This window comes from Bubalus kerabau, chromosome 3, assembly GCF_029407905.1.
Source record: "Bubalus kerabau isolate K-KA32 ecotype Philippines breed swamp buffalo chromosome 3, PCC_UOA_SB_1v2, whole genome shotgun sequence".
NCBI classification, from domain to species: Eukaryota; Metazoa; Chordata; class Mammalia; order Artiodactyla; family Bovidae; genus Bubalus; species Bubalus kerabau.
In genome coordinates this window covers 172447183-172549868 of record NC_073626.1, presented here as the reverse complement: position 1 = coordinate 172549868, position 102686 = coordinate 172447183, and the positions used below count along the sequence as shown (strand labels likewise).

Genomic DNA, 102686 nt, shown 5'->3' with positions numbered 1-102686 from the left:
AAAGCATCACTACGAACAAAGCTAGTGGAGGTGATGGAATTCCAGTTGAGCTATTTCAAATCCTGAAAGATGATGCTATGAAAGTGCTGCACTCAATATGCCAGCAAATTTGGAAAACTCAGCAGTGGCCACAGGACTGAAAAGGTCAGTTTTCATTCCAATCCCAAAGAAAGGCAATGCCAAAGAATGCTCAAACTACCGCACAATTGCACTCATCTCACACGCTAGTAAAGTAATGCTCAAAATTCTCCAAGCCAGGCTTTAGCAATACATGAACCCTGAACTTCCGGTTGTTCAAGCTGGTTTTAGAAAATGCAGAGGAACCAGAAACCAAACTGCCAACATCCGCTGGATCATCAAAAAAGCAAGGGAGTTCCAGAAAACCATCTATTGCTGCTTTATTGACTATGCCAAAGCCTTTGACTTTCCACAATAAACTGTGGAAAATTCTTCAAGAGATGGGAATACCAGACCACCTGACCTGCTTCTCGAGAAACCTGTATGCAGGTCAGGAAGCAACAGTTAGAACTGGACATGGAACAACAGACTGGTTCCAAATAGGAAAAGGAGTACATCAAGGCTGTACATTGTCATCCTGCTTATTTAACTTATATGCAGAGTACATCATGAGAAACGCTGGGCTGGAAGAAGCACAAGCTGGAATCAAGATTGCGGGGAGAAATATCAATAACCTCAGATATGCAGATGGCAGAAAGTGAAAAGGAACTAAAAAGCCTCTTGATGAAGGTGAAAGAGGAGAGTGAAAAAGTTGGCTTAAAGCTCAACATTCAGAAAACGAAGATCATGGCATTTGGTCCCATCACTTCATGGGATATAGATGGGGAAACAATGGAAACAGTGAGAGACTTTATTTTTCTGGGCTCCAAAATCACTTCAGATGGTGACTGCAGCCATGAAATTAAAAGACGCTTACTCCTTGGAAGAAAAGTTATGACCAACCTAGATAGCATATTGAAAAGCAGAGACATTACTTTGCCAACAAAGGTCCGTCTAGTCAAGGCTATGGTTTTTCCAGTGGTCATGTATGGATGTGAGAGTTGGACCGTGAAGAAAGCTGAGTGCTGAAGAATTGTTGCTTTTGAACTGTGGTGTTGGAGAAGACTCTTGAGAGTCCCTTGGACTGCAAGGAGATCCAGCCAGTCCATTCTGAAGGAGATCAGCCCTGGGTGTTTTTTGGAAGGAATGATGCTAAAGCTGAAACTCCAGTACTTGGGCCACCTCATGCGAAGAGTTGACTCATTGGAAAAGACTCTGATGCTGGGAGGGATTGGGGGCAGGAGGAGAAGGGGATGACAGAGGATGAGATGGCTGGATGGCATCACTGACTCGATGGATGTGAGTCTGAGTGGACTCCAGGAGTTGGTGATGGACAGGGAGGCCTGGCATGCTGCGATTCATCGGGTTGCAAAGAGTCGGACACGACTGAGCAACTGAACTGAACTGAATACTCCATTGTGTATATGCACCACAGCTTTCTTATCCATTCATCTGCTGATGGACATCTAGGTTGCTTCCATGTCCTGGCTATTATAAACAGTGCTGCAATGAACACTGGGGTACACGTGTCTCTTCCAATTCTGGTTTCCTTAGTGTATATGCCCAGCAGTGGGATTGCTGGGTCGTATGGCAGTTCTATTTCCAGTTTTTTAAGGAATCTCCATACTGTTCTCTATAGTGGCTGTACTAGTTTGTATTCCCACCAACAGTGTAAGAGGGTTCCCTTTTCTCTACACCCTCTCCAGCATTTATTGCTTGTAGACTTTTGGATCGCAGCCATTCTGACTGGTGTAAAATGGTACCTTATTGTGGTTTTTGATTTGCATTTCTCTGATAATGAGTGATGTTGAGCATTTTTTCGCGTGTTTGTTAGCTATCTGTATGTCCTCTTTGGAGAAATGTCTGTTTGGGTCTTTGGCCCATTTTTTGATTGGGTCATTTATTTTTCTGGAATTGAGCTGCAGGAGATGCTTGTATATTTTTTAGATTAGTTCTTTGTCAGTTGCTTCATTTGCTATTATTTTCTCCCATTCTGAAGGCTGTCTTTTCACCTTGCTTATAGTTTCCTTTGTTGTGCAGAAGCTTTTAATTTTAATTAGGTCCCATTTGTTTATTTTTGCTTTTATTTCCAATATTCTGGGAGGTGGGTCATAGAGGATCCTGCTGTGATTTATGTCAGAGAGTGTTTTGCCTATGTTCTCCTCTAGGAGTTTTATAGTTCCTGGTCTTGTGTTTAGATCTTTAATCCATTTTGAGTTTATTTTTGTGTATGGTATTAGAAAGTGTTCTAGTTTCATTCTTGTACAAGTGGTTGACCAGTTTTCCCAGCACAACTTGTTAAAGAGATTGTCTTTTCTCTGTTGTATATTCTTGCCTCCTTTGTCAAAGATAAGGTGTCCATAGGTGTGTGGATTTATCTCTGGGCTTTCTATTTTGTTCCATGGATCTACATTTCTGTCTTTGTGCCAGTACCATACTGTCTTGATGACTGTGGCTTTGTAGTAGAGCTTGAAGTCAGGCAGGTTGATTCCTCCAGTTACATTCTTCTTTCTCAAGATTGCTTTTGCTATTCGAGGTTTTTTGTATTTCCATACAAATTGTGAAATTATTTGTTCTACCTCTGTGAAAAATACCATTGGTAGCTTGATAGGGATTGCATTGAATCTATAGATTGCTTTGGGTAGTATACTCATTTTCACTATATTGATTCTTCTGATCCATGAACTTGGTATATTTCCCCATCTATTAGTGTCCTCTTTGATTTCTTTCACCAGTGTTTTATAGTTTTCTATATATAGGTCTTTAGTTTCTTTAAGTAGATATATTCCTAAGTATTTTATTCTTTTTTTGCAATGGTGAATGGAATTGTTTTCTTAATTTCCCTTTCTGTTTTCTCATTATTAGTGTATAGGAATGCAAGGGATTTCTGTGTGTTGATTTTATATCCTGCAACTTTACTATATTCATTGATTAGCTCTAGTAATTTTCTGGTGGAGTCTTTAGGGTTTTCTATGTAGAGGATCATGTCATCTGCAAACAGTGAGAGCTTTACTTCTTCTTTTCCAATTTGGATTCCTTTTATTTCTTTTTCTGCTCTGATTGCTGTGGCCAAAACTTCCAAAACTATGTTGAATAGTAGTGGTGAAAGTGGGCACACTTGTCTTGTTACTGACTTTAGGGGAAATGCTTATACTTAGAGAAGACCTTTTAAAATTTCTTTTAGGGTAGGTTTAGTATTGATGAACTCTTCTAGTTTTTGCTTGGGTTAAATTGGATTAAAGATTTACTGAGCATGGCTCTGCCCATCAGAACAAGATCCAGATTCCCCCATATCAGTGTCTCCCATCAGGAAGCTTCCACAAGCCTCTTATTCTTATCCATCAGAGGGCAGACAGAATGAAAACCACAATCATAGAAAACTAATGAAACTGATCGCATGGATCACAGCCTTGTCTAACTCAGTGAAACCATGAGCCATGCCGTGTAGGGCCACCCAAGACAAACAGGTCATGGTGGAGAGTTCTGACAAAATGTGGTCCACTGGAGAAGGGAATGACAAACCACTTCAGTATTCTTGCCTTGAGAACCCCATGAACAGTATGAAAAGGCAAAAAGATATGACACTGAAAGATGAACTCCCCAGGTCAGTAGGTGCCCAATATGCTACTGGAGAAGAGTGGAGAAATAGCTCCAGAAAGAATGAAGAGATGGAGCCAAAGCAAAAACAACACCCAGTTGTGGATGTGAGACTGGTGATGGAAGTAAAGTCCAATGCTGTAAAGAACTATATTGCATAGGAACCTGGAATGTTAAGTCCATGAATTAAGGTAAATTGGAAGTGGCCAAGCAGGAGATGGCAAGAGTGAACATCAAAATTTTAGGGGTCAGTGAACTAAAATGGACTGGAATGGGCACATTTAATTCAGATGACCTTTATAGGTACTACTGTGGGCAAGAATTCCTTGAAAGAAATGGAGTAGCCTTCATAGTCAACAAGAGTCTGAAATGCAGTACTTAGGTCCAATCTCAAAAATGACAGAATGATTTCTGTTCATTTCCAAGGCAAACCATTCAATATCACAGTAATCCAAGTCCATGCCCCAACCAATAATGAAGAAAAAGCTAAAGCTGAACATTCTGTGGTGACCTACAAGAACTTCTAGAACTAACACCAAAAAAAAAGATGTCCTTTTCATTATAGGGGACTGGAATGCATAAGAAGGAAGTCAAGAGATACCTGGAGTAAAAGGCATGTTTGGCCTTGGAGTACAAAATCAAGCAGGGCAAAGGCTACAGAGTTTTGCCAAGAGAACGCACTGTTCATAGCAAACACTCTCTTCCAACAACACAAGAGATGACTCTACCCACGGACATCACCAGATGGCCAACACTGAAATCAGATTGATTGCATTCTCTGCAGCCAAAGGTGGAGAAGCTCTATACAGTTAGCAAAAACAAGATCAGGAGCTGATTGTGGTTCAGATTATGAACTCCTTATTGCAAAATTCAGACTTAAATAGAAGAAAGTAGAGAAATCCACTAGGCCATTCAGCTATGGTCTAAATCAAATTCCGTATGATTATACAGTGAAAGTGACACATAGATTTAAGGGATTAGATCTGATAGACAATTAAAAGTTCTTCATAGCCTGAAGGACTATAGATGGAGGTTTGCAACATTGTACAGGAGGTTGTGATCAAAACCATCCCTCAAAAAAAGAAATGCAAAAAGGCAAAATGGTTGTCTGAGAAGGCCTTACAAATAGCTGAGAAAAGAAGAGAAGTGAAAGGCAAAGGAGACAAGGAAAGATACTTCCATCTGAATGCAGAGTTCCAAAAATAACAAGGAGAGATGAGACAGCCTTCCTAAATGATCAATGAAGCACAAGCTGGAATCGAGAAATATCAATAACCTCAGATATGCAGATGACACCACCCTTATGGCAGAAAGTGAAGAAGAACTAAAGAGCCTCTTGATGAAAGTGAAAGAGAAGAGTGAAAAAGTTCCTAAAACTCAACATTCAGAAAACTAAGATCATGGCATCTGGTCCCATCACTTCATGGCAAATAGATGGGGAAACAGTGGAAACAGTGACAGATTTTATTTTGGGGGGGTGGTTCCAAAATCACTGCAGATGGTGACTGCAGCCATGAAATTAAAAGATGCTTGCTCCTTGGAAGGAAAGTTATGAATAACTTAGACAGCATATTAAAAAATAGTTACAGTACTTTGCCAATAAAGGTCTGTCTAGTTGAGGTTATGGTTTTTCCAGTAGTCATGTATGGCTGTGAGAGTTGGACTATAAAGAAAGCTGAGCACTGAAGAATTGATGCTTTTGAACTGTGGTGTTGGAGAAGACTCTTGAGAGTCCCTTGGACTGCAAGGAGATCCAACCTGTCCATCCTAAAGGAAATCAGTCCTGAATATTCATTGGAAGGACTGATATTGAAGCTGAAACTCCAATATTGGCCACCTGATGTGAAGAACTGACTCACTGGAAAAGACCCTTATTATGGGAAAGATTGAAGGCAGGAGAAGAAAGGGATGGCAGAAGATAAGAAGGTTGGATAGCATTACCAATGACTCAATGGACATGAGTTTGAGTAAACTCCGGGAGTTGGCGATGGACAGGGAGGCCTGGTGTGCTGCAGTCCATGGGGTCGCGAAGAGTTGGGCAAGACTGAGCAACTGAACTGAACTGAACTGAAAATAAGAAATGACTAGGTCCTGTGTGGTCTTCCCTGGTGGCTCACTGGTAAAGAATCTGCCTGCCAATGCCCAAGACGCAGATCTGATCCCTGGGTCAGGAAGATCCCTGGAGGAGGAAATGGCAACCCATTCCAGTATTCCTGCTGGGAAATTCCATGGACAGAAGGAGCCTGGTGGGCTATAGTCTATGGGGCTGCAAACGAGTCGGACACAATGACTAAACAATACCAACAAGTCCTGTGTGGGGAAGAGAAAAGAAGAGAAAAGTTTAGTTAAGAATCTAATAAAGATTTAAGTAAATGGAAGCACAAAATATGATCCTTTATAGAAAGACTTGACATTTTCCTTTGTGAATTTCATCCCTTATTACCCAGTAAGAGAATCTGAAAATTTTAAATTTTATTTAGAAAAATAAATGAGCAGGAATGCCAACAACAAGTTTGAAAAAGAAATGTGTTATTTGCACAGAAACAGGCAGACGGTCAGTGAGGCCACAGGTACAGTCTTGTGTAGCTGCTGGAGGCTCTGGAGGGACGACTAGAATTGGGCTCCATTATAAAAGAACAGCTCAAACTAAGTGCTGTTTGTACTTATTTCCTGGATGCCAAAAATGTCTTTGAAATCGTTCTCAAATTGGGTCTCTAGTTGAAGTCCCAGACTGATGAACTTACTGTCCTGAAAAAGCAAAGACAGAAATAATAATAGTCATAGACTGCTAATGAGCTTAGATACCTGATGTTTCAGTTAATCCAGAGCTTTATTTTAGACTCCCAAATGTCAAGTGAGAATTGATCCAGCTGAGAGTAGTTTATGTTCCCTGATAGCTGGATTGTTTCTCTTTATCTGTAAGATGTAGGAACAAAAATGGCACTGTATTGCAATCTAATTCTTCATCAGAAATTTGTTGATGAATTAAAAAAAATTCTAGCTATTTGATTTTGAACATAGCCCATATTCCACGTGACAGTATGAAAGTACAGAAAGGTCTAAGGTAAGTTTATAGTGTCTTCCTTTATTATTCATTCCCACCCCTTGAGATAATCCCTATTAACTTTTAGGTACAGCAGTAAGAAATGTGAATGTAAAAAGATCCAAGATTTTTAAATTTGAGAAAAGTGATTTGCTATCTTCCTTTAGAGGAGAGAGGCACAAGTTGCCTTTAAAACGTGCTTCTAGGGACATTCCTGATGGTCCAGTGGTTAAGACTTTGCTTTCCAATGCAGGGTGAGTGGGTTTGATCCCTGGTTGGGGAACTAAGATCCTAGATGCCTTGAGGCCAAAAAATCAATACACAAAACAGAAACAATATTATAACAAATTCAATAAAAACTTTAAAAATGGTCCGTGTAAAAAAACATCAAAAAATATTTGCTTCTTGCTGATGAGAGACCTGACCCCACTTCTGTATGAGCACCAAGGCCATGAGAGTTCTGTTTTCCATCCAGAAATGCTGGAAATAGGGAGATGCCCAGGTGTTGCGGGGAGGCCCCTGCACACACATTTCTGAGGGCCCGGATGCCAGAGGGCAAGTGCACAGCAGCAAACTGCTCATGGACCTAGGATGCCTCAGCAGCCAGACTCCCCAGGATGGTCTCCAGGTCTGGGATGAGTGAGGATAGAAGCCTAGGCCAATGGCAGGGACTTCTGAGGCACACACAGTACTGCCAGGTCCAATTAAAAAAAAAAAAAAAGTACTTCCATTTCCTGTGGAAGGTACTGGGTCTGCAGTCAACTTTTGCTTGGACTTCCCAGGTGGCGCCTTGGTAAAGAATCCGTCTGCTGATGCAGGAGACACAGGAGTCTTGGGTTTGATTCCTGGGTCAGGAAGATGCCCTGGAGTAGGAAATGGCACCCCACTCCAGTATTCTTGCCTGGAAAATCCCATGGACAGAGGAGCCTGGCAGACTGCAGTCCATGGGGTCACAAAGAGTCAGACATGATTGAGCAGAGCACCAGTGTTCTTTATGGGCAAACTGAAGAAGGAACTATGGAGAAGAAGTCAACTCCGAGGTCCAAGGGTAATGCTTCCAGCGATCCCTTCTGATCTGTTATTATGTTCCCTACCATTGCCCACAGGGCTTGTAGAATACTGCCAGACTTTTTACTTAGGTGAGCTTGAGGGAAATTGTAACATTTACTTGATACAAAAACTTGAAAGGCAAAATGACTTAACTGAAGAACAGAAGCAGGAAGAGCCACTTACCCTGTAAACTATCTTGTGGTTCTGGAAAATGAGACGCATGTCCCGCATAAACTCCCACACTTGGTAGTACAAGGTCATCGTCAGCTTGTCCTTGATTTTATTTAACCACATGGGCTCCTCAAGGTTCTGAGAAGCATCTCTAGTCTGTTGACAAAAGTGCCAAATGGTAGGCATGGTTCCAAGTTTCCCTTCTATCGATTCCCACTGTTAAGGACCGAGTGCTTGTATCCCCCAAATTCATATGGTGAAATCCTCACCCCTCACTGTGATGGTCTTAGGAGGTGGGACCACTGGGACATAATTAGGTAATTGTGAGGATGGGACCCTCCAAATAGGATTAGTGCCTTTATACAAGGGATCCCAGGAACTTCTCTCTCCCTTTCCACCATATGAGGAGGACAAGATGAGAAGTGGCTGGCTGCAACCTGAAAGAAAGCCCTCACTATGGCCTGACCATGCTGACACCCTGATCTTGACCTTTCAGCCTCCAGCTACCCAATCTATGGTAGTTTGTTATAACAGCCTAAGCTTCTAAGGGCTGACTGAGCTGACTAAGACATCAATCAACAAGGCAAAGAGATTGGCGATGTGTGCCCATTGATTCATATCACAAATTTGACAAATACCAGTTTGCAGTTTTTGTTGCTGTTACTTACATAATGTGGTTCTGAGACAAAAAAGGAGCTTTTTGGAGAGCAATAGACCTTCAAGAGGAGAAACTCACATTTCTGCCAAAGATAGACAAGATTTTTAAGTGATGAGCAGTTTGGAAAGAATGAGCTCTTACATATGCTCAGATCAATGCACAACCCCCAAACCTGCAGACCTCCCAAACAAACACAGAATGGGAATTTTCTGTGGCTTATGGATTTTGGTGTCAGGTAATGTGATCAGAACACATCAAGGCACAGCAGTTTGCCTTGGGCACTCCTCCTGCTCCCTGCAAGATGGTGCTCCTTCTCTTGTGTAAACAGAAAGGAGGGGGCTTAGGTTTACATTTCAACTCACCAACTGCTCTCTAGGCAGCATCCGCTTCTGCAGGATCTCAGATTCCTGATAAATTGGCTGGCTTTCTGGGCAACATTTTTTAAGATCCTTTATCTGGCAGAAGATGCAACTCCATGGGTTCCTGAGAGGTCAAATATAAGGTCAACAAAGCCAGGTTCTCTATGACTCAACCATTGTCTCCATAGCTGCTAAAGTCCTCTGTTCAGGAGTAATTGGTAGTTTCCACCTGGACACAACTTCTCTCTGACACCCTTCTGCACTGAAGCCCCGTTTGGGCTTAACTGCCAAAAACAGCTCTCCCATCAACAGTGGTAGAAGACTGATGGTCTAAGTGAAGTACCACAGTGGGTCAGAACTCTCATTCTCCTCAAAACTTAGGGTTCCTGCCTGAGATACTGTGAGTTTGGTCATGAACTCTGCCTTTTAGAAGTAAAGAACTGGAAATTGGTATGTTAAGCACTGGAGTCTTGGGCCTTGATGATCCATCAACTCACAGTAAAAATCATTAAATCAGCCCTTCTTCTCAGCTTTGCTGAATAAGCACAGAGCATAAACCATAGGCATTTTTTTTTTCAGTCATTGCTATCTTTGTGTCTAGAATCTACACTGCAGAAACTTCTTGGAAGGGAAATCTACCAAGAGAAGGCCAGATGTTTTTCATGCGCCTCTAGATTTGTTCTCTACTTTCCTCTACAAGGTTCTCTGTCCCTGGGGAACTCTTGATAATCTGAGAGGAAGAGAGAGTGATCCAACCTAGAGATGTCATTTAGCATCTCTCCTGGGCCACCCTGGAGGTTGCTCAAGGGGGCTGTTACAGTGCCCATGGTGCAAGGGTGGCCTGACGATACAGGAGCTCCACAGAAAAGTGAATTCTTCTACCTCTGCAGAATGCCCAGCTGCAGACATTTATGCTGAATTCCTGCCAGTTCAGTTCACTTCAGTCGCTCATTGTGTCTGACTCTTTGCGACCCCATGGACTGACTGCAGCACACCAGGCCTCTGTGTCCATCACCAACTCCCAGAGTTTACTCAAACTCATGTCCATCGAGTCGGTGATGCCATCCAACCATCTCATCCTTTGTCGTGAGCTTCTCCTGCTGCCTCAATCTTTCCCAGCATCAGGGTCTTTTCCAATGAGTCAGTTCTTCACATCAGGTAGCCGAAGTATTGGAGTTTCAGCTTCAGCATCAGTCCTTCCGATGAAAATTCAGGACTGATTTCCTTTAGGATTGACTGGTTGGGTCTTCTTGCAGTCCAAGGGACTCTCAAGAGTCTTCTCCAACACCACAGTTCAAAAGCATCAATTCTTCAGTGCTCAGCTTTCTTTATAGTCCAACTCTCACATCCACACATGACCACTGGAAAAACCATAGCCTTGACTAGATGGACCTTTGTTGGCAAAGTAATGTCTCTGCTTTTGAATATGCTGTCTAGGTTGGTCATAACTTTCCTTCCAAGGAGTAAGCATCTTTTTATTTCATGGCTGCAATCACCGTCGGCAGTGATTTTGGAGCCCAAGAAAATAAAGTCTGCCACTGTTTCCCCATCTATTTGCTATGAAGTGATGGGACTGGATGCCATGATCTTAGTTTTCTGAATGTTGAGCTTTAAGCCAACGTTTTCACTCTTCTCTTTCACATTAATCAAGAGGCTCTTTAGTCCTTCACTTTCTGCCATAAGTGTGGTATCATCTGCATATCTGAGGCTATTGATATTTCTCCTGGCAATCTTGATTCCAGCTTGTGCTTCATCCAGCCTGGCATTTCACATGATGTACTCTGCATATAAATTAAATAAGCAGGGTGACAATATACAGCCTTGACATATTCCTTTTCCTATTTGGAACCAGTCTGTTGTTCCATGTCCAGTTTTAACTGTAGCTTCCTGACGTGCATACAGGTTTCTCAAGAGGCAGGTCAGGTGGTCTGGTATTCCCATCTCTTGAAGAATTTTCCACAGTTTGTTGTGATCCATACAGTCAAGGCTTTGGCATAATCAATACAACAGAAATAGACATTTTTCTGGAAGTCTCTTGCTTTTTCAATGATCCAACAGATGTTGGAAATTTGATCTCTGCTTCCTCTGCCTTTTCTAAAACCAACTTGTACATCTGGAAGTTCACGGTTCATGTGTTGTTGAAGCCTTGCTTGGAGAATTTGGAGCATTACTTCACTAGCATGTGAGATGAGTGCAAATGTGCAGTAGTTTGAGTATTCTTTGGCATTGCTTCTCTTTGCTGAATTCCTGAGGTGGCACAATCTCTGGAAGCTTCATGGGAGCGATGAGCTACATTAGACTCCTCCCATTTTGGAGGGAAAGTGCTCTATCCGCATAGGGACGGACATAATCCTGGTAGAGATTCTCCTCCTTGGCCACAGGAATTCTACTACTTCTAGAATGCCTTCTCCTTCTATGTGTTATCTCACATGTCATCACCTCTGACCATAGATACACTTTATCACAAAGGAAATGCAGCAGTGGATTCACACCCACAGAATTCAGGCATCTTATCCTGAACCCTGAGATTCAAGATCAGCTGACTTGATAAAACTGTGATGATCATCTTCTGAAGGCTCAGAACAGTCCCAGCTTTGTGATATTCCAATTTTGTTGTTGTTGTTCAGTCACTCAGTCATGTCCAACTCTTTGCGACCCCATGGACTGTTGTATGCTAGGCTCCTATGTCCATCACTATCTCCCGGAGTTTTCTCAAACTCATGTCCATTGAGTTGGTGATGCCATCCAACCATCTCTTCCTCTGTCATCCCTTTCTTCTCCTGCCTTCAATCTTTCCCAGCATCAGGGTCTTTTCCAGTGAATTGGCTCTTTGCATCAGGTGGCCAAAGTATTGGAGCCTCAGCTTCAGCATCAGTCTTTGCAATGAATATTCAGGACTGATTTCCTTTAGGATTGACTGGTTTGATCTCCTTTCAGTCCAAGGAACTCTCAGGAATCTTCTCCAGCACCACAATTCAAAAGGATCAATTCTTTGATGCTCAGTTTTCTTTATGGTTCAACTCTCACATCCGTGCATGATTACAGGCAAAATCATAATTTTGACTATATAGACCTTTGTCAGCAAAGTGATGTCTCTGCTTTTTAATATGATGTATAGGTTTGTCATAGCTTTTCTTCCAAGGAGCAAGCATCTTTTAATTTCGTGGCTGCAGTCACCATCTGCAGTGATTTTGGAGCCCAAGAAAATAAAATCTGTCACTGTTTCCACTGGGACCAGATGCCATGATCTTAGTTTTAGGAATGTTGGGTTTAAGTCACCTTTTCCACTCTCTTCTTTCCCCCTCATCAAGAGGCTCTTTAGTTTCTCTTCGATTTCTGCCATTAGAGTGGTATCATGTGCATATCTGAGGTTGTTGACATTTCTCCTAGCAATCTTGATTCCAGCTTGTGGTTTAGCCAGTCCAGCATTTTCCGTATGTATTCTGCATACAAGTTAAATAAAAAGAGTGACAATATACAACCTTGTAGGAATCCTTTCCCAATTTTAGACCAATTTTTCCATGTCCAGTTCTAACTGTTGCTTCTTGACCCGCATACAGGTTTCTCAGGAGACAGGTAAGGTGGTCCGGTATTCCCATCTCTTTGAGAATTTTCCAGTTTTTTTTTTTTTGTGATCCACACAGTCAAGGGTTTTCGTGTCATCAATGAAGCAGAAGTAAATGCTTTTTCCTGGAACTCTCTTGCTTTTCCCATGATCCAATGAATGTTGGCAACTTGATTTCTTTTTCCTCTGCCTTTTCTAAATCCAGCTTGTGCATGTGGAAGTTCTTGATTCACGTACTGCTGAAGCCTAGCTTGAAGTATTTTGAGCGTTACCTTGCTAGCATGTGAAATGAGCACAATTGTACAGTAGTTTGAATGTTCTTTGGTACTGGAATGAAAACTGACATTTTCCAGTCCTGTGGCCACTGCTGGATTTTCCAAATTTGTGGCCATGTTGAGTGCAGCAGTTTCACAGCATCGTCTTTTAGAATTTGAAATAGCTCAACTGGAATTCCATCGCCTCCACTAGCTTTGTTCATATTAATGCTTCCTAAGGCCCACTTGACTTCACACTCTAGGATGTTTGGCTTTGGTGAGTGACCAGACCATGGCGGTTATTTGGTCCATAAGATCTTTTTTGTATAGTTCTTCTGTGTATTCCTGCCACCTCTTTTTAATTTCTCCTCTTCTGTTAGGTTCTTACCATTTCTGTCCTTTATTGTGCCCATCCTTGCATGAAATGCTCCCTTAATATCTCCAATTTATTTGAAGAAATCTCTAGTCTTTCTGATTCTATTGTTTTCCTCTATTTCTTTGCATTGTTCATTGAAGAAGACCTTCTTAGCCCTCATTGTTATTCTCTGAAACTCTGCTTTCAGTTGGGTATATCTTTCCCTTTATCCTTTGCCTTTCACTTGTGTTCTTTCCCCAGCTGTTTGTAAGGCCTCCTCAGACAACCATTTTGCCTTTTTGCCTTTCTTTTTCTTTGGGATGATTTTGGTCACTGTCTCCTGTACAGTGTTACAAATCTTTGTCCATAGTTCTTTGTCCATAGTAGGCACTCTGCATACTGGATCTAATCCCTTGAATCAATTTGTCACCTCCACTGTATATTTGTAAGGGGTTTGATTTAGGTCATACCTGAATGGTCTAGTGGTTTTCCCTACTTTCTTTAATGTAAGCCCAAATTTATTCAGATGACCATTATATCTACCACTGTGAGCAAAATTCCCTTAGAAGGAACGGAGTGGGACTCATAGTCAATCAAAGGGTACAGAATACAATATTCAGCACAATCTCAAAAACAACAGAATGTTCTTGGTTTGTTTCCAAAGCAAGCCATTCAATATCATAGTAATCCAAGTCTATGCCCCAACCACTGATGCCAAAGAATCTGAAGTTGATTAGGTCTATGAAGACCTACAACATCTAGAATGAACACCAAAAAGGGGTGTCCTTTTCATTATAGTGGATTGGAATGCAAAATTAGGAAGTCTAGAGATACCCAGAATAACAGGCAAGTTTGGTCTTGCAGTACAAAATGAAGCACAGCAGAGCCTAACGGTTTTGTCAAGAGAACATGCTGGTCAAAGCAAACAACTTCTTCCAACAACCCAGGAGATGACTGCACCCAGACATCACCAGATGGTCAATACTGAAATCAGATTATGTTCTTTGCAGCCAAAGATGGAGAAGCTCCTATTATATCATCAGCAAAAGCAAGAGATGGAGCTGACTGTGGCTCAGATCATCAGTTATTTATTGCAAAATTCAGCCTCAGATTGATGTTTCCACAGCAGGTGGTACATGTTTTAAACCAGCAGCTAATATATGGTGTCATCACCCCATCAAAATGCATGGGTCCGGGAATCAAGTGAGGGAAGCGAGGGTTATTCCTTTCTCTTTTATACCTAATCACCACTTGAAGAGTTTTCTTCTCATTAATCTACTTCTACTAGCACTGTTAAACAGCCATGTATCTTATTTCTGAATCCGGATACGTAAGGACTCTGCTTCTGAATCAAGACACATACAACAAGAGACAACTTTGCAGTCTGAGTGTGCATGATGGGAGAAACATAAGAAAGAAGGGCAGGAGGGAGCCAGGTCTCACTCACTTGGTAGCAAGTTTAGGTGGAATGTGGCAGTTCCCATGAAAGAATCTTGGACACGTATCACAGGATAACAGCGCTTTCTTTCCACTGCACACCTCGCATTTATTTGAATCTTCTGGCTAGAAGGGGAAATGATATAGACATCATTGGGATCAGCAAGACTCTGGAAAGTCAACCCTGTGGTTGGCACTGTAGACAGACAGCCTTTACTTGTACCCAGGCACTACTTGGAAACCATTCTCAAAATGGTTTACAAGGGTTCAGGGAGAAGACAGTCTGGTCTGCAGTGAAGTTCAGGAGGAAGTGGCTGTGTGTTAAACTTTCAAAGTTTTCTTTATAGAGACAGATATTCTGAACAACCACAGAAAAGGATAAATTAAAGATAATCTGAGAAATTTATTATTCTGAAGGCAAAATCTGTCTCAGGAATACAGTGTCTCATCTAGTTTTCTACACTGCATCATTTACATTGACTCATTGAAGAGTGATTTACTGAGTTTTTTTTTTTTTTTGTCTTTTGGTCGTGTTGGGAATCTTAGTTCTCTGACCAGGGGCTGCACCTGCACCGCCCGCTCTGGTAGCAGTGTCGTAAGCCGGGAAAGTCCCTACTGAGACTTTACATGGTAGGATAAACATCTGAGCGATCACTGCATCCCATTTTCCTTGCTGTAAGTTCTCTGTGAATTGAAGGGCCTGGAGAGGCATTCCTGGGCTATGGATTTTGTGCTGGAGAGCCCCTGAGCCTGCAACAGTGCCTCTGGTTGGAAAGACGATGGGCACAGGTAATCAGGTGTATGCCAGGGCAGACAGACCTCTCTGGTTCTGAAGCCTAGGGAAAGCCATCCCATGACTTAGCTTGGCATCTAGGTGTGGAGGTGCCATCTCTCAATGGCCAGGGACTGTGGTAATGGCAACCACTGGAGTTGAAGGCTAAGGTCTTACCCTAATTTTTTGAGCCCATGGAAGACCTGATGCTTTGCCTGTGTAAGGAAGATGGAAGGGCCCACAGTCAACTGGTGTGGGACTTTTCACCAGGCTCAGTATGTGGGGCCTTTAGCCAGATTTTATTTCATTCAGTGACATACTAAAGGGGTGGGATGGAGTGGGAGGTGAGAGGGAGAGTCAAGAGGGAGGGGACATGTGTATACCTATGGCTGACATATATAGACCTATGACTGACTCATGCTGATGTATGGCAGAAACTAACACAATATTGTAAAGCAATTATCCTTCAATTAAAAATAAATAAAATTTATTTTTTAAAAGAAAAAAATTGACAGTGTTTGCATCTAAGCATTGTGGAGTAACAAGTAGCACATGTTAAAACTACTGAATTTATGGGGACTTCCCTGGCATCCTAGTGGTTAAGACTTCCCCTTCCAATGCAGGAGGTGCAGGTTCAATCCCTGGTTGAGGAACTAAGATCCCATATGCCTCACGGTCAAAAAACCAAAACATAGAACAGAAGCAATATTGTAACAAACTCAATAAAGACTTTAAAAATGGTCCACATAAAAAAAAATCTTAAAAAAAAAAAACCTATAGAATTTATAGACCAAAATAAGAATGATCAAGAAAGGAGCCCATTGGTGGGCAAGAAGAATTAAATTTCTTCCTTTTTATTTTTGGTGATAATCTATGTGGCAATAACATGTGAATCTCTATATACTATGATTTCTATGTATGAGGGTCATATGTCTGTTCTGCAGAAATGCCCAGAGAATGGGCACCTGGTCCCTCTCCTGGGACACCCTAGTGGTGGGAAGCAATTCATCTAATGGATAGCAGCTCTTCATCTAGATGAAGCTACCCTTTCTACACCACGGGCTAGAAGAAGAAATTCACACGACAGTGCTTGCATGACAGTCTAGGTACAAAACAATCACAGATTTGGGGACTGGCCCACCTGGTGATGGGTAGCTGGGACTCTGGTGGGTGTTGAGGAAGTGGGGAGGTGGTGGGGAGGGCCATTCACCTCTTCCTTCTAGAAACACTCTTTATGATTTGTTCCATGACACTCCACTCTCTTTGATTTTTCTAACATGTTTCTTCTTTCTTTTCAGCTTCCAAACCTGGAATGTTGGAATTCTGCAGGGCTCTGTCCTGTTGTCCCCTGCCCATTTTCCTCTCCTCAGTTCAGTTCAGTTCAGTCGCTCAGTCGTGTCCGACTCTTTGCGAACCCATGAATTGCAGCACACCAGGCCTCCCTGTCCATCACCATCTCCGGGAGTTCACTCAAACTCACGTCCATCGAGTCGGTGATGCCATCCAGCCATCTCATCCTCTGGCATCCCCTTCTCCTCCTGCCCCCAATCCCTCCCAGCATCAGAGTCTTTTCCAATGAGTCGACTCTTCTCATGAGGTGGCCACAGTACTGGAGTTTCAGCTTCAGCATCAGTCCTTCCAAAGAACACCCAGGACTGATCTCCTTTAGGATGGACTGGTTGGATCTCCTTGCAGTCCAAGGGACTCTCAAGAGTCTTCTCCAACACCACAGTTCAAAAGCATCAATTCTTCAGCGCTCAGCTTTCTTCACAGTCCAACTCTCACATCCATACATGACTACTGGAAAAACCATAGCCTTGACTAGATGGACCTTTGTTGGCAAAGAAATGTCTCTGCTTTTGAATATGCTGTCTAGGTTGGTCATAACTTTCCTTCCAAGGAGTAAGCGTCTTTTAATTTCATGGCTGCAATCACCATCTGCAGTGATTTTTGAGCCCCCCAAAATAAAGTCTGACACTGTTTCCACTGTTTTCCCATCTATTTCCCATAAAGTGATGGGACCAGATGCCATGATCTTAGTTTTCTGAATGTTGAGCTTTAAGCCAACTTTTTCACTCTCCTCTTTAACTTTCATTAAGAGGCTTTTTAGTTCCTCTTCACTTTCTGCCATAAGGGTGGTGTCATCTGCATATTCCTCTCCTAGATGACCACAACTACTCCCATGACCTACCACATTCATCCCTGGGCTTTAAGACCTGTGTCTCTGGTCTCCTGGTCTTTTTTTGAGTACCCAAGTATCCAAATGCTACTTTTTTTTTAATCATAAAATTATATGTCTTTCATCATGTCTAAAACCCACTGTGCCCCAGACCACAGTCCTTGTCTTTCTGTCTTGAATGTGCTCCTCTTCTGGTGCCCCCTCATCTCATTAAGAACCCAGGAGACTGGAAGCGGACATGGATTCCTTCCCTTACCCCATCCCAGACATTCAACCCATTACCAGTCCTGCCGATCTGAATTTGTAAATACTTCATCTCATTCTCAGTGCTTCTTTGAGGTCTGTTGCTACAAGAATGCAGAGCCTCTACTTATAATATGGTATTATGAGCCAAAGCAAAATGGCCTGATATTTTCAAAGCATAACAGTCAGAATATTATCCTTGAGCCCAATGAGCTGAGGTGAATTGGAGCACATGTTGACTGGTAGATTCTTTGCATGTATAACTTCAATATAAGAAAAAGAAACACAAAATTCACACATAGGAAAGGCTGCAAGGCATGTCTTGCCCATGTGCTCCCTGTCAACAGGAGAGCTTGAAGAATGGCCTGTTAGGGACATCCTTGGGGACATCCCTACCTGTGTTTGAGAGGTCCTGGCTTGGGGCCATGTAACCACATTTCCTTCTTCTCACCCTCATAGATGCTGACCATTTTTAGGCTACTGGGTCAGGCTTTCTTATGCCATTTGGTGCTAAGAAGACACAAGCAGCAGAAGCCAAGGGGCTAGAGAAGAAAGAGATGCTCTAGAGAGACCCTTCAAGAACTGAGGCGGTGACACCTTCTGAGCTGTAAGCCCAGAGGAAACCAAGAGAGGGCATCTGTGATGAAGGGTGGGAGAAGATCAACTAATTGATTAACCCTTGACTAGGGCTTCCCCAGTGGCTTAGTGGTAAAGAATCTGCTGGCCAATGCAGGAGCCAAGGAGACATGGGTTCGATCCTGTGATCAGGAAGATCCCCTGGAGGAGGAAATGGCAACCCACCCCAGTATTCTTGCCTGGGATAATCCCATGGGCAGGGGAGCCAGGTGGGCTGTCATCCATGGGGTTGCAAAAAGTCAGACACAACTGAGCATGCATGCATAGTCTAGCACTCACTCCCTAGGACTAGGTGGAAGCACTTGGTCTTAATGAACAGTGCAAATAGCATCTCTTTCTCCAGAAAACCCAGTGGATGCAGATCCTAGTTACTGAATCTTTAGCGTATAGTCAGTGGAGCAGTTATCCCCAGAAACCAGCTTTGTGAAGATCATGACTTCCTGGTTTGGCAGAGATGGCCAGGGTTACCTCTGCCGGAAGTTAGGAAAATGGAAGCTTTTCTATTTCGTTTTTTTCACCTCATAGCTTCTCTCTCACACACTGTCTTGGAGAGGAAGACATCAACTATCTGACTCCTTCCCCAGAATCCACACAATACAGACAGTGCTGGTCCATGAATGTCACGTTACTTTGCTTTTTAAATTTAAATTTATTTATTTTAATTGGAGGCTAATTACTTTATAATATTATATTGGTTTTGCCATACATCAACATGAATTCACCACGGGTGTACACGTGCTCCCCATCCTGAACACCCCTCCCACCTCCCTCCCCATACCATCCCTCTGGGTCATCCCAGTGCACCAGCCCCAAGCATCCTGTATCCTGCATTGAATCTGGACTGGCAATTCATTTCTTATATGATGAATGTCACATGTTACTTTGAAGAAGAGAATTTGCCTTCATAGGCAGCACTAAGGTCTGCAAAGCCCCTCTGATGGGGTTGAAGGACCTCTCCACAAAGGAAAAGATTTTCCAAGTTAGCAGCCTCTTCTAAAGGGCACCCCTGCTTCCCAATCACTCTATTCTTTAAAGTGTCATCTCCATGAAGGAAATAACATTTACCTTGAAAACAAACCCCCTGAGGCAGGACTCAGTGTGAGTGGCTGTGTGCATGTGAAGAAGAGGTTTTGTTTTGTTTTTGCTTTACCAGGTGACATATGGCTATATATTCATTCCAGAGGGGATTTCTACATTAGGTCTATACTAGTTCAGCTAGAGTGACCACGAGATGTTTCCATTTTGCTCAATCCTTATTTCATTAAAGCCAGAACCCAGAAAAGCCAATGAAAATACAGTCAGTGTTGCAAAAGCAACCATTATTAAACACACTTTTTTTTGTGCTTTCCCAAATCATGCTTTTCCACCTCTAGCTCCATCTTTTATGTCTAATTTTAAGATAGTATGCCCACTGCAGTGGCCTATATGGGAAAAGAATCTAAAAAAAAAAAAGAGTGTATATATGTATATATATAACTGACTCACATTTAAGTCGACTGTACTCCAATAAAAACTTTTTAAAGAAAGACAGTACAGAAACTCGCCTATCTCCTAATGAGCTCCACTCCTAGAGCATGTTGAAAGTCCAATTGTTGGTTAGTCCAACAAAGTTAGCCTAGGTACCCAGCTAACACAATCAGCTCTATGGTACTGTACTGTAATAAACTTGTAACACTTTTCACACAAATATTTCAGAAAAGCAAACAAACACAAAGAGTAAAGTAAACATTTTTAATGTACAGTTAGAGTACCTTGAGAAGTGCAGGAGTACAGTACAACAGCTGGCACATCGAGTGAACAGGCAAGAAGGGTTACTGGCTGGCGGAGGGACAGGAGGTGGATGACCGTAGAGCTGAAGGATCGTCGGCAATAGGAGACGGAGGGCAAACTGCAATTTCACTCACGCCTGACATTGATGACACAGGTTCCAGTTCTTTGCTGGATTCAATTCTGTCTACTCTCTTTAAAAAATGGTCCAGTGATGTCTGGGTACTGGCTCTTTTTTCTCATCATGATGACACGGTAGCACTGGACCGCATTCTTAACAGCTGCTACAAACTTCATGTACCGTTCCATGTCCGAGTCCTGTGCCTCAGACACTAAGGCTGCCTCTTCAGATAAACAAAACCCCCTTGCCATTTCCCGCCTCGTGAATCTCTTCAGTTCTGCAGTTACTTCCTCTTGTCCCTCTTCATCCTTCCTCTGGGCCTCCAATTCCTAGAGTTTCTTAGACGTACCAGCTACACCACTGCCGCTTTTACATTTGCTTCCAGACACCCTGGATTTGAAATAAAGATACTGTACTGCTGTCCTCTATACTGCACTGTACAGTAAAGCACAGTATCTTTATGTCAAATCCAGGATGTCTGGAAGCAACTGTAAATCAGCTGTGGAGGATTCACATACATGACAACACACGCCAGACACGTGAACTAACTTATGTGATTGACCATGCGAATGCATATTTGCATCTTTGAAAGCTTGAAACTTTAACATTCATATATAGGGGACTTACTCATTTATTTTTCTAAAACAAATGTACAAGGTCAGTTCTGCCTTGTTATCTATTTTCAAGGATTATCTCCACCCTCTATCTCAAATATTTTAAAACTCAAAGACATTCCAGCTTCACATACATAACGGTTTGGAAGTAGCAAAAACACCATACTATAATGTCAAGCTTCATCATAAATGGTTAATTTAGAAACTATGAAATAAAGCCAGAGATGGAAAATCAACAATATGGTAGGTGAGACAGAAGATAATAGTTACCTTTTTCCTTTTTCTTGATGGGTTTGGTAGGAATCCTTTCTGAAAGAAAAATGAGATTCATGCTGTGATGGGTCCTTGTTTCTGCTTTGTGAGCTCAGTAATTCCAACTGCCTTTCATTCATGTTCCACTCTCAACACAAGTTCGAGGGATCTTCATGGGAAATAACCTCCCTCTCCAAGTCTGTAACGCAATGCGCTGCTCTGTTACCCAGCCTCAGATTTAAAGTTGGCTTTAAAAACTGCATCCTTAGTCTTGCTCTCCTTATAAAGTCTTGCCAGAATTTCCTTTACAACCACTTCTACATCTGTCACTTCCTTTCCATCCCCCAGTATCCCTCTAACTTGTGTATTTATACCTCGAGTACTATAGCTACTCCATTGGTACATACCTAGTGAGTGATTGACAAGTGGCAGGCCTTATCAGTGGCCTTGGACACACACTCTCTTTGGGGAGACAAGTGGGAAAAGCTGGCACGGAATCGGTAAGAATGATAAAGTTTAAACCGTGCTCTCAGAATATTTCAGGATCCAGAGACGGGCAAGTGTAGTAGGCTAAATAATGTCCATTGTTCCCCATACTCCCCCATCCCCACCAAGATGTTCACATCCCAATCCCCAGACCCATGAATGTGCTAACTTATACAGTAAAAGGGACTTTGGTCCCTATCAGAGGGGACAGGAGGACCAGAGTCAGTAGTAGGAGATGTGATGACAGAACAAGAGCTGGAGTGATGTGAGGAAGGGGCCACAAGCCAAGGAATGAAGGCTGCTTCCAAAAGCTGAAAAAAGCAAGGGACAGATTCTCCCTGGAAGGCTCCAGGAAGAATCAGCCCTGCTGAACCTTGACTTGAGTCCTGTGAAACGGATTTCATGCTTCTGATCAGCATAACTGTGTGATAATAGATAAACGTTGTCTTAAGGCACTAAGTTTGTGGGGAATTGTTACAGCTGCAATAGGAAGCAAGCTCAGGGAATTTCCAAGGATTCCAGCGGAGTGTGCTGTTTGAGCTGGGCCTTGTAGGGTGAGTGGGGTTGATCAGGTGGGAAGGTAATGGAGGTCATTTGACGTCTCCATGGGTTAAAGTTCCCCACCCTGTAATCTATCTTGCATTCCCTGATCAGATTCTTACCTCTACAACACTCTTTCAACTTAGTCAGTCAGTCCCGAACCCAAACCTCCCACGATTGCCCCATGATTAAATGAAGGGCTCAGTCTTTTGTCTTGGGCCTCAAGGCCTCTACAATCAGCCCTGTTCATGTAGGAAGACTTATCACCCACAACTTCTCGACAAGTCATACCATCCTTTCTATGTAGAATTTCTCAGTCCTACCTTTTTGCTTGTTGGAACTAGTCTTCTTTTAAGACCTAGCTCAGTGCAAACTGTTCCGTGAAACTGGCCTCAACTTCAAAGACAGAAACAACCTTCCCTCCCCTGAGCTACTGTGTCTCTTCCTGCCAGCGAATCTCATTTTCCTATCCCTGAGCTGTGCCGACCTGTGCTTATAAATGAGTAATTGTCTTCCTGGTTAGGGGCTGGGGGCCACACTTTGCAGTGGCTTTAGACATATTCAATAACTATCTTCTCATCATTAGAGTGGCACAAGGAAGGACCCTCTGGGGCATGTGGTACAGAGCCAGGAGGCACGAGTTCATCTGTGACAGAGATCTGGCCTGTTTTGTTCACATCAGGGGCTGATATGAGGATCAAAGAGATATTTTATTTTAAAATATCCTTTTTCAAGAATGAACTTCATAAGTCTATCTAGAAAACACTCACTCTGATGCATTATTTTCAGATACTCAGTTCTATTATGTTATTTTAAACATTCCCCCTACAAAGTCTAAGATCTTCCCTTACCAAATTAAATTCATTAAATTTAATTTACTTTCCTGTGACCAAATTACACAATGGCAATTATTAGTGGCAGCGCCAAGGTCACAATTTTTACTGTTTTACCTCCAAAATTGTAAGACTGGAGCCTATTATACAGAGTGAAGTAAGCCAGAAAGAAAAACACCAATACAGTATACTAACACATATATATGGAATTTAGAAAGATGGTAACAATAACCCTGTGTATGAGACAGCAAAAGAGACCCTGATGTATAGAACAGTCTTATGGACTCTGTGAGAGAGGGAGAGGGTGGGAAGATTTGGGAGAATGGCATTGAAACATGTAAAATAGCATGTATGAAACGAGTTGCCAGTCCAGGTTCAATGCACGATACTGGATGCTTGGGGCTGGTGCATTGGGGTGACCCAGAGGGATGGAATGGGGAGGGAGGAGGGAGGAGGGTTCAGGATGGGGAACACATGTATACCTGTGGCGGATTCATTTTGATATTTGGCAAAACTAATACAATTATGTAAAGTTTAAAAATAAAATAAAATTAAAAAAAAAGAGTTTGAATACTACATAGAAAAGAACAAAATTTTGCCATTTGCAGCAACATAGATGGACTTGAAGGGCATTATGCTAAGTAAGCCAATGTCAGACAGAGAAAGACAAATGTAAGCATGGTATAACTTATATGTGGAATCTAATATATATATATATATATATATATATATATATATATATAACAAACTAGTGAATATAACATAAAAAAGGCAGACTCAGAGATATAGAGAACAAACCAGTGATTAACAGTGAAGTGGGGAGGGGAACGACATAGAGGTAGCGAAGTGGGAGTTACAACTAGTGGGTATAAGACAGGCTCAAGGATGCATTGCACAATATGGGGAATATAGCCAATATTTTGTATAATTGTAAGTGGAAAGTAACTTGTGAAGTAAACCAGAAAGAAAAACACCAATACAGTATACTAACGCATATACATGGGATTTAGAAAGATGGTAACAATAACCCTGTATATGAGACAGCAAAAGAGACACTGATGTATAGAACAGTCTTTTGGACTCTGTGGGAGAGGGAGAGGGAGAGGGTGGGATGATTTGGGAGAATGGCATTTAAACATGTATAATATCATATATGAAACGAGTCGCCAGTCCAGGTTCGATGCACGATACTGGATGCTTGGGGCTGGTGCATTGGGACGACCCAGAGGGATGGTACAGGGAGGGAGGAGGGAGCAGGGTTCAGGATGGGGAACACGTGTATACCTGTGGTGGATTCATGTTGATATATGGCAAAACCAATACAATATTGTAAAGTTAAAAAAGAAAATAAAAAAAGAAAAAATAATTTAAAAATTTAAGTGTAAAAGTTTACACACTTAGAGGATTGAGTTGTAATGAAAGCCAGAGAAGATAGCACCCACATGAACTATTAGGGATAATATATGCATTGTGACCGAGGCATGGTGATTTTCTGGAAGTGTCCTGCTAAAGCTTGAAACCGGTGACCCATGGCACAAAACCCTTGATGCAGCGCTTTGACGCTAAAATACCTGAATCAAGATTTTCAGGGGCCATCCCCCGCAGCGCACACTCTGCTTCCAGTTCTTGGAGGCTTTGTGGTCTCCTTCATCTTCAAACTCCTTGAGGGTGAACCACTTTCCATTCTTATCCTTTATACACTTTTCTGAGGAGCCTGTGAGACCAAGACAAGGTGAGCTCCTTTTCTTGCCAGGGCATGCATCAGACTGTGAAAACCCCAAGACTTGACCTCCCACCGCATGAATCTGGGCCACTCATTTTGGGTTCAGAATCGGCAAGAAGAGAGCAGAGTCCCCTCTTTGGGACCCAGAGCAGTCTGAAAGGCAAGAGTAGGAGCCAACTTCCGGTCCAGTGTGCATACTTTGACCTTCATGCAATGAGAAGGACAGTAATTACTACCTGGGAGTGCGTTCTAACTCACTTCAGTCATGTACGACTCTTTGGGACCCTATGGACTGTAGCCTGCCAGGCTCCTCTGTCCATGGGATTCTCCAGGCAAGAATACTGGAGTGAGTTGCCGTTCCCTCCTTCAGGGGATCTTTCTGACCCAGGGATTGAACCCTCATCTCTTATGTCTCCTGCATTGGCAGGCAGTGCCACCTGGGAAGCCCCCAGTTACTACTCACATTTACTTAAAAAATATTTCATTATGTTCAAAAGAGAAAAAAAAAAAAGAATGAATCTAAAGATGAGTAGGGAAGATTCTTTCTCTTCCCTTCTCTGAGACCTGAGATAGAACCAGGCCGAGTTTCTGAGGGGGCAAGTGAGGTCACACTGGGCTCACCACAGCTACATCTGCCTTGTCTTGTACAAAAGTTGATCATTTCAGCTAACGGCAAGCAACTATTTCTCATATTTTGAACTCAAGCTATTTTATGTTAAAAGAAATTAGGAAATGCTATAAAGTGGGAAAAGTTAAATTATATATGTGCTATGGCCACCTGATGCGAAGAACGGACTCATTGGAAAAGACCCTGATGCTGGGAAAGATTGAAGGCGGGAGGAGAAGGGGATGACAGAGGATGAGATGGTTGGATGGCATCACTGACTCAATGGACATGAGTTTGAGTAAACTCCAGGAGTTGGTGATGGACAGGGAGGCCTGGCATGCTACAGTCCATGGGGTCACAGAGTCGGATGCAACTGAGCAACTGAACTGAACTGATATGGTCATTAGGCAAACATTTATATATGGACTTCCCTGGTGGTTCAGACGGTAAAGAATCTGCCTGCAATGAGGGAGACCGGAGTCTGATCCCGGGGTCAGGAAGATTCTGTGGAGAAGGGAATGGTTTACCCACTCCAATATTCTTGCCTGATGAATCCCACAGACAGGGGAACCTGGCAGGCTACAGTCCATAGGGTGGCAAAGAGTTGGACATGACTGAGCAGCTAACATGAACACAAAAGCAAAAAATCCATTTATATTGGATTGGCCAAAAAGTTCTTTTGGAGTTTTCTGTAAAATACGGAAAATTTGCCTAGTGGCTCAGACGGTAAAGCGTCTGTCTGCAATGCAGGAGACCCGGGTTCGATCTCTGGGCTGGGAAGATCCCCTGGAGAAGGAAATGGCAGCCCACTCCAGTATTCTTGCCTGGAAAATCCCATGGACTGCCCAGCCTGGTAGGTTACCATCCATGGGGTCGCAAAGAGTCGGACATGACTGAGCGACTTCACTTTCACTTTCTTTTCATGGAAAACTTGAACAAACTTTTTGCCCAACCCAATACTTGTTGGTACCGAATGAGCTGTATTTTGGGAGGAGGAATCAGTTATGATACATGAGCAAGATGAGCATTTGTACTATAACAATTATAATTTACAAGCTTTTACATCTATTATCTCGCTTTTTTCTCATAACATGGTGAGGCAAGTTTTATTATTATTCCCATTTGGATGAAGACTAAGTTCAGTATGAGAGATACTGTGTTGACCCACACAAAATAGACACTCTTGGTACAGCTGAAACTTGAATCCAGGTCTTCTGAGCCTAAAGGCTGTGCTCTCTTTCAGTGAGCAAAAGGCCAGACAGACATTACAGGGAATTGACTGTGAAGGTTGTTGTTAGGTTTCTCAAACGTGTACATCCTCCATCCTGTTATTGAAGCACGTGCCCTTGTATTGGGTGCAGATGGGAACCTGTGGGCACTTCCTATGGCAGGAGAGGAGATGGCCTGGTTAGCTAATGTTCATTAATTTAAAAAGTGTGGAAATGCCATCTTTCCTCCAGCCTCTCTGGGATGCTGTGTGGAAAAGAGCCAACAGAGAAGAATTGAGCCTGCTTTCTTCAGAAAGTCTGTTTACCAGATGGCCCTTGCTGGCATCTGGGAACGTGGTCTTGGGAAGGGGTCTTACTATTCCCAGAACTTAAGAGTGGCTCACTGTGCCTGAACTGTTGGCATAAACGATATTGTGTGTGTGGAATGCCTGCTTTCCTTCCAAGAGTTTGGAATTTTGGCATGTGCTAGTCAGAGGGCACTTATGTAACTAACCCCTGATAAAAACCCTGGACGCTTAGGCTCAGGGAAGCTTCCCTGGCAGACAACACTGCATATCGTTGTTGGAGAATTAAGTGCATCACGGTGACCCCTCTGGGAGTGGACTTTGGAAACTGACATCTGTACCGCATGATTTTTCCCCTTGCTGATTTTTTCGGTGTGCCTTTTCAATAGAATAAATAGCAGCCACGAGTTCAATAATATGCTGAGTCCTTTCAGTCTTCCTAGTGAACCACCAGACCTGGGGACAGTCTTAGAAACATGTTCCTCCCCTCAACAAGGGTCCACAACCTGTGCAATATATTATTCACATGGGAGTTTTCTAACTGAAAAGTGTAGAATATAGTGAAGCCCACCTTTTATCATTTTCTCCTTATATAAAATCCCCATCGCCTCACCACAAGTCACGGGAAGCTGATCACGTTGAAAATCCATATTTGTATCTCTGGGAACTCTTGGACCTGCAAGGAAGCATGTGGTTTTTTCATTCCATCTTGCTCTAAAATGGTCTGTCCTCCCCTATCTTGAGATCCTTCTTTATAACTTGAAATGTAATGGGAGGATTTCTCCCATGAATTAGATACATATCTAGGTCTTTCTTTTATGGCAGGTTAGGTCCATAAAGCTAATGTCACTTTATATCCCAATCCTCTGAAATCCTATATACACACCTCTTGAGGAAGGATATGAATTCCCAAGTTTGCCAGCCCCAGCTACCTATTGCATGATCATTTTCTTCCTGCTGTTTTGAAGGAAGAGTATAGTCATATCATTGCTTTGAAGTTATACAGATGGAGAAAAAGCCTCAATTTTTCATTTTTTCTCCCTGTTTGAGGGCTCAACTGAGGCAATAAAGCAGGATTGCAATGGGCCCCCAGAGGGTCAGTTCCATCTTCCTGCCTTGGTTTCTGCTTTGCTTCACTTCTCCTTCATGCGACCTTTCTCTGTGGCTAGAATGTAACTTGCTCTAGAAGAAACCACAAATTGCTCAGGAAGAGGGCCTCTGTACACCCTTGGGTGAGGGTGCTGAGGTCTGATTCCTCTGAAGCAGGTGCTGAAAATCTTAGAAAGAATGTCAGTAGTAGGAACACTTTCTCTTGCCCTCTGGCTAGCATTGAAGGGGATCCAGTAAAGACTGATGTTGGGGCTTCTCTCTGGATGGGGAGGGTAGGCTGTGGACAGTCTTTCCAGAGTCAGTTCTATTAGAGTTGGTTGGGCATAGGAGGCCAGTCAAATTCACCTGCCACCCACCAATTTACAGAGGAGGAAATTGAGGCCAAAAAAATGAGTGACAAGCCAAAGTTATACAATCAAAGAAATTTTAGGAATTTCTTTGGTAACAGTTCCCGTTACCACTCAGAGTCCCCTTTGGTGGCTAGCCTATGGCTCTCTATGTAGGCAAGAGAAGAATGAGCTAAATATTACGTGAGTCATACTCTTTAGATATATTTCTTCATATTTCCCTCCTCAAAAGTTATCACTGTGGTGAGGGGAGATGTGCCCAGGAAGCCTGGGGGTCTCTCACAGATCAATTGACTAAACAATGTCATGTTGTTGAAACTGACCAGGACCAAGGACTATCCTAACGTTTGTTACTGGCTCTATAAGTCAATTAAGAAAATTGATTGATCACTAAAAACATGAATTATAAAATAGAAATTTGCATTATTTTATTTAAAAATGCATTAATCATTTATTTTTTTACCTCTTTTTCTGCCTCTTTTCAAAGACTCAGTGCAGACTGTTTCTATCCCTGGGAGAAAGTAGAAAAATAACATAAATGTGTCTTTTTACAACATTATATTGCAAACAGTGTTTTGCAAAAATACCATTTAAATGTCACTTTTCAGGAATCTGTCTAGTACATCAAGAAAAATGTTAAATGCCTTGATAAGGAGTTAGGAGTTTTTTCTGTAAAGGGTCAGGGAGGAAAATATTTAAGGTGCTACGGACCACAATTCCTTTTGGGATTACTCAGCTCTACTATTTTATTGTGAAGGCATCCATAGACAATTCATAAATGGTAAGATGTGGCTCTGGCTGTGTTCCACTAAAAATTTATTTATGAAACAGTTCATGGATTGAATTTGCCCTGCGGATCTTCATTTGGGGGAACCGTGGTCTAGACTTAGTTACAAAGATGATGCCTATCTGAGATATATCCTGTGTTTCTTTTACTAACATTTCCTAGTCATTCCAAATAAAATTGAAACCATGTCTTACACATTTCCCAAGTAACAGAGCAGCACCGTGAGTAGAATAATGAAGCTGGACATCTGTCAAGTCTTTATTGTGCGCCAGGAACGATCCTTAGAACCTGTCTCTATTGATTTACTTTATCCTTAGAGCAAATTTATCAAATAAGAACTAATAACTATCCTCATCTTACAGATGAGAAAATTGATGTGCACAGCTAAAAATACAAATTAAAAGCACTGAAGATTTACTTTTATAAAGAAGCAGCAATTAAAGGCAGTAATATTAGGTCTCAAGGAAAACTTTATGCTCAATTCTGTAGGTCAGATAACTGCCACAAAACTAAACTTGAAAGGTTTTTGACCAAAAATGGTGGCAAAAATGAGCAAGGGCTGAAAAAAACCTAGTTCAATGGCCCTAAGAAGGGAAGCTTATAAAACTGATTGTTGTTTTTGTTGCTGTTTTCCATCACTAGGTCATGTCTGACTTTGTGACCTCATGGACTGTAGCATGCCAGGCTCCTCTGTCCTCCACTATCTCCCAGAGTTTGCTCAGAATCATGTCCATTGAATCATTGATGCTATTTAACCATCTCATCCTCTGCTGCCTCCTTCTCCTTTTACCTTCAATGTAAAATGGATGCCTAAGTTCCTAAAGTTGTAGGTAGGGTTAGAGATAGCACAAAATGTTGACTTAGATATTTCAGAACAATGTAGTATCTGATTCAATTGCTGACTGCATCCAAAAAGATGAGGCATGTCCATGTGCACGTGTAAGTCTGCCATCATTCAGCAGTGTCTGAATGCTGAAGTCAGGGATGCTTTCTAGTTAAAGGTCTGTGCCCATCATTCAGTTCCCATGGCTAGAATCCTAGAGTACTAATTTGGTAATGCTGTTCCAGGAGAAAACAGCTCATAGATGAAGCTGAGGTGGGCCTTGCTGGCCAGTTAGTCTCTTTATTATTATTTCACTTTACAGAGGAACAAACTCAGGCAGAAGAGGCAATGTGACAGACCCAAGTCCACAGGATCACCTCAAGGGGGTGGGACGTGGGGCAGGACAGTTTCATCACTTGTGAGTTACACAGTGTTTTATAGCTACAACTATTTCCAGCCTCAAAAGTTATCAGTTCAGCACCACAGAAGCCCTTGGGCCTTGGGTTCTGGTTGCAGATTCCACCACCATGCTACTTGTTTGAGGTATCATCTTTGTCTCCCTGTCATGTTTTAGAAGTTGACTAAATCTGGTATATTTCTCAATGGTTAGTAGCTACAGAAAGTAATTAGAGAAATAAGTCTATTAATAAAAGTGTAGAATAAAACATAAGAATTTAGACAGTTATTAAACATTTATTTATATATTTATTTCCTCTTGGTTTGCCTCTTTGAGGCTCTGTTACTCAGAATCTCAATTCTATGTCTTCCCCCTCTTTCTGAGAAAATAGAAAAATATAAAACAGATGCTGCTGAAAAGTTGCATTGCGTGTAATAATACTTTAAAAAATTCCATTTTACTGTAAATTGTCAAGATCCTGCTGCATAAAGAAAAATAAATACTCCATAGCCTTGCACTTACCAAGCCTTTGATTGTTAACCTGGGTTCCTAGATTTCATGTTGTTTACTCTCACACTAATCCAGATACATTTACGTCTACATTTAAAAGAACTTAAGGCAAGTTTCATTTCTTGTATCTAAAGGAACACTTTGAGAATGATAATAATGAAAGCTGAAAATGAAGGAGAGTAAAAAAGCTGGCTTAAAACTCCACATTCAAAAAACTAAAATTATGGCACCCAGTCCCATTACTTCATGGCAAATAGATGTGGAAACAATGGAAACAGTGAGACTATTTTTTGGGGCTCCAAAATCACTGCAGATGGTGACTGCCACCATGAAATTAAAAGATGCTTGCTCCTTGGAAGAAAAGCTATGACCAACCCAGATGGCTTATTAAAAAGTAGAGACATTATTTTGCCAGCAAAGGTCCATCTAGTCAAGGCTATGGTTTTTCCAGTGGTCATGTATGGATGTGAGAGTTGGACTATAAAAAAAGCTGAGCCCCAAAGAATTGATGCTTTTGAACTATGGTGTTGGAGAAGACTCTTTAGAGTCCCTTGGACTGCAAGGAGTTCAAACCACTCAATCCTAAAGGAAATCAGTCCTGAATATTCATTGGAAGGACTGATGCTGAAGCTGAAACTCTCATACTTTGGCCACCTGATGCAAAGAGCTGACTAATTGGAAAAGACCCTGATGTTGGGAAAGACTGAAGGCAGGAGAAGAAGGAGACAACAGAAGATGAGATAGTTGGGTGGCATCACTGACTCAATGGACATGAGTTTGATCAAACTCCGAGAGTTGGTGATGGACAGGGAATCCTGCTGTGCTGCAGTCCACGGGGTCGCAAAGAGTTGGACACGACTGAGCCACTGAACTGAACAGTTGTTACATGCTTATTATATGCTAGACACGGATTAAGATCCTTACATTTACTAATTTATCTTAGGGAGTTTTACTATCCCCATTACCTATAAAGAAACTGAAGCATCCTGAAATTAAAAAAATTAAGTTTAGTAATCCAGACTTCCTTTGCTTGAGAGGCAGAATCAATGCAGCAATGCAAGAATTTGGATTATCTAGGGATATGTGATGGTAACCTACACAAATAATACACTGGCCATCATCTTAACCCTGAATGAAAGCTTTTGGGATGAAAATATGAAAGAAACAGAAGAGTTTGTTCACATGGGTTTGGACAAAAAATGATCTAAAGAATTAACCAAGAGAAACTGCCCAAGTGGAATTTGTAGAAATATAATTTCAAGTCATAGAAAACCTTAGGGTGAGAGATATCAAAAAAGGTTGATTGAAACCCTATCTCAGGCGAATAGGCTCTCAGGTATAAGAGGTGATGGGTTGTGAGAGGAAAGATGAGGGGGCTTGTGCAGGTGAATTTCTTGAATGCCGTGTTCAAACATGTTGATTCCCAAAGCAGGGCCATGGAATGTGCACCTGTCCTTCCTTTCTTCTTTTATTCTTCGTTTCCATTTCTTCCCTTCATTCTTTCCCCTTTTCTCTCTTCCTTCCTTTGTTCCTTTCTCTTTCTTGCACTGGACTACAGTTTGGGCCTGTTTAACCATAGGTTCTTGGGCAAATGAAAAATATTTTCTGTTCCTCTATGTTTTTCTCTGGCACTGCTTGATTCACCTTCTTTCAAACCTGTTAGGCCAAATAAATTAAAGATACAAAAGTAGTCTGGTTTAGCTTAAGAGTTCTCCTTACTGGGAGAGTTGGGGTTTAAGTCCAGGTAACAATTGTTCTTTGTGAAGTTTCTCTCTCAATACACCACAGGAAGTAGGGTGGTTGTTTTTGGGTTTCCTATTCAAATAGACTATCTATTGGCACCAGAGACTTGCTATAGAAGTTCAGTGCTCCCCTGCCCTCAAGGCAAGTGAGGAAGCTTCCAAGATAATTAATCTGTGTCTCCAAGGGCTTAAGGGAGGCAGAGGTGTTTAAAGACTCAAACCTGGAAAGTCTAGAGAGGGGTCTAGAAAGTCTGAAGACCATGAAGAGGCATGAGCCTTCCCTGGGAAGGGAGAGGTTCAGTTAATTCTTGAGAGATACTGTGTCCAGGAGGACATTTTGGATGAAAGAGGTGACCCTAGGAGGGGTGTGGACCTCCTGGAAGCTGAGAGACTAGGAAGGAAGTGGTAAGCCATCGGTTGGATTTCCTGCATCAGGGGAACTTCAGTTGAGAAATTCTCCCTGAAAGGGGAGGATCTCTGAAGAACCCACAAATGTGACTCATGCATCTGCCATTTCTGGGAGAAGTGAAGGGTTTGCTGGAGGGCCATTCCTGCTCTTGACTACTTCCTTCTCTCCTTCCTCCCCAACTTGAATTAGCCAAAAGCAGTAGATAGTGAATGGCATTAGAGAGGATGTGTAGATGGTCAAAGAGGCTGGTCTTACCCAATTTCCCCCCTACCTATTTTATAGTTTTAATATTATATCAGCTCAGTCTTTTAATGTTGAGTGAGAATATCACTGCTGCTGAAAAGGATTAACACAACTCTGGGGCTTATTTAAGACTTCATCCTGTGGCATAGAAAGAACTATTTAAGAGAACAGGTTTGATAAGGAAGGAAGTAGGAGAAGGAACAAATATGATCTGTGCTTAGACTTGTCATTCCAACTATTAAGTTAAATATGGCAGTGAGATTTCACAAAAACTCAGAGGACAAAATTCTTAGACCAGGTAAGTATAACCTGGGAAATAAACAAGATGATAAAGATAAGTATGGGAGGCTTCCCTGGTGGTGCAGTGGTTGAGAATTGGCCTGCCAATGCAGGAGACACGGGTTTGATCCCTGGTTGGGGAAGAAGATCCCACATCCTGTGAAGTCACTAAGCCATGCGTCAAAACTACTGAGCCTGTGCTCTCGAGCCTGGGAACTGAAACTTCTGAGCCCACACGCTGCAACTGCTGAAGCGTGCACAACCCAATCCAGTTTTCTTGCCTGGAGAATTCCATGGACAGAGGAGCGTGGCAGGCTACAGTCATGACTGAGTGATGAATACTACTACTACATTTTAAAATATATTTAATATATAATAATACTATATTCAAATATATATATGGTATTAGAAATAATCAGAAAAAATTGAAAGGATTTCTTCCAAATGAAAGAAATGTATATCCAAATATGTTTTCAGCCCCAGAAGAAAAATCTTGTCATCTCTACAGTGCCATGTAAACCCAACAGCAGTGTTTTATATGATATGATTTTAAAGAATGACCAAAAGAAATATAGTAGAGAAGAAAAACATTAGTAGAATGGGAAAGGAGCAGGAAAAAGAAGAGAGATAAAGAAGAGAATACAAGGAATGAGGTAGAAAGGAAAATCACAGAACTCAGTTCAGAGAATGGGGTGTCGCTTGTCTCTACGGCACCAACAGTGTGGTGTGTGCTCTGAGTTTGGTTTAAGTAATTGTGTGTATATTGGGCATAGATCTGATGTGATTCCAGTCTGGCTTCTGCTTAATTGATTAAATTCTCTCTTGTCTGTTTCTCCTCATTCCATTGAGACCTGTCTTCATCAGTTACAACAGAATTTTCTAACATTTTCTCCCTTATTTTCCACTCAATGCTAACTTGTCTCTGGCCACCAAAGCTTTGGGCTGCATCCACATTCCAGCTCCTTTTATTGCCAAAGTGCCTCAGGTAACAACAAGGCCAGCCTTGAACCAACAGCGTCTGACTTTGCGTCTTTGAGGAAATCAGGGACTTGGGAGGAAATCGTGGAGAACAAGTAAGCAGATTGCTGTTTGTCACCCATAAGTATTCTCTCTTTTCTTTCATAGGACGCTTGGCTGCCTATAGCCTCCCCTTGCACTTAGCTCTGGCCATGTGAGTAAGTGTGGGCTAATGGGATGTGAGAAGAATAGTCTGGGTCTTTCCATTAAAAGAAAAATGTGGGTGATATCCCTAGCAACAGAAAACAGTGAACAAATCCTTAGCATTCTTGAAAAAGAGAACCAAAGTAACAGAAGGCATAATTGAAGGTAAGTTCAAGAAAAAATTTGCCAAAATTATTAAAAAAAAAATGAAATATATTTTGTATAAGTACATGTATTTTCACTCTGTAGCAGAGAAAATAGATTCCAGTCAACCCTGAAATATATTCCAGCAAACTTACTGTACTTTAAAGATAAAGAATTGAATGGGCAGCCTTGGCCGAAAGACCAAGTCATTTTCAAGGGAGAGGAATCTCTGGCTGTAGAATTTTCTATAGCAACATTGAATGCCACAGAAGGTTTCGGGAAAATCCTACAAGACAGTTCTAGAAGTAAAGAACAAGCAAATTATTTTCAGGTATAAATAATAAAAGCAAGTATTTTTGAATAGGGACATTTTGGAAATATTGGTCCTATGAGTACTTATTGAGAAAACTGCTAGAGGGTCCACTTTAGCAAACCAAGACAGGACTGAGACATTTTGGCAAGAAGATTAAATGAAAATGTAAATGAGGTGAAAGTCCAGAGTGATAAGTGTATATGTCCTGAAAATATAGATATAATGTAATACCAAAAAAATTGCAGAGGAAGGCAGAAATACGAGTGGTAGAGCAAGGATATTGTTTTACTGTTGGGAGTCAAGGGGTATTATTTGGATAAATAAAGGATAAATATAAAGCACTTTTTATATATGAGAGGTAAAAAATAAAGGGAACGTGCGGCCTAAATTTGGTGGGAGAGGAAAGAGACTGGACAGAGAAATATAGGACACATACTAATTTTGCAAATCTACCAGGTAGGAAATTAATGGGATCTGTCTACAGAGAGGATCAAAGGTGCCATATAAAGGTAATTCTAAGAGTAATTACTACAACAAAAGAATAAACCTTTGTAAATATCATAAGTATATACTCCCAACCAAAGGAAATATGGGAAATGAACAAGAACTCAATTCAATTTCTTTTAAAGGAAAAACCCAGAAGTGGCTCATGTTTCTCCTACTCAGGAGAAATGTGGCAGGGCTAACTGCAAGACCAGTTGGGAGGGTTAGTCTCAGCTAAGCAATCCTATGCTCAGCTTTAACCACTACAACCAAAATGCAAACCTTCCTAAGTATCACAAGTACACACATGCACATAAATGCATTGAAGACAGAATGCAGAGTGTTGACATTTTTAATATCCAAGACACTAGAACAAGATGAATCATCAGTACAAATTAACATGACAGAAACGAGTTCAAACATTTTGGTCCTAATAATAACAGGACATGACTTAACTCACTTATTTAAATAATATATTTTGTAATTAAATTACAAAGTAAACCCCAACTTTTAACCATATACAAAAGACTCAAGTAAAAACACATTTTTAAACGCTGAAAATCAATGTACAGGCAAAGGTAATTTTGGCATACATCAACGAAAAGAAACCAGGGAATCCTGATCTGATTATCAAACAAAGTATAATCCAGGACAAAATGTTTTAAGCAAATAGAAATTACGGGAAATATCATAAGAGGTAAAAACAGTCTACTAGTAGACAATCTTATTTTTTATTACCCTCAGTCCACAGATGATCAAGTGGACAAAATGAAAAGGCTCTGAAAGACCCAAATAATACGTTTTAACAAGGTTGATATTATTGATACACATTCAACTTCATACCTAGAAAATGGAAATAGAGAATGTACATTTTCTCCCACGCTCTCTTAAGCAACTCTTGGGTCAGAGAGTAAATATAAATCCAAATAGTAGGCTGTCTGGCAAGCAACAATAATAAAATATTGCCTATGAGAACCTATGTATTATTTAATTCAAAAAACGAATTCTAGAAAGAATGAAAATATGTATATATACAGCCAATATTCATTACTCACATATTCCACATTTGCGAAGTCACCCACTCTCTAAAATTTATTTGAAACTCCCAAGTCAGTTCTCATGGCGCTTCCATGGTCATTCATGATGGTGCGCACAGCAGTGAAAAATTTGGTGTTGCCAGACACACGTGTTCCCAGCAGAGGTTGAACAAGACAAAGCTCTGCCTCCCTGTTTCAGCTCATTTTGTAAACAAGCATCCTTTTGCCATCTACTTAATTCCATGTTGTTCTCATTTTTGTGCTTTTTGTTGGTAATTATGCTGCTTAAAATGGCCTCAAGCCTAGTGCTGAAGTGCTGTCTAATGTTCTTAAGACTGTGACGTGTCTTATGGAGAAAACACATGTGTTAGACGAGCTCCAATCAGGCATGAGTTATAATGCCGTTGGATGTGAGTTCAGCATTAATGAATCAACATATATAACAAATTAGGTGTCTTTAAACAGAAACACTCATGAAACAAAGATCTATGTTTATTGGTTTACAAAAATAGGACCAGAGGCTCACAGGAACCAAACCCTCTATTTCTTTTGGAAGCAAAGTTTTGCTATTAGCTACTTTGTGTTTGGGGTGACTTCATACAACCTCTATACCATGAATAATGAGAACTGGCTGTATTTGTATACACATGCACACACACACAATGTATTTTCAGAGTCTACCCAATTTTTCCATTGTTTTTGATTTCAGATATTATACTTATTTCTATTTGGCTCTTTTTTTAAAAATATATATAGTTTTGAAACATTTTTGTGAATGGAGGTGGAGGGACTAGGAAAAAAAAAGAGGAATCAAGCACATTTTCCTATACTTTTGACTCAAGCAACCGAGTAGAAGTAATGTCATTTAGTGAGAGAAAGGTGGTGGATGACAGGTTTGGGAGTGAAATAAAGAAATGGGTTTCATGTGTCAAATCTGAGACTCCAAGTGGAAGTTTGGAGTCAGAAGTTGAACTTATGACTTGGCAGTTCAATAGAGGGACCAAAGGAGGTGAAATAAAATTGGTGGTCATTAACATATGGATAGAATTTATAGCTACCAGACTGGATGAAATATCTAGGGATGCAATCTCAGCTACACTCCAACATGTAGATACAGGAAGCCATGAAGGGACCATCACCACCAACAGTACCACAGCTATCAACTCTCTGATCAACATTACCAACAAATGACCAGGAAGGAGCTATAAGCAAGTAGGAGATCATGATACTTTAGCAGACAAGAGAGTGCATCAAATTCTCCCAGCTTACTCACCTGATCACAGTGATGCCAAGACCCACCAGGTGTTAGGAAGCAAGAAGCGGCCAACAACCTCCCAGTCAGAAAGACTATGATCAGATCTCCCTCTGATAGGCCAACCAGCTTCATCCTCTTGACTGGAGAAACCAGCTTGTTAGAAAAACATCCCTTCAGGTCTAAAGCCCAGGATCCTGGGAGGAGGTCTGCCTCCCCATCCTCAATGCTCCCCATGCCTGCTGCCTACTCCCGCCTCACCCATGAGGTCAGCAGATGCTCATCTGTGGTCAATCTGTATAGTCTTCTTGGGAGCATGTGGTGTAGACGCATCCTTACTATTGCAATGAGATCTACCGAGAATCTTCCTTAGCCAACAACACTGATTACATCACTGTACATGACAAAGAACCAACAATGAAAACTGACCAACCTTCTAATTTGTGGTTTCCTAACATGTCCTTATCCCTCCCTTTATTTCAACATTTTTTCCCCCAGATTTAAGTATACAATCATATACTTGGATTAAACTTTTCACAGACTGATAGAATTAGTCATTTAAATTACTCTTCCAACACATTCTTGGATGCATCAATATACAGAAGCTTAACTATTTCTAATGCAGAGTTTCTTCTCACCAGCCACATGGTGCCAGTACTTTTAACCTGGGCCAAGGATGGTTGGAGGCATAAATCACTCCAAGTATTTGGGGTATGGCATTGGCTTAATCTTGTGGAATTAGTCCTTCTTGGTTTCATCATGGTGGAAAAATATGGAGGTTCCCACCTTACATTTAGCACCTAAGGTTGCTAGATTGTGAGGCTGTGTCAATATGTATATTTGTCACTGGGAACCTCTATTGTGACCAGACCATGGGCTATGTTGCAAATGAGACTCCTGACTCTTTGCCTCTGGGTGAAACTCAGAACTTTTTTAAAAAGGGAAGCTCTGAGTTCACGTCTTTATTCTGTGGAAGTAGGGAATCATTGTAAATTATCCTGCCATGTTCTATAGGATGAGCTATGGGAATTTTATCTACAGCCAACAGCAACTCAGTCTTTAGCATGAGTGCAAGCTTGGCCAAAGTCTTTCAAAATCTTGGAAGCCTTCTATACCTTTGTTTTTGGGGACACCCCAAATCTGGCTTTTCCTTCACTTATGCTAAATTCCCACACAACACCAGTAATAATGCTCACTTTTGAAGTCTGTTTATATATCTTCACCCAAAATGAGTACCATGAGGAAAGACTGAGTTTCAGCAGCCATTAGTAGAGATGTGGTCTGATTTTTCAGGAAGGAGAAGTTGTAGAAGAGTTGAGAGTGTGAAATTGATAAGTTGAGAGGTGTAGAAATGGGACAAGGCCCATAAGGATGAAGTCTGATAAATAGAAGGTGTATAAAGAAGGGTCCTCAGTATTTGGAGATCAAAGAACATTACAGAAAATATTTTGACAATGCTGGGAATAATAATTAACCTGTAAGTAGTAAATACTTATTAAATACTATATGAGAGAGATAGTCTTAAAAAGGATGTTGTATATATCCTCACTTAAATCACTGAACAAATCTTTTACGTTATATATTTAGGTGAAGACAAGAAAGGAAATCTGAACAGAAAAAAGATAAAGGCTCTCAAACTAGTTCAGATTTAGCAACAAGATTGGAGACTGTAGTAGAAAAATCTATATTCATCATATTTTACTGTTTTTAGGTAAGATTCTTTCCAAATACTTTCTCTATTTCTGCCAACAAAATCCAACTCTATGGGTCTGTGTTTTGTATATGGCTAACTAATCAAATTCCAGAGACCAGATTTTTTAAATGTAAGTCTTCATACCTAACAAAGAATTACACAAAGAAAACAAGGAGAAGTCCTCTCAACCCATAGCTTTAGAAGGAGAGACAGAATTCTCTACCATAAAACTAACACAAAGAATTGCCTTACATGGGAGAGATGTCCCACGTAAAGCATATGAATGTAGGGGACATATGTATATTTATGGCTGATTCATATTGATGTATGGCAAAGACATCATAATATTGTAAAGTAATTATCCTTCAATTAAAACAAATAAATAAATTCAAAACAAGAATTGCCTTGACAGTATTAAATTGAGAATTTTCATAAGAAGGTAAGACATGTCTATTTGTAACCATTACCAATTTGTTCTGTTCTCTGTAATATAAATTTGCCTTGAAAGAGTTATTTGGAAGTGTTGGGGGCTAGCGTGAGGCACTCCGCCCGTGGTAAAGGTCATGAGGAAGGAGGCTCGACATACGCCAAGGGGGGATTGAGCCTCAGGAGTCCCCCTAGAAATCCTTGAGCATCTACCCCCATAACCAGAGTCTGCCTACTTTACTACTTTGTGCTCTCACCTAAACCTCTGACTTTACGGGGGGCTGTCCTCCACCTCTTTCGGAGAAGGAGTTAACTTAGAGCTCCAGTTAATAATAATTCCTGGGCGTGATAGGAGTGTTTCAACCTACAAACTCCTCTGAAGGTTCTCTAGCCTGCCTGACAGGCTTGTCCGGCCACATGTGATTGCTCACAGCCTCCCAACCGTGAGAGGCACGAGATGCTTTAAACCTTCTAAAAACAGGTTCCTTAGAAAAGTTAGAAAACCATTAGTATAAGTATAGTGGGCTGATTAGAAATTGTATTGGTGAAGGGTTTTTCATTTGTTGAGCCAATGTTTGCTGCTAAGTCTCCACATCCCCTGCCCTTACACACATTAATGAATATATAGAAGAAATAAGTATTAACCTTTGATATAAATCATGTTAGACCTTAGGCTAAGTAAATTCTTTCCTTAATTAAAACCCACTACACCATCACCCTATAGGAATGTAACTTTATCTGGTACATTCGGAAGGTGGAGTCCTTTTTAAGAATAATCACCCCTGGAGAAATAAGTGTCCTGGTTGACTGACCGCTGTCACAAAGAGAGGGTCATAAATTGTCAGCAGGCCCCCTGGCCAGAAGATGATGTAACACCCCTAAGACGTCTGTATACATTTGTATGAAGCACCTGACTTTGATAAAAGTCAGGACTGCTGACCCTGCGTGACTTTTGCATAACATCTCAGTGTATAAAAGTAGACCATGGAAAATAAAGAATTGGGATCAGTTTCTCGAAATACTGGTCTCCCCATGTCACTCTCTCTCTCTCAAACTCTGGCTGAGTCTCTGTCTGGAGCGTGGAACCCACCATGCTTACTAATTATGCCTGGGCTTCTAAGATCCGACTGGGGAGGCCTCAGTGTCTCCTCTCCTTTGGGAGAACAGAAGGATGCCTGCGGCCTACGTACTTGGTGCAAACTTCTTGTCTTGAAGTTTTATTGGTCTCCCGCGTAAACCAAGCTACTCAGCCTCTTTTCTCCACTGAATTTTCCTACTGAGCTATCCTCATTCTATTACTCTTTACATCTCTAATTAATATCTAATGACGCTATCATATCCTGATCCTCGCCGACGCCGTCCCCGCTTCGAACTCCCTGGATCAGCTGGGGCTGGACCCCAGCATGGAAGGGTCTTGTAATACTCCCCTCATTAGAAAGTATTGCCACTTATTACAAATTTCTTAAGAAACTTAATTCTGGTTGGTTGTTTTGATCATTTGGAGGCCTGGCCCTAATATTTTAAGTGACAGGTGGATCCTTAAACTATTATATAGATGCTCCTAAGATTTTATATTAAATCAGAAGAAGATCCTTGGCATTCTGATTTCCTCATATGCAATAAAATGACCATAGATTTCCTACTTAAAAAGATTTTGAGAGTCTTATCTCATTTAAATTTATTCCAGCTCCTTTGTAATGGGAAAAAGATATTCATAGATGGAAACAAATGTGTACAGTATATAATTTTTTTTAAAGTGCAAGAAAATTCATAGTGGAAGAACATTAAATAAGACATAAACAAATGGGTATGTCTCTATTCTCCCTAAACTATTCTGCAAAATCAATGTATTTCTAATTAGAGTTTCCAAAGAACTTGGAAAGGAGATGGGGAGGGAATCTTTTTGAGCTAATTCTAAAATTCACCTCTAGCATCAGTCTGTTGCTACTTCTGAGCTCTCCCTTTTCTCCTACAATGTTTTTATAAAAGAAAAACTAATATTCAGACAAGTAAAAGGTGCTGTGTGATCAAAGTGCTTATATACAAATAGGCAAAACTCATGGGATTTTGATGAAAATATTAAAAATTATCAGGTACTTCAAATATTCTAGAATCAAATATAGAGCAATATTTTGAAAAATCTAGAAATGGCTATTATAAATATGATAGGAAACCAAAGAACTAGAGAGAAAAAGGCTAACAAATTTGACCTCCTAAAAATTTATAACTTCTTTAAGACAAAATATTCCGTTAACAAACCTAAAAGAAAAACAACAAATGGGACAAAATATTAGGAACATATAGGACCAAGATTTAGTGTGCGTGTATCTGATACAAAGATTTCTAGAGTCATGCAGTATAGTAAGAAAAAGAGAAACACCACAACAGCAGACACTGACTGAGCATTCCATGACAAAGCATTCTGTGAAGAAGGAAAACAAATGGCCAATAACAAATGGAAAATACTCAACCACACTAAAAATGAAAAGAGTGCATGTTAAGGCATCCTTTAAAAAAGGTTTTTTGTAGTTCAATTTAAAATGTTATGTAATTTAATTTTCTAGGTATGATATAATTTTTAAGAGAGAGTATGCATAGAATTACTCTATTTAGATAAATAAAACTGTATTACAAAAGGTGTTAACACATGCATAGAAAAATTCTGGAAATGTATATGTTAGTATTTATAAGAAACATTTTAAAGCAAGAATAAAAAGCAAGATATTCACATGAAGATATGAGCATTTTGAAAAATAATTACTTTAAAAGGCATTAATCATAATGAATCTGCCACAGGTGATATTTGGCATAACTAATACAATTTTGTAAAATTTTAAAAATAAAATAAAATTTAAAAAAAATGAAAAAAAGGCATTAATCTTTTTCTTATTAAAGGTACGGAAAATATAATAAATTTTAGCATTAAAAAATTGTTCATTTTAACATGAAAATCGAGTAAATTCTTATGCAGTCTTACTTCTTTTCCCACCGTGTTTTCCCAAAGTAGAATTGCTTCCAATATCCGTGGAATCTAGAAAGTAACAGGTGGTGGTCAGAAACTTTAAAAAACTGTAAACCTGAAAAATCTCTTCACTACTTATGTGCATCAGTTTCCTCATTTGTGAAACAGGGATAGCAACAGGTATGCCACTCAGGTTTTACATTTTTTGTGAAGATGAAATAAGATCTTATTTGCAAAAGCTAATGAGAAATCACCATAAAAATCAGTAACATGTTAGAAGGCCTCCTCCAAAACTATCTAATGAGTTTACAAATAGTTGTCTGAGGTCTTTTTTTTCTGATAGGGTAAAGGATTGTTTGTCTTTTGAGGTCTTTCCAAGGTTGTGACAAAATGATGCTATTATCTTCCAGCAGAAGAACACATTTATTTCCTTGCCCCATGATATTGTCAATTTCACCAGTGTATTTCAACTACATCATCCAGGTATAATCAGTTGGACCCATTCTGTTAAATAGAATTCTTTCCTCCCTGCAGTTCCCCAAAGGGTCAGGTCAAGTAAGTGCAGAGAATAGGGTTGTGACGTGGACTGAGTGCACTCCCTGTCAAAGTGTGTTTAGACTCAAGTGCATCAGGAGTGGGAGCTCTGATTTCAGACTCCTGACATCCTGCAGCCCAAGGTCCTGTGACCTGTATCTTCTGTAACTGGCCCACCCCCGTTGGGAGCTGGTTGAAGTTCTCCTTGAACACTGATCATCTTCCACAGCTGCTCCTGGGTCTGGGGTATCTATTCAACCACCTCTACCCTGACCTTGGGTGGCCTTACCCATCCTATCAATGCTTGGTGACTTTCAGTCATTGCTTCTTGGCCTCTTGGAACACTTTTTGAAGAATACATGACACAGGAGCACTTCTAAGTCCTTGGAGCTCTGCTCCTAAGTTATGGCTTGTAAAGAAATTTTCATTTACACCTCCTCCCCTCCTCTTTCCCTGACTCCTACATCACAGGGTGACTCTGCCTCTGACATCTCTTTCTCTTGTTGCTGCTCCTCACTGTCCTTGTCCCTTCCTTTTAATCTGTTTTTACTCTTCACCAAAAACATGCATTTTTATTTTTCTATTTTTTTCTTTATATACTTCTCCAATCCACTCATTGATGACATTTTTACATACATTTGTACTTACTTTTATGTGACATTATTCTTTTCCAAAAATACTGTTTGTTACATTTATATGTATTCAGTTCAGTTCAGTTCAGTTGCTCAGTCATGTCCGACTCTTTGTGACCCCATGAATCGCAGCACACCAGGCCTCCCTGTCCATCACCAACTCCCGGAGTTCACTCAGACTCACATCCATTGAGTCGGTGATGCCATCCAGCCATCTCATCCTCTGGCATCCCCTTCTCCTCCTGCCCCCAATCCCTCCCAGCATCAGAGTCTTTTCCAATGAGTCAACTCTTCGCATGAGGTGGCCAAAGTATTGGAGTTTCAGCTTTAGCATCAGTCCTTCCAAAGAACATCCAGGACTGATCTCCTTCAGAATGGACTGGTTGGATCTCCTTGCAGTCCAAGGGACTCTCAAGAGTCTTCTCCAACACCACAGTTCAAAAGCATCAAATCTTCGGCGCTCAGCTTTCTTCACAGTCCAACTCTCACATCCATACATGACCACTGGAAAAACCATAGCCTTGACTGGATGGACCTTTGTTGGCAAAGTAATGTCTCTGCTTTTTAATACGCTATCTAGGTTGGTCATAACTTTCCTTCCAAGGAGCAAGTGTCTTTTAATTTCATGGCTGCAATCACCATCTGCAGTGATTTTGGAGCCCCCAAAAATAAAGCCTGCCACTGTTTCCACTGTTTCCCCATCTATTTCCCATGAAGTAATGGGACCAGATGCCATGATCTTCGTTTTCTGAATGTTGAGCTTTAAACCAACTTTTTCACTCTCCTCTTTCACTTTCATCAAGAGGCTTTTTAGTTCCTCTATACACATATTCAATTGTTAAAGTAACTTTAGTAGATATTCTCATATAAATACTGTAATAAATGAATTTTTGCCAGACAAATTTCCAAATGTTGAAACACAGAAGGTAGACTTTTTTTTTCTATTCACTCAACAAGGTTGCTGAGCATCTCTCACATGTCAGATGCTGAGGTGAATGATGGTGATGATGCAGGGCAGAAGACTACTGAAGCATCAGTGCTTATCAATCTTATGAGCAACCAGGGAACTGACACGTTAAGAGGGATGCACATTGATACACGGAGACTGTTAAGACACATTGTACAGTCTACTCTGGGGATGCAGAAGGCAAGAAGAACTAGCCTGGTTTGAAATGAGGGACCTTTTCTAGCAGAAGAATCATGGAAGCAGGAGGTAAACAGATTAGGGAGAAAGGTGACTTAGATGACAGCCCCAAATAGATGGAAGTGCACATACAGAAGTCTGGATTCAGCAAATGCAGGACACCAAGAAGAGTTCAGTGGGTCTGAACACCGAGTGAGACAATGAGAGGCAATGATGAGGATGGAGAAAGATGCAGGGGCCTCAGGCAGGGAGTTTGGAAGTCACTCAAAGAAGAATTAATTTATTCCAAAGGAAAATTAAAGGACATTCGGCTATTACATAGGACAGCAGCATGAACACATTTGCTTTTTTTAAAGATCAGCTTAGCTAAATCACTTAGACTGTGTTTGGTGGGAACAATGTTGGAAGAAGGAGAACAAACAGGAGCCTGTAGAACTAGATCAAGTGAGAAGTGATACAGACATGGATAAGGGTACTGACATGGAGATGGAAACAAGTGGACAGGCTGGAGACATTTAAAAGGAATAACTGATAGAGTTAGGTGACAGATTGTTGTTGTTTAGTTGCTAAGTCATGTCTGATTGTTTTGTGACCCCCATGGACTGTAGCCCACCAGCCTCATCTGTCAATGGGATTTCCCAGGCAAGAATACTGGAGTGGGTTGCCATTTCCTTCTCCAGGGGATCTTCTCAACCCAGAGATCAAACCTGCATCTCCTGCCCTGGCAGGCAAATTTTTTATCCCTGAGCCACCAGGGAAGCTCAGGTGACAGGTGGGTTATGTCAATTGAGATGTCTCTGTCATGGATGACTGAGAAGTTCAAGTTGAAAGAATGAGTCAGTAAGTGTTTTAGAGGTAGAGAACATTGGAGGAGCAGATACTGGTTTTCAGGGGAAAGATGATGTGCTCAGTTTTGAGTGTTGAGTCTGAAGGTCTTTCAGAGATATCTAAGTGGAGGAGTCTAAAACCTTAGGACTTTGGCCAGGTCTTTCTGATACTTGGATAATTGAGTTTGAAAGCACAGAAGACAGAGTCAGGCTGGGCTGGAAATGTGGGTTTAGGAACAATTTGATTGAAGATGGTGATTGAAACTGTAGGAGTGCATGAAACTCCATTGGCAACGTCTCTTACAAACTGGGTGAGTTACAGGAGCCATTTTGATACCTGGGGACAACTTACGCTAAAAACTCACTGCCATTGTGAACAATGTTGCTTTGGTCTCATGAGCCTCTCAGATCCACAACTTCTCCATTTCTCTCTTCTCTTTCTTTTGCACTGTCCCACTTCTCTCTCTACCATTTTTTTTTTCCCTCATCTTTTAACCGTTTATCTCTCTGTTCAGTTCAGTTCAGTCGCTCAGTCACGTCTGACTCTTTGCGACCCCATGGACTGCAGCACGCCAGGCCTGCCTGTCCATCACCAACTCCTGGAGCTTACTCAAACGCATGCCCATTGAGTCAGTGATGTCATCCAACCATCTCTCTGTGCCTCATCTTCATCCCCTCCACTGATTACTTCCTGTATGTATCTCATTCCATCTGGTTTTCTATGCTTCTGTCTCTGGAGCTAGTGTTATTATTGAAGTGATCCTCTCTAATCTGGCACATCCCTTTCTAATTTTTATTTTCTTTCAATTTTACCTTGATCTTTTGGCTTTAAAATATTACAGTCTTTGCATTTATCTATTTTTTCTTCAATGATATTTAGCTTCATCTCGCAGTTTACCACTTTCATTGTCACCATTTGCTTGCTTTTTTGACACTGGCCACTCTATTGATTATTATTAGTTCTGCCAGTTCTCTATGAGTTTCCTACATCACAGGCCTATCAATCACAGACTTTATTATCATGTTTATGGTAAAGTTCCTAGAGATACCTTGAAAATTACCCATCTTCGTCTATAAAACTTCCCAATCTGGTGACATTTTGATCTTGAAATGTGAAACTTGAAACATACTCAAACATCTTTTAATTTGAAGAAACTTACTCAGAATATCTTTTCAGCCTAACTCTTCCATTATTATTAAAGAAGGAAGAGCTTTTCCTCTGGGCAGACAGGGAAACAAAGAAAACTGATAACTAGAATCACAATTGGCTTTTCTATCACATGCTAATAGACTGGCATCTCTTCTGAGTCTATCTTTAGAGATTTGAATCCACAGGACACTGAAAGGAAATAAGGAAACAACAGACTACAAATGGTGACTAGGAAGCATACTTTGATGTGGTCATGCTGATCTGTGTCCACAACTCAGATGGGCTGAGGAGAAATACATCTGCTCCAATGACCACTCTTCATATCCACTGGAGATTTGCTCTCTTTCTACCTAGCCACACCTCCTTCTTCTCTTCCTCTTTATGGTCTCCTTAGAAAATTTATCTCCATCACTTTGATTCTGTAAGCTTCTTTGCCCCTGATTTCTCTTGTCTTCTGTGTTGATTTCTCTCATTTCATCAGTTATACTCTTTTTTTAAGAATCATTCATTTTTTATTTGAAATTCAAATTTAATTGCAGGTCCTGTGTTTTTAATGTTCATTTATTTGGCTGCATTGGGTATTAACTGTGGCACATGGGCTCCAGAGTGCCTGGGCTCAGTAATTACAGCACGCAGACTTGGTTGTTCCATGTCCTGTGGGATCTTCCCGGATCAGGGATCGAGCCTGTGTCTCCTGCATTGCAAGGCAGACTCTTAACCACTGGACCACCAGGGAAGTCCAGTTATATTTTTAACATCTGTTTTTTAAAAAAATTTCTCTGTTCATCCTTTTTCGTCTTATCTTTTTAGGTGTTTTGTACGCCATATAGCTGGCTCCATTCCCACCCTCTTTGTTTATGGTTTTTGCTTTTTCCCTCTCAGTCAGGATATATATATATTTCAATATTCACACTAATACTGGTGGTTAAATATATTCATCAATATATACACATATATATGCATATATGTGTGTATATGTGACATATACACACATACATATGCATTTATTTGTTGTTCAGTTGCTCAGTCGTGTCTGATTCTGCAATCCCATGGACTGCAGCACACCAGGCTTCCCTGTCCATCAGCAACTCCCGGAGTTTGCTCAAACTCTTGTCCATCGAGTCAGTGATGCCATCCAACCATCTCATCCTCTGTCGTCCCCTTCTCCTCCTGCCTTCAATCTTTCCCAGAATTGGAGTCTTTTCTAATGAGCCAGATCTTCACATCAGGTGGCCTAAGTATCAGAGCTTCAGCTTCAGCATCAGTCCTTCCAATGAACATTCAGGGTTGATTTCCTTTTGGATTGACTGGTTTGATCTCCTTGCAGTCCAAAGGACTCTCAAAGTCGTCTCCAACACCACAGTTCAAAAGCATCAGTCCTTTGGTGCTCAGCCTTCTTTATGGTCCAACTCTCACATACATACACAAGTACTGGAAAAACCATAGCTTTGACTATATGGACCTTTGCTGGCAAAGTACTGTCTCTGCTTTTTAATATGCTGTCTAGGCTTGTCATAGCTTTTCTTCCAAGGAGCAAGTGTCATTTAATTTCATGGACACAGTCACCATCTGCAGTGATTTTGGAGCCCAAGAAAATAATGTCTCTCACTGTTTTCATTGTTTCCCCATCTATTTGCCATGAAGTAATGGGACTAGATGACATGCATTTATTATTGTTAAATATACTTTCTTGCATCAGACACTGATACATTCCCCTGTGACTATGCCAGATCCCTGTATCTCCTCTTTGGACTCTGATCATGCAACACAGCTCTTATCTTTCTGTTACATAAAATAGTCATTCCTTTTTATCCTTAAACATTTGTACATCCATTAATATTTCCTCATCCCCAAATGGGGAAGCAATAGCTAGCCTGCCTAAGTCTTAAAGACTTTGTGATGGCAGAGTAAGATCTTATTTGCCAAAGCAATTTAAAATACCATCAGACAATCTAAACACAATATGTTGAATATCTGACAAATCTATACTAAAGTTTTAGAATGGTTGATCTGAAGCTTTCATTTCTGTCTATAATTACACAGCAGGACCAGTTGTCTTTTGATGTTTTTTATAATTACAAATGGCATTAGTGTCAACCAGTATACCACTATAGAAATCTAGGATCTTGGTGTTAGTAGACATGACAGTAAGTGCTTAAAAAGATACCATCATTGTGGTAATTGTTTGTGCTAAACTAGGAATATAAAAGTATACATTTAGTTACTAGGGGTTCCCAGGTGGTGCAGTGGGAAAGAATCCACCTGCCAGTGCAGGAAATGTGGGTTCAATCCCTGAATTGGGAGGTTCCCCTGGAGTAGGAAATGGCAAACCAGTCCAGTATTCTTGCCTGGGAAACCCCATGGACAGAGGAACGTGGCAGGCTACAGTTCATGGGGTCGCAGATTTGGACATGACTGAGCACACACACATTATTATATTATATTATTATACTCATTTTGTTAAGCGTGAATTTATAATAATTTCCTGCCTCCTTCCATTTTCTAAAAATCCCAGAAGTAGTTCCCAGGATTAACTGGATACAAGGTAGTCAGGGAGCTCAGAATGAAATGCATCTGGAAGCAGTAGCTTTAAATTCAGACTCCTGACATGCTGCAGGCCAAGGCTGGACATCCTAATCTTCTTTACCTGACCCACTTCTTAGGGCTGAACTAGATGTTGCCTGAGGCTCTCCTTCGTTACTGAAGTCTGAAGAGTCACCACCGCTCATCCCTGCAGAACGAAATAAAAGTCCTTTACAATCTCAGTCTGTGTCCTAGGACCAACCAATACAGCATGGAATTCTTTAAAAGGAAATTTGGAAAAGGGAAGCTTGTGTAAGAGGGTTAAGGATAATTCTCCCATCAGGCCCCACCGTGGCTCCATCTGATCTGGTGGTCAAGGTTGCTCCAGGAACCACCCCCAAGGCTAGGAGTGGGCACAACTTTGCTGTGGAAGGCACTCCCTTTGGTCACTAGCTTTTACCCTTTCCTCTTGTCTGCACATATTAACATTCCTGCTTTCACTCTGTTTCTTATCCAGAGAGACCGTGGAAGCAACAATTTCAACATCAGAGCCTCCATCAGCTGGGCCCTCAATGAGCACCCCTCCAACCTGGGAACCGCTTTATCCTTTTATGTAAGTGAAGAATAAACTTGTACTGCACTGCAACCCTCAACTTCTTGAGGTCTTTGTGTTACATCAATTAGCCCAGCTCACCTAATTCAAAACAAATGTGAATCATCTAAAATACTTATAAATTTATGGCTTCATTTTCAATGATATAACCAAAAAGTTGAAGGGGGGTTTTGTAGCAAAGAAAGATATTTGCTACTGCAAGAGTTTTAATTGTTCTTACGTCTCTTCCTACTGCTCGTTCTGAAAATAGACGTGCTTCCAATGGCTGACGGATCTAGTAAGCAAAGGAAAATACAACCAGTAATCTATATCAAAAAGAGTTATGAACTTATGAATACTCACATTACAGACAGGATGTAGGCTCTAAAGATGCAATGATGAACATTACTGTCTCTTCTCATCTAAGGGAAAAAGATCACTACCAAATGGAGTGAAGACCCCCCCAATCCTTCAACCTTAGTTGCAAAGTCAAAAAAGTTTTGAAAACCAGTATTTTTTCATAGGCTTGCAGCTAACTAATTTGGCAACGAACCTGGACTTCGGCAGCCATGAGTTCAATAAAATATTTTTCATGGTTGATGTGAATTCACACAATTTGCTGCAGGAACACTAACACAGTCTATTTGAGAATGAGATTCTGTCCCAAACTTATTGGGTTGTCATGTAAGCTATAGGACATACACCACACTGCCTTTCTAAAATAATGAAGCATTATTATTTTACATCTGGCTTTAAAATTTTTATCAATTTTTATTTGGGTAGAGTTGCTTTATAACATTGTGTTAAAGATTTTGAATAAAGGATTACAAATGTTTCCTAAGAGTCCAGATTGTTAGTTCTGTCTCTTCTGGTAAGTTTCTGTAAGTTTCCATGTATGATGTGTAATGGGCTTCCCTCGTGGCTCAGATGATAAAGAATCCACCTGGCAAGGAGGAGATGTGGATTCAATCCCTGGGTTGAGAGGATCCCCTGGGGAAGCAAATGGCTACCCGCTTCAGTATTCTTGGGGCTTCCCTGGCGGCTCAGGATGATAAAGAATCTGCCTACAATGTGGTAGACCTGGGTTTGATCCCTAGGTCAGGAAGATCCTCTGGAGAAGGGAATGGCCACCCACTCCAATATTCTTGCCTGGAGAATTCCATGGAGTGAGGAGCCTGGTGGGCTACAGTCGTTGGGTTCATACAGAGTTGGACATGACTGAGCAACTAACACTTTCACTTTTATCAATATGTGTAAAAGACCCTTAAATGATTATGTGCTGGAATTTTCTCATCTGTGAAATGAGGGAACAGCAGTCTTCTGATTGATATTTTAGGCTGTTATGAACAAAAAAGGATACTTTATTTCTGAAGATATTTTTGAATATGACTATAGGTCAGTGTCACGTTGCAGGTATGTCATGTTGGAGTCCTGCCCAGTCCTGCCTTGTACTCTCCATGTGAATTCATAAAAAATAACTCGGGAGTGCTTGCATGTGTGCTAAGTCACTTCAGTCTTGTCTGACTCTATGTGACCCTTGCACCATAGCCCACCAGGCTCCTCTGTCCATGGGATTCTCCAGGCAAGAATGCTGGAGTGGGTTGCCATGCCCTCCTCCAGGAGATCTTTTCTGACTCAGTGACTGAACCTGAGTCTCTCACATCTCCCCTACTAGCACGTGGGTTCTTTACCACTAGGGCCAACTGGGAAGACCAAAAGACCCTCAAACCTGGAAAGATCAAAAGACCCTCAAACATTACCAATTCCAGTTTCCTCATCTATAAACCTGGGAGAACCTGGTTACCTTCACTCCCTGTTAAGGTTTTTGTAAAAACAAAATGAAGCTTTATTTACAAAAACCCTATGAGAAATCACTGTTAGCCAATGGTTTAACTATAATTAGGGTTTGAGAGTATTTGTTCTGAAGCCATTTTCCATCAATAATTTAACAGAAGCACAAATTACTCTGTGAAGACTTTCTAAGTTGGGGACTAAAGATAATATAAACAATGAATAGAGGAATACTGTGCTTGGTATGCTCTATAGAATAAAAGCATGCTGGAGAGCAAGTATACTATTTCCACTCTTTAGCATTAATTGCTGTGATAGTGTGTACTAAAAATATCATTTTACTAGCATATTTTTACTACAGTTTCAATATAGCAACTGATTGGGCTCACCCAGTTAAACAACAATTTATATATAATACCTTCTTGCCTCTTTCTACTTCCCAACATAGCCAGAGAAGTTAAATGTGGAAAATGATATCCTAGAAGTAATTAAATCAAGGCATATGGAGAATGGTCAGAATAAGATTCATCAGGAAAACAGAACTCTGGATTTAGACTCTGGATATTTGTGGTCCAGGGCTGCAATTCTGATCTTCCTACTTGAGCCATCTGGGATGGAGAGACGGTGGCTTCTTGGGCCTCTCCTCCCTAACTTGATCCTAAAGACTAAAGGTTATTGGCCTCTGCACAAAGGAACTTCTTGAGGAGTCTGGGTTTGTGACCAAGGAACCCACTGAGCAGGAAATTCCCTAACAAGAAAACTCACAAAATCTTGGAAAGTGTGGTCTGTTCATCTAAGTCACCTGCCATTTAGGTTAGTGACGCTCCATCCCCTATCTCCATAGCAGAGACAATTCAAATGCAAGGGGAGACTTTGCTCTGCTTGAAACTTAACCATCCTACCCTTCTCTGTCTTCTACTTCTGACCCCTTCTATTGTCTTTTTCACACGTCATTCATCTGCTGTTTCTTATGTAGGGTACCTTGGAAACCTGTTCAAGACTGAGTCTCCTCTTCTCACCTCCTCCCACCCCCTGCCAACCTGGTGTCCTTGAACTATTTGCAAGCCTGGAAAATAATCTTCTCATGTGTCTGAACCATAGATATGTTTTGGGACTATCTTTTAGAGCCATTTACCTACTCAACTAAGATGAAAGTAGAAGGTGGGCTCCCCAAAAACTGAAGCAAATTTATATTTTACTTGGGGCTTCCCTGGTGGCTCAGATGGTAAAGACTCTAACTACAATGTGGGAGATCCCTGGGTTGGGAAGATTCCCTGGAGAAGGGAATGGCAACCCACTCCAGTATTCTTGCCTAGAGAATTCCATGGACAGAGGAGCCTGGCAGGCTATAGTCCATGGAGTCGCACAGAGTTGGACACAACTGAGCAACTGAATATATACTTGATAAATCTAGTGAGTAAATAGATTGAATGTTTTATTTAAAATATTACTCTTTTGTAGCATCAAGATCAAGGAATATTTTTACTTCTTTTTAGGACTTTTCCTAGTGTGTTTCTATAAATAGGTACGTTTCTAATATTGTCTGGGTCTAGAAAGTAGAAAGGGAGGAAAAAAATCACCAATTTGTACACTACAGAGATACAGATCTTATGGCAACACTGGCTGCTGCCAGGACTGAGGAAACAACATTTAGATAATCATTTGGAGCTCCAGTTTTACAAAGGAAATAATGTAGAATCCAGAACGCCAGCTTTGTTATTCCCTTTCATCTCTCATGAGACTTATTAGAGACCTTGAAACATTTATGTGATTGTGTTTTCTCATCTAGAAACAATGATAGCAATGTCTGTCCTGCTCACCCTTTACGGTTGTTGTAAGATTGTTTGCAAAGGTCCTTTGAAAAATCACTGTATATGCCATGACTTGCTGAAGAATTGTCAAAAACACTTTGGGTTTCAGAATACCTTATCTGAAGTCTTTATTTCTGGTAATAATAGATAGCTAGATGAGTTATCTGTGACACGATTCAAGTTTGTGATCAGATAATAATCTGAAAATGAAAGTGAAGTCGCTCAGTCATGTCCGACTCTTTGCGACCCCATGGACTATCAGGTTCCTCCGTCCATGGGATTTTCTAGGCAAGAATACTGGAGTGGGTTGCCGTTTCCTTCTCCAGATAATAATATGACTTTCCAATAAAGGAATACAGTTCACACTTAAACAATATGGATTTGAGCTACACAGGTCCAGATGAGACTCAGATTTTTTTTTTTTTTCCATAATAAACACTAGCTTACTACATCACTTGACAATCCACAGTTGGTGGAATTCATGGATTGAGAAACTGAAACTCGAATACTTTGGCCACCTGATGTGAAGCACAAACTGATTAGAAAAGGCCCTGATGCTGGGAAAGATTGAAGGCAGGAGGAGAAGGGGATGACAGAGGATGAGATGGTTGGAGATGGGTCCAAGAAAATCACCACTGATTCAATGGACATGAGTTTGAGCAAGCTCTGGGAGTTGGTGATGGACAGGGAAGCCTGGTGTGCTGCAGTCCAAGGGGTCACAAAGAGTCGGACACGACTGAGTAACTGAACAACAGCAACATGGATGTGGACCTGTGTATGTGGAGGCTGAGTATAAGTGATAAGCAGATTTTCAACTGCACTGAGAGTTGGTGCACTTAACCTGTGCATTGCCAAAACCATATTAAACTTTCTGTTCTTGGTAGAAATCACCATAAAAATCCAACATTTTGGGGCTTCCCTGGTGGCTCAGTGGTAAAGAATCCATCTGCCAAGCAGGAGATTTGGGTTCAGTCCCTGATCCAGAAAGATCCAAAATGCAGCAGAGCAACTGAGTCCATGTGCTACAGTTGCTGAGCCCGTGCTCTAGAGGAGTCTTAAGTACTGAGCCCCTGTGCCACAATTACTGAAGCCCACGTGTCCTAGAGCCTGTGCTCCCCAACAAGAGAAGCCACTGCAATGAGAGAAGCCTAAGGACCATCACTAGAGAGTAACCCCTGCTCGCTACAACTAGAGAAAAGCCAAGGCAGCAATGAAGACCCAGCACAGCCAGGAATAAATAAGTAAATAAATAAAATCATTGAAAAAAATCTAACATTTTATAGATACAGCAACTAGTAGTTTTAAACACACTCATTACTTTTAAAATATATTTCTTTATATAATAAAATAGAAAACACATATTAATTAATGGAACCCATCAATTAATAGTGGAGAAAGAAATAGTAACCCGTTCCAGTATTCTTGGCTGGGAAATCCCATGGACAGAAGAGCCTGATGGACTAAAGTCCTTGGAATCACAAAAGTGTTGGACACGACTGAGCAACTAAATGGCAACAACCATCAGTTAATAGACCTCATCCTCAAATAGAGATTTCATATCATCCTGCATTTCCCATAACAGTAAAATTCAGAGGATACGATTCCAAGAAAAATTGGATCCATGGTTCATAAGGGGCTTCGAGTAAGATGCTCCAGAAACAGTAGCTCTCGTGCAGATTCCTGCAGCCCTGGCCTTGCTCTCCCACTTCCTTACCAGTTATCCTTCCTGGTGTTGATGTGGAGGGTTCTGGGAACTCGTCTCCATCACTGGATTCTGCAGAGTCCTCACTGCTGATCACTGCACAGAGGAACAACTCCCCCTTAGGATCTCAGGGTGGAGCCCACGCAGCAGGAAACCCCAGAATGAGAGCACCGGGGAGACCTAGAAGCTAAGTTAATTCAAGGCACGTGGTCTGTGCTTGAATGTGGGTGAGCTGCAGGTTATTCCCGGTCCTGCATGAAAGGTGATGACGCTCACACGCAGAGGGTGGCTCTGCCCATCCTGCCCACACTGCCCTCCCCCACCCTCCTGCTACCCCTCACCCCCACCCTAGATCTACCTCTGACTCTCTACTCCATTCTACCTCTTTCTTTCATTCTCATTTTACTTCACTTTCCTCTTGGCTCCTTTTCCTTACTAATGCCTCTCATTCCAGGGACGGTATCTCTTGATAACTCACTTTGTCTTCATGTGTTTCTTTTCCATCTAGTCTCTTGAATATCTTGGCTCTCTATCCTCCCCCCCCTTTTCTTTCTTTCTCATACTTTCCTCTCTTACTTTGGAAATAGTCTCCTGGACACCAATATTTATTACCCATCATCTGTCTTCTGATAGCTTTTTGGGTCCCTGGGGAATCTCTTCTGCTAAACTCACAGCACAGGGTGCTGGTTCCCTGCCCTTCTTTCCTCTGCCCAAAGCCACCTGAACTGGCTGGCTGGACCCTGATGCCCCAGCCTCTTGCCTGGTTCCCGTGACCCCTGCTCCACTTTCTCTCTGTCAACCTTACCTATTATGTCAGACACTCGGTTATAGCCAGTCCTTGCTCGGGCTTGCAGTTGAACTTCTGAGTTAAAAAATGGCTTTTCCTTCTTTATATCCACTAGATGGACAGAACAGGAATTGATTTGTAGTCCATGGTTGGATGGCTTTGCTCCTGGATCAAATTTTAATGAATGAAAAATTTAATTTGTCTCCCCAAAAAGGAGCTCACTAGCATTAAGAAGTCTTCTTCCCGTCATCTTACTGCAGAGGGAGGCTCCACCCCACCCTTCTCCTGTTTGCTGCTCAACTCTTCCTTCATGCCCCTCTCAACTCTAAGTGGAATCAGAGCTTCCCTAGTGGCTCAGATGGTAAAGAATGTGCCTGCAATGCAGGAGTCTGAGTTTGATCCTTGGGTCAGGAAGGTCCCCTGGAGAAGGGAATGACAGCCCATTCTAGTATTCTTGCCTAGGAAATCCCTTGGAGAGAGGAACCTGGTGGGCTATAGTCCAGGTGGTTGCAGAGTCCGACATGACTGAGTGACTAACAATTTTAAGTGGAATCATTCACTCTCGTTCTGTCTGTTCTTTTGGGGGCAGGGTAGATATGGATTTAGCTTCTTTTATCAACATTATGTGTGCAGTAGTCATCTGTATCCAGTTATATATATTTTCTCACTGCTGTATAACATTCCATTACAGAAATTATCCATTAAAAAATAAAACTAAAAAATCTCCATTTGTGCTGGCTCAAGCTTTAGACTATGACAAATAATGCTATGGTGAACAATCTTTTGTGTGTGTGGTAATAATATACATTTCTGTTGATTTGTTGAAGAGTGTAATTGCTAAGTTATAAGCTACCTGTATTTTCTACTTTGGAAGATTATACAAAACTGTTTTCCAAAAGCATATAAAAAGGCAGGGATGGTTGAGAGCGCTTGTCAAATTTAAGTAACTAAAAGGAGTTTGGTGTGATGGGAATGTAGTATGATGGGGAAATACACAACTAGTAGGTATGTGTCAGTACTCCACACCTGCAGCTTTGACTTCATGCCGAGGGCCACAAGAAGGTGCATGCGTGCGTGCTAAGTCATGTCTGACTCTTTGCAATCCCAGGATCCTCTGTCCATGGGATTTCCCAGGCAAGAATACTGGGGTGGGTTGCCATGCCTTCCCCCAGGAGATCTTCCCAACCCAGGGATGGGATTGGGCTTTAAACAGGAAAACCTTATGAACTGGTCTGCATTTTGGAAAGGTCTACTGAGCTAAAATGCAGAGAGTGAATCTTAAGGAAGTGATACAGGAGGGAAGAAACAAGCAGGAGACTGTTCTATTTGAGGTGAGAAGTGGCAGGACGTGGATTATAGCAAGCCTTGTGGTAAAGAACTCGCCTGCCAATGCAGGAGACTTGTAAAAGACACTGATTCAATCCCTGCGTTGGGAAGGTCCCCTGGAGGAGGGCATGGCCACCTACTCCAGTATTCTTGACTGGGAAATCCCAGGGACAGAGAAGTCTGGCAGGCTACAGTCCATGGGGTAGCACAGAGTCGGACATGACTGAAGCAACTTAGCATGGGCACAGCAAAGACTGGAAAACAATTGGACAAGCTGAAAAGATTTTAAAGTTAGAATTGATGGAAGTGAGAAGGAAAACCATGATTGGTTTAATCCGCTCAGTTTTGTGACTGTTAGTTACACAGCAATAGATAGTTATAGATATGGCCTCCGAATTGAGATGTCCAACAGATCTTTTTTTTTGGCCATGCTGTGTGGCATGTGGGATCTCAATTCCCCAACCAGGGATCTAACCTTCGCCCCCTGCAGTGGAAGCACAGAGCCCTAACCACTGGACTATAGGGAAATCCTTCCAACAGATCTTTGAATAAAGATCTCCAGGCACTTGGTGGAATGAGTCTAGAGATCAAGTGTAGGCTGAAGATGTACGTCCAGGAAACAATAGCTCATGGGTGTTATGGAGACCATGGGGAGGGTGAAGATGACTGGGGAGAGGTCTGTTTTTATCTGGGGGGTTCCAGGGCTATTTTGATCATTACAGACTCCTTTTGCCTCCTTTTTAATGACAGTCTCCTCTAATGGGATAGTGTCTTGATTTGTCTCCTCTCTCTGTATGGTCCACTCTCTACCAATTTTTCATTTGTTGTCAAGTTATCCTCTTTGTGCCTCTCCCACCTCCAGTTTTCTGGTTTTTTGGTATTCTTTTTCATTGGTATCTTCCTCTATTCATCTCTTTTCCTCTGCATTTTAAAAATCACTGTCCCTAAGACCTAGCAGTGTCTAGGATGAGGCAAAGGAGGTGCCCAGGACTCACGAAGGTGCCAACAGTAAGACAGTCCTTAGGTGTGCCCCAGGGTCTCACCCTTGGCCTGACCCAGCTGTTCCCTACTTGCTTTTTCAATGTATTCATTCTCTATTATGTTCCCTACTTTCTCCTATTCTCCTATTCTCAGAGGTCATAGTAATATGACCTCTGTATGTCTCCTCTGTGTCAATTTTGTCGTTCTATATATTTTCCTCATTTAAGCTCTCAGATCATCACCAAAGTTCTCCCTGTTTCGCCAGTGTTCAACACACCACATCCCTCTACCTGTCTCTTTCTTTCTAGAAGGCCCTTCATCTGAGCTTCCTTTCATGCATATCTGACCTGCAGCATCTTGTGTGATTTCCGTGTTTTGCTATAACTTCTGAAAAGGAAGTTGCAACTTAATTCTTTTCATCAACTCCACAACATGGCATTATTTGGACTCCATGTCAATGTATCTAAAATCTCTCTCATTTTTGTACTTTGTTATTTGATGCTCCCCAGTCCACCTTTTCCTATTCTTCCTTTTTGCACCTTCTTCCCAGGGATACCCTGTCCACCAAAGAGTTCAGCTTTCCTTCTCCATTGCAATTTACACCTGCTAAGTCAGCTAGAGCTTGTGGGTAAGGCTGCATTGTCTTGGATGGTGTTAGGATCTTGAAGGGGTGAGGTAGTATTGGAGAGCAAAGGAAAACAAAGATGTAATTAGAAAATTGGTAAGATACGACACTTCCCTGGCAATTCAGTGGTTAAGACTGTGTTTCCAATGCAGGGGACATGGGCTCAATCCTTGTCCAGGAAGCTAAGATCTCACATGCATGTAACATGGCCATTAAAAAAAAAAAAAAGGATAAAATAAAAGTTAAAAAAAGAAAGAAAATAGGTAAGGTAAGTAATAATTACTTTCTATGTTAGAAGGTAACAGGTCGGGTGTCTCCTCCCCGGCATCTGAATCATTTGATTGGATAGGTGCTGGTTCACAGAACTCTGAAGATAAAAAAGACCACAGCTGACACCCAGCAGAGATTGGCTTTGCCCTATTTCCATTTTATCGCCTCTTCCCCAACTTCTCTTCCCTTCTTATGTGTCTACTTTGAGCCTGTCTGCACTTATTGCCACCTTCACCCCACGAAAGTGCCGCGCTGCACTGATTCTGGAGCCAATCTCTCCCTGACTCTTGTTTCTGTTTCTCTTCCTTGCTGGGTCTGGGACACTTCACCTTCTTAGTTTTTCTTTTTTCACTTTCTTCCTCCAGGTCTTTCCCATCAGTACATTAGGCTCAGTTTCTGCCCTCAGTGTCTGTGTAATTTCCCCTTTCTTTGTTAATAGATGTTTCCTTGAGTGGTGCATGAATTCATTCTCTGTCACCAGTCAGGCCCTCTTGACCCCTTTAAGAGGGTAAGGACTGAATCCCTGGGCAAACCACGCAGGACCAGCATGTCCTGGACGTCGTACCCTTCCCCCGTGGTAAGCATCTCTACTCCCCAGGCAAAGCCAGCCAGCCTTACCTGCTGATTCAGATTCTTGGTCACATTGTTCATTTGCTTGTTGGCTTTCCAGTGCATCGTTCTGGTTGCTGGGTGTATCATTCCTCTTTGCATTTATATCTTCTGTTTCACTGAGGTGATCTGAGAGTCTGTTTTCAGGGGAGGCTGTACCTAAACCACATTTTGATTTATAAATATTTTATTTTCCTTCAACATCCAGCAGAATCCAACAGGAAAATACAAAGCACTCTAAGTTTTTAGAGCAGAGGATATTTAATCCAGGGATTGGCTACACAGCTGATGGAAGAGCACAGAAGATCAAGTGGAAAAATGTGACAACATAAAGAAGGGTCAACAGGAAGCTACAGGAGGGATAGAGGATGAGATCACGGGCTGAGGTCGCTGGGCAGGCAGAGGCTAAGCCATGATTTGCCTGCTTCGTGGAAGGTGCAGTCAAGGCTGAGCTGCGGCTGCTGCCAGAATTGTAGCTGGAGGCAGTGATGGAGAAACACCCGGCTCCTCCCTTACTCCCACTCTCCTGCCAGGGTCTCCATGCTAGGAACCCAGCAGGGAGTCAGCAGCAAGGGGAGCTGACAAACAAGTCTGCAGGGGCCAGCGGCCAGAGACAGAGGGCCGAGCAGAGCAGGGGAGGGGAAGGACTGAATCCCCAGGCAAACCACCCAGGACCAGCACACACGCCCTTCCTCCATGGCAACCATCTCTGGTCCTCACTGATTCCATCAACCCCTCCCACTCTGTTCCCACCAGCCTCAATAATGTATGAACACATAGACATATTTTTCACTGCAGTTTGGATTTTTCTCTCTTAGTGTTATTTTTCTGAACAAAGTAATGAACATGAAGCATGATTTAAAATTATTTCCCAAAGTTTTAGTATGGAATGTGGGTCCTGGGCTTGTTTTGTGCCTCTTCCTCATGACTGGGAGCCTCCCCTTGGGGTGGGGGCCGGGCGTGAGACACAGCGTTCCTCTCACCTGGGCACGTCAGCCCACCTTGTCAGGTCAGACGCTCGAACACATTTACTGGTGACTTGCTGTGTATCATTTGGGTCCTAGGTTGAAGTTTCTCTCTTTATATTCCTTGCGCCCCACCATCAAGATGCTCTGGGATTTCATTTCCTGGTAAGGGTGCTCCCAGACCATGCTGTGAATTTCAGAGAACTTCATTGCCTCCTCCCTCCATATCCCCCCCCCCACACACACTGAATCCTTTCTCTTCTGCTCATTGCTTGTCACAATTCCATCCGTTTATCCTTTCCTGTTTCCATCAGCTGTACTAGCAGATGAATGGCTAATATATATTCATCCATATGTATTTTTAACTCTTAACGTTTTGAATAAATGTGATTTGTTAAAAGTATTACTGTGTTTTTCAGCAAAGGAAACTATAAACAAGAGTGGGAGAAAATAATCTCAAAGGAAACAACTGACAAAGAATTAATTTCCAAAATGTACAAGCAGACTTGTATACAACTCGATACCAGAAAAAAAAAAAAACAAAAAACAATCAAAAAGTGGGAATAAGACCGAAACGGACATCTCTCCAAAGAAGACATGCAAATGGCTAACAAACACATGAAAATATGCTCAACATTGCTCATTATTAGAGAAATGCAAATTGAAACTACAATGAGATACCACCTTACACCAGTCAGAATGGCCAACATCAGAAAGTCTACAAACAATAAATGCTGGAGTGGGTGTGGAGAAAAGGGAACCCTCTCCCATTGCTGGTGGGAATGTAAATTGATACAGCCACTATGGAAGACGGTATGGAGATTCCTGAAAAAGCTAGGAATGAAACCATTATATGACCCAGCAATCCCATTCCTAGGCATATACCCTGAGAAAACCAAAATTGAAAAAGACACATGTATCCCAATGTTCATTGTGTCATTTTTTACAATAGCTAGAACATGGAAGCAACCTAGATGTCCATCTACAGATGAATGGAAAGAAGCTGTGGTACATATATCCAGTGGAATATTACTTGGCCATAAAAAGAAATGCATTTGAGTCAGTTCTAATGAGGTGGATGAACCCAGGGCCTATAATACAGAGTGAAGTAAATCAGAAAGAGAAATATAAATATTGTATACTGACACATACATATGGAATCTAGAAAGATTGTACTGATCAATTAATTTTCAGGGCAGCAAGGGAGAAACAGACATATGGACATGGAGTGAGGAGGAGGGAAAGGATGAGATAAAAGAGAGAGTAAAATGGAAACTTACAATACCATATATAAAATAGATAGCCAATGGGAATTTGCTGTATGACTCAGGGAACTCAAATGGGCTCTGTGACAATCTAGAAGAGTGGGATGGGGAGGGAGATGGGAGGGAGATTTGGGAGGGAGGGGACATGGGTGTACCTATGGCTGATTCTTGTTGGTATTTGACAGAAAACCACAAAATTCTGTAAAGCAAATATCCTTCAATTAAAAAAAGCTAAAATAGCAAAAAAGTATTACTGTGCTTTCAAAAATCACTTTGTGAAAGTTCTTCTTTTATAAAAGCATATTACTAATTTAGAACATTCTTTTTTAAAATAATACATCCCTAAGGGAAGCTACATATAAGAGCCTTTCATGCTGTGGGTAGTTCCCTGAGACTCCTCTATGTTCCTTCCTTACTAACGTGAGTCATGGAATAAAGACTTAAAATTTGTTATAGAGTAGTGTGCTGTAAGCAGGGAAAACTATGACCTTCAATTTATCTTCCTGGGCCAGAAGGTGGCATTGCTATTTTCACTGCTTTTCCAGCTGGGGAATCAGTAAATCCAATGAACACCTATGAGAGAAATAAATCTCAAAGTGTACTACGAATGTAAGAGTTAGAAGCATGGACTCTGGCACCAGACACAAATAAAGATGATGATTAAAGGTAGTAATAACAACAAATGCATGGAACACCGATACAGCCCCAGACAAGGCTGTGAACGCTTTACATGATGTAACTGGTTTAAAATCCATCACCCTCTGAAATTGGTGCTATTATCATGTCCATTTTACAGATGATGAAACTGAGGAACAAAGAGGGCTAGTCACTACCCCAAGATCTTGAGGCAGAAGCTGAAGCCAGGCTATGGGCCCCCGAATTCCTGCTGTGACATTGCGTACAGCAGCGCTCAATCCTGATTTTCAGCTGGGGGAACTTGTACAAATAACCGAGTTCTCTAAGCTGATTCTTTTTTGTCTGAAAAACAAGGATAATATATACACATTTTCAAGTTTGGGGGAAGATTAAATAAATGACTGGCTGCATCAATATGTGGGATGAAAGTGAAAGTGAAGTTGCTCAGTCATGTCTGACTCTTTGTGACCCCATGAACTGCAGCCTACCAGGTTCCTCTGTCCATGGGATTCTTCAGGTAAGAATACTGGAGTGGGTTGCCATTTCCTTCTCCAGGGGATCTTCCCAACCCAGGGATCGAACGCAGGTCTCCCTCATTGCAGGCAGACGCTTTACCCTCTGAGCCACCAGGATACCATGATGAAAAAAATAAAATCGTTATGATTAATGTTTTCAATTAACAGTATATTTTTTGTACCAGTACTTTTTATTCAGGGAACAAACATGTACTGAGTACCTTGTTGTTTAGTTGCTAAGGTGTGTCTGACTCTTTTGCAACCCCATAGACTGTAGCCTGCCAGGCTCCTCTGTCCATGGGATTTACCAGGCAAGAATACTGGAGTGGGTAGTTATTCCCTTCTCCAGAGGATCTTCCTGACCCAGGGACTGAACCTGGGTCTCCGGAATTGCAGGCAGATTCTTTTTTTTTAATTAATTTATTAACTTTAATTGGAGGCTAATTACTTTACAATATTGTGATGGTTTTTGCCATACATCGACATGAATCAACCATGGGTGTACATGTGTCCCACAATCCTGAACCCCCCTCCCACCTTCCTCTTCACTCCATCCCTCTGGGTTGTCTTAGTGCACCAGCTTTGAGTGCCCTGCTTCATCATCGAACTTGCACTGGTCATCTATTTTACATATGGTAATATACATGTTTCAGTGCTATTCTCTCATACTGTCCCACCCTTGCCTTCTCCTCCATAGTCCAAAAGTCTGTTCTCTACATCTGTGTCTCTTCTGTTGTCTTGCATATAGGTCGTCGTTACCCTCTTTATAAATTCCATATATATGCGTTAACATACTGTATTGGTGTTTCTCTTTCTGGCTTTCTTCACTCTGTATAATAGGCTCCAGTTTCATCCAACTCATTAAAACTGACTCAGATGTGTTCTTTTTTTATAGCTGAGCAATATTTCATTGTGTATTTGTACCATGACTTCCTTATCCATTCATCTGCCGGTGGACATCTAGGTTGTTTCCATGTCCTAGCTATTGTCAACAGTGCTACTGAGCCACCAGGGAAGCCCAATGAATACCTAGTGACTGTTAAATGCACTCCCATCCTTGTTCCATTTCATAGCCTCATGACAATCTGCCTGTAATATCCCTATATTACAAATGAGAAAGCTGAGCAATAAAATTTAAATAATAAGAATGTTAAGAATTAAGAACATCATTAAGAATGTTATGGGTTAATTGAAGTTATGGGAGGACTTCCCCTCCCCCCCATCCCCCGCACCCCCTGCCCCGAGGAATGCCCATCACCTGCTTCTTCCACCACTCTGGTTGTAGCACTGGTCTCTGCCAGACATGACATCGAAGCACCAAGATCACTGCCTGATCAAAAAAAGCAGAACAGAAAATGGTGAAGCCAGATGCTGGGGCAAAACAATCAGGCCCAGAGTCTTTGGGGACTGGCAGCAAGTGCATTTAAGGAGCCCAGAAGCAGCGACCTTCCCAGCAACTCAGAGCACTGACCCTTGGAGAAACTGCAGATGCAAAGACTGACAAATTTCTGACACAAAGAAGCAGCCGCTCTGCCCCCCACACAGCCTAGAAGGGGACACAAGCAGCAAAGCATCACAGAACAGAGTCAACAACAGACCATCATAAGATGAGGATTCTCCACCAGACCAAGTCAGGCCTCTAGAAGTTCCTAGGAGGGGAAATTAAAAATTTATTTCAGAAATTGAAGTAGGGACTGTGCCACCCTCCCCTAATTCCCTTCTTTTCTTTCTTTCTTTTTTTTTTTTATAAATAAGAAGCTTGAGACCCCCAGTAGACAACAATACAGAGACCATCTGAGCCTGATGGATCTCATCCAACTCTTACAGCCTGACCCCAAATCCTCAAGTGGAAGGTAGGTCAGGGGCACTCCTGGCTGAGAGGGCTTTGGCCAGGCCATCTCACTGCATGATCTCCACCAGCCATTCAGTACCTAGCAATGGCTTATCTTGACTTCCACAGCTATGGTGAATTGGCCTTGGTCCCTAGAGTTGCCCTGACTGGTGACCTTACCTTACTTCCTACAAAGTCCCCACCCCCTCTTCATCCACTCCCTCCCTGTACAGGTCTGTTTAATCTGTCTGGTTAATTGTTAGCCTCTCCCTGAGGATTCAACGTCTGATTCTCCTCCACTTTCTCCAGAATGGCAACCCTCTCCAGTATTCTTGCTTGGGAAATCCCATGGATAGAGGAGCCTGGTGGGCTACAGTCCATGGAGTCGAAAAGAGTCGGACATGACAGAGTGACTTTCACTTCACTTCCCTCTTTGTATATTTCCCTCCTTTTGTTTCTGGGTTTTGTCTGTCCCATTAGGCTACCAGGGAGTATCCAGGGTTGAAAACACAGGCTCTGGGTTCAGAATGCCTGGTTCCATCCTTGCTCATTTGATCCCAGGCCAACTACATACAAGGTCTTTCTAGATTTCAGCTTCCTTATCTGCAAAATAGGCCCATAAGTGATAATACCATCCAATGGCAATAAACCCACAACTGCCAGAAGAAACTTTCAATCAAGTGAGCTGTTATTAACTTGCTTGTTTTTGTTGTGTCCTTGGACTGCAAGGAGATCCAACCCGTCCATTCTGAAGGAGATCAGCCCTGGGATTTCTTTGGAAGGAATGATGCTAAAGCTGAAACTCCAGTACTTTGGCCACCTCATGCGAAGAGTTGACTCATTGGAAAAGACTCTGATGCTGGGAGGGATTGGGGGCAAGAGGAGAAGGGGACGACAAAGGATGAGATGGCTGGATGGCATCACTGATTCGATGGATGTGAGTCTCAGTGAATTCCGGGAGTTGGTGATGGACAGGGAGGCCTGGCGTGCTGCGATGTATGGGGTCGCAGAGTCAGACATGACTCAGCAACTGAACTGAACTGAACTGACCCCTTTCTCCTTTCATTTCTTCTTTTTCCTCTCCTCTCTCTCTCAAATACCCACATCTTCTCCTCCGCATCGCTACCATTCCTCACCACTGAATCCATATGACCACCGTTCTCCTTGAATATTTCTGCTCTTGAACAACCTCCCCCACATTTAAATCAGTCCTTTCTTCTGCCATCATCAACGGCCTCCTCTTTGACATTGACCTTGACCTTGGGCCCATAGTGATTACATCACAACTTCACATTGATCTTCTCCTATAGGATTCTTTCCAAATCACAGTGACTTCCAGGCAGCCATTCTCTTTAATCTGGTTACTGACACCTTGGGTTCCTCTTCCTTTGTCTTGGTATTTGGGGCAAAAACCTCTTGTCATAGCCACTCCTCCAGGACTTAGCCTCTGGTTAGATGTTCATACAAATATCCCTGCCTGACTTCTCCGTGGTCCTTCATCGTTTCTTCCCTGATTCTCAATCTTTGCTCAGGACTCGGGCCTCCACCTCCCCTTCTCTTTTTCCTCTTAGCAAGGGAGAATTGGTTTGTTCTTGGTCTCAATCACCTTGCTCAAGGCTCAGTTGGATGGCAGGCCTCTCCTCCCTCTCTTCTCCATCAGTTTCTTCATAACCAAGTTTTTCTTGGATTGCTGAAGAGAGGAAGAGAAAACACAATTAAAGATCTCCACCAGAGACCAGGAATATCATCTTAGAATTGCACATTTAGGTATTTCCAGCTCTCGGGTCACTCAGAGCTCAGTGGATCCCAACCTTCATGGTAAAGTTCCCTCATCTTCCTTGGACAGAAAAGAGAAACCCCAGCAAGGGAGTAGTTATGTTCCCTGCATAGAAATGAGCCACTCAAATATAAGGACAAAGGAGTCCTGGGAACATCCTGAGGCTGTCAGTCATGTACAATAAATGTCACACCATGTGGACAACACATGTCAAAGTAAATAAGGGAAGTGAAATGTGTTAACTGCATTGTTCAAAATGTAAGAAAGAAACAAATTTCTTCTGAAGCATGACTAGGATCCTACAGAGGGGTGTGTGTGTGTGTGTGTGTGTGTAAAAGAGAAAGCCCAAAGGCTTTAAAGAAGGCTCTAGATAAGAGGAGATTTGGGCTTAATTGTGTTGGGGAGGATGCTCAGTTTCCAAAGAGACAAACCAGAGGGTGTGGGGGGCGTGGTGGGGTTGCTAGTCGGAGCTCCCAGAGTGGTCCAGATCCCACAAAAAAGGAAACTCTGAAGCTGCACACAGGGATTGCCTATTGCGGTACTGCAGGGCATGCCCATGACTCCTGGACCATGGACCCAAGAGGCTGCCAACAAGAGGAGGCCAGGACACCAGCCCAGAGACCCTGCATGTAAGTAACTTAGCAGATGTAGGAGGAAGGAAATAAACCAAGGAGCCTAGTGGGTAGATCACTGCCAGGAGTCTAGGAAGGAGACATGGTGGGAGGCTGCCTCAGAGCTGATGGCAGGAGCGCCTCCTGGGAAAATGCCCACTAAGGGGTGAGATGAACAGGACTGTGGGAGCCACGGGTACTACTTTGTCTTCCCCGGGGCATGGGTCAAGTTCCAGCAAAGTCACATGGCAGGTATGAGGAGGACAGTGGCCCAAAGCCCAGAAAAGGTGAAGGAGGCCTAAGGGAGGAAGGACTTCAGCACACGAGACAGGGATGAGGGGGGAGCCTAGAAACAGGAGAGATATCATGCCCTGGACCACAGTCCCCATCCTCTTGAGTTTAGTCACTGACCCAAGCTCTTGTGGACAGCAGTGACCTCTGCCAGGGGCAGGGGGTTGGCAGCAAGTGTAGATGTGAGTCACCAGCATTTAAAAAGGATAAATTATACCTTCTCAGAAAAAAGTCAACATTTAGTTACATGTGGCACCAAAAACAAGCCCTGGAAGAGAATAGCCTTTGTGATTATTTGAGGAGGAAATATGATTAAAACCATTTTTCCTTTAAGGGAAAATTTGATATAAGTTAACTTTTGTGCTAATTACTCTAGAAATCTGATGAAAGTGGCCTTTCTTCTGTGTTACCAGGTCAACCCTGGGTTTGAGGGGTTAAAATGACCTGGACTGGGAGGGTCTACCTACAGACTGTTCTTGGGTCTTCTTTGAATCACCACATTCTTGGGTTGTGGTGATTCTTATAATCTGGCTTGTCCCTCTAGGGGACCCTGAAAGCTATGATTCTGGAGTTGCTGAGATACTGACCCTGTTGATCTGTTGTTTCTAAGCCAGGGTGGATCCTATACCCACAGCTAAGCTTGAGAAGGGTAGTAATCAACTCAGTGGACTGCTATGTAGACCACTGCTGGCCTGTCATTTGTCATCTAAATCAGATGCCACTGTGGCTCTGGTCCTCCTGTGAGTCTAAGTGTCTAGTTAAGCAGATCTCCAGGTTGGTGTTGTACCATAGCCTTTATAACATGAGCTTTGAGAAGAACTTGGTGGCTCAGATGGTGAAGAATCTGCCGGAAATGTAGAAGACCTAGGTTCGATTTGAGAAGACTCAAGTGTGCTTTGTTAACTGTTATACCCCCACTGCTCAACACCAGTTATGGCACGTGATGGGAGCTCAATATATACTTGTTGAACAGAATTGACCTTGAACATCAAAAGGTAGAAAATAAGCTAATTACCGTTTTCAAAGCTTTTACGAACATGATTTAAATCAGGATATTCTTGCATGTTGACGTCGCTGAACAATGCTTCCAGAAGTGACTGGTTAAATGTCTTTTCCAGCTCACTGAGAACATTGTACACTACTTTTGGTACAGGGACCAGGTTTCTACAAGAATCTTGACAGTCCTTAAAAACAATGAATGAAGAAAAGTATAAATACAGACTTCCAGGTTACAAGAGAGCCCTAGAAAGAGATGTCAAGTTAATGTATTCCAATTTCCATACATAGGTGTCTTTTCACGTAGAGGTTTAGCATTTCTGTATATTTGTATGACTACTAAGTGAAACAATAAATCCTCTCTTCTTAAAACTATCCATTTGTGAATCTGATCTCCTCACCCTAACTTACATTAGATGTAAGAAGGCACAATTCTGAAGATTAAAAGTGGGTTCAAAGTTAATGAATATGTAGCTAAGAGCCTGGTCAACTCTTTGAGGAATAGACTTGGCAGGTGACGAGCCACTATTCTGTTGACTGGACAACTCCTGCCCCTTCACCAATCCTGACTTGGCCTGGAAGAGCTCAAGGAAGCCAGGGGACAGTGCTCCATTTTGTGAACTTGGCCACAGGGAAAGCATGTTCGGAGGACAAGCTGAAGATCTGCACCCCTGTATCTCCAACAATGCCTATCACTAAAATTAACTCAAAGTCCAAGACTCCAGAAAGAGCACAATTGCTGCTGCTAAGTTGCTTCAGTTGTGTCTGACTCTGTGCGACCCCATAGACGGCAGCCTACCAGGCTCCCCCGTCCCTGGGATTCTCCAGGCAAGAACTCTGGAGTGGGTTGCCATTTCCTTCTCCAATGCATGAAAGTGAAAAGTGAAAGTGAAGCCACTCAGTCGTGTCCGACCCTCAGCAACCCCATGGACTGCAGCCTACCAGGCTCCTCCGTCCATGGGATTTTCCAGGCAAGAGTACTGGAGTGGGGTGCCATTGCCTTCTCCGAAAGAGCACAAATAAATACATAAATAAGGAAATAAATACATAAATAAGGAAATAAATAAATGGAAAAAGAAAAACCCCTGTTGGAGAAAGAAAACTGTCGGAGAAAGAATAACAAGCATCTACTCCCAAATTTGTCCTAACAAGACATCAGTTCCCTGTGGGTTTTAATGTTCTCAGATCTAAATTGGTTGCTTTAGTCACTAAGTCATGTCTGACTCTTGTGACTCCATGGACTGTAACCCACCAGGCTCCTCTGTCCATGGGATTCTCCAGGCAAGAATACTGGATTGGGTAGCCATTTCCTTCTCCAGGGGATCTTCCCAACCCAGAGATCAAACCCAGGTCTCCTGCATTGCAGGCAGATTCTTTACCCACTGAGCTACGAGGGAAGCCCAACTGTTTAAATTGATGTTCTTCAAAAAGAAATGCTGCGTCAATTATTATTTCACTAAATCATCTCATTTAAATTATTCATGAATTTATTACACTTACTTTTAATTCTTAGTTTATGCTGTACTGTGTGTATTAAACATCTGTGGAGCACAACTATTTTAGATCCAGCCTGCCTGACTCCAGTGGCCACCAAGAGCACCGTCTCTTCAGTCAGAGGAAGGACTGTCTCCAGTGATGCCTGTTTCCACTCTCTTTCTCCCTTTCTACCTCACAACAATACTTGAACATCCGTAACAATAGTTAAGAAGTCTTCTATTCATAGGACACTCCTCAGTTAGCTAGCTGTGCTCAGGATATAAAAACATAGCTTAGTTTGGGGCTGGTTTACCAGATGGTGACATAAGAAACCTCACTTACTTCATACATTTTATTGGTGATGAGTTCGCGATCACGAAGGCCCTCAAAGAAAGGAAATGTCTTTTTAATTGCAGTTGAAATCTCCACTTTATGTCTTTTGAAGTGCCTGAATACAGTCTCAAAGACAAGCCTGTCTTCCGTGTTCTGGTTTTCTGTGGACATCCTAAGGAAGAAGAATATCATGTGAAAATGGTCATCAAGATTCCGAGATGCTTGTGAAGGCTGTAACATTTTATATATAAAGAATAGATTGTGAAGAACCAACATATATAGAATAAGTGGTTTCAGTAAAGAAATAAAAGCAATGGAAACAACAAAAAATGATATAGTTGAAGAAAAGTGTGGAAGTTAAGAAAGACTGAAGTACAGGACTAAAGAAGTCCATTCCAGTCTGTCCCAATCAAAACCATTATAAAGATATCTGCCTTTGTCCAGTATATTTGGGTACTTTTCAGTACTCAAAATGCATTGGGGAATAACCACTTTATTCAATCAACATCCTGTAAAAAATGTTTCTGGTTAAATACTGCCAATTAAAGAGAATCATTTATCTTCTTTTTATTATTGCCACCACTTCCCACTAAAAATGCTAATAAAGGGATTGGATTCACAATGACAAGGAGAATGGCAGGGGCAATGAGCAGATAAGAGAGTTCTACCAAAATTTATGAGACAAAAAGTGGTCAGAGGATCGCTAACCACTATTGTAGGTGGAAAATACTCCCAGAGGTCAGGAAAGCAACCAGTGAGTCCTGCAGAACCCTGGAGACCCAGTGGAGATCACAGGGGAGACATGTTGTGGAAAACTGATGTGTTATTTGAAAAATGAAGAACACAACATCATACCTTCCACCCTCAGTTTGCATCCTGACCACTTATACCCAGACAGAGTATACCCAGCTCAGAGGGAAACAGTGCTATCCTTTTTGTAACCATATGTTAATTTTACTTGTTACTGAACTTCACACGGTCTTCCCAGGTGGCAGTAGTGGTAAAGAACCTGTCCACCAGTGCAGGAGATGCAAGAGATGTGGGGTTCAATCCCTGGGTTGGGAAGATCCCCTGGAGAAGGGCATGGCAACCCACTCCAATATTCTTGCCTGGAAAATTCCACTGACAGAGGGGCCTGGTGGGCTATCATCCATAGGGTTGTGAAGAGTCAGACATGACTGAGCATGCAGGCATGATTGGACTTCATATTCCCTGGTGGCTCAGATGGTAAAGAATGTGCATGCAATGCAGGAGACCTGGGTTGGGAAGATCCCCTGGAGAACGGAATGGCTGCCCACTTCAGTATTCTTGGCTAGGAAATTCCATGACAGAGGAACCTGGAGGGCCATAGTCCGTGGGTTTGCAGGGTTGGACATGACTGAATGACTAGCACTTTAACACTGTATACATGAAAAAACTACATCACGTGTGCTTTGTGCCTGACTTCTTTTGCTCATCATCCATGTTAGATGAACAGAAATTTGGTTCTGTTATTGTTGAAGATATTCCATTGTGTGGACCTACCACAATCTACTTATTCATTTTCCTGTTAATGGACATTTGGGTGTATTCTAGTTCAGGACTAGTTTGAATAAAGCTGTGGTTCTTGTACAAGTTTTTTGGTGACAAGATGTTTTAATTTCCCTTCAGCAAATAACTAGGAGTGGAATTGTTGGATCATTGTGTAGGAGTATGTTTAATAGTTTTAGAATCTGTCAAACTATTCCAAAGTCTGTTAGAAATAAGCTTTCTAGTTTTAGCCATTTTTAGTCTATAATATATAATATGGTATTTCATACAGTTTTAACCTGTATTTTTTTAATGACTGATAATATTGAGCTCATTGGCTATTCATAATCTTTTTTGAAGTGCCTTTTCTAGCCTTTGGCCCATTTATATTACTGGGTTGTCTTTTATTATTGATGTGTAGGAGTTTGTATATATTATAAAAGAAATGTTTTGTTTAATATACGTACTGTGAGTGAAAAAGCTGGCTTAAAACTCAACATTCAAAAACTAAGATCATGGCATCCAGTCCCATCAGTTCATGGCAAATAGACAGGGAAACAGTGGAAACAGTGACAGACTTTATTTTCTTGGGCTCCAAAATCACTGCAGACAATGACAGCAGCCACAAAATTAAAAGAGGTTTGCTCCTTGGAAAAAAATCTATGACAAACCTAGACAGTGTATTAAAAAAGCAGAGATATCACTTTACCAACAAAGGTCTGTATAGTCAAAACTACGGTTTTTCCAGTAGTCATGTATGGAGGTGAGAGTTGGACCGTAAAGAAGGCTGAGCATCAAAGAACTGATGCTTTGAACTGTAGTGCTGGAGAAGACTCTTGAGAGTCCCTTGGACTGCAAGGAAATCAAATCAGTCAATCTTAAAGGAAATCAACTCTGAATATTCATTGGAAGGACTGATGCTGAAGCTGAAGCTCCAACAGTTAGGCCACCTGATTTGAAGAGCCAACTGATTGGAAAAGACCCTGATGCTGGGAAAGATTGAGGGCAGGAGGAGAAGGGGACAACAGAGGATGAGATGGTTGGATAGCATCATTGACTCAACGGACATGAGTTTGAGCAAATTCCAGGAGATAGTGAAGGACAGGGAATCCTGGCATGCTACAGTCCATGGGGTCACAAAGAGTCAGACACAACTGAGCAACTGAACAGCAACAGAAATGTATTGTGAACATTTTCACCCATTTTGTGGTTTGCCTTTATTTTCTTAACCATGTATTTTGATGAGGAGAAATTTTTAATTTTGACAAAGCCAAAGCTATCATTTTCTTTCTTCTGTGGCTAACAACTTTAGCGTACTATCTGAGAAATCTTTGCCTCCCCCAAGCTAATTAAAATATTCAAAAATTAATTTAAAGTGTAAACCTGGTTCTACTTCTAGATTTTCTACTCTGTGCCATTTGTTTGTTTGCCTACCCTTGTGCCAACAGTATATTGATCTGAATCTACAGTGTATAGAAAGACTTGACGTCAATTAGGAAAATATTACCTTGGATTTTCTACGTCTTCTGGTTTTCCACATATCTTTTTAAATTGATTTGTCAATTTTTAGAAGAAAAGCCTTTTTGAGTTTTATAGGGTTTGCATCGAACTTTTAGATTCATTTGGTGAAAAGTGACACTTAACAACACTGAGTTCAACCCATTTATTTAATTTTCCTTAATCTTGCCACAAGTGTTTACAGCTTTCAGTATCAGGTGGTGCAGTGGTAAAGGATCTGCTTGTCAAAGCAGAAGATGCAAGAGATGTGGGCTCGATCCCTGGGTCAGGAAGATCTCCTGGAGTAAGAAATGTCAATCCACTCCAGTATTCTTGCCTGGGAAATTCCATGGACAGAGGAGCCTGGCGGGCTACAGTCCATAGGGTCGCAAAGAGTCAAACATGACTGAACACACACACACACACACACACACACACACAGGAGTCATACACGTCTTTCCTTAAACTTATTCTTAGCTATTTTATTCTTTGTGGGGCTACTTTAAGTGATTCTGCTTTTTAAATTATTTCTAACAATGGTATGAACATAGAATTGATTTTTAAGAAATAATAACCATGTATTCATGACCTTTCTAAATTCATGTATTCTAGTAATGTATTTGTAGACTACTTTTGGATTTTATAGAAAAAATAACCATGGCATCAGAAAATAAAACTCTTCTGCTTCTTCCTTTCCAAAAATTGTTTCTTTTTTCTTTCTTCCTTACGTTGTTTCTAGCCTTAGAGAAAATGCATTTAATGTATGCATCAAGTATGATGTCATACACACACAGATATACACACGTGCCAGGGGAAGTTTCTGTTTGTTACTAGTTTACTGAGAGTTTTATCATGGTCAGATGTTGATTATTATGAAATGCATCTATTGAGGTGTTCATATGGTTTTGTTAGGGGAAGCACACTGATTGAAACCTTCCTCCCTGGCCAGGCACCATAGTAACCATTTACATACGTTTTTTTAGGACAGGAGGTCCTGGTAAGGAACACGGAACTAATAAGCCTCCACCAACCAGAAGAGTTTGGGAAAGGTCAAAAGGAGACACCACAGGTCCAAACCACCTCCCAGAATCCTCTCTAGCATCCATCTTGGCTGAACAAGGCGTGCACCACCAGGAAGGACTCTGAGTCAAAATGATTGGCTAAAGACAACCCGGAAACTAATCCTATCACCATAAAATCCGAGACTGCGAGCCAGAGCCGTTCTCCTGGGTTCCCTTACCCTACTGCTCTCCACCTGGGTGCCCTTTCCCAATAAAATCTCTTGCGTTGTCAGCACATGTGTCTCTTTGGACAATTCATTTCTGAGTGTTAGAAAAGAGCCCAGTTTCGGGCCCTGGAAGGGGTCCCCCTTCCTCCAACAGTTTTCCTTCTTTATTTTTTAATTTGGTGAGTCAGATGCATTGATTTCCAGAGCCTCCTGTTAAGTAGAAACAGATAACCTCAGTTCAGCAGACTTTTGAGGAAATTCTCCAACTGCAGGAAGAAAGAATAACACTAAAAAGAGAAAAAGGTTACCTAGGAGAAACAGAGATATTGTAGGAGAAACTTTCAAAACCTCTAAAATTTTTATAGAGATTTGAGAACACACATTGTACCCCTGTTTACAAAGAAAAAGGAAATAACAGAGAAAGAGATAGTGGTATTAGATGTTTTTAAAAAATTGATTTTTAGAAATTTACTAAGATTTACTAAAATGATTGTAAAATAAAGTTGGGGGAATTCCCCAGAAAATTAAATAGATTGTTGTTCTTGTTTAGTTGCTAAGTCATGTCTGACCCTTTTGTGACCCCATGTATTGCAGCCCACCAGGCTCCTCTCTCCAAGGGATTTCCCAAGCAAGAATACTGGAGTTGGTTGCCATTTCCTTTTCCAGGGGATCTTCCTGACCAAACTACATCATAGGCAGATTCTTTACCACTGAGCCAGCAGGGAAGTCCAAAATAAAGAGATTAAAAGAACACAAAAGAGCAAATTTGAGAGACAATACCGGAGTCTAGGGCTCCCAGTGTAACTCAGCTTTTAAAGAATCCACCTACAACACAGGAGACCCTAGGTTTGATTCCTGGGTCAGGAAGATCCACTGGAGAAAGGATAGTCTACCTATTCCAGTGTTCTTGCCTGGAATATCCCCATGGACAGAGGAGGGTGGAGAGCTATAGTCCATGGAGTTACAAAAAGGCACAGCACAGCATATAGGAGTCCAAGATTACTTTAGAGGCCTAGCAGCAACGGTATTAGAGTCAAGAAAGATACTCAAGAAAATGCAGAGGAGGACCATACCAGGAGAATTATTTAAGGAGATATGATCTCTATAGAGTAGAATAACATGGATTTCTTTAAAGGACTTAGAAAAATGAATTTTAAAAGAACCAAACCAGAAGCTACCAAGAAGCCCACACGCCACAGAGAAGACCCAACACAGTCGAAAATAAATAAATAAATAAAATTTTAAGAAAGAGAACCAAACCAAGGCACATAATGATGAAATGCCAACACCTAAAAAAAAGAGAAGAACTTAAAATATTCCAGAAGGAATTAAGAAATTGGTCACTTATTGAGGATGATGGCAAGAATAACTTGAGACATCTCATCAGTAACAAATCTAGGCCTTCAAAATGCAGAGTGAATCAGGACAACTCCAGCCATGCAGGGCTGAGAAATTTCACTCTACAAACATCCATTTTGAGTGTTGTTCCTAAAAGTTTCTTTATTTCCTTTATGCTTATATCAATATATAGATTTAAGGTTTAAAAAACATCAGGCTCTCTCAGGTCTTTGCAACACTAAATTCAATGATTATCAATAGCAATGTGAAATACTATAGATAAAAAAATAAAACTTTTTGGCCAGTCGGCGAGGGGAGGGGTGGGGAAACACAATTTACACATGCTCTAAAATTTTTATGCAATCATTATTTTCCTTTCCATTCACACCACTGTGCCATCGGGGAAGCCAATACAGATAAGTGCCATGAATAACAAAATGTCATAAGCGAAGGGAGAAGGGAATTGCATATACTCTGCTATAAGGTACGTGTGCTACAGAGGAAGTGCTATAAAATGTGTATTATAATCTCTAGACAACCATCAAAAACATTTTAAAAGAAGTATAATTAATATGCTAATAGAATACTAAGATGGAATCATATAAAATATTAATTAAAATTAGAGAAAGCAGAAAAAAGAGCAGGGAAAAAAGAGACACAGAACAAACAAATACAATAAATACAGAAGAGTTAAAACATGGTAATGTAATCCAGTATATCAATAATTACTTTCAGTGTGAATGGCCTAAATATTCCAATTAAAAGCAGAGATTGTCTGTAAAGCACAGGACGCTCAGCTCGGTGCTCTGTGATGACCTACATGGGTGGGAAGGGGAAGGTGGTGGGAAGAAGGTCCAGAGGGAGGGGACATATGTATTCATATGGCTGATTAACTTCTTTGTATCACAGAAACTAATACATCATTGTAAAGCAGTTATATTTCAATAAAAAAAGAGATTGTCAAAATGACTGAGAAAATGAGACCTTATCTTATATTGTCAATAAGAAACAACCCATAAATATAAGGTCACATGCTAAGAATGGAGAGGGACCTCCCTGGTGGTCCAGTGGTTAAGCCTTCACTTCCAAGTAGAGAGTGGGGGTTAAATTCCTGGTCAGAGAGCTAAAATCTAATATGTCTCAGGGCCAAAAAATTGAAACACAAAACAGAAACAGTGTTGCAACAAATTCAATAAAGACTTTAAAAACAGTTCACATTTAAAAAAAATCTTAAAAAAAGAATGGAGAAGGAGATACCATGTCAACACTAATCAAAAGAAAGAGTAGCTATATTATTTCCAGGGCAAAAAAGACTTAGGAAAAAAAAAAAGGACTTCGGGACAAGAAAAAATACTAATTAAGAGAAAGGGAGCATTACATATGACAAAGGGATCAGTTTTCCAAGAAGACATAACAACCCTTAATATGTTATTTACACATGGTAAACACACAGCATCAAATTGCGTAGGGTAAAAATTCATAGAACAGTGACAGAAATAGACAAATCCACTATTTCAGTTCGCTACACAACCAGGCCCCCCCGCCCTTTTTTTAAAGTAATTTATAGATCAAGCAGGTAGAGAAGCCGTCAGAATATAGCTGACCTGAACATCCATTACCAATCAACTTGATCTATTTGATACTTTTAGAATACTCCATGCAACCATAGCAGAATATACATACTCCTCTGGCTGATTCATGTTGAGGTTTGGCAGAAAACAGCAAAAATCAGTAAAGCAATGATCCTTCAATTAAAAAATAAATAAATTTAAAGAAAGATCACATGGAATAATCACCCTTATCAAGAGAAAATCCACTCTGGGCTATAAAACACATCTTAAATGTAAAAGAATAGAAATCATAAAAGTACATTCTTAGACAAAAAGAAATTAAACTACAAATAAATAACAGAAAGAAATGGAAAATTCCTCCCAATACTTGGAGAGTTAAAAATACATTCAGGTAATACATAAGTCAAAGTAGAATTCTTAAGAGACATTTTAAAATATTTTGAACTGAATGAAAATAAACCTACAACTTATCAATATTTGTGGGATGCTGAAAAAGCAGTGACTACAAAGAAACATATTCCATTGAATATACATTATTATGTTTATATTAGAAAAGAAGACAGTTGTAAAATCAACAATATGTTTCTCCAACTGAAATGTGGGGGAAGAAAGCTTAGGCCTAAAACAGTAGAAGAAATGAAATAAAGGAGCAAGAATCAATGAAATTGGAAATAGGAAACAAAAGAGAAAATTCCACAAAACCTAAAGCTTGTTCTTGGAAAAGATCAATAAAATTGATAAACTTCTACCCAGGCTAACTAAGGAAAAGAAGAGAAAGAAATCACAAATTACCAATATCAGAAATGACAGTAGGATTTTCACAACTGATTTATGAATATTAAGAGGATAACAAAGGATTAGTATGAACAAATCTATTCCCACTAATTTGATAAATAAAATTGACCAAACCCTAGAAAGACACAAACTACCAAAACTCACACAAGGAGAAATGGGTAATTGAAATAGGCCTATATTCATTACAGAATTGAATTAGTAATCAAGAACTTTGAATAAACTAAGTACCAGGCCCAGAGAATTTCACTGGTTAATCCTACCAAACATTTAAGGAAGAAATGATACCAATTTTCCACATTCTTGTGCAGAAAATAGAAGCAGAAGGAACACTTAATTTCTTCTATGAGCTCAGAGCTACTGCAATACCCAAAGCAGATAAAGACAAGCTACAAGTCAATATCTCTCATGAACATAGATGTAAAAATTTTCAAGAAAGTATTAGTAAATTACAGCATGACCAGGTGTAACTTATTCCAGATATGCATGGCTGATTCAATATTTGATATCAATCAATGTAATATTTTATATCAATCAAGGTAAAAGAAAAAATCTGGATGATTTTATTAATTGATGCAGTAAAGTCATTTGACAAATTCTATCACTTTTTCATGTAGAATTCCCTAGAACACTAGAAATAGGAACATCTTCAAAATGAGGAAGCAAATCTAATAAAAACTCTGTTGCTAGTATCATACTTACTGCTGAAAACCTGCACACTTTCCTCCTAGGATCAGAAACGGGAGAGATCCCCTCTTTCACTATTCTTATTCAATACTGTGCTGGAAGGCACAGCTAACACCAAAAAAAAAAAAGGAATAAAAAAAGGAAATTCAAGGTACAGAGTTAGGGAAGGAATAAAACTAACTTTGTTTGCAGATAAGATGATTGTCTGTATATAAAATTCCCAAAAATTCACATGCACACAAAATCTGAAACTAATAGTTAAGTATAACAAGGTTGCTGGACAAAGATCAATTGCTTTTGTATATACCAGCATTGAAAATTTGGAATTTGAAATGCAGTAAGACAACACCATTTACAATAGCACCAAAAATATAAAATATTTAGGTATTTGCTATTGTTCAGTCCTTAAGTTGTGTCCAGCTCTTTGCGATCCCATGGACCACAGCATGCTAGGCTTCCCTGTCCTTCACCATCTCCCTAAGTTTGCTCAAACTCACATCCATTAAGTAGGTGATGCCGTCCAACCATCTCATCCTCTGTCACCGCTTCTCCTGTCTTTCTCAGCATCAGGGTCTTTTCCAATGAGTCAGCTCTTCGCATCAGGTGGCCAAAGTATTGGAGCTTCAGCTTCGGCATCCCAAGCTGATACAGAAGTCTTTCCAATCAACATTGAGAGTTGATTTCCTTCAAGATTGACTGGTTTGATCTCCTTACAGTCCAAGAGACTCTCAAGAGTCTTCAACACCACACTTTGAAAGTATCGATTCTTCAATGCTCAGCCTTCTTTATGATCCAACTCTCACATCCACACACAACTACTGGAAAAACTACAGCTTTGACTAGATGGACCTTTGTCAGCAAAGTGATGTCTCTGCCTATAATATGCTGTCTAGATTTGTCATAGCTTTCCTTCCAAGGAGCAATTCTGTATGTATTTTATTAGATTTATACCTAAGTATTTTTAAAATTAATTTAATTGAAATTTAAAATATTTAGGTATGAATCTAACAATATATACAGAATCTAAATAAACAGAAAATTATTCTAGAAGGAGACAAATTTAACTTGGCATAATAACATAACTGTAACTGGTTTGATGTAAAATTTTGAGTTATATAAACAAACAGTGTTGATCTTACTGGTAAAGGAAAATTTGTATTATTTCTTTTAAATATGAAAAATTTGAATATATGATTTCAAATTCAACACTAAAAAATATAGATTAAAATTATTTTGAAAAGTGGAAAGTAACCACTGGTTGAGTGAAATCAGACTCTTACAGAGCCTTGTGAAGCACTAAAAAATAACATAAAATGGAAATATTGTTTGCATTTTTAGAGAAGACAAAACAACAAAAACAATAGAATTCTAAAAACTAAGAAAAAAGCATGAAAAATGTATCATTAAGAACACTAGATGTAAATGAAAAATTATAATGAAAGGCACAGGATCAAAAATAGAATCCAACAAGAGACAAAAAAAGTGACACAAAATTTGTTAAAATCAAAGATAGGCAAGTTATGGTATTCAAATATAAACAAAACAAAAAGTAAGGGTATTAATATCCAATTCAAAGCAAAATTCAAAAGACAAATAATGGGGCAAAGGTTTCATGAATATTGAGAAACAGTTCACTTCTAGCTTTTGACTCTTCACATATTCAAAAATGATCAAAATATATAAGCTCTGGATAAATTAGCAAAAATGTTTTATTATTTAATCTTATAACCTGAAAACAGAACATTTCCCTCCAATGTCCTTTAAATGCAGATCAATACAGATCACAGTCTTGAACATAAATGAAGTCACAAAAAGTTATAAGCAGTAGAAGCTAAATAGACTGCAGAGTAAGGAAAATAAACCACCTAGAGGTTTATGAAACAAAACAAAAACTACTGTGTTGGGTCAAAGACAATATTTTGTGGTTTAGAGGTTATTTTTTTTTAAAGTGGAAGAAAATGGAAAATAGTACACTGAGAATGAGTAAAAATAGTTTAGCATTAGGAAATCTCTTTATGCAATTTATTACCTCAACAAACAAAAGGAGAAAAAGTATATAAATATATCCATAATAATTTTAAAAGGGCATTTCTTAAGACCTAACGGCCATTTTGTGAAACCTACGTGAAATATACAGATACTGAACACAATATGAAGTCTACAAAAATAACAAATATTACAGTAGACATTGAAATGATGAAATAATTTTAATAGAAAAAAAGACAGGGATGCCTACTATTACCATCATTATTATATGTATATTATATATATACATAGTTTTAGAAGTTTTGATAAAAAGATGAAGTGATTGGTATAAATACTAAAAACATAAATACATAGAAACCCCAGAGTTCTAACTAAAGTCCATAAGAACTAGAAAAAGAATTTGCCAATGTGCATTAATAAAATTTATAGATGTTATTCGGAACACCATAAATTGAAAAGAAATAAAGTAATATTTCAAATGTAATAGCAAATATATATGTGTGTATAAACACCTGAAAATATGAAGAAAAACTATAAAATCTTATTATTGATTTATATAAAATATTATAAGATTTATATAAAATCTTATTGAAGGTATTAAAATAAGACCTAAATATATAGAGATAATATAACTTGCTTCCAATCATAAAAGCATAATAATTTAAAAATGTCAATCCTTCCAAAATTATTGTAAAAGTGTGGTACACTTGCAACTTGTAATCCCATTGAAATTGTATGTGATTTAAATAGACATTTCTCCTAGGAAGACATACAGATGGCCAAAAGGTATAGGAAAAGATGCTCATCATCACTATTGGAGAAATGCAAATCAAAACTACCTTGAGGTATCACCTGACACTGGTCAGAATGTCCATCATCAAAAATCTACAAATACTAAATGCTGGAGAGGGTGTGGAGAATGCAACTCTTGGTGGAAATATAAATTTGTACAGCCTCTATGGAGAACAGTACAGAGGTTTCTTGAAAAAACTAAAAATGGAGCTACCGTATAATCTAGTGATTCCACTCCTGGGCATATATCCAGAGAAAACCATAATTTGAAAACATACATTGCAGCACTATTTACAATAACCAGGACATGGAAGCAACTTAAACATCCATCAACAGAGGAATGGATAAAGAAAATGCAGTATATACACACACACACACACACACACATTTATACGTACATATATGTGCATATATACACAATGGAATATTACCCATCCATTAAAAAGGACAAAGATTGCTAGATTGAGTGAAGTAAGTGAGACAAAGATACCTACTATATGATAGCAATTATATGTGAAATCTAAGAAAATGGTACAAATGAACTTATTTACAAAACTGAAACAGAGTCACAGGTGTAGAAAATAAACATGATGCAGGGAAAGAGGGGAGGAATAAAGTGGGAGACTGAGATTAACATATACAAATGACTGTATATACAGTAGAAAACTAATGTGTGTTTGTGTGTATGCTTGGTCACTCAGTCTGTGTCTGACTCTTTCTGACACCCTGGACTGTATCCCAGCAGGTTCCTCTGTTCATAGAATTTTCCAGGCAAGAATACTGGCATGGGTTGTCATTTTCTATTCCAAGGGACCTTTCCAACCCAGGGATCAAACCCACTTCTCTTGCATTTCCTGTACTGGCAGGCGGATTCTTTATCACTGGGCCACCTAGGAAGCCTAGATAACTAAAAAGGACCTACTGTGTAGCACAGGGAACTCTACTCAGTTCTCTGTAATGACCTATTAATATATGGGAAAATAATTTAACAAAGAGTGGGTATGTGGATATGTATAACTGATTCCCTTTGCTATACAGCAGAAACTAACAACATTGTAAACCAACTCTATCCCAATAACAATTAATTTAAAAAAAGAAAGTAGAAAAAGATTTAATACATTTAAATGTAAAAAACAATATAGACATTAAAATACAATGTATAAATATATTTTCAACCAATATGACAAAGGCTTAATATATATGATATACAAAGGCTCCAGCCTATTGATAAAATGACAAATAATTCCAAAGAAAATGGACTTGGACAGCTTAGAGAAGAGACAGTAAAAACCTCCAATAAACATATGAATACATACAAACTAAAATGGTAATGAGAAACCATTTTTCACCCCTTAGATTGGCAAAAATAACTTCTTAAACGACATTGCAATGTGGGAGAAGATTCAAAGAAACATACATGCATTGCTGGAATGAGCAAGAATTGCTAATGCCTTTTCAGAAAAGATTTAGCAATTAATAGGAGAAGGCAATGGCTCCCCACTCCAGTACCCTTGCCTGGAGAATCCCAGGGGCGGGGGAGCCTGGTGGGCTGCTGTCTATGAGGTCGCACAGAGTCGGACACGACTGAAGGGACTTAGCAGCAGCAGCAGTAAATTTTAAGACACATAGATTGACCCAGAAGTCCATCATACTGTTGGAACCTATCCTGTGAAAATAAAAGCACCATTATGCATATTAAAAGCTCCACAACTTTCAATGGCTCCCTACTTCCCCCAGAGTAAAAGCCAAGTCCTTACAGTGTTAGAGGACCTAAAATGATCCAGCCCTTCTCTCCTCTCCTCTATCTCACTTCTCTCTGGGGTACCTCACTGTCCTCTTTGTTATTTCTTGACTATACCAGGCATACTACAGTTCTGGGAATGAGATGCTGGCTCTTTCCTCCATGTGATATGTTCTTTGTCCAGACATCTATACAATGAATGACTCTCTCATCTTTTTAAAATCCTTATTCTGTGTCACTTCAATTAGGACCTTTTTGATCAACCTATCAAAACCGCAACCACAGCCCTCCCACCCAAACTACATACTCACAACCTCTTAATCTGGCTCTATTTTTATTGTTCATGTCCTTATCACTCCCTAACATACTAAATTACTTATTTATTTTAATTAGTGCATATTATCTTATTCTCTGACTGTCTTCTCCCAAAATACATATGCCACAAGCATAGGAATTTTGTCTGCTTTGTCCTTCGATTTTTCTCGAGTACCTTATGCACATAAAGCGCTAATAACAGCAAGAATAAATACAAACACACTGGTGGTCAAAATAAATTTTAATGTAAAAACTGACATAAAATATAGAAATATGTATGTAGAGGAGAAAGCAAAATCCAGTTATATTCTATTTTTAAGGGACATGTGAAAATGAAACCACTCAATGGGATTCAAACCCAAGGGACTGGAATAGATATACTAAACAATTACAAAGCTAAGGAGCATTCAGTATTGAGTAGAGTTCCCTGTGCTATACAGTAGGTTCTCATTAGTTGTCTATTTTGTGTATAGTAGGGTTTATATGTCAATCCCTATCTCCCTATTTTATCCCTTCCCCTCTTTCCCTCTGGTAACCAAAAGTTTGTTTTCTATATCTTTGTTTCTGTTTTGTAAATAACCATTTGATATTTTTGAATGCTCACTATTAGCACTCTTCTAAGCGCTTGGTATGTGGTTTAACACACTTTAACTCTTCTATGCAATGGGTACTTTTTTTGAACCGCAACATTTTACAGGTAGGAAACTCAGGCTGCCCTACCTCCACAATGGCAGACCTGGGGTTCAAAACATCCCTCCCAACTTTGTACCTATCCCTTCACCTTCTACCCTTCCTTCTATCTGGCGTTAGATACTACACTATTAATCATTACGCAATACGGAGTCTTTCAAACACGGAGAAGCCTCAAAGATGACGAGCATTAGACTACAAAAGAAATAACAATAGACTATTAAGTGAAAAAATCTTAATCATATGTGAAAAGATCAGAATAAGTAACCAGACAAAGAAAGACCTTTCCTAATCCATCCTCTGAGAAATTTTCAAAGCTCCTCCTCAACAGTCCTTAGCTGGGAGCTCAGCTTTTGCTCTGTGATGATTTGGATGGGTAGGATGTGGAGAGGGTGAGAAGGAGGTCCAAGAGGAAGGGGATATATGTATACATATAGCTGATTCACTTCACTGTACAGCAGAAACTAACAAATCATTGTGAAACAACCATATTCCAATTTTTAAAAAACAGTTAAAACGAAAATAAAAATATAAATAACAGGGATTTCCGTGGTCCAGTGCTAAAGAATCCGCCTACCAATGCAAGGGCCACGGGAATATCCCAAATGCTAAGGAGCAATAAGTCGGTGCCCCACGACTACTGAGTGCCCGGAGCCCATGCTCTGCAGGGAGAGAAGTCACTGCAATGAGAAGTCCGCACGTTGCAACTAGAGAAAGCCCACATGCAGCAATGATGACTTAGTGCAGCCAAAAGTAAATAAACAAAATGAAATGAAATTTTAAAAATATATAAGTTACACATGATTGAGCAATAAACGCCGATGAAAACAATACATACAAAACCACAAACATACTCAAAGTGGCACAAAGGTGAACATTCATGGCCTAAAATGCATTTATTAAAAAATAGGAAACACTGCATACTAAGTTAAACTTGATTTTTTTTGAATTTTTTATTTTGTATTGGGGTATAGCCAATTACTGAACTGAACAACTGAATTGAACTGAACTGATAGCCAATTAACAATGTTGTGATGGTTTTAGATGAACAGCGAAGGGACTCATCCATACATATATACATATGCATTCTCCCCCAAACCCCATTCCCATCCAGGCTGCCACATAAAATTGAGCAGAGTTCCCTATGCTATGCAGTAGGTCCTTGCTGGTTATCCATTTTAAATACAGCAGTGTTTACATGTCCATCCCAAACTTCCTAACTATCCTTTCCCCCAATCTTTCCCCCTGGCAACCATAAGTTCATAAGTCTGTCAGTTTTTTTCTGTCTTGTAAGTAGTTCATTTGTATAACTTCTTTTTTAGATTCCACATACAAGGGATGTCATATGATATTTCTCCTCTACTGAAAAGTAAATTAAACTTTAAATCAAGGTGTGAGAATAAGAAATCAAGATAATCCCCCAAGAAAGCTGAAGAGTAGAATAAAGAAGAGAAAAATATATAAATATAATTTTTATAAATATTATTGTTAAAAACAGTATTTAATTAAATCTCAGACAAAAAATAAGAGTAATGAAGCCAAAAGAATCAAAAGGTTCTTGGATAAGAACAGCAAAATGGAGCATTTGATCAAGAGAATGAAAGAAAAGACATAAATGAACAATGCTAGGAATAAAGAAAGGGATATGTCTTCAGTTAAAGAAAAGATTAAAATTTTATAAAAGAAATTCTTATATAATTTACTACCAATAAATTGACAATCTAGGAAAAATTGTTACTTTTTAAGAAAATAGAAATGATCAAAAATGAGAAAACTTGAGAAATAAATAGAACTAAAACGAATAGGAGAAATGTATAATATCCTTCCAGACCTGTCCTAAACCTGCCCTTTCCCCATTTCTCTCCCAGAAATCAGTTTCAAAGAGTTTAAAGAAAAATTTCCAGTCATCCTTCAAAGATCAGAACATATTTGTCTTAAATCATTAAAATAAGTTAAAAAATTTAAGTCACCACAAATCATCATGAGGCTGCCACATTTCTGCTATCAAATCCAGATAAACACAAGATAAGTGATAACTGTAGGTTAATGTTGCTTATAAACATGTAATATTAAATCCCCTCATAAGATATTAGTGAGTTCAGTCCAAGGGTAGATGGAAAAATAGTGTGGTATGACCACATAAGAATCATCTCAGGAATTCTAGGACAGAACATGTTAGAAAATCTTTCTATGCTTTTGGTTAAACCTGGCAGATTGAACATACCTGCATTATGTCCTTCTGACATGAAATCATCTGTCAGAAATTGACATGGCAGAAAGCAAGGACGAGAGAACAGAAGGAAGGAAGGAAGGACACTGAACACACGTTAAGCAGACACTTCTGAAGATGAGGGGTGAATGTATGTTGTTGTTGTTTAGTCACTCAGTTGTGTCCAACTCTTTGAAACCCCATGGACTGTAGCCTGCTAGGCTCCTCAGTCCATGAGATTTTTCAGGCAAGAATACTGGAGTGGGTTGTCATTTTCTTCCCAGGGGATCTTCCCAATCTAGGAACTGAACCCTGGTCTTCTCAACATCTCCTGAATTTCAGGCAGATTCTTTTACCACTGAGTCACTGGGGAAGCCCAAGTGGTAGCCAGTTTCACAGAGTGAAGGGATAAGAAACCTAATTGGATTTCTCTTACCATATACAAAAATTAAGTCAAAATTGATTAAAGACTTAACTGTAAGACCTGAAACTATTGCAACATAGAGCATGGGGACTATTGATAATAATATTGTACTGTATACTTAAAAATACTAAGAGTATATTTTCAAGTTTTCATCACAAGAAAAACATTTGTAACTATGTATGGTACTGAATGTTAAGTGGACTTATTGTGGTGATCATTTCATAATATATACAAATATCAAATTGCTATGATATACCCCTGAAATTAATATAATGTTATATGCCAATTATATATAAATTTTAAAAATCTATAAATAATTGCCAAAAATTGAAAGCAACCAAAACTCTCCCAGGAAGTGAATGGATAAATAAACTGTAGTACATTTAGAGAAGAGAATACTATTCAGGCCAAAAGAATATATACATTATTAAGTAAAAGAAGATAATCTGAAAAGGCTACATACTGTATGATTCCAACCATATGATAGTCTGGAAAAAGCAAAATAAGGGAGACAGTAAGAAGATCAGTTCTTGCCAGGGATTCAGGGAAGGGACAAGTAGGCAGAGTACAGAGCACTTTTAGTGTGGCAAAAATGACTCTGTATGATACCATGATGGTCACATGTCATTATATATTTGTCTAAGCCCACAGTGTACAGTGGACTTGAATTTGAGCAAACTCTGGGAGATAGTAAAAGAGTGGCTTGGTATGCTGCAGTCCATGGGGTCACAAAGAGCTGGACGTGACTTAGTGACTGAACAACAACAGTGTACAAGAATGAATCCTAATGTAATCTATGTGAGTGATGATGATGTGTCTATGTAGGTTGAAAGTGAAAGTCGCTCAGTCATGTCCGACTCTTCGTGACCCCATGGACTACACAGTCCATGGAATTCTCTAGGCAACAATACTGGAGTGGGTAGAATTTCCCTTCTCCAGGGGATGTCCCCAACCCAGGGGTCAAACCCAGGTCTCCTGCATTGCAGGCGGATTCTTTACCAGTGGAGGCACCAGCGAAGCGTCAATGTAAGTTCATAAAATTGTAAAAAATGTACCAGTCTGTTGGGGAACATTGATAACAGAGTATGCTAGGCATGTTTGGGCTTCCCTGGTAGCCCAGTGGTAAACAATCTGCCTGCTAATACAGGATATGTGGGTTTAATCCCTGGGTCAGGAAGATCCCCTGGAGCAGGAAATGGCAACCCACTCAAGCATTCCTGCCTGTGAAATCCCATAGAGAGAGGAGCCTGGCATGCTGCAGTCATAGGGTGGCAAAGAATTGGACGTAACTGAGTGATTAAAAGACAACAATAACAATCTCCACTTTGATGATGCTAACAGGCTTTTTACACTTAGCCATGTAGGAATTGATGGCAGATCTGAGTCACATCTTGAAACATACTTTTTTCCTAACTTTTCCATCTATAGGATTTAATAAATACATAAACAGTCCCCATGAGGTATATGCTCTTATCATCCCATTTTACAGACGAAGAAACAGGTGTACAGAGATGTTAAGAGATATCTGCAAGGCCACATAACTACTAAAGAACAGAATGAGGCTTTGGACCAGAGTCTAGACCCTTTAAACATTACATAATATTGCCATCTAAGTAAATGACAACTCTATATCCTTTAGTTTCTTTGGCTAGAACCTTTGCAGACTTCTATGACACTTCTCTTCCTCCCATACCTAATGTTTTATCCATCTTCAACAGTCCTTCACTTTACCATAGAAACATATCCAGTATCCCACACTTTTTCTTTGTATCCACTGCTCCCAACCACAATCATACCAGGCTACCGCAGTGACTACCGACTAGTCTTCTTGTTTACACTCATGTCATATTGCAGCTGTTCTCCAAACTTTAAATACCAATAGAGATCTTTTTGAAACTGAAATTCTATTATTTCACTCTATTGAAAAACCCTCCAATGGCCCCCACAATCTATATTCTAAATTCTTGACCATGACCTATGAGAAACAACATGATCTATCTCTTAGTACCTTTCCAATCTCCTTTTCTACTCTTCTTTTAGATCACTGCCTTTTGGCACTGTAATCACCAAGTTTTCTTCTTACATTCTGGGCATGTTTCTATACCTGACTTTTCATTGATTGTTCCTCTACTTAGAGCATTTCTTCAGGAATTTGTGTGGTGTTTTTCATTCATTCATTCATGACTTCCATTAAATATCAATACTAGCCTCTTAGAAAACCTTCCCATTACACCCTATTCATGTACCCCATAGGTTTTTTTTTTCTTACTACTTTCTGTCATTAAATCATAAATTTATTTGTTCATCTGCTTATTCTTTGTCTTGAATGTCATCTCCATTAGGTCAGAGACTTGGTCTGCTTTCCTCACCATTATATTCCAGCATCTAATTAAGTGCTGGGAATATGGTGTCAGGAAATATTTGTAGATGAATGAATCAAGTATTAGTATACTATATAGGAGAATGTGGCTAGAATTCTGAGTATATGAAGTAAGTTTTAGTTGCTCAGTTGTGTCCGATTCTTTGTGACCCCATGGAATGTAGCCTCCAGGCTTCCTCTCTCCATGGGGATTCTCCGGGCAAGAATACTGGAATGGGCTGCCATTCCCTTCTCCAGGGGATCTTTCTGACCCAGGGATCAAATCTGGGTCTCCTGCATTGCAGGAGATTCTTTACCGTCTGCGCCACCAGGGAAGCCCAGTATATGAAAGGCACCTTTAAACAAGACACAAGGAGGATAACCTTGGTAGACATGAGTATATGGACATGGATACACACACCTTAAGGTTCATAGCAGCATTATTTACAGTTGCCAAGACATGGAGTCAACTTAAGTGCCCATTAGCAGATATAATAGGATGAAATACACACACACACTAATCAGAATATTAGTCATTAAAAATTTTGCCATTTGCAACACTGTGAATGGACCTAGAGAGTATTACGCTCAGTGAAATAAGTCAGAAAAAGACATAAACTCTGTGTTATCCCTTATACCTGGAATCGAAAAAATAAAACAAACGGATGTATATAACAAAACAGTAACAGACTCATTGATATAAAGACCAAGCTAATGGTTACCAGGGAGAAGAGGGAAGTAGGGAGAGACAAGAGAGGGATATGAGATTAAGAGACACAAACTACCCTGTGTAAAATAAATAAGCAACAAGGATATATTATACAGCACAGGGAAATATAACCATTATTTTATAATAACTTTAAATGGAGTATAATCTATAAAAAATATTGAATCACTCTGATATACACCTGAAACTAATATTATAGTGTAAATCAATTGTACTTCAATTTAAAAAAATTAAAAACTCAATAGCAGGATTTAGCAGAAGATTGACTTAAAAAGGCAAAATTTGTGAACTGGCTAACTAGAAGTCAGGCAGCTAAATAAAAGATATGCAACCAAGGTACAGACATGTAAAAAGTGGGAAAGTGCAGAAGAACATCAAAGAAATATGTGAGAAACTGTCAAAAGGTCTAGCATAATCTTTTTAGTCCTGGAAAGAGGGAGGAGGAAGCTGGGGGGAGGGCAGAAGAAATATTTGAAGAGATAATGGCTAAGGTTTTCCAAAAGCGATCAGTCACAAATTAAAGCAGACATCAAGTCACAGATTAAAGCGACTGTGAAAACGCCAATAGGATAAATGCAAAACAAAAACAAAAGGCAAACAAATCTAGGCTCACTGCTGTTTAAATGCTAAGAGAAAAATCTTAGAAGAAATCAGAGGAAACTTCATGAGCCACAATCAAACCTCAAGCCATAAACTTTGAAAACTGGCAGTTAACCAATTAATCAATCCTTCAGTCAATGACAGCGAGTTTCTGGTGTGGTGGAGCAGGATTCAAAACATCTGTCTCCCACCAACTCCCACAAGCAGTACAGTGTTCTGTTGAAAAAACTTAGGAGTTGGAAAGAGCATTTTAAAATGTTATCAGTCATTGAAGAGAAGCCTGGCAAACACCACCTAATTCCAATAATCAGTGTCAACACCCCTGGTGATAAGTCAGTTGACATGTTCCCTGATGGGATGTGATGAAAAGGGCATTTCATCTCTGTGGTTTTCTTTCATAAAACCTGTAACCCCAGCCTACTTCTGAGGAAGACATCAAGACCAACCCAACTTGAAAGACATTCTACAACATGCCTGCTCGGTGCTCTTCAAACTGTCAAGGCCATGAAAGACAAGAAAAGACTGAGAAACTGTCATAGACCAGAAGAGAACAGGGGATGGGACAGTTCAATGCATTGTGGTGCCCTGGATTCAGTCCTGCAGCAGAATGTGAACACTGGTGGAAAAACTGGTGAAACTGAAAAAAAGTCTGGGCTTTAGTTAGGTATATTTAGTGTTGACGTTGGTCATTCAGTCATGTCTGACCCTTTGCGACCCCATGGGCTGTAGCTCTCCAGGCTCCTCTATCAGTGGAATTCTCCAGGCAAGAATACTGGAATGGGTTGCCATTTTCTTCTCCAGGGGATCTTCCAGACCCAGTAATCAAACCCGGGTCCCCTGTACTGCACGCAGATTCTTTCTCGTCTGAGCCACCATGTTTAGTTAATAGTAACCTAATAACCTAATCTGGAATCAAAATTGCCAGGAGAAATATCAATCACCTCAGATATGCAGATGACACCACCCTTATGGCAGAAAGTGAAGAGGCACTAAAAAGCCTCTTGGTGAAAGTGAAAGAGGAGAGTGAAAAAGTTGGCTTAAAGCTCAACATTCAGAAAATGAAGATCATGGCATCTGGTCCCATCACTTCATGGGAAATAGATGGGGAAACAGTGGAAACAGTGGCAGACTGTATTTTTTTGGGCTCCAAAATCACTGCAGATGGTGACTGCAGCCATGAAATTAAAAGATGCTTACTCCTTGGAAGGAAAGTTATGACCAAACTAGATAGAATATTGAAAAGCAGAGACTACTTTGCCAACAAAGGTCCATCTAGTCAAAGCTATGGATTGTGAAGAAAGCTGAGCGCCGAAGAACTGATGCTTTTGAACTGTGGTGTTGGAGAAGACTCTTGAGAGTCCCTTGGACTGCAAGGAGATCCAACCAGTCCATCCTAAAGGAGATCAATCCTAGGTGTTCATTGGAAGGACTGATGTTGAAGCTGAAACTCCAATACTTCGGCCACCTCATGCGAAGAGCTGACTCATTGGAAAAGACCCTGATGCTGGGAGGGATTGGGGGCAGGAGGAGAAGGGGACGACAGAGGATGAGATGGCTGGATGGCATCGCTGACTCGATGGACGTGAGTCTGAGTGAACTCCAGGAGTTGGTGATGGACAGGGAGGCCTGGCGTGCTGCGGTTCATGGGGTCGCAAAGAGTCAGACACAACTGAGCGACTGAACTGAACTGAACTGAATAACCTATCAGTGTGGGGTTTTTAGTTTTGATAGGTGTACCACAGTAATATGAGAGGGGAACATCACAGGATATGAAACTGGGTGTGCAGTGTTTAGAAACTTCTGTACTACCTTTGTAACTTTTTTGTAAATATAAAGTTATTCTAAAATAAGAAGTTTACTTAAAAACTGAAATTTGTGAGTGAGAACTGGCAGAAACAAGAGAAAACAGGGCCACAAACACTTCATATATGGAAAGTGTCAGATGTCAAGTATAAAACTTCTTTAACCTGTGTAAGCCTTTTTATTAAAAAAGAAAACCTACATCAAACATCATTCATAATTGTACAATGATAAAGGCCTTCCCTTTGGGACTAGAATCAAAACAGAGATGATTACTGCTACTACTTGTATTCACCATACCCAAAGTCCTAGCCCACACAGTAAGGCTAGAAAAAGAAGTAGGAAGAATAAGGATTAGATTAGAAGTAACAAAACCATCATTGTGTATATGTTTTATAAATTTACATCCATACAAAAGTATATATCTCCATACAAGTTATTAGAATTAGACATTTTTGGCAAAGTTTCCATTTATTTTTATATCTTAGTAACAAGCAGTTAGAAAGTTGATTTTGAAATTACATAGATATTATTGCAGAAAGATGTCAAGTATCTATGACTAAATCTAGCAGAAGAAGTGTAAGACTTCTAGGTAGAAAATTTTATTAGAAAATATTTTTAAATTAATAACATACAAATGCCATATAATGACATAGAAGACGATATTGACCTACATATTCAACACAATCCTAAACAAAACCTCAACAAGATTTTGACAAGCTGATTTGGAGATGCTAAAACCAAAACACTTTGGAAAAAGAAAAGAACATGGGAAGATTTACTCTACCATTTTCAAGAGTTCATGTGAAGCTTTTTTTAGTATGACAGTATAGAGACACGTAAGGAAAGTCTGCCATAGGTCAATGGCAGAAAAGAGAGAGCACATAAGCAACACCCTGCATATATGGCCACCTGGCTAGTGAGAAGTGGAACACAGCAGATCAGTGGGGAAAGGGATGGTTCAACAGATGAAAGGATTCTCAGACTGAAATTGACAAGAATTAAAGTAGATGCTTTATCAGACAGAAAGTAATTTGTTCTCAGATATCTAAAGAAAATATGGGTAAAAAAACAAAAACATTTACTCAACTTAAGACTGTGGGTGACCAGCGAGCTGTCCACGTCAAGTCAGAGTGAAATGGGCTGTAAATCCATGGCAGGCACATGAACAAGAAAGTTAAACAACACGTGAAACCAAACTGCAAACAGAATCAATCTGGAAAGATAACCCAGACGATGAAGAAAACATCCTCAAAGCACTGAACATCACACAAAGACCTAAACAATAAAGCAAGAGCACGAAGATGAGGTGATAAAACAATAAAATGTTTCAAGTGAGGAGAGCTGTAGAAACAAATTAAGATCCCCCAAATAAACACAGTCAACTTAAAAAAAAAAAAAAAACAAGAAACCAGAAACCACTAAATATTAAATAATTCTCATGAAGAAAAGTTTGAGACAACCACTATGAGCAGAAAGCAAAACGCTAAAGATATAAAAGTTGAAAGACAGATAAACACTACGAAGGCTAAAACTGCTACAATGAAAGAATAATTTTATTCAAAAATTGAAAAAGAAAATTATTTTGGATATACTAGAAGAGAACCTTACCATAAAGGTAGAATTGAATCTATCACCTTAAGAACACAAGGGCTATGGTTAAAGACAGTGCACATGGAATTCACCAGTAACTTTCTGAATGGCTTTATTTATTCCAAATAACAAGGGTGAATCTATTTTATAAAGTCAATAGAATAAGAAGTCTATACTTGAAGTTTAAGTTTTAATAAGAAAAAATTCTATAGATTCAATGCAATCCCTATCAAGCTACCAATGGTATTTTTCACAGAGCTAGAACAAATAATTTCACAATTTGTATGGAAATACAAAAAAGCTCAAATAGCCAAAGCAATCTTGAGAAAGAAGAATGGACCTCAAGGAATCAACCTGCCTGACTTCAGGCTCTACTACAAAGCCACAGTCATCAAGACAGTATGGTACTGGCACAAAGACAGAAATATAGATTCATGGAACAAAATAGAAAGCCCAGAGATAATCCACGCACCTATGGACACCTTATCTTTGACAAAGGAGGCAAGAATATACAATGGAGAAAAGACAATCTCTTTAACAAGTGGTGCTGGGAAAACTGGTCAACCACTTGTACAAGAATGAAACTAGAACATTTTCTAACACCATACACAAAAATAAACTCAAAATGGATTAAAGATCTAAACACAAGACCAGAAACTATAAAACTCCTAGAGGAGAACATAGGCAAAACACTCTCCGACATACATCACAGCAGGATCCTCTATGACCCACCTCCCAGAAAATTGGAAATAAAAGCAAAAATAAACAAATGGGACCTAATTAAAATTAAAAGCTTCTGCACAACAAAGGACACTATAAGCAAGGTGAAAAGACAGCCTTCAGAGTGGGAGAAAATCATAGCAAATGAAGTAACTGACAAAGAACTAATCTAAAAAATATACAAGCATCTCCTGCAGCTCAATTCCAGAAAAATAAATGACCCAATCAAAAAATGGGCCAACGACCTAAACAGACATTTCTCCAAAGAAGACATACAGATGGCTAACAAACACACGAAAAGATGCTCAACATCACTCATTATCAGAGAAATGCAAATCAAAACCACAATGAGGTACCATTTCACGCCAGTCAGAATGGCTGCTATCCAAAAGTCTACAAGCAATAAATGTTGGAGAGGGTGTGGAGAAAAGGGAACCCTCTTACACTGTTGGTGGGAATGCAAACTAGTACAGCCACTATGGAGAACAGTGTGGAGATTCCTTAAAAAACTGGAAATAGAACTGCCATACGACCCAGCAATCCCACTGCTGGGGATACACACCAAGGAAACCAGAATTGAAAGAGACACGTGTACCCCAATGTTCATCGCAGCACTGTTTATAATAGCCAGGACATGGAAGCAACCTAGATGTCCATCAGCAGATGAATGGATAAGAAAGCTGTGGTACATATACACAATGGAGTATTACTCAGCCATTAAAAAGAATACATTTGAATCAGTTCTAAGGAGGTGGATGAAACTGGAGCCTATTACATAGGGTGAAGTAAGCCAGAAAGAAAAACACCAATATAGTATACTAACGCATATGTATGGAATTTAGAAAGATGGTAACGATAACCCTGTATGCGAGACAGCAAAAGAGACACAGATGTATAGAACAGTTTCTTGGACTCTGTGGGAGAGGGCGAGGGTGGGATGATTTGGGAGAATGGCATTGAAACATGTATAATATCGAATGTGAAACGAATCGCTAGTCCAGGCTTGATGCATGATACAGGATGCTCGGGGCTGGTGCACTGGGATGACCTCGAGGGATGGTATGGGGAGGGATGTGGGAGGGGGGTTCAGGATGGGGAACACGTGTACACCCGTGGCGGATTCATGTTGATGTATGGCAAAACCAATACAATATTGTAAAGTAATTAGCCTCCAATTAAAATAAATAAATTTATATTAAAAAAAGAAAAAGTCCCCATGAGCAAAGTTAAAAGGCAAGAAAAGTATAATCATAACTTTCAGAATATTTAGTGAATTCTTATTGTTAAAGAAAGAACGATCACCTGAACTCACATTGGCAAAAACTTACCAGTAATTCATAGAAAACACAAAAAATTTTCAATCTTTCATGTAATTAGGAGAATCAAGTTAATAAGAGATGGAGATACCTGGAGTAACAGGAAATTTGGTCTTGGAGTACAAAATGAAGCAGGGCAAAGACTAACAGAGTTTGCCAAGAGAACACACTGGTCATAGCAAACACCCTCTTCCAACAACATGAGAGAAGACTTTACACATGGACATCACCAGATGGTCAATACCAAAATCAGATTGATTATATTCTTTGCAGCCAAAGATGGAGAAGCTCCATACAGTCAGCAAAAACAAGACCGGGAGCTGACTGTGGCTCAGATCATGAACTCCTCATTGCCAAATTCAGACTTAAATTGAAGAAAGTAGGGAAAACCACTAGACCATTCAGGTATGACCTAAATCAGTTCCCTTATGATTATACAGTGGAAGTGGCAAACAGATTCAAGGGATTAGATCTGATAGACAGAGTGCCTGAAGAACTATGGACGGAGGTTCATGACATTCTACAGGAGGCAGTGAACAAGACTATTCCCAAAAAAGGAAAGGCAAAATGATTGTCTCAGGAAGCCTCACAAATAGCTATGAAAAGAAGAGAAGCTAAAGGCAAAGGAGAAAAGGAGATATACCCATTTGAATACAGAGTTCCAAAGAACAGCAAGGAGAGATAAGAAAGCCTTCCTCAGCAATCAATGCAAAGAAATAGAGGAAAACAATAGAATGGGAAAGACAATAGTTCTCTTCAAGAAAATTAGAGATACCAAGGGAACATTTCATGCAAAAACGGACACAATAAAGGACAGAAATGGTATGGACCTAATGGAAGCAGAAGATATTAAGAAGAGGTGCAAGAATACACAGAAGAATATACAAAAAAGATCTTAATGACCCAGATAACCATGATGGTGTGATCACTCACCTAGAGCCAGACATCCTGGAATGCGAAGTCAAGTGGGCCTTAGAAAGCATCACTACAAACAAAGCTAGTGGAGGTGATGGCATTCCAGTTGAGCTATTTCAAATCCTAAAAGATGAGGCTGTGAAAGTGCTGCACTCAATATACCAGCAAATTTGGAAAACTCAGCAGTGGCCACAGGACTGGAAAAGTTCAGTTTTCTTTCCAATCAAAGAAAGGCAATGCCGAAGAATGCTCAAACTAATGCACAATTGCACTCATCTCACGTGCTAGTAAAATAATGCTTAAATTTCTCCAAGACAGGATTCAACAGTACATGAATTGTGAACTTCCAGACGTTCAAGCTGGGTTTGGAATAGGCAGAGGAACGAGAGATCAAATTGCCAACATCTGTTGGATCATCAAAAAAGCAAGAGAGTTCCAGAAAAATATCTGCTTCTTCTTTATTGACTACGCCAAAGCCTTTGACTGTGTGGATCACAACAAACTATGCAAAATTCTTAAAGAGATGGGAATACTAGACCACCTTACCTACCTCCTGAGAAATCTGTATGCAGGTCAAGAAGCAACAGTTAGAACTGGACATTGAACAACAGACTGGTTCCAAGTCGGGAAAGGAGTACATCAAGGCTGTATATTGTCATCCTGCCTATTTAACTTATATGCAGAGTACATCATTATGCAAAATGCCAGGCTGGATGGAGCACAAGCTGGAATCAAGATTGCCGGGAGAAATATCAATAATGACATATACGCAGATGACACCACCGTTATGGCAGAAAGCGAAGAGGAACTAAAGAGCCTCTTGATGAAAGTTTAAGAAGAGAGTGAAAAAGTTGGTTTAAAACTCAACATTCAGAAAACTAAGATCATGGCATCTAGCCCCATGACTTCATGGCAAATAGATTGGGAAACAATGGAAACAGTGAGAGACTTTATTTTTGGGGGCTCCAAAATCACTGCAGGTGGTGACTGCTGACATGAAATTAAAAGATGCTTGCTTCTTGGAAGAAAAGCTATGACCAGCCTAGACAGCATATTAAAAAGCAGAGACATTACTTTGCCAACAAAGGTCCGTCTAGTCAAGGCTATGGTTTTTCCAGTAGTCATGTATGGATCTGAGAGTTAGACTATAAAGAAAGTTGAGTGCCGAAGAATTGATGCTTTTGAACTGTGGTGTTGGAGAAGACCCTTGAGAGTAGCTTGGACTGCAAGGATATCCAACCAGTCAATCCTAAAGGAAATCAGTCCTGAATATTCACTGGAAGGACTTGATGCTGAGGTTGAAACTCCAATACTTTGGCCACCTGATGCAAACAACAGACTCCTTTGAAAAGACCCTGACTCTGGGAAAGATTGAAGGCAGGAGAAGGGGACGACAGAGGATAAGATGGTTGGATGGCATCACCGACTCAATGGACGTGAGTTTGAGTAAGCTCCGGGGGCTGGTGATGGACAGGGAAGCCTGGTGTGCTGCAGTAATGGGGTTGCAAAGAGTTGGGCAGGACTGAGTGACTAAACTGAAATGAAGTTAACAAAATGCCACTCTTTATCCACCACATCTGCAAAGTTTGGGTGTGGGGAGATGGCTTGTCTAATTTGGGGTTTTTTTTAGTCGCTAAGTCATGTCTGACTCTTTTTCTACCCCATGGACTGTAACCCTGAAGGCGTCTCTGTTCATGGGATTTTCCAGGCAAAAATACTAGAGTGGGTTGCCATTTCCTTCCTCCTGGGGATCTTCCTGACCCAAGGATTGAACCTGCATATCCTGCATCAGCAGATGGATTCTTTACCACTGAGCCACCGGGGAAGCCTAAGTTTTGGTAGGAAGATACATTGGTTCAGCTACTTAAGCAGTTTGGCAGAATCTATAAACAATTAAATATGAGTGCCCTTTGCCTCAGCACTATAACTTTTTTGGTTATTGACACAACACAAACACTTGTATATGTGCAAAAAAATATAAAGAAATAAATTATCTTTGTCATCATAGCTTGTTGGCAAAAGCGAGCAATTGAAAATTACCTGAAGGTCTGTCAGTAGAGTGGTGGAGTGGTTTAAAAACTATGGTGGAAGTCAGAATGGCCATCATCAAAAAGTCCACAAATAAATGCTGAAGAGGGTGTGGAGAGAAGGGAATCCTACACGATTGATGGGAATGTAAATTGGTGCAGCTACTATGAAGAACAGTATGGAAGTTCCTTAAAAAAATAAAAACAGAACTACCAGCAATCCCACTCTTGAGCATGGGTACAGAGAAAACCATACTTCACAGACATACATGCAACCCAATATTCACTGCAGAATTATTTACAGTAGCCAGAACATGGAGACAACCTAAATATCTATCAACAGAAGAATGGATAAAGAGGATGTGGTATATACATACAACAGAATATTACTCAGTCAGAAAAAAATGCGATGCCATTTGCAGCAACATGGATGAACCTAGATATTATCATATTAAATGAAGTAAGTCAGAGAAAGACAAATACCATATATCATTTATATGTGGAATCTAAAAAACTGATACAAATAAACTTATTTACAAAACAGAAACTGCCTCACAGACATAGAAAACAAACTTATAGTTTCCAAAAGGGACACGTGGAGGGGGGCATAAATTAGGAATTTTGGAGTAACATATACACACTACTATATAAAACAGACAAACAACAAAGACCTATTTGTAGCAGAGGGAACTTTACTCAGTATTTTGTAATAACATATATGGAAAAAGAATGAAAAAGAATATGTGTATATCCATATATATGCATATATGTACAACTGAATTATTTTGCTGTACACTTGAAACTAACACAATATTGTAAAACTATTATACTTCAGTTAAAGAAATAAACAAACAACAACAACATAAAACTATGGTGTGTCCATTCCATAGAACAGTATTATATATGGCTGTTAAAAGGAATAAGGCAAGCCTATGACTATTAAGAAGATCTCTATGATTTTCACTATTAAACTAAGTGAAAATGCAAAATGGTATTTACAATATAATTCCATGTTTTAAAAAACAGGGCTCACATTATGTATTTAGGAAAATGAGTTATATACATAAATGCATAGAAACAAATCTGGAGGGTTACGCCCACAACTCTAACAGGACCGGGATTGGAAGCTGCGAGGGTGTGAATGGAGAACAGGACTTTTCCCCTGTCTCTACTTCCGTATCGTTTGAGATTTTATGAGCCAGACTGCTTATCTATTTCTTTTGTATTAAAAAAATAAAAAATTTAAAATATTAAGTAATGTTATTTCTGACCCATTACTAGAGAAAGATAGAAACACTACTTTTTTCCTGGTAGAGATGTAACCTGTTCCGGAACAGAAAATGAAACCAAACGTAAAATTATTCAGCCTGTGCTAGCCCTGGGCAGTTCGGGGCATTTCTCTTCCTTTTGTTTCTTTGCTCAGGATGGCTGGAAGAGGAGCCCAGAGAGACCCCCAGTGAGAAATGAGATTAGGTCTGGAGCTGACAGAGGTGTCAGCCACAGGACAGACGTGAGCCCACACCACCGGGTTTCAAAATAAGTCAGGGGTTTACCCTGAATTTCATGTTTTCTAAACTACCTTCTTCAAAACGATCTATTGCAAAGGTAGAACTGACAAGAGGGAAACCGAGAGTGATCTGGGGTCACGAGGAAATGAAGCGTCATACACGACAAAGGTGCCTTCAGGCAGACGGGCCAGCGGAGCAGGAGTTGCAAAAGAAGCAGTCCTGTGTGTTGTGGCAGCAGGACTCAACCAGCAGGCGCCCTGCTGCAGTTTGAAATCCCACCTCCTTGTCACACACTCCTGTCCACCCTTATACGGCAGGTGAAGGTTCCCCTACACCAGGTGGAAAGCAAAGGTTCAGTGCAGAGTCCAAAGACAGCACTGAACAGCAGCGTAGCCACAGGGAAAGGCGGAAGGAACGGGGAGAAAGACTGACCTGGTGCTGAGCTCTCTGCCCTCTCCAGCCATTTTCCCGCCCAGCCTGGCCTGGGCCTGAGCTTGGCCTCCGATTCTTCCAGTCTCCCCAGCCTGGGTCCGGAGAGGCCGCTGGAGCCCTGAGCCCCGAGCAGGAAGTCAGCTGGTCTAATCCAGGGCTGGCAGCTCCGCCCATGGAGGGGAAAAGAGAAGTGAAAGTACTTGCCAGTGAGCTGTGCTTGGCAGACACCGGCTCCCTCCCTCCACCCGCAGCTCCCTGGTGCATCCAGCCATCAAAACATGTGGCCCCAGGATGCAAGACAAGGAGTGACACGCGGGGCCTGGAGGGCAGAGGGAGGGGCAGGGTCAGTCCCCAGGGGTCCACCTGTTTGTGCAAAGACAGCAATGATATCTGCATGACCCCAACTGTCTGCAGGCTTCTGCCTTCTCAGGATGGTTCAGAGTTTAGTATGGAGTCAAGGGCAAACTCAGGTGCCCCTTCCCCTTTGCTGAGATGGTTGTCAGAGGAAGAGGGAAAGAGAGACTTCAGATCCTCTCTCCAGCCTGTGAGAGAGCCTGGACCAACCGAGTTAGGTCCCAGCATTTGGACACCCAGCAGGAGTGAGCCCAAATGCTCAGCTTTATAAAGTGAGAACATTTTTAGCACTCCTGGAAATCAGCCAGGGGTAGGAGAAGAAACTCCAAGGCCCTGGGGCCAGAGAGTAGAGCCCAGTTGGTGATGAGGGTTGACATCTTAGGTGCAAGGGTCTAAGGTGCCCTGACTACAGGGTTGCTTCACCAGCGTAGCCAGGGGTGACGAACAGAAACCTGGGACACTGTCATGGGAATGCAGAGGCAAGAGGCTTCTCTCCAATGGAAGTGGAGGTTAGAACCCAGATCATGTAGAAATGAACGAGCAGGTAACCCCAGCTGAGGGGGTGACCTTTGGCCCTGGAGTTGTGTCTGTCCATGGATTTTTCAC

The 102686-nt window shown here is 40.5% G+C and overlaps 1 protein-coding gene across 5 annotated transcripts; it reads right to left on the bottom strand.

The window, feature by feature from the left end:
* Positions 1 to 6152: 6152 nt before the first annotated feature.
* LOC129646855 (nuclear body protein SP140-like protein) lies at positions 6153 to 102117 on the bottom strand. 5 transcript variants are annotated; one of them, XM_055573712.1, is made up of 22 exons: positions 101727 to 102106; positions 70960 to 71122; positions 69161 to 69329; positions 67073 to 67156; positions 65234 to 65284; positions 64894 to 64965; positions 60264 to 60413; positions 59659 to 59742; positions 56462 to 56608; positions 55669 to 55752; positions 50594 to 50647; positions 49885 to 49968; positions 42966 to 43019; positions 28753 to 28800; positions 27404 to 27508; positions 24561 to 24703; positions 21149 to 21187; positions 14557 to 14672; positions 8939 to 9059; positions 8587 to 8658; positions 7931 to 8074; positions 6153 to 6402 (listed from the first exon to the last, which is right to left on the bottom strand). In XM_055573712.1, the coding sequence occupies exons 1-22, from the start codon at positions 101756 to 101758 to the stop codon at positions 6301 to 6303; spliced, it is 2118 nt and encodes a 705-aa protein (XP_055429687.1). In that variant the 5' UTR covers positions 101759 to 102106; the 3' UTR covers positions 6153 to 6300. The 5 variants fall into 5 exon arrangements, with proteins under 5 accessions (XP_055429687.1, XP_055429688.1, XP_055429685.1 ...); XM_055573713.1 differs by lacking the exon at positions 101727 to 102106 and adding an exon at positions 99800 to 100005; XM_055573710.1 differs by lacking the exon at positions 70960 to 71122 and having other exon boundaries at positions 60264 to 60407; positions 101727 to 102117.
* Positions 102118 to 102686: the final 569 nt, after the last annotated feature.

Bases quoted from the DNA above. Each gene is read 5' to 3' on its own strand.
- LOC129646855 (XM_055573709.1), bottom strand. From the start codon at position 101,990: ATGCACCAGGGAGCTGCGGGTGGAGGGAGGGAGCCGGTGTCTGCCAAG. The intron at 50,648-55,668 runs GTAAGGAAGTGG...TTTGCTTACTAG, and splicing joins AACACCAGGAAGGATAACTG to ATCCGTCAGCCATTGGAAGC. The intron at 28,801-42,965 runs GTAAGACTGCAT...ACTTTCTCCCAG, and splicing joins AAAACACGGTGGGAAAAGAA to GGATAGAAACAGTCTGCACT.